General features: G+C 45.2%; 1 protein-coding gene across 1 annotated transcript; it reads left to right on the forward strand.

The window, feature by feature from the left end:
* Window positions 1–5,901: 5,901 nt before the first annotated feature.
* On the forward strand, window positions 5,902–119,380 carry Marchf4 (membrane associated ring-CH-type finger 4). The gene is made up of 4 exons (XM_051154115.1): window positions 5,902–7,028; window positions 95,662–95,817; window positions 101,144–101,336; window positions 118,677–119,380. The coding sequence occupies exons 1-4, from the start codon at window positions 6,504–6,506 to the stop codon at window positions 119,042–119,044; spliced, it is 1,242 nt and encodes a 413-aa protein (XP_051010072.1). The 5' UTR covers window positions 5,902–6,503; the 3' UTR covers window positions 119,045–119,380.
* The last annotated feature ends 2,516 nt before the right edge of the window (window positions 119,381–121,896 follow it).

The following is a 121,896-nucleotide window of genomic DNA, read 5'->3' on the forward strand; positions in this document are numbered from 1 at the left end:
CTTGTTTTTCTTTAATTTTTAGAGATTCATTTATTTTATGTGTATGAGCATTATGCTGCATGTATGTTTGTGTGTACTTCATGCATGGTCCCTGTGGAGGTCAGAAGAAGGCATTGGATCCTGTAGAGCTGGAGTTACAGATGGTTGTAAGTCACCATGTGGATACAGGGAACTGAACACAGGTCCTCTACTGGCGCCAAAAATGTTCTAAGCCATGGATCCTTCCCTGTAGCCCAGAGAGTTTCTATATTTTTTTATTTATTAATTTACTCTTTCCCCCTCCCCTCTGCATGCATGAGTAATGTGTGGGTACATAAGTGACCCAGAACATACATGCGTATCAGAGGGTAACTCTGTGGAGTTGGTTCTCTCCTTCCACCTTTACATGGGTGCCAGGGGTTGAACTCAGGTTATCAGGCTTATGGGATATACACTTTACCTACTAAGCCATCTTGTTCACACCCCAAGAATTCTTTTTTAAGATTTATTTATTTATTACATATACAGTATTTTGCCTGCATGTACTCCTGCCCTCCAGAAGGGGGCACCAGATCTCATTATAAATGGTTGTGAGCCACCATGTGGTTGCTGGGAATTGAACTCAGGACCTTTGGAAGAACAGACAGTGCTCTTAACCTCTGAGCCATCTCTCCAAAGCAAGAATTCCTATTTTTAAGTGAGTGTTTTAAATATCTATGAAGAAGGTGTCTGGCTCAGTATAGAATAGATGTGAATAATTTGTGTTTTAGCTGGGCATGGTGGTGCACGCCTTTAATCCCAGCACTCAGGAGGCAGAGGGAGGCAGATCTCTGTGAATTCAAGGCCAGCCTGGTCTACAAAGCGATTCTAGGGCAGCAGGGTTGTTACACAGAGAAATGCTGTCTCAAAAAACAAAACAAAAACCTTGCATATTAATAGAAATTTTACAGTTATTTTTTTTTAGGGCCCATGAATTTGAAGTTGATCAATGTCAATGCAGATATTGCAAAATTTGGGAAAGCAAATTATAGGGAAGATTGAAAAACATGAATTATGTATCACACTGTGTGATCTCTAGCTCAGAGCTCTCTAATTCCTGTAAAACTTCCTCTGCCTTTGGCAAACTGTAGGTAGGCAAATAAGAACAACAGCTGGCCTAGAATCCCTTAGAGCGCCCCTGTTCAGAGAATTAAGTACATCGGCCTCTAGAATGAGTCATTTTGTACCCCAGAGTGTCCTAATATTTCTTCCTAGACTATTCCTTGAACCTTTCATTCCTTCACTCTTCTTAAAATTCATATGGCCCCAGAATCTTTGTATGCAATGAAATATATCTGAAAACAACCTCGTTTGAAAGACTAAATCTATTAAGGAGCTCAGAACTTTTTGGCGTGAAATGAAAAATATTGATTGCTTCCTACCTGTTAGCAATGGAATCCCATCCAGTTAATTAACCTGCTCAGCAATAAAGTTTATTTTTGCCCTTCACCTTCAGCTCCAAATCTTTAAAGCCATTACAACAAGTACCCGGTCAACGAATAAATCTTCTCACAGAGAGGCATTTAGAATCTTCTATAAACTGGCTCTGTTCACCTTTCTGCCTTTACTTTTAGCCTCCAAGCACCCTCCAGCCCAGGCAAATGGAAGGGATGACGTAGTCACTGTTCCTGCTGCCAAGAATTGCTTCCTTCTGAATTTTACATCTTTTAACTCAGTTTGGATGTCATTTCTTGAAAAAGGCTTTCCCAGAACTCTGGCACAGATCCCTACCTCCCCCAACCTCTTCCCACCTCTCCTAATTGCTGCTAAGCTGTAGGTATTACCTCCCTGTTCTGAACACTCCTAAAACTTTTTATACTTTGATAGCACTTAATTGTGTGCCTTACATTATAATTATGCCTGTATTTCTAGTATGAGCCTCTTGAGGATTCGGTTCTAACCAATTCATTTTTGTGTTCCTGTATCTTCCAACACCATTCCCTACCAATGATTGGTGTTCAGTAAATGTTTTCTGAATGTTTAAATGGAGACCCATTGATTTAACATTTTCTTTATGGTTGTTTTTCCTCCTGGGGCTCATGATTCAACACTAACATAGTGGGAGCCTAATTCAGTGAGATGTTCTTCAGGATTCGTATTACATTCTAAACAGAATTCACAAGGCTCTGTCTTTCTCTAGACAATCCAATTATTCCCCTCATCACAGGCATCTTTCTATTTATAGAATCTTTCTCTTACAATGGCAGGGTGGATCGAGACAGCCTTCCTTCGGCCATCACCCATTTCTACAGCTCTGAATGCAGGTTCCAAATCTCTCTGAGATGTGGCTTTGCTTTTTTAAAAAAACCTACTGTTCAAGTTTTCTGCACAACACAACTGGAATTAGTGTTTTACAGGTATAAAACTTTTAAACTCAATTTTAGATGGGACAGATACTCGGTCATGTTTACATTGAAGGGGAGAAACATGTACTTTCATTTAAAAAAAAAAAGTCCATTGGTCCATTCAGTCTTTTCCCTGATCACCTGCTGGACTTCAGGTGCTCCATTGTATGCTGCTAATGAAAAGACAAATGCTGGTTCTTTCAAGGAGCTCTAAGTTATATGAAGGGAGACAAGCATGTGATGGGACCAGTTTTGTAGAGAGTGATCTGCACAGTGCCAGAGGCAGATGCAGGGTAATGGAGAACACAGATGCTTTTAAGTAAAGTTCATTTTGCAGCAGTGTTCACTCAAGTATCAATAATCTAAGCATTATTTTATAGTTATTAAAACATTGGCATTATCTTTATTATATTTATCTGGTGCGTGTTTGTGTATATAGGGGAACATGTGTGTGCCATGGTACACACATGGATGTCAGGGAAAAGCTTGCAGGAATCAGTTCTCTCTACCCACCAGGGATCCCTAGGATCAAACTCAGGTAGGTCAGGCTTAGAGGTGAGCACTTTCAATGCTGGCCTGGCATCTTTTTCAAATACTGACTTTTTCTTGCAGGGTCTCAGAGTCTATGTCAGCTGCTGGTACATGACTCAGCCAAGCAGCCATGCTTGGTTGGCCAAGACCTAGATACAGAGCATGGCTCCCTAGGGCTCAGGGGAATGAATCATTCATGGAGACACCAACAAAAGGACAGTTTTCTTCTGATTCATTGAGCTGAGCTTCATGTCAATGATATTTTGGTGTGGTGATTTTACATTCTACCCTGTCTATAGCTTCAGAGTTCCTGAATGCATTAGCAAAATTAGCCCAGCTGTGGAGGTGACTCACTGGAGTGAGTTCTTTATGTCTGTGACCCTAGAGGAGGGGCAGGGGAAGGGGGTAGGGGGTAGGGAGTAGGGAGTAGAGGGTAGAGGGTAGGGTAGGGGTTGGATTCTAATTTATAAATGGCTGAAGTCTACAGTTGTAAACACCGAGTATTTATATAGCCTGTTTTGGGTTTCCTTCTCTTTTGGGCTTTTTGCACTTAGTGATACTCTTCTGTTCACTAGAAATTTCTTGAGAAGGATGGGTAGAGTGATATAAGAAGAGAGGGTAGAGGGAGTTAAAATCTATTTCGAATCTCTCCTTACTGGTGGCTCTGTGGAAGACTTGGACACAGAAGGTTAGGGGTATTAGTGAGCATGGAGCATATAGGCTCTTATGGCTCACAGCTGAAAGAAAGTGGCGGCCTGAAGTAAAGATGACTGTGATAGTAGTAGCTGTAAGCCATTAACAAATACCTACCTCACCTCAAGTCTATTAGGCTTGATTTAGGCATATGGGAATGAAAATGAATCCAAAACACAGAAGAAAGGGGAGGAAGAGAGAGAAGGAAGGGAGGGGGAGGGAGGGAAGGAGAAAATGGAGAAAGAAGGGGGGAGGAGCGGGAGGAGGAGGAAGAGGAGGAGATAATCTTTCCTTCCCCTTTGCAGTTTAAATTCTAGAAGGCGAAATTGCTTGAAGGTCTAAAACGCACTTTTCTCATGAGGTCTTAAGCCATGAGAGATTTAATCTCTATCAGGTCCCAGATTCGATATGATGTGGAAGTCACAAAACTATCTTTTCCAAAGTGTACAAAGAGATATCTACTTTAAGCACTTGTAAGGAAGAGCGCCAGGGATTTTGGTTAAAAGGGAACTGTATCGGGTGTGTATGGTGCCGAGGAAGAGGGTACAATGGGCAAGGAGTTTACCAGTCGCACTGTCCACCCGGATCCTTTCAAGCTGGAAGATGTGGGAGTGAGTACACGCATCACTCCACCATCCAAGTTCCCATTCTGCCTCTTTTACTCTTCACTGCCTCCTCCCTCCTCTCCGAAATCCCTCCTCCTCTTCGTACCTCCCTTTTCTCTGGTTCCTTCCCATCCTCCTCCTTCAAACTGTTCTCTCTCTCCTCCTCTGTCTCCCTTTCTCCCAGTCTTCTTTCCTCTCGTCTTCTTTCCCTCCTCCATCCCTCAGCGGCGTCTGCGTCAGGCCCCCACTAGCGTGACGCGCGAGGGTCTGGGTGGGAGCTGTCCACTCACCCAGGTGCTGAATGCAGCAGCGGCTTCCCTAGCCGCGCGGGTGGAAGTAGCTGGGTGTCTTCTCTCCAAGAAGCTTGTTTCCAGTCCTCGGACTGTCAGCCTACCGCCCCGGCACCTCCCTTCCAGCACCACCCCTTTGGGAACTGAGCCAGGGGGGCAGCAGTCGCGGCGGCGGGTGCTGAGCAACGGCTGAAGACAACACCTGGCAGCAGCCTGGAATCTGATTTGCTTCCTTTTCGGCTTTTCTAAGAGATATATTTATACACGGTTCTGGGGAGTCTCCAGGACCAAGCTGGAGCCAAGTGCCGTCTGCCTGACCATCTCGGCCACACCGACTCTATTCCCCCTCCCCACCTTCAGCTTACACTGCAAACAAGCCTTACCTCGGTGCATCTGCGAGGAGAGGTAGCAACAGCCGCGAGCCCAGCCAGCCAGAGGCAGCCGGAGGAGGGAGGGGCGGCGTGGGGGTGGGAGCAGAGAGCGGACTGAGGCCGCTCAAGGTGGGGGGAGCGGGGGCAGAGCTGCCGACAGGACCTGGCAGCCGCCCTCCTCCGCCCCCACCCACCAGAAGCACTCTTTTCTGATTATCCGAGAACTAAATTGTTCCATTACTATTATTTTATTTTTATTCCCCCTATCACTTCCCCACCGCCCCTACCCCCACGCCTGCCTTGTCTTTGGTTGCATGGCAGCACTGCCCGGGCGCGGGGGCTCAGGGCCAGCCCCTCGGGAAGGAAGAGGAGGAGGATCATGAAGCCTGGAGTCGCGACCGCGCTGGACCGTGGGCAGCCGCCAGAGGACCAGCCGGAGCAGCCCCGGCCCGGGAGACACCAGGACGCCGACCAGCAGTCGCTTCTGCCGCCACAGCAGCAACGCCGGGCGCGTGCAGACCCAGAGCAGGAGGAGGAGGGCGACAGCGACCCAGAAGAGGACGAGGAGGAGAAAGTGAGGCCACTTTCCAACCCGGACCTGCCCATCTTCCAGCTCTCGAACCTCGCCCGAAGGGACCTTTGATGGAACCAAGGGGAGGGGCCTCCGATTTACAGACTGCAGCTGGAGTGGGCTGGGGGCCGAGATCATGTAACTATTCCTTTCTCCTGTCCCCTCCCACACGCCCCTTTTTTCTACCTCCTTTTTCAGCTCCACCACCTTCCCAAACCCAAACACACACCCTTCCTCTTTTCAGGACCGTAGGCTCTGCAAGGACGCAGCCCTTCGAGGGTTAAAGATCTCTTTTTTCCTCCATCCTTTCCTGGTCCACCGCCCTACATCCCACCTCTTCTGTGTAGCCTTTTGGCTGCATAGGCAAAGCACAAGCTCTTTGCCCGATTTCACCCTCAACCAGTGCCCCCCTCCCAATTCCTCTCTTAAAAGCAACTCTGGTGCTGCTGGGGGTTAATTGCCCCAGTTTTCTGCCCAAGAGGATTAGAACTTCCCCTACCCCCTTCCTGTTTTGCCTTTCCCCAATCACTTCTACCTGAGGAAGCCCATCTTTTCTCACTCACGTGCAATCCTCAATTCTTCACTGAGCTGGCTTCCTTAAGCCTGGATCTAGCTGCTCCGAATTTGATTTATAGTCATCTCCACCCTTTTATATAAAAGAGTTTTAGCACATCCTAGAGATTTGAGAAGAACCTAGCAACCCTTTCTGTGTCAATTTTTTTTGACAATTAGACATCGGTCATGCATCCCAGCCTCGATGCTTCTGTTGCTCTGCTCTCTTAGTAGTATTCTGATGTCAAAGACAGAAAGGAGACAACAGGCAGAACTAAGTCTGAGGTTGAGGTGGGGCTGCCAGTGCAAGAAAAACTTTTTTTTTAACTTTGTATTTTCTTAGAAGCATTTAGAATCATTGACTCACAGTTGTCAGTGTAAGGGTGTAATTTATCTGCTGCTTGGAGGGGTTACAAGAAGAGCCAATAAGAAAGGAGGTTCACAAACACTGTGGACCCCAAGCCCCACCCTATCCACCTCTTTAAAGACTCCAGCTGCCCCTCTCAAGTCCTCTGCTTCCCCATCACATGCTCATGCCCCTGGGTGGGCTGCTGTGGTGGTGGTGGTGGTGGTGGTGCTGCTGCTGCTGCTGCTGCTGCTGTGGACTGTGCACCCCAGCTCCCCAGATGTTGCGCCACCAGGGTCTCCTCAAGTGCCGCTGTCGAATGCTCTTTAATGACCTGAAGGTTTTTCTACTGAGGCGCCCCCCTCCAGCGCCCCTGCCCATGCACGGTGACCCCCAGCTCCCTGGTGTGGCGGCCAACAACAACACCCTTCCGGCTCTGGGTACCGGAGGGTGGGCAGGCTGGAGAGGCCCCCGAGAAGCCGTGGGCAGGGAGACCCCTCCTCTGCCACCTCCACCACCTTTGCCTCCTTCTGTGGAAGATGACTGGGATGGCCCAGCCTCAGGGCCACCTGCCTCCCTGCTCAGCAGTGCCTCCTCTGATGAATTCTGTAAGGAGAAAGCTGAGGACTGCTACTCTTTAGGAAGTAGCTTGGACAGTGGGATGAGGACTCCCCTCTGCCGCATCTGTTTCCAGGGGCCAGAGCAGGTGAGTCCTTTTTTCCTTCCCCTGCTTCCATATGTGTGCTATCTCCAGGCCATGCAGAGTACCACTTAATTATTTGCCCCAGGGAACCATTATGCTGTGTCTAGTGTCAAAGACTGTAGTGTTTAGAGTTTCTTGTGGTGAAGTTTGACCAATAGGTGCCCGAGGGAGTCTGTTTGGTAACTAGCTCAGTTGCACTTTGATTTTTGCACCCTCTACCCAATGCAAGTCTTTTCAGTTTCATCCCCAAACTTTCATATGCACCTCAGAACAGGAGATCCGAAACCAACGAAATGAAGTGACTCGGAGGGACCGTCATGCTCGTTCTAGACAAACACTTTTAGCTGGTTTCTTGATAATAAAATTGCCAAACCCCGCCCCCCCCCCCACATATTCAGCTCTATATTCAAATTTCTTCCTTTTCTGAAACTGTGACAAGACAATGTTCTTGCTTCCTGTTCTCACAGGTTGAAGTACAAAAATCCCGTTTGGTTGTTTTGTTTTCCCCCCGTTTCTCAGTTTACCAAGGCACTCTTGGTGATCTTGCATTTTCCTGTATTGGAACCAAATACTCTATCCAGAGTGAGTTGAAGGGCCACTGAAAAAGAGTCTTGCTACATCTATTCCCTGTCCCTTGCCTTTCCTTAAACTTTCCCCAGTCATGGCAAGGAACAGAGATTCCTCCCTACCCCCCCCCACCCCTCACCCCACCCTCATCCCCCACCCAGTAAGGCAGGTTCTCTCTTCCTTGTCTATTCCACAGACAACCCTCCTGTCTGGTGCCCACAGCACTGGATAGATGTGTGCTAATTCACAACAGTCCTGAATTGTGAGAACACATCATAAAGAGTCCCAGGTGCTCACCTGGAAATCGGGTCTGGTTAGGGATGTAAGAGACAGAACATTTGGTTGGGATGTAGGCAGAGCTCTGTGTTTACCTCAGAGACCTCTTCAGCAGTGTCTTGAAGTGGAGAAATCCTGAGTGTTCAGTGCCTCAGGATGCCACATTGGTGTTGCTGGCAAGCCCTGCTCTTGCTTATTGTATGCGGTGCAGGCTTAGCTGATATTTCCATTCATTGTTCCTCTCCTGTCTCTGAATGGGCAAAACACTTAAGGGTCTGGTGACGCCTTGAGCTGCCATCTGGGCGTTATAAAAGGAAGCAGTAAATAAGTATCTCTGAGATACTGGCCTCCTCTTTCTGATGACTAGGATTACCTGAAGCAGCCAGTGAAATGCTGGCACATGAGAAGGGCTCAGTGCCTTTCTTCCAGCACGTTGCTCCATTGCTAATACCAAGCTTCTGTCTGTGGTGTATGGCTCCGTGGCTGAGAGCAAAGAGGAGCCTCACTTTTGGTCAGGATCTTGTCTCATTCAGGGACCTCAGCTTCTCCAAAGCATAGGAGTGATTTGGCTTATTAACTTCCTAAACTATTTCTTCCTTCTCCCATATGGGCTGGCACATGTGTGCATATCATAGGGGCTGTTGGAAATGTGCCTTCTGGCAAGGGCTCTCTTCTCTAGAAAACAGCAAGCCTTGAAATGTGTGCTGAGATAATATTTCACCTGCTGTGAGATAGTCTTCAAATAACTCCGTGCCTCTATTCCAACTTCCGTGAGATACTGCTTGCTTCCCATAGCCTTTCTTTGTAGGAGAGCCCAGAAGTGGGAAAATACCTTGTAAGAGATTAACATATGATTAACATGTTTTTTCTTTTTTTGATCGTGGAAAAACTGTCCTTAATTGAGGAAGAACGATCATTAGCAATATTATGAACTGCCTTCTTGTGGTACAAGGTCTGATCAAGGGTTGGGGACTTCTGCTGTTCTTCGTCTTTACCATGCACCATAAATGGAGCTTTGAATAAAAAAAAAAAAAAAAAAGCTAATGTCACTAGAGGAATGGGTTCTCTTATTGTGTGGGAGGGTGGAAGGGGCTGTGTCTGCATTGAGACGGGACCAAGTCAAGCCCTTCTTAGAAATGGTTATCATGTTTGGGAGGGTTGATTTGTTGTAGGAGCCAAGTGGCTTCAATGGTGTTGTGTTATAGTGGTCATAGGAGGAACATGGGTGTTATGGTAGGCGTGGCAGACAAGGCTTCCCACTTTCTTTCCACTTTTCACAGAATTTCAGTGAGGAAGGAAGACAAAAGAGAGGAGCTGGGGCACTCTAGAGAAAGGTGAAGGATGAGAGATGAGGATAGAGAAGGAAACAGAAAGGGAGATGAAAAAGTGGTCAGATGGAGATTCATGTGTTCCAGTTTCTGGAGGGAGGGAGGGAAGGAGGGAGGGAGGGAGGGAGGGAGAGAGAGAGAGAGAGAGAGAGAGAGAGAGAGAGAGAGAGAGAGAGAGAGAGAGAGAGAGAGAGAGCTCAAGCGCTGTCAAGCTGTTGTCTCTACCTAGTCTAGATGAGTGACCTGCCACTGAAATAGCTGAATGTCTTGCTCTTTTTCCCGTCCAAACAAAGGAACTAAACACCCCCTCTCACATACCATGTTCTCATTTGCCACTACGCTAAGATCCAAAAGACTGACAAGCAAAATAAAGATTTGGTCTCTTCTTGCAAAGTACTTGGAGTAATGTAGTGAGGGGTTATGGGAAGATTCTGTTAGGTTCACATTTGTAGGTTTCCACAGAGGACTTTGCATCCATTTGCTCATGCACTCCTTTAACAAATGGTTAGAAGCCACAGTGTGCTATGGCTCCGGTACTAAGCGTCTGTGAGTGAAGAAAGCAGCCGAGAATCTCTGCTGTCTTGAAGCTGGCCTTCTACTGGGGACACAGAAATGGGCAAATAGGCCAGTAGATAAACAAGGTGATTTCAGATGGAGAATCACAGTGGAAACAGGTGAGGCAAGAGCACACAGGGAAATGTATTAATCATGAAAGGAAAAGATGAGACATGTGCATCCATATTCGACAGGGCAAACAGGAAGAGCCTTCCTAAGAGTGCTCTGTCCAAGCTGACACCTAAGCCAAGGAGGAGAACCCATCAGGACACAGATTTGGGGAAAGCATTCCAGCTGCGTGAAACCACAAACCCACAAACCCAAATGTGAGCGGGCTTAGACTATTCCAGAAACAGAAGAGGGGGTCTGGAGAAGGAAGGATAGGGTGTGAACAAATGCTTTGAGACCTGTTGGCCCCATGTGAGCAAGTTCCTGAGTAGCCGCTCTGCTCTCCTCTCAGCCAGTTGATCAAATAAGACTGGGCTCAAAGACCCCTGAGAGCATACCTCAGGGGCTTCTGCAAAGCCCCTCACTCTCTTTGTGTGGCTAGTGCTGTCCAATCCCCCTGAAAGAACAATGCACCGCGGTTGGTGAACTGAGGCTGCCTGAAGCCAGATGGCTCTAATTGGAGTGAAGAACCAGTTACATGGCCTAACCGTGCCTCGGATTCCTTGTTTGTAAAATAACAACAGTCCTTGCTTTGTAGGGTGACTCAGAACACCAAGTCAGATACTACAGAGGCAGCCAGCAGCGCCCCGTTATTGTGATTGTTCTCTCAGATGCAAGACAGCAAGACTTGCTAGCTTTGTTTAAAAAGTGTGCCCCAGCTCACAGGCTGGCAGGAGGGCCAGGTCCATTCATGGATGCCTTTCTTGCATGTAGAATGCTGTAGGCACAGAGTGCTTTTCCTCCGTCTCAAACGCCAAAGTCTTTAATAAGAGTCAACCTAGGCCTGCTGCTTGGCTGAACAGGGGCCAGAGATGCACGTTAGATGTGGCCCTGTCCTCTAGGATGTCACAATCGAACCCAGACATCACAGGGCCTGACAGAGATCAAGAACGCACAGACGGTGAAGCTGAGTGAATGTTGTTATTATCTGAACAAGAAAGGGGCAGGTTTAAAAACAGCCAGTGGGTTGGATACCTATTCAGAAGGATGGCAGTGGAGGGGGGTGGGGGGGTGAGGTTTGCTATTTTCCCTTCAATTAGTCAGGAAGGCTTCTCTGTTGCTGCTGAAGACCCAGTGAGAAGAAACAGATTCGGGCTGAAAGGCTGAGGTTTGATAGGAAGCAGCAGAAGAGATGTGAGAAAAGTGTGTTTTCAAGGGAGAGGTGACACCACCTGCTAGGCTGGGAAGCTGATGCCGGAGGTGGGGCTAAGGATGCAGTCCAGAGCAGGGCAGGGGGTGGGGTGGGGTGTGCGTGTTTTAGATCTAAGGAAAAGCAGGAGACAGGTTTGAAGGAATTTAAAAGACTTGGGTGCCTTTCTTGTTCTTTTGGGGGGGATAGCTTCCTGAGAGCTTTGTTCCCAGGAAGCAAGAATGAGGTGGAAGGTTTCAGCCAGTGTAGTGGGGTTATTGGACCACAAAATAAAGGTTTTACTAGGGGTGCTTGAAGAGGGGGCAGTTAAGATGCACCGAGAACTCTGGGAATGAAGATCAAGAGGAGCGGTTCAGGGACAGAGAGTGTATTTGTTCTTCTAGGAACTGCAGCTTGATTTTGTATTTCCTTGTGTGCTTGGTGTATTGTTACCTCCTTGCACAATGAACAAACTCACACCTGAAACTTAGGGATCGTAGGCAAAGCTGATAATAGGAGCTCACAACCCGGAGGCTAAAATAGTTACAGGTAATAAAGCCAGCTAACCAACTGTTGATTACAACCCAGTCTATCCTTTCAACCTGACTACTGAGTCTTCAAAGCAAGCAGGGGAGTGAGTTTAAATTGACAACTTTCAGATTTGCCTGGATTCTGTATTAGCCAATGGAGGCGTCCGTAGACCACTCTGATTCTCTTGTCTGAGTTCTGTCCGTTCCATTCCCCGAAGAGTGGCTTCGTCCCCTAGCCCCCTAGCCTAGGAGGGAAGTTTATAGACCTGAAGAAGAAAACCCTGCAGGTCCTAGGAGCAGGTCTCTATCTAGCCAGGAACTGCAGGGCCCCAGGTAAGTGGAGCACATTCTAGAAGAGGGGCAGGATTCCTTGACATGGACTCCTCTGTGGATAGCCGTGCTTGCAGAGGGGGCAGCTATTAACCTTCTAAAGCCAGGGACACTTGCCTGGGTCCAAGAGAGGCATCATGAAAGGGCTATACGATCTGGGAAGGAAGCAGTCCGTGTGTGCTTTTTCCAAACCGGATCACTTGGTCTGAGTCCTGGTACTTGCTTCACGCTCTGAATTAACTGATGAAATGTTTGCTCAAGTGGACATACCCACAGTCAGGGTAACTGAGGCAGGGGTGGGGGAGGGGAAATATTTAAGAGAAGAAAAGAAAACAAAGTCCAAAACGTTGTCATCCAATGTTGAAAGCATGTTGTATGAAAGAAGAAGGGACACAGTGAGGGATTTCCACAGAAGTCAACTTGGGCTTTGATGCTATAAAGTGCTTCCTATCTAAGCTAGGCAAAATGGTACAGGCTGCCTTAGAGGGAAATTATATAGATGACTGGGACTAGATGACTCAAGATTCATTCTTGGTTTGAGAGTTTCAGTTCACAAAGTACATTTTGGGAGGGTCCAGAGGGATTTCTTTTGTTCTTTTCTTTCTTTCTTTCTTTCTTTCTTTCTTTTTTGGAGACAGGGTTTCTCTATGCAGTCTTGACTGTACTGGACTAGCTTTGCAGACCAGGCTGGCCTCGAATTCACAGAGATCCGCCTGCCTCTGCCTCTCAAGGGCTGGGATTAAAGGCGTGTGCCATCACGCCTGGCCCTCCAGAGGGATTGCTTAAACTTAAGCAGAAAGAAATGTCACCCTGTCCTTTTGCAAGTCTTATCTCACAGCAGGACATCTTGTCCCAGTATACAGAGCATGCGGAGTATTCAAACTCATCCTTATCAAATGAATACATTTTTGTCATGTGTTTATAGAAACTCCAAATTGTTGGTAGCACATGATTGGTGTAATTATGACTTTTCTTCACACACATACCAGGGCAAGCCCTTCATGGCTGATAGGCAAGACACCACCATGAACTGAAGAATACAGATTCATACCAAAACAGATAGCTGCCACTTTCGTTTTTTTTATACAGTGTTACTTCATAACTGCAGTGTTGCTAGTGTCATAAATCATAATGTAAATACCTGATTGTGCAGGGTATCTGATAATGCAGCCCTTCATGAAAGAACCGGTCAACTCCCAAAGGGGCCGCCAACACACAGGTTGAGAACTGCCGCTCCACTGGGATGTTCACTCTAGTGATCTTGCACTTGCCAGTCTGCATCAGTTTGTGGAGGATTGGCTCATTTGCTGGGTGTGGCTTCGAGCTCAGCCATTCATAGAGAGAGGTCCTTAATTCAGCTGGGACATGGGGGACGGGGAGGGGGGGAACTGGGAGTTGTGGCGAAATTCCCAGAGAGAGCCAGAGAGAAGACAAACATGGGGGATAGCCGAGAACTAGGCATGCTGGAGGATCCCAGATGCGAACTATGAGTTTGGGGGAGGGAAGGAGGCTGAAGGAAGGAAGGAGGCATTGCTACAAAGGCTGTGGAACCGAGCAGGGGCACTTCTTGTTTGCTGGGAAGAAAGCCAAGTTGGAGGTGAGCCTGGATATAAAGGAGCTGGTGAATGAACATAGTGTGGCCCAAACTGCATAACACCCCCACCCTGATATGCATTGTATGCAAGCCAGGATTTACATATGCATATATATACGTATATGCACATTTGATACTTCCTTGCTTAGATGTGTACACAGGGGAGATAATCTTGTGACAAAATTGAATAAATTACATTTTTCAGAATATCTTTTATTTGTTCTTTGGCAATTTCATACATATATAGACTATATGTTGATCTTATTTATCCCTATTTCCCCTTCCTACCGCCCCTGATGATCCCCCAGAATACCCCCTTCCACTTCATTTCTCCTCCTCCTCCTCCTCCTTCTTCTTCTTCTTCTTTTTAATTTTGTAAGCCACTGAGTCCAGTTAGTGTTGCCTGTTAGAGTGCTTGGCTGGTCCTCTTGGCTTGCTCTTGTGTGGGTAAGCACAGCAGCAGTGGGTTCATGAATGCAATGCTCATATCAGAAGACAGCGTCTGGGAGCCCTTCCCTCATCCCTCCCACCTCCCTTTCTACAGTGTCACCTGGGTCTTGAGTTGGAGGGTTGATAGAGATGTCCCATTTGGGGATGAGACTCGGCAGTCACTTGTGCTTAGTACTTTGATGGATTCTGAGTCTCTGCATTAACTGCAGCCCACTGCAGAGAGACAGTGGTGAGAACAGCCATAGCCTATGGTATAAACAGAAATATTTAGAAGCCAGTTGGACAGCACGTCCATGTAGTGAGACAACAGCAATAAGTTCCCTGCTAGGGCCCTTGAACTCCCAGGCTATGGGTTTTTGACCAGGTTTATAGTACCAAGGATGACTTTCCTCATAAGAAACAGGCCCCAAATCTAATCAGAAAGTACTTGATTTTCACTATACCCTTAATATCACAGTTGTACTATTGTGCACAGCTTGCCTGGCAGGTCAGTATTGTAGCGTTCAGGTTCAGCACTGGGTAATACCATTGATGACTTGTCCTTCCCTGTGGCCTTCTTCGGGCTCTATCAAAGCTAGCCAAAATGGAGGACATTTGCTGGTCAGTTCCAGCTTGTTTTCTCTGTCCACAACACAAGCGTATTGTATCTTCAGCAAAAGTCTTGCCATCAGTTATGGTAAGAGCAACAGCAACGGTCTGTGTTGTTTGGAGGAGCCCTAGAATCTTCATGACTGATGGCTTTCAGGGAGATATTCCACCCTGGGCACTTGGCATTTTCATTTGATAGCCCGTGCCTTCAAGGGAAAGCCTTGTCAAGCCTTGGCTGCCCTGGCACTCACTATGTAGACTAGGTTGGTCTCCGACTCACAGATCGCTCTGCCTCTGCCTCCCAAGTACTAGGATTAAAGGAATGAGCCACTACACCTAGCTTTCATAAACTTTTAGAAATTCGATTTCTTTTTAAATCGTGAGTATGTGTGTTTGTGGGTGGGTATGTGCACAGGAGTGCAGGTACCTGAGACCAGAGGCCTTGGGTCACCCTGCAGCTGGATGCTTCTTATCCACCTGGCATGAATGCTTGGGTCCTCTGCAAGAACAATACACATTCTCAATGACAGATCCAGCCTTCCTGCAACCCCAATTACATTTCTATAATTAGCTGAATAAATGAATAGGTTTCCATGATGTTTTTCCTACATCCTTAGATTAGGTTGACCCTCTCTCCCCATTTGTACTGCCCCAATTCCCACTTAAACCTTGAATCCCCAGTATCCTCTCTAGTTTCCTATCACACGTGAACTATTTGCCCCTCACCCCTTAAAGACTGTTCCCTTCCCCCATCACAAGCCCTTTCTAGCTTCCTGACATCTATAGACTCCAAAGCAAGCATGCAAATCTAAAATTTCAAAGCTACCAGCTACATATGACAGAGCATGTGGCATTTGTCTTGCTTGGCCTAGGTATAAATTACATGTTGAGTACTAGGTAAAGGCCATCAAAAACAAAAACAAAAACTGGGAAATCTGAACATATAGGCTCTGCCTAACTTAAGGATCCAAGGAGCTACCTCTTGCCCCATAAAAGGATAACCAGTTCCTAGTTTTAAACTCAGCTAATTGCTCTCATAAGGACTTCTTTTCTTTCTTCTTTTCTTCCTTCTTACTTTTTGTGTTTATTTATTTAAGCCTTTCTGCAATCCTAGCTGTGCTGGAACTAACTTACCCTGTAGCCCAGGCTGGCTTTGAACTCAGTAATCCACCTACTTCTGTCTCCCAAGTGCTGGGATTAAAGGTTTGAGTCACCATGCCCAGCCTCAGAAATATCTCTGATTCAAAGATGTGTGAAATCGGCAGCTAAAGCTAACAGAGGCAGACACTAAACTTCTTACTAGGTATACAGGATAAAGAAAAATAATAATAATTAGCAGTGCTGGGTTACACAATGGGTGGAAAACTCGGTACTCTGTGAAATTTTGAGTTGTCTCCAGAAGTACTGAGGAAGGCAGATCAAATTACTTTCCTCATTTATAGGGAAGTTAACTTGAACGTGATGAAAGAGAATATCTACAGAGCCTTCCTGAAGCTACCATCATGGCTAAGACATGACCCTGCGCATAGTAGAAGCTTAGTGATTATTGAATCTCTCTCCTCCTTCTTGGAATATATTCATTCCATGTTAATAACGCTATCTGTGCTCCTTAGCTTATATGTGGAAGAAAGCACATTTATGAGTGTGTGTGTATCGGTGAGTGAGCTTATTTGTGTATATAAATTAAAATTGCAAATATGGGCCTTATAGATGAGCTCTTCAGAGTCCAGCCAATTTAATTTTCTGATACTATAAGGACAAACACTGATGATTAGTGTCCTAGGAATTATGGTAATCATTATCCTGGCTTGAGACCACCTGGCCAGAAACATAGTCTATTCCCTCATCCTATTGAAGAATGATGGGAAAAACAGGCTTTTTCAAACACCCCTTCCCCCCAAGAAGAATAGATATCTTCTGTTGACCACCACCCATGTTTCAGGGAGTACTGTGACACAAGCTTTGATGTCAGAAGGATAGGATTTAACTGCCATACAGGGCCCTCGCCAGGTTGGTTATCTTAGGCTATTTCTTTCAATCCCCTGGATTTGGATTTTGTTGTTTATAAAACAAGAATACAATATTGACTTTGAGCAGTTGTAAGAAGTTGATCTGACACACCAAAGATCTAAGCACATGACAAAAACAAACAAACAAACTAACGAAAACCCTTTACCTGAGTCCCCAGAAGCTGGAAGCAGCCTACGTATGCAGAGGCCCAAGCAGGAATGGTCAGAGGAAATCCTTACTCCATGCACATCCCCAGGGCACATGTGTTCCAGCCACCCCTGGACTAGTGTTCTGGATTATATAGGACAGATATGCTTCTAATAGCATCGGCCCACACATGAATGTCGTTCCTGCCCAGCGTGCTCTCATGCCTTAGGATTGGGTCTAGGGCAGGAACTTTATTGTAGTAACAGTTTGTCTTTAACACGTTCCTAATGTTGTTAATCTCCCTTGTAAACAAAAAGAGAAGGCATCAGTCTTTGGATAGACTCCAATATCTAGACAAGACTTTTGACTACTTCGTTTATATTTGCGCCTATTATTTTGAATGTTCATTTCATTAGCACAATGTTATGTTAACAGGAAAATAGAGCAGGAAGTCCAGAGAGTTCCCACGCACTCCTTAGTCTTCCCATCAACATCCCCCACCCAAGAGGTATGGTTGCTTCAGTTGATCCAGCAGTACTAACCTCATTACCTCCAGCCCACTAGGGTTTTCTGTTACCTTTACTTATTCCAAGGATTCCTCCCAACCCCGCCCATGTGTAATGATTTGTATCCGCTGTTATTGCATGTCAGAATAGTTTCACTGCCCTTAAAGTCCTCTCTGTTCCACTCTAAGTCGTTCATTGCTTCCATCCATATAGCAGTGTCAGATAGTTGGGGTCATATAGCATATAGCCCTTGTAGTTTAGCCTTTTCACTTAACAACATACATTTATATTTCCTGCATGTCCTTTTAGGTGTGTGTGTGTGTGTGTGTGTGTGTGTGTGTGTGTGTGTGTGTGTTAGGAGTATGTGTGTATGTGTTAGGGGTGTGTGCATGTGTTAGGGATGTGTGTGTGTATTAGGGGTGTGTGTGTGCACATATGTAAACAACATTTTTAAAAATAGTTAAGCCACACTATGTTTTTTTTTTATATATATAATTGTATTTTATGTGCATTGTTGGAAGAGTGTCAGATCCCTTGTGAGCTGACATGTGAGTGCTGGGAATTTAACGCAGGTCCTTTGGAAGAACAGACAGTGCTCTTAACCATGGAGCCATCTCTCCAGGCCCTGTAAACAGCATTTCTTAGTGCTATGTGATATTTTGCTGAATTGAAATCCTTTAGTTTGGCTACATTTTGTGTGTGTGTGTGTGTGTGTGTGTGTGTGTGTGAGGGGTCAAATGACATTAGTTTTCATTTATGATAGCAGCAGAAAACCCTATTTAGAGTAAATGTATTGAAATAAAGATGTAAGATAATTAAAAATAAATGATAAGTTAAAGAAACTAATATAGGTGGAATACATATAAAAAAATCCATGACTAAAGTCTGAATAGTGCTCACCTGGGCTTCACACAGTATTGTAGTGACTTTTATCATTTCTGTGACTAAACATCTGACAAGAAGCTACTTAAAACAGAAGGATTTTAGTTGGGCGGTGGGGGTGCACACCTGTAATCTCAGCACCTGGGGAGGCAGAGGCAGGCGGATCTCTGTGAGTTTGAGGCCAGCATTGTTTACAAAGGAAGCCCAGGATAGCCAAGGCTACACAGAGAAACCCTGTCTTAAAAAAAAAAAAAAAACCTAACCACACCAAACTAAAAAAAAAAAAAGAAAGAAAGAAAGAAAAGAAAGGATGAAAGGAAGGAAGAAGAATTTGACTGAAGAAGTGGCCTAGTGGTTAAAAATATATGTTGCTTTTCCAGAAGGCCCAGGCTCAATTCCCAGCACTCACATGGTGGTCAACAACTGTCTGTAACTCCAATTCCAAAGAATTTGGCCTCCACATGCCCTGCATACATGTGCTGCACAGACACACATGAAGGCGAAATACCAATGCACATTAAAAATACAAATAAATCAGTCTTAAAAAAAGAAAAGAAGGAATTATGCTCACAACTTGAGGTTGCAACCCACCACGAAGGTGAAGGCATGGCGGTTGAGCTCGCTTGCCTCTGTGAGTGAGGAAGCCGGGAGAGGGGAATTCCTGTGCTTGCCTGGCTTTCTCCTTTCCCTCTTTTTATCCATTGTTCACCAAATGGCGATACCCACATTTAGAGTAGTTCTTTCCTGAGGTAAACCTCTCTAGATGCAGCTTCATAGGCACACCCAGAGGAAATTCAGTCAAGTTGACCATGATGATCAACCATCATAGGCTTAAAAAAAAACAAAAAACAAAAAACAAAAAACAGTTCTGAAACATCCGTGGACTCCAGGAGGACCTGGGGTGGGGTGAAATGTAGTTTGAGGCCATGATCTATTTATGGTATCATAGACTCTATATTTTAAACCACCAGGGTTTTAGCTTTGGAGGCTCCCCGCCCCCCACTTTCTTTTACTTTAATCCCAAGCGGCTGAAGGTTCTAAGAATACTGTATATTAGGAGGCAGCTCTGTGGGAAGAAGAAACGTCACCACAGAGCTAGAGTTCTAGGACAGGTGAGGCTGAGAGCGTCAGGCACTGTGTCTGGAGGATGGGACTATTTGGGAGGACACAGGACCGTGTGCTCAGAAAGGAAGTGACATGTCACCCAGGACAGGGGCAGGAAGAAATGTCTCAAGCATTTCTCTCCTTCCCTGCTTCAGGGATCTGAAAGCTGCCTGCTCCAGACAGGGCAGTGGCTAGAGGGAAAGGTTTACCCGTGTGGGACGCTGGCATGAGAGGACGCTACCTTTTGTTATATCGCATTAAGGTCTGTGAGGTTTTGGTTGTTTTGTGGTTTTTTTTCCTGTTACTCAGTTAAGGCTTGAGGTGGGCAGTTTTATGTTAACTTGAGACAGGCTAGAGGCATCTGAGAGGAGAGAGCCTAAATTAAGAACATGCCTCCATAAGATGAGCTGTAAGCAAATCTGTAGGGAATTTTTAAATTAGTGGATGGTGGGGAGGGTCCAGCTAATTGTGGGTGGTGCCATCCCTGGCCTGGTGGTCCTGAGTTCTATAAGAAAGCAGGCTGAGCAAGCCATGGAAAGCAAGACAGTAAGCAGCATCCCCTCCGTGGCCTCTGCATCAGCTCCTGCCTCCAGGTTCCAGACCAGTTTCAGTTCCCGTCCTGCTGTCCTGAGTTCCTTTGATGATGAGCAGTTCTGTGGATGTATAAGCTGAATAAACCCTTTCCTCCTCAAGTTGCGTTGGTCATGGCGTTTCATCACAGCAATAGAAACCCTGACTCAGCCAGCTGTGTGCACAGAGTGTTTGAATGCAGTCAAACCAGGAGCTTCCCTGGGGAAACTCCGGGAATCCCCAAACCAATCAACAGACACTGCACAGACCCTCCACCTTACAGCTGAGAGCCGACATGTCTGGAACATGGATCCAGCAAACCCCCACCCCTCCTCCTCCTCATGCCTAGAAAGAAAAGATGCTCAGAGAGGAGCGAGTCCTAGCAGCCTCTTCGGCAATGGTGGTTGTCTTGTTGTTTCGGGGTAGTTGTGAGTGTTGAATGGTACACTCTGTAGCCAACATTGAGAACACAGCCTGGCCCCTCAGTACAGGCTCCGTTAGTACTAGTACCTTGTGGTACTGTCATTCCCTCTTTTATCAAAGGAGGTTGAACTTGAGAATACTCAGGCTGCTTCTAGTCCTTCTGCCTTCATTTGTGGCACATTAGAGCAGTGGTTGTCAACCCGGGGGTCACGAATCCTTTGCGTGCGTGTGTGAGAAACAGCCTTTTCAAAGGCATCGCCTAAGATTATCTGCATATCAGATATTTACATTGCAATCCATAACAGTCACAAAATTACATCTATGAAGTAGCAAGAAAAATAATTTTATGGTGGGGGGGGGTCACCACAACATGGGGAAGCGCTACATCAGAGGGAGGGACAGTGATACCCGGACCGATAGACACCCAGTTTCTCATTCCACCCGAAGAAGCTTCCCAAGAAGAATGGTGTTCAGAAAGGGGGGTGGACAGTACTTGCCTAGCATGTGCAGGGCCCCTGGGTTTGATTCCCAGCCTGAGGGGTTGGGGGAGGTAGAGAAGGAAGAAGGAGCCAGAAAAACCAGCTTTAGAACTGAGCATTAACGGCCGAGTTGGGGAGAGAATTTAGGACACAAGAAATGAAAACGGTTTCACAAATGAGCACAGCGGGAACACAGAGTCAAATATGCTTTTTGATAAAAGTAGCATGGTGGATAAAATCATAGGCACTGAGCTTGACCTTAGACATGGGGCTGAAAACTAGACCACGAGGCTTTCAGAATCAGGGTTTTAAGTCCCAGTGTTGCTGTGCTGTGACGCTGGTTGAGCCACAGACTCTGAACCTTAATTTCCTCCGCTGTAGAAGGATAATAGTGACAGGACATTGCTGTGTGCAAAACCTGTCAGTGGACTGCGTCGTGCCAGAGTAAAAGGAAGTTGCGAGCACCCAACAAACATTCTCTGGATGTTGTTGTCTGACCCTGTCAGTCTCCATCCTGCCTCGGACTGTGTGTGGCTGTTGGTTAATGACTTGGGGAGGAGGTGCATATGTCTGTAGTGGTGTGTGAAACCAAATTTACCTCCGCATCATCTGTCAACTAAATAAAATTGCCTTAGATACATGGAACATTTCTCAAGTGGATAGGGAAGCCATGGTGGTGAGCACAATCAGACCCTTCGATGTAGAATGGTCTCTTGTCAGATAAACATGCTCAGCGCATGTTCACAGCATAGCCATGATCGTTTGGGGGTGCAGGAAACTTTTCCTCAGCATTACACCAGACCGTTACTTTAAAAAAGCTTATCACTGTCAGGCTGGAGAGATGACTCAGTGGTTATAACATGGGTTCGATTCTCAGCACCCACATGGCAGCTAACAACTGCCTGTAAGTCCAGTAATCACAAGAACCAGGGTCTAACTGCTTTAGACACACTTAGGCAAGTGTGTGGTACACATATGTGCAGGCAAAACCATCATACACATAAAAAAATAAATTATTTTTTTAAAAAACCTATTATTACAATTTATTATAAAGGATACAAAAGACAAGGTGGGCCAAGAAGCTCATAGGGTGATTCGTGAAACTTTTAAAATATAATATTTGTATTTATTATTTGAAATTTTCCCATATGTATATGGTGTAGTTTGTTCAGCTCTACCCCATTCCAACTTTTCCAACCGCCCCCCATGTTCCTCCAAATCTCATTCCCAACTCCATATCTTTTGTTTGTTTGCTTGCTTTAAGCAATTCACTAAGTCCAACTGGTATCATGCACATATGTATGGGTGTGAGGTCATGAATTGGAACATGGAGGCATGACCACACATCCAAAGAAAAATGACCTCCTTCCACGAGCCATCAGCTACCACAGCTAGCTCCTCAGCTGGGGGTGGAGCCTTGTAAGCGCCTCTCCCATCCATGCCAGAATTATCAGTGACTCGATTTGTGCAAGTCTTGTACAAGTAGCCGAGTAGCCACCATTGCTATGAGTTCATGAGTGTAATGGTTATGCCATGTCAAGAAGATAGTGTTTTACGTTTTTTTCTGTCCCCACTGTCACAATGTTCCCTGTGATGTGAGAGGTAATTGATATACATATTTCAATCAGGGGTTTTGTAAAAACTTTATGAATATTTAAAAAGGTCTAAATTAAATAATATTTTTTAAAAAATAGCTGGCTAGTCCTTTCCCAAAGTGTCAAGGTCATTAAAAATGAAGAAAGACAGGGGAATTACCTTAGACAGGCAGAATCTGTGTAGACTAGGCTGGCTTCGAACTCACAGGTACCCACCTGCCTCTGCCTCCTGAGTGCTGACTAGCAGACTCTAAACAAACATGAGAATTAAATATAATGTGCTACCCAGTTTGGATTCTGGATAGTAGAGGCAGCTGGTAAACTTAGAATAAAACACACAGGTTCAACAATAGCCTTCTATCAAGGTTAAATTCTTGGTTTCGATTATTGTTTTCTGCTCACAGGAGACACCAGCATTTGGGGAAGTTGGGTGAATGGCACGTGGGAATACTTTGCTCTACATTTGTGCTTTAAAAATAAGATTGAGATTATTTTAAAATCAAACATTAAAAATTATTTAATATAAGAGAAGTTTATCAGATGGGAAGGCCTTGGGAATCTCCGGTGTGGAGGGATAGTTTGGGTGGCTATGACATTTACTAGCTCTGTATCTTTTGGGGGAAAAAAAATCAAGCAATTCCTAGGGATCACAGTGTCCTGCGTCTGCAACATAAAGCTAATATAAATAAATAACAGAACTGATTTGCAAAGTTAAGTAAGGAGGCTGGAGAGATGGCTCAGCAGCAAGGAACACTTCCTGCTCCTCCAGAGGACCAGAGTCTGGCTCCCAGCACCCATGTCCAGTGGTTCATAACTGCCTGTAACGCCAGCTCCAGGAGATCTCATGCCTTCTGCTCTTCACACACACACACACACACACACACACACACACACACACACAGAGTCACACAGTCACACACACACACAGTCACACACACACCGTCACACTTACACAAATCACAAATTCACGCATGGTGAACATTCACACAGACATATACACATACATGTACATAAAAATGAATCATATAAGAGAAAAAATTAAGTAGCTGACATCAGACAACGGTGGGTAAAGAGGGTTCTAGAAAACTTCTCAGCTTCCTTCTGGTCTGCCCTTCCTCTGCCATCCAAAGTGGACAATGACATGCTCCACTCACTTCCTAGGTGTAAATACCCTGAGCTTTGAGATTGACAGACACCAGAGAAAGGCAAAGTGTTGTGTGGGCAGGAGAGTTTCCCCACTGTGAGAGCTTAAGTACATAAACAGAGTTAATAGCTCCCTCATGTAAATAGCACTGGCTGTTATGTGGTGTTCTTCATCAATCAGTTTTTAACCTGATACCCCAAAAGGAGCACTTTGGCGCATGCGCGGAGTGAACGTGGGCTGTATGTTTTGGTTTGTTCTGTGGCGATCCCTCTAGGAGCCGCAGATTTGAGCCTCTGCGGAACAATGTTCTGCCGTGGAAAGGAAAGCTCTCCAGGCCTTAGCCTCACAGTTCTCGCCAAAGTGTTTGGGAAACAACTAATGTGAGCAGAGTGAGTGGATGTGCAGAGGTGTCACTCCCGTCATGTGCCTGCTTGTGGGAGTGGGTGTGCGTATGTCTCCGGGTGTGGGCTATAGTATTTAATGCAGAAGAAAAAGGCCCTGGAGCGGGTTTGTGCATTTGGCTGCTCCTAACTCCGTCCATCTTTGTTCCAGAGAGAGCCCCGAGGCTCTGGTCTTTCACAGTCAGTGCTGGCACAGTACACAACACCCTGGTTTCTTGCTTTGAAAAGATATATATATTTTTTTTTTCAAAGGATTTTCATACTTCTCCAATTCCATTTATGGGGTAGTGGCCCTACAGAAGGCTTTCTCATTATTTACATTAATTTTTAGATTTTGTATGAATCAAAAGGCATTCGTTCAACATGCTGGCTAGGATTTGTTTAGAAACAATCTAGCAAGTGCAGGTTAGGCAAAAATGACCATACGTGGAGTTGGTGATGGGTATGTGAGATTTATTACGCTCTCCCCACTTTCATGTGTGTTTAATTTTTTTCATAATAAAAAAGTATATCTTCTTGTTTGGTTAAGAAAATGTTATAAAAAGATAAGCTCACAGCCATTAGGGTCTGATGGATGCGGAACAAAAAGGCGATGACTCTCTTGGGTTTTGTCTCATTTTGATAGTATTACTCCCCAGGCTGCCGTCAGTACTATCACTGCCCACCCTGATGCTCAAAGAAGGCAAAGGTTTCATGAAGAGAAGTGAATTCACATTGAGAATTGCGAGGTTTAAAATAAAGGGATTTAAGGTCCAAAGCAGGTGAGTGATGCGTCTGCATTACCACTTTATACAGATACTACGTTAGCAGGACTCAGTCAGGGATAAACAGGAAGACCTGCAACCCCAGGGAGCCCCACAGTGGTCCCAATAGAGTTCCAGTAGCTTTAGGTGGGTGACTTGCTCCAGCTTTTTGGCATTCATTGTATGTAACTCTTGTCAGCTCTCTGCTGACCAGCCCTCACCCTCTTGGAAAACGTTAACCGTTGACTAACATTCAACTCCACCATGTTTCTGCTTCAAGTACTCAAAGGTGCCATTTAAATTGTACTTGATGGGCTGGGCACAGTGGCTCACGCCTTTAATCCCAGCACTCGGGAGGCAGAGAGACAGGTGGATTACTGTGAGTTTGAGGCCAGCCTGGACTACAAAGCGAATCTAGGACAGCCAAGGTTACAGAGAAACCCTGTCTCAAAAAAAAAAAAAAAAATTTGTACTTGATGATGCCTGGCACATGGTGGACTCACAACGGTGGCAGTATCTGCTCTTTGTTGTTCCTCTACAAGCTTTGTGGACTCTGAATGAGTAATTATGGGTAAGGTAAGTGTGCTGGGCAGAAGAGCATCCATTATGCAATAGGGATAGATTTGGGTCTTCTGGGACAAGTCTATGAAATATTGTCATCCCTTATCCCTGTGTGGAAAAGAGGTACTTTCTGAGGGGTCAGATCATGTGTTGGTTGGTTGTAGGGTTTAGACTTGGGGATCCTGAATCCAAGTCCAGTGATCTTTCTACCAGTTCACTAAATAGCATTTAGTTCAAGTCATTTTTCAACCATCCGTGATGTGTTAGGCATGGTATTAGCTTAAGCAATGCAGATAAATAAATATGGTCCCTTCTCCCCGTGACATTTCAGTCTAACAAGAGGGACAGCAATAACTGCCGTAAAGATCATGATGAAGAGCTGTCTTTGTGGAAACACGAACAGGAGGGAAAGAGTAGCTGAACCTTTTCAAAGGAGTCACAGGCAGTTGTTTATATAGAAAAGCCAGAACCTCCAGCCAATAGCAAGAGTTCACCAGAGACAGGTGTGGGCATGCCCTGACATTTACAAAGATGAGATAGTAAAGGCACAGTGTGGTGGTAGATTAGAGCAAGCGGATATGTCATGACTTGCTGACGTAGGATAAGTCTGGTAGTGTGGGATAACATGGTGGTATGCTACGGCATGCTGACATGGCATGACATGATCGTAGTGTGGTGGTATGCTATAGTGTGATGATGTCACATGGCGTGATGCTGTGGCATAGCATGGCGGCGTGGCATGGTACGATGATATCTTACAGGATGATGATATATCGCAGCGTTATGGTATAATGTAGTAGAGTGGCGCGGCACAGCATGGTAATAGTCTATGGTGTACTATGACGCAGCATGACGTGATGTCGCAGTGTGAAGGTATGGCAGGGCATACATCCTGGTGCAGCGTTGTGCCGTGGTGTGGCGGTAGGAGGGATGCGTGTGAGAAGTGTCGGGAGACAGTCGGATCATAACTGCAACCCGCTCCATCACACGCATTTTCTTGCATTTCCTGAATATCTCGTAGTGAAAAGGCTGAGGACAGTACCTGCCTCCCTCTGCCCGACAGCACAAATGTTCTGAGCAACCCACTCTCATGCTTTTCGCTGGCCGTGGGAAAAGTTCACTCCCTCCTGTACAGTGAGGTGCGGATGGGCAGAATTTGGACTGACTTCTTGGTTCAGCCTGCCCTCCCAGCTTCTGGACAGATATTCTGGTCAGTCGCCACCTTCTGTCATTCCCCACATACACCCGAGGGCTCCCAGCCTTTTCATTGTCATTTGGAGGCCTCTTTCTTAGTCACTTTGCTATTGCTGTGAAGAGACACTATGACCGAGGCAACTCTTTTCTTTCTTTCTTTCTTTTTTTTTTTTTTTTTTTTTAGACAGGGTTTCTCTGTGTAGCCTTGGCTGTCCTGGACTCCCTTTGTAGGCCAGGCTGGCCTTGAACTCACAACGATCCGCCTGCCTCTGCCTCCCAACTGCTGGGATTAAAGGTGCGTGCTACCACGCTCGGCCTGACCGAGGCAACTCTTATAAAGGAAAACATTTAATTGGGTCTGGCTTACAGTTTTAGAGGTTCCGTCCATGTCATCATGGTGGGAAGCAAGAGAGGAGGAGGAGGAGGGAAGGAGGGAGGGATGGAGGGAAGGAGGAAGAGAGAAGGAGAGAGGGAGAGAGGGAGAGAGACAGAGACAGAGACAGAGAGAGACTGAGTAGGCCTGGCTTGAGCATTTGAAACCTTAAAGCCCACTCCCAATGACACACTTCCTCCAACAAGGCCACACCTCCTAAATCTTGTCAAGTAGTGCCACCCCCTGATGACCAAGTATTCAAAGCTATGAGCCTGTGAGGACCGTTCTTATCAAACTACAACAGCCCGCCCCCCCCCCCTCCTGAGGCTTCCTTTCCAATCCCTGACCTCCTCCAGCCCTACCTCAGGCATCACCTCATCACCTCCACCCTGCACCTCCTGGCTCTGCATCTTTTCCCTGCCTGCAGCACGTACTTGGTGTAGGCTGCTGGCCTTGTCAGCACCACGGGCCTCCATTTCGCTCTCCCTAGAGGCAGGCTTCAGGGAGCACCTTCCAGACCCCCAGGCCATCCACATGCTGCCTGCCACCATGCCTGGTAATTCAGAGACTAAAAGACCTAAGGCAATGGAGCCAAGCTACTTTTGTTGGTCCATTTAAGAAAAACGTTTTTTTCTTTATTGAAACTTGCACTTTCCCTTTTCTGCCAGGGCAGAGGTAGGAAGGGACGGTGTAGATCTCTGGAATATTCTGCTTACAGATGACTGGCACATCACGTCCCCATCATTCCATTGGCACACTGAGCTGGACAATGAGACAGGAACCAATTTCCCAAGTCCCTCCCCGCCCCCACCCGCATCAACCCCATCAGAAACAGAAACTAGAAAATGGGCTGACAGGCACAAATTGAGTGGCGGTTCTCAAAAAAAGCTGACCAATAGTCTTTCAGGACATTGAAGCCCTGGAGATGAGAAATGCTGAGTGAGTCTTGAGGGCTGCTGGTAGCTAGAGATATATCACAGTGAAAATGCTAGATAGAATAAGTGGGAATTTGAAAGCACACACACACACACACACACACACACGAGATATACCAATGGGAAGGGCCTATCATTGTACCCTGAAGGTAACACTGGGTGGAAAGGGGGCAGAGGCAGACAGAAGGAAATGGTACTTTTTGAAATATTTCCATAAATCTAGAAACTATAACAAAAAAACGAAACCAAAACAAAAACCCTGTTCCGGGTCCTCAATCTTTTTCTTCACCCCTTTCCACCGAGGGCGTTTATTTCCTGCGTCTCTACACTTCATCCATCTCTGATCTAAACTGCTACCAGCTCAGACCCAGCTGCTCTCATTTCTTTCTGGGAGCACTGTGTACCAACACCCCCCCCAACATAATATTTTTATTGATTACTTGGGGAGTTTTACATAATGCAGCCTGACCACTTTCGCTTCCCAGTCTCCCAGTCCTTCTAAGTCCACCTTCCCCCCCCAACCCCCATTGTGACTTCCCCCAATAAAAGAAGAAGAAGAAAAAAAAGGAAAAAAAAATCCAATTTATGTTGCCCATATACTCACTGGAGCATGGTCAAACTCCCAATGGCCAGCCCCTGAAAGAGAACTGAGTCTTTCCCCACCCTCACCCCAACCGGCAGCCGCCCACTGTGGAGGGCTTCAGCATCCCCGTCACAGTTTGTAAGAGTTCTCTTCAATGGCTGAGACTCTCTGGATTCTGCCCCTCCCACTTTTATTTTCTCCACTGTTTCCCACAGAACTGTCGAGTGCTTGATGCTCCTTCACTTCAACTTTTCCAAGGATTTGCTTCCTCTGGGGACCCACTCGCCGCCCTGACTTGTTTTCCAAGTCCCTCTCCTCACCTCCCACCTTCCATAGCATTTTCTTCCTGGATGTTCACCTGCCTCCAGGGTCAAAGGGGATACTTGGTACAATCCCATTCCTTGTGCAAATAAAGTTCTGTTTCCCACAACACACCTGCTACTGCTCCCATGGCTGACATCTTCCGTGCTTCAGAGGTCCCTGAGCCCCATGACATGTTGGGACCTCTGCTGATGTCTCTTTCTACCACTCACAGCACGTACCCGTCGCATACCACCAGTTCTGTTACCTGCTTTAGCCGATATCCTCCTCACACCACCTTGGGACTGCAGCTTCCCAGCAGGCTGTATAAGAAACGTTCAATGCATTTTTTTTATTTGTCTGTTCATTATCTATTTTATTTTATGTGTATGAGCGTTTTTTGCTTGCGTGCATGTCTGGGCACCACGTCCACGCCTGGTGACCCACTGGAAATGAAGTATGGACAGTTGTGAGCCACCGTGTGGGTGCTAGAATTAGGCAAGGACAGCAAGTGCTCTTAAATTGCTGAGCCACCTCTTGAGCCCTCAGTGAGTTTTTGTTGAATGAATGAACCGACATGTTTAATCACTAGTATTACACACAAAGCACCAACCCTCCTAGCTATGTGTGTTCACAAGAGAATACCAATACAACGAAGCAGGTCTGATCTTCCATGGCATGTGTGCGGGCGGGCATGCATGTGTATCTGGTAATGCGATTCCAAGTGTTAGTTCACATGGTGACTGCTAGGATGTGAATGGCGGAGCTGTAGAGAGGAAAGGAAATCACGGCACTCAGCAGACCCACTTAAGAGGTTTATTAGGGGAATACAGAGATAGTCCCTGGAGACACACTAGGGAAGAGACAGAGTGGGGGGGATGGGAAGGTTTCCCTTTATGTTACTTAGCGCATGCACAGAAAGTACATACCAAGTGCCTGCATTCTGCCGGCAGGTGGTGACGTGTTTCCGGTGACATGCTTCTGGAGTGGCTTTGGTGTTGCCTGTTCTTCCCACTGTCATCAGGGCCTTTAAGAGTTGCTGTATGGCTGCCTGGTTACTAACAGTGACTACCCATTCCAGTTTGCCAACAACCAACACATACCCCAAGACACGGTGCTTACTCTGCTGAAAAATGGAAAATATCAGAGAGCTCCAACCTACTGGTCACCATGCAAGTATGTCCCAACTATAAGGTAGACTGTTAAGCCCAAGAGCCAGCAATCAGATGTTCAGTATCTGCTTGCCTGAAGCCAGGAAGCACATGTTGGTTGGCTGGTGGGTGTCTAGTTGACACTCCACAGAGCACCCATTAGCTCCTTGCCAGGCTGCTTTGAGTTGAGGAGTTGGGAATCACTCTATTTGGTCATTCACCAAACAGACAGGAAAGCTGAAATGGTTAGATTGCCAGCACAGAGCTCCCCTGACCTCAGCATGCATATGAATGGACCCACTGTCTTTGCTCAGCTGTATATTCCAACTTTTCAAGCATAGAATGCTTGAGACTCTGAATTCTCCAAGTACCCAGGCCAAGGTGGATGCTTCTGGTCCGGAGGGCACACTTGAAGTAGCAACGAGGTTAATGGTTCACATTCTTAGACAGTACAGTTATTTGGGGGAAATGTATGGGTTCCCAGCCACAAAACCAGATCAAGTCTATCTCAAGGGTGGGACAAGGCACCAGTATTTTTAACTCTCCTCAGGCATTTCCAGTGTACGGTCAGGAGTCCCACAAAGGGAGGTGGAGAAAAACACCACTTGACAAAAGCTGATTGATTGGTCCAGATGGGCTAGTCTGTGCTGTCAAGTCATCTATCGGAAGTAGAATCAATGGTCTCAAAACATGGGCTTATTTTAGAAAGCCTCGAGGCAGGAGTCTAAAAACAAAAATTGCACAGGGTATAATGGTTTATATTTTTGTCATTTAGCAAAGACTCAACATTTCCTGAGTCCCTTAAAATGATGGAGTTCAGTGAGCAATCTTGGAGGACAAAGTGGGCCTGTCCTTTAACAACAGGCAACAAAAGAGAACACGCTCCCCCCACCTCCACCCCCCAAAAATCCAAAGCAATCTCAGGTTTTGCAACTCTGCCTCAAGCTGGTCCCTGACGGTTGAGCCTTTCTTTTGTTTCCTTGCATGTTAAGGCTTGTTAACAGCCAGCTAACAAGTGTTCTAAACATTTCCCATTTATTTGAAGTCATCAACCATACGACCTTGCCACCCACTTTACTGAGAAAATTGGGGTCAGCTGTACACACACACACACACACACACACACACACACACACACACACACACACACACACACACACACACACACACACACACACCTGCCTCCCTCCTGCTTCTCAGCACTCCCTCTTGACCTCTGCAAATGTCTATCTTTACCTAGTCTGTCCCCTTCCCCAGCTGAGAAGCAGTAAGGTCCCTCCTTCCCAAGAAGGCCCCACATCTGCATTCTTCATCCTAGTTCACCCCAGTACCTTCTAGAAGTCTCGACATGGGCCTGGCCTTTTTCCATTATCACCTACAGTCATCTCTCGCTCTGTCTTTTCTGCAGGTGGATGTGTTCACATCTGTAAGTCTAACTTTCATCAACTCACCCGCGTTCTTTCTTTTCAGCCTGGTTGTCACCTTCAACTGAAAGGATTCCTGGAAGATCTCTGGAGACCTAACGATAAGGTCTTTTGGAGACTCCACCCTCTTGCTTCCTCTGTATGTTAGGCATTCCTGATCTCCACTGCCACCACCCCCTTGTCCTCTGTAACATCAGTTGCAGTGGCTAAAGGGACCGGTTGCTCCATTCACACTGCTTTTGGCTAAGTCTTGTGCAAACTAGAGGCCAATGGGTACTGAATCAACCACACAACTGAATGACAACCATCAGTTTTCTTCTCTGTCCCCCAACTTACATGAATAAGAGTAGACCAGAACAGGAAATAAGCCATGACACACTGCATGTAGGAAGGATGGGACTAGCCATGCAGTACACATGTCAGAGGCACAGCACAGGGTGACTTTGCCTAAGGACATCTTACTCGGTACATGTCCCCGAGGTTAGGCAACACAGGACTGTATTACTAAGTGTATTCTTTGGCAGTGGATTTTGAAGTTTTTCTTCTAGTTCACTTGACTGTCCTGCCATACTAGGAAATAGACAGGACCTCTGAATTAACATAGCACTTAAAAAGTCTCATACATGCTGGCTCACATCTGTAATCCCACCACTGGCAGACGAAAGCAGGAAGATCTGGAGTTTAACATCATCCTTGATTGAACAGCAAGTTAGAGGTCAGCTGGGGCCACATGTCGTCTCAAAGCCACAGAATAAATAAACAAAATAAAATAAAAGTAAGACTGTCTTCTGAGACTTGAACCCTCTTCTAGATTCCCTATATTGCTAACGTTCCTTCCCATTCCTTTAAAAATTTTTTAATTTATTATAATTTATTTAGATTACATCCTGAATGTTATCCCCTCGCTTGTATCTTCCAATTTCCACCCTCCCTCCCTCTTCTGCCCTATTCCCCTCCCCTAGACCTCTGACACAAGGAGACCTCATCCCCTACCACATGGCCACAGGATTTCAGGTCTAATCCTTCCCATTTCTTAATTGTCCTGTTAACCCTCTCACTCCCAGTGGATGTCTTCCCTCTTCTCATCACCTCCATATTAAAGAAGTTCCCTAGGGCCCATTATTAGGATCCAGCTTTCCTTCCTTCCTTCCTTTCTTCCTTCCTTCCTTCCTTCTCTCCTTCTTTTCTTCCTTGTTTCCTTCTTTGCTTCCTTCCTACTCCCCTTCATCATTTGTCCTGCCCCACTGTAGTTCCAGACATTACTAATCTGACCCAGATAGTGCTTCTAGCTCCTCTTCTGGGCCGCTAGTTTCTTAAAGTTCTCCAGGCTTCATTTAGGACCCCGAGCGTGAGTATTGCTGGACATTTCAAACCTCAGTATTCTTGCCTACAAAATCGAAATAGTTCTCACAAAGCTGTTCTCAGAACTGGAGATAGGCAGGGACACGGGAAGAATGAGTATATAATAGGTTACATACAGCTGGATAAAGGATCTACAAAGAGGCTGGAACTCAGATGTTAGTCTCCTGGCTCCCAGTTCCTAAGTCACTGCTGTGGACTGGCTGTGTGTGTGCCCTTTGCCAAATTCAGTCTTCAGTGTGGTGGTATTAAGTAGCAGGGACTTTGAGAGGGAGGTCTTTGAGAGGGCTTAGGTGAGGTCTTGAGGGTAGAGCTCCTATGATGGGTGATGGAGAACAGGAGGAAGAGGATACAGCAAGAAGACCATCGGCTGAAACCTAAGCAGAGAGGCCTTCCGGATCCCATCACACTGATACCCCAGCCTCAGAGTTCTCAGCCCCCAGAACTATGAGAAATAAATGGTTGTATTTAAAGCACTTAATTTTTTGTTAAAGCGAGCCAAAGTAAGACAGATACTTTGCTATGAAATGTTCCATGGTTCTGTGTTGTCAACTGAACAAAACGTCCCAATTCCTGTCTTATTCCCTTAAAAGTCCCTCAGTTTGGCCACAGTCTTTCATTTAACCCTTCAGTTCCCACTATTCCTTGCATTTCCAGTGAGACAACGTGCTATTCCTCCTACAGATGTGCACGTTCCTGCCTCCTCAGTCACCCCTCTCCTGTCATTTTTCACTACAGTACAACCTCATAGGAGTTGATCACAGGAGCCTGCCTGCAGCTAGTGGCCCCAGCAGGGACTGGGGAGCAGTCTGGTTAGGAACTGCAGGCATCTTAGAAGGGAAATGGCTTGTTGCACGTAGTAATCAGCTTCCTGGGGCCGAGTGCAGAGAAGGCAGCCTGTAGACCTTTTTGCAGGTGTGTGTGTGGGGTGGGGGGGGGTGGGGGGGGGGGGGGGGGGGGGGGAACAGCCTACCCATGATTCTCTCAAAGGGAAGGGTGACTTCTTCACCATGACCTAAGTTAATTTATTCTTCCAGTGATAATAAGCTCTAGAATTTCTCAAACACTCTGCCTATTCCCACTTCTACCTAGGGCCTTCTTCCCACTTCTCTGTCATACTCCTAGGCTTGTCACAAGTCACCCCCAACAGCCTTACCAGTCCCTCTGAGGGTCTGCCCTAGCCCTAGCCCTAGCCCATCCATTAGCAACAGAGATACCAAAGCAAAGGAGCATGGGAGTACTTTTACACCAGAAAGGCCCTTTGTTTTTGGAGACAGGAGGATCTAGGTTTGAAAGGCTGTCCCCTACCCTGATACCAGGTGGGTGTCCATGTGGGTTCCAGTTACTTCCATAGATGGACAATTTCAGTTTTGTCATCTTTGGAGTGATAGCAGGTACCTTTGAGTGAGTATGTAATAGTTAAAAAAAAAAAAAAAATGTCAGCCTCCTCCCCGCCACACACAATTCAATTCTTCTTGAAAACTGGAAAGTGGGGAGTAAGTGGGCTTCTTTGGTCCAGAAGACAGCTGTGGGCTGATGGTGAGGAGCTACTCCTAAAGCGAGCAGTTGGCTACAGCCCTCACCTGAATCTGGCTGATGAGCAGCTACTGTCTGTAGCTCCACCATCCCAGCCCTTCAGTTCCTTCCTTGGGATGAACTTCATCAGCGTCAGCAACTAAAAGGTTAATGCATGCACTACAGGTGGCTTCTGGAAACTTCTACAGGGACTGTAGCAACTGGTTCTGTTCAGGTCCAGTTGTTAAATACTTTGAATAATACCGCTACCGCCTTAAGGTGCATTAAGGTCACCCCCTACCCCTGGGTTCATAGCTGGATCACCTCCATTGAAAACAGGGGCCTCCATACAGAAGACTGAGTCCTGCTTGAACTGTCACTGTGCCAGCTCCTCTCCTTGTCTGCCCTTTGCAACTAACAGAACACCCACAATCTACCTGTGCCCTGCCCTTAGGATGCTTTGCACTGTGTTCAGGCCTGAACACCCCTCAGCCATGGACTGAGGTGGCCCCTCAGCCTGAACCCCTCAGCAGCAAGCAGGCATGAGGCAGGATACAGACGGCTGTCTTTTGCATGTGGGCAGCCAGAACAGAACCGTTTATGAGAGACCGTGGGTGTAATCAAACCCATGTCATTTCTCAGACAATGGAAACAAACAGAGGAGCCATCTCAGTCGGGGTGGAAAGCGCCAGCAGGGAGCAGGCCCGCTGGAGAAGCTGCAAAATGGTATAAATTAATGAAAATGACTCTGGCTGAGCCTCACCCCGCCTGCCTCCTCCTCAGAGTGGTTCTAGCAAACAGCCTTCCTGGGCCCTTCACACCTGGGGGCTGGGAACTTGTTGGGAGGACAAATGACTGTCAGGGGAGAAAAAAGAGGAAGGCGGCAAAGGGCGTGACTGACACCGAGGAGCAGTACACTCTTTGGACAGAAACTGGAAACCAGTCAATGTGCTGAACCAGGGAGCTTCTGCCTGCACTCCCTTGGCTGTCCATGTAGCCTTCCTCAAGGTGTGTCACCTCTCGGGGCCACTAACTAGGTTAGGATAATGGAGTATCCAAGTTCATGAGAGCCCTGTGTTCTGTGGCCCCCCAAAATATTTATCCATATGTCCCCAAAGCACTTTTTTAAAAAAGATTTATTTTACTTATTATGGATACAACATCCCCTGCATGTGGGCCAGCATTCCAGAAGAGGGCACCAGATCTCATTATAGACGGTTGTGAGCCACCATGTGGTTGCTGGGAATTGAACTCAGGACCTTCGGAAGAGCAGCCAGACACTCTTAACCTCTGAGCCATCTCTCCAGCCCCGCCCCTTACCCCAAAGCACTTTTAAGCCTGTTACATTTCTTCATTTCATCCTCTCTTCCTCCCCACATCTTTTCTGGGCAGAGGGATAGCTAGAAGGCATGAGTGCTAAGGCTGGTTGCACACTGTAGCCACATGGAGTCCCTTTCAAAGGAAGAGTGGGCAGAACCAGCTGAACTCTGTCTCCACTGGACTCCAGTGGGTCCATTGACTCCACATTGAGACCCAAGCCTAGGAATAGTCTTCTCTTCCTCCTCCAGGCACTGTCCTGGTGGATGGGTTGTGGTAGAGTCAGAGCTGAAGAGAGCTGTGAGTTGGCTCCTGGTACAACGGAACCGCCGCCTCTTCAAAGGCATTGGTTTATAGTCACGTGAGGCCTTAACTCAAACAACACTCAGATGCAAACTCACCCACAGGTGCCTCGTTTTGGCCAGAAGACCTAAGCATGGTCGCAGAGCACAGGCAGGTTCACAGACCTGCCAGCAGCCTTGCCTTGCGGGAGTCTGCACTCTGCACTTCCTGCTGCTCTCATTTGGGGCCAAGATGGGTAGAAATGAGAGGCTTCACCACCCTTGTGAGGGAAGAGGAGGGGAGGAGCAGCCTGGCAGGGAAGGAGACACTGCTGCTTCATTTAAGAAATTGTTTTCAAATCTCCCAGCAGGGGCCCAAAAAGAAGATGGAAATTAAGTGTGTAATTCCCTGGGGGCTCCTTGGTACCTGATTGCCCTGGCTGGGTCCTGGGTGATAATGGAGTCTCCTGGAGGGGCTTGATAGGATCCTCTACAGACCCCAGAAAAACCCAGAACCCTAAGTCTGTCACGACCTCATGGTGGGCAAATAGATGATCATGTGAACAGATGGATCGTGGCCAGGAAGGCAGATGAGGATTTGAAAAGGATTGTTGAAACTGCCAGGCGCCTCGTGTTAACACCACCCGCCCCCCCTCTCTCTAGCTGAGGAAAAACACTTCTTGGCTGAGCAGCTAAGAGAGAGAGAGAGAGAAGCATGCTTCACCAGAAGAGGGGAAGGGCGGGTGGAGAGGAATGAATGGATTTTTGTGTTTTGACATATTTACTAAGAAATGTGGAAACTGCTTAGCACCTGCTAATTAGAGTCAGAGCAACCTGAATTCGATTCGACGAGCAGATGCCAAGGGAGCCGGAGCCTGAAGGATGGGTAGATTTTCTAAAGAGGATTACGGGCTTTTCCTGATTGAGGTTGGAGGACCCTGGGAAGTAGAGGAGAGAAGACAGGAGCTGAGGGCAGTGAGAAGGACAGAGTCATTTCATAGTGTCATAGTGCAGCCTGGGTTTCTCTGCACCTTTTGTCTCACTAGAAGCCAGGGTGATGCCCTGCTGTGGGGGTCTGGGAAAAATGAGTTTGGAGACCAAGTTATGGAGTCAAGCTGGTCCAGTGTCCTTAAATTCTTTTTCTGTGCTATGACCCCTTTTGAGACTCCTCCTTTCCCTTTTTCTTCTGTTCTAACCAGAAGACAGCCTCGTGGCTGTGGGCATGGCTGGGGTTCCACTCCTCATTGCCCACTTGTTATTAGGGAACATTGCTGGGCTAATAGCACTTGATTCATAGGGTCACGGTGACAATGTAATGTAATGAGCAATCGTGTTGTAAGTGCTCAGCAACTCTTGAAAATCACCTTTGAGGATTTTAGAGCCCCCAAAGCCTTGAGTATAGCAGTTCCGCCAATGAGTAGCTGTGTGTCTAGCCGCTCAAGGTGGGCGTTAGCTTAGGGGCCTGGTTACAGAGATGTCCGTGGTTCTGTAAATGAAAGCAGAGGAGAGATACAACACGGGAAGGTGATGCCCTAGAGCTGGTGGTACACGAGGAAGAAGTGAGTGAGCAGGGTCTGGGAATTCATGCTCCCTGGTGAACACTGAGAGCAGCCAGTGGATGGGATGCTGTGTGTGCTGAGACCGAGGGGACCAAGAGCTGCTGTGGGAGCTGGAAGGAGCCTCTGTGATTGCCTCTAACTCCCACCCGTCCACTTGGCAACCCCACTGAGGAACCGTAGGTTGTGGGAGTCACTGCCCCACTCTAGTCGGCAGAAAGGGTTAGACAGTGACGGTTATATGCTTGCCCAAGTGACATGTCCTCCTCTTGTGTTCTAAACTGCTGAAGAAAATGTGAGAACAGGAAAATGAGGCTGGCATGACGGCTGGAAGGGTTGGAGGAGATTAGTGTGCAAACCTTGAGTCACAGATCTTCTCCTCAGCGGGTGGGTTCATGCTGTTGCTGCTTTCCTCGTGCCACCCCGGCAATGCCTTCACAGGAAACCGCCACTGATCTCGGTGATCTCATGCACATGGTATAGCTGTCTCTGATCCAGGATCTGTCTCTTCCACTGTAGTGCATGCTCATAGGATTGCTTTTCTCGTCTTGCTCCTTGAATGCTGGCCTTTTAATACTTATGCAAACCCCCATATGGCGACCTGCAACACATGACTGCTTGGAACAGTCTCCAGGAAATGCTGGTGTTTGTGGGATATGGTTTCAGCAGCAGGATTTTAAAGGAGGGGAAGGAAGGAGTAGGAAAGAGAAGGTATGTTTAGGGATGAGGACAAGGCTTGGTGGGTCAAGGTCAGGTTCTTAGGATTGTCGGGTCCCTCCGGCTTCTAGAAAAGCTAATGGATAGTTAAAATTTTATTCATTGTTATTTGGGGGGAAAATAGGACATACACAGTGTGGAAATTTTAGAAACACCAGGTAAATAAAAAATATTCATAATGCCAACCCCCAAAATAACAGTAAATATTTTGGCACTCATCCACACAGACATACACATATGGCATTTCTTCTTACTATGGAAGTGTCAGTCAGCTTCACAGCCTGTCCCTGCCAACTGAGTAATGCTGTCTGACATGAGGCCTTCACAGCACTCCTTTCAAAACTTCACACCAGCACATCTACCCTTTGACTTCTGCACTTTAGCCAACACCCTGTTACTGAAAACTTAACTTGTGATTGAGAATTCTATTCATTAGGCAGTTCTGTCCAGAAATCCACACATCCTGATCTATTTGCAGACTGTCATCATTTCTTTAGGATAATTTCTTATGAGTGGCATTGTTGGTAGGGGAACATGAACATTTTTACAGCTCGGTCCTAACAGGGACTATCAAATTGCTTCCCAGAAAACTTTTTAAAATATCTGTTTGTATTTTATTCGCGACAGAGGAAATGATTCTGGATAAATTTCTCAACACTGAATTGATGTAAATCCACTTTTCCAAAATTAATTCATCAAGTGACCATAAAATAGCCAATTAGGAAGATAGATAAGACAGACGTTGTATGGGTGACCGATAGACAAATGACGTTAAATAGAAGATAGGTAGAAGTTATAGATGAAAAGTGATATGATAGATTAATAAAAAGACAAATGATTGATAGATGATAGATAGATGATAGATAGATAGATAGATAGATAGATAATAAATATAAAACATCTCTTTAATAGCCAGTTAACAGAATAAGTTAGCTGCACTCACATAGTCAATAGAGCAATTTCTGCTGCATAGGAAGATGCTCATGTGGTTTTTGGAAACTGCCATCCAGTTTGAACGAGCTGGTTTCCATCTTGTTCTTATGGCAACAGTTCAAGGATTGCTCAGCTGTTGAAGTAATAAGGACCCATGTGTGAGCGTCTTCAACATCGAAAAAGTGAGGGGTGTTTATTTTTAAATTAAGAAAAGAATTTTTTTTGGTCTGTGTATCATTTCCTGTTGCCATGCTGTTATGAGTCACCAGCTAATTTCTCAATGGTTTCTCAGTTTCCAGCAATCAGTAAATAGAAGTAGTATGCGATGTGGGTGCTGCTGACTCCTCTGAGCTGATTCGTTTTCTAGCAGGATTTTGTTTGTTTTGCTGTTTTTTAATACCGGGTCCGATTATGTAGCCCTGGGGGCTGGCCTGCAATTCCCTAACTTTGGACTCACAGAGACGGGCTCCTCTGCCTTGCTGGTGCTGGAGTTAGAGACGTACGCCACCACACCCAGCCCGCTAGAAGGCTTATTAACCTATTTGCTCCTATTCTTCTCTCAACAATACCACATTGATTACTGATGTCCACCCCTGGAGCTGTTCATCACAGCCACATCTTCTTATGCTCCCTTTCGGCTTTGATCCCTACCCTCTTTCATGACAGCCCTTCGCCAGTTTTGCCCAGGTCCTCCCAATATGCTGCACTAGAAACCCAGATTTGCAGGCTTTCCTCTTAGATGGGATCATATTATATGATTTCTTTTGTATGCGGGCAAATGTCTGGTCATTTTCTCCCCATCATATGCATGTTTGACACTCACTTGCTAATTCCACAAGTGCACTTCAACCTTGGTGATTTTTTTTCCCCCTGAGAATCCCTGTTGGGGCATTCTCACACGCCATTTCCTATTTTCCAGTCTTCAGCCATTGGCAGCTTTCTTTCATCTGCTGCTCAGATAACAGCAGGTTCAACTCTGAACTCCTGGAACCACATGGATGCAGCTCTTTTCACCTTTTTCTCACCATAGCTTATCATTTGAGGTTGGTGATGAGTATATGAGGCCAATTAATGGTAGACTCCTTCCTCAGTGTCATACTTACCACAAGGAGTCCATGTCCAGCCCGGGGCTTCCGTTCTGCCCTTGGACTTTCCTTTTCATGTGCTGGCTAGTTCCAACCCCAAACTGTGAACTGCACAAATGTTACACAAATGATTATTGGATTGATCTTACTGTTTGCTTTTACAGCACGGACTTCGTTCAGATCACTAGAACCAACAGTTAGCCATCAGAACAGTGGGGGTCACAGGGTGACAGCATCCTAGAGTGACAGGTTCTCCTACTTCATATATCCAATACATTTGACTTCTTCTACTGAATGAATTTCTGATCCAGAAGGCTGCTGTCTCAGGAATAGTCCTCTGCCCCAACCTCTCTTCTAACTGGATCAGTTTCCTTTCTCTGCTGTAGCAAACTGCAGCAAACTAAGCAGTATTAAACACCAGATATTTGTCTTCTGACAGTTCTGCAGATCCAAAGTCTGGTGTGGGTCGGGGCTGGGGTGGGGTATAGAATCAAGATGTTGGCCCACTGTGTCCCCTTTCTAGAGGCACCAGGAGTGACATTTATTGTCTGATCATTTGGGTTGTTGGCACAACTCAATTCCTAGTGAAAGAGAATATGGTTCCGGCTTCCTTGCTACCTAGACTATGAAGGCTGTTCCCAGATTCCAGTGGCCACCAGAGTCCCAGACTCTTGGTGCCTTTTCCACACCTACCAGCTGAGTCAATTCTTCTCTCATTAACATGAGCCCCGCCCCCTTACCCCCTCCTTCTCTCTTCTCTCTCCTGTTTTGGAGGCATGGTCTTACACAGTCCATAATGGTCCAGAACTCCTGGTTCTCCTGCCTCAGCCTCCCAAGTGCTGGGATTATAGGTGTGCACCATTGTGTCCCACTTACACGGAGCCTTTTGATTCACTCTTTAGCCTCCCCCCCCCCTTTCAAGAGTTGGTGAGATTAGATCTTGGCCACCTGGATAATCTAAATAATTTCTTTATTTTTTAGGCCAACCCGTTGGCTACTTCATATCTCTTTCCTCACACGTTCACAGGTTGCACAGTTTTGGACACGGCCACAACTGAAGGCTACATTCTATCCTGCCTGTCAAGCCAGCATTAAGCGTGGGTGTCTTGACTTGAGGGAGTGAGAGGAGAGACCCAATAGTTGGCTTCATGTTATGTAATGGAATCTCTCCCCCCCCCCCCACCCATCCAAATCAAAGCTTGTAGTGGTTGCAGCTATGATTTCTTTCTGAGAATGTCAAAGGGATGTATCCCACAGGCAGGAGTCCCCTCACAAAGTGTATCCGCTAAATATAGAAGGAAGGCTCCCTTTGTGACCCTGAAGGAGAACAGGTGAGAGAGAAAAAAAAAACTTGAGGCAATTTTAAAGAAATTGGGTCAAAAGAAATTATTTGAGGGCAGAAAGAAATGAACAAAGCAGGTATAACGAAGGGGCTAGTCTTGTGATTCATGTGCCCAGCAACTTGCTGGGCACGTGTTCTGTGAGTTGAATTTAAGCAGAGTCTGGCTGTGGAACAGTTTATAGCCCATCAGCAGTGAAGGTGCTGCACAGCTGCTCCAACACGGGCCATCTTTGAGCACTTTAATTTTCCTTGACCTGACGGGGTTACCTGGAGCCTCACTGTGGCTCTGTATTTGTTCTTTCACCTGTTGTTTAAACTGACAACTTGTCCCTGTAATGTTACTGGCCTTTCGGCTATCTCCTTTCATAACATGCTCATTCTCCCCTGCTGCCTGTGTAGGCTTCTATGGGTTCTTCATATATTTGGTTTTAGTTTTTTTGTCACACATGTCTTTTACAAATGCCTCCTACTCAGATCCAAAGCCCTTAATTTTACCTCCCCCTTATGCATGGTTAATGCTATTTGTGTGCTAAGTGAAAAGTTTAACCCATCTCAAAGATCAAAGTATTTTTTTTTCTTTTCACATTTAATTGATCTAGAATTGATATTTGTGGATAGAGTAGATAGTCACTTTCTTTTTTCCACACATGACTATGTGCTTCATTAAATTTTCCTCAGGAGATGTGAACAAATGTTTGTTTACTCCAGATACGGCATTGATAACAAATCAAAAATCTAGTCCACCCAATTCTAATTTGGTGAGCCACTGAGTTTCATTGGGGTTTCTTATAGGAGTGTGGGTGTCACCAACTACAGGAGCATGGTCCCTCTCTCTCAACTATTAAACTGTGTATACTGCCCACATAGTGATAAGGCCTCCTGTAGGTTTTGTGGGCAGCTTCATAAGGTCCCATGTCTGTGCCTCATGGGCCCCATAAGTCATTGTAAGCCTTGTGAGCCTTCTGTCTCTTTCATGATAGAATACTAGGGCCCCAGTACTGGGAAAGTAGTCATGATTACTCTGATTTCAAAACACCAACAGCTGCATTATACCCACAGGGCTGCACTCCACAGTGTGCAATTGACATCACACTATTTATTGAGAAGACTAGTTTCTTGTTGGCCTACAAGTTGACATTGGTCATGAATAAGGCTGCACGTGCGTGCATGTGTGTGTGTGTGTGTGTGTGTGTGTGTGTGTGTGTGTGTGTGTGTGTGTCTGTCTGTCTGTCTGTCTGTCTGTGAACCAGCATTGGGACACTGCTTGAATCTGGGAATCTCTGCTCATTCAGCCCAACACCACACTCTGTTAGTGCAGTTCTGTTGGAAGTCTTGATATGTGGTTTTCCATGCAGCTCAATCCTTCCAGATTGCCTTGCTTAGCCTTAGCCCTCGGCACCCCCCACCCCCATGAAGGCCAGTTTCCACAGGAAAGGTGGAATTCTGATTGTGATTGCCTTGAAATCACAGGTGCTCAGAGTAGGGGTGGGGACAAGACTTTTATTAAATTTCTCTCACCAAAGTTTTGTCATTAAATTTTCTGATGCTTTAGTAAGCATTTTTTAAACTTTCTTTTTCTGTTGATATCAATTAATTTCCCTAGTGCCTTAAACCTTTTTTTAAAGATGCCAAAATATAGCCTTTAAATAATAATTTGTAGATTCTTTCTTCCCTATCTACCCAACAGATTAGCTATAAAGGATATTTTGTTTCTTTTTTTTTTTTAAACTCTAACAACAGTTTATTCAGTTTTTACTTTATTGACACGCCTTAGACTTCTAGGTTATAGTGAACCTATCAGTATCATTTCTGACCACAGTGGGGTGAAATCTTCAATAATTTCCCAGGATTGTTACTTTTTAAATGGCCTTTAAGAAACACAGAAATTCTTTTCAGGTCCCAGCTCACTACGTGTAGATTAAATCTTTTCTTCTTCATCTATTGAGCGATCATGTGACTTTTCTACTGTATTCTATTTCTGACATGAACGAAGCTGATTGGATTTCCTTTGTTGCGTACCTTTCTATAAGACCTGGCTTTGGCCCAAAGTGCTGTTGATATTATGTGCGAGCGAGTTTAACCCACTGAGTCTGTGCCTAGCGTTTATGTGTATTGTTGTAAGACACTGGCCAGTAATTTTACTTTCATTTAATTGTTCATGTCGGGTTTGGTGTCACAAAATACAGTATTCCATCTGTTGCTTTTTCAGTTTTCATGAAACCAATGTCGTTTGTTTCTCAGATATTTAGAATAATGTAGTAATGAAGGCCCAGGCCTAGAGCTGGCTTTGCACGTAGGTTATTTAGTGGACATAGGGACAGTCCATCTACTTATTCCTTTTATGGTGGTTCAGTAAGTTTTACTCTTCTTTTATTAAATTTTATTTATGTATCTCAGGGGAGAGGTTACCCACAGAAGCTAGAAGATGTTGGATCCTCTGGAGCTGGAGTTACAGGTGGTTGTGAGCTGCCCAATATGGGTGCTGGGAACTGAACTTTGGAGGAACATGCTCAAGTCTTTTTTAAAAATATTTTTTATTATGTTTCTTTTTTAACATATACATTTATGTTATTACACGTGAGTAAAATAGACTATATACAGCAGGAAGAACCACGAGACAATCAGGAATTACATAAATGTTACACTCATAGTGATTTGGCCATTTGTATTTGGCAAACTTGAAGTAAACATCTTTCTATCTTGTTGGGTCTAAATTTCTGAATGGAGATTAATATCTAATCATATCTCATCTCTATTAACTTAAAACATCTATCTTGATCTAAAAACATCTTAACCCCTAACTTACTAAGCTTAATTGAAAGACTAAACTAAACTATCTAGTCTTCAAACCCATCAGAGACTTGAGAAGGAATAAAACTTAAATACTTGAGTGAACCTGGAGAGTGTGTTAGCAGCTTCCAAAATGAAAAAAAAAAACGATGGAGACAGTTTGCTGCCTAAACAGTCACCCAACACTCTCTATAATGCTGGAGCATCATCTTCAGCCTACTGGCCCAATATATCTGACAGACATATTTGCGAGGCAGGAACTATTGAGGACTTGCTTACCCTGTCTTGGCAGAGTTTGGCCATTGACTCTGCCTGCATTTAAACTTGCCTATTTTTTAGGCTGAATTCTGTCTGTGGCAGAAACGAGGACATTTTGCCCAGTGGCTTGTTTGCCACTTTTTTTTTTTTTTTTTTGGTGTAGCCTTGGCCATCCTGGACTCACTTTGTAGACCAGGTTGGCCTCGAACTCACAGCGATCCGCCTGCCTCTGCCTCCCGAGTGCTGGGATTAAAGGCATGTGCCACCACACCTGGCTCTTGTTTGCCACATTTTAAGCCAACTCCTTAAGGAGGTTCTTGGATGCTCATCTTCTTCTTTGAGGTAGGCTGGGTATTGGCAGAGTTAACTTGTCTTGTTGTCAGAGAATTTTTAGAATAATTTTAAAAATCTTTAAATGCCATGTTCTGTAGGTCCCTGAGGTTTTTGAAGACCCTATTTAACTATTCTCCCTCATGCATCTGTAGAATCGTATCTGTCTATTAGACCTATAGTGTATATTCTTGTGATGAAATTAGATTAGTTTTTGACATGAGCATGATTTGCATCAATATACAAAACTCAATACCATTGAATTAAAAAAAAAATAACCTTATTTGTGAGTAACAATTAGGACCTTGAGATGAGAAGTAGATTCAATAATCTCCCTTTGGTTCTATCCTCCCTCTATATTTCTATATCCTCCTTTCCCTCTTTTCAGCTCCTGTTTCTTACCTACAAAAGAAAGATAAAGGAACAGAGATATTTCCCTGAGTCAAACCTAGTTTCCTCTCTGTAAAAGACCAATAATACTTATAGCCAACTCCCAATGAAAATAAGCATCTGTAGACCAAGAGAGTAAATAGAAACTTATCCAACCCCTCTTAGAGAAAATGGGATGTTGTTCTGTTAAGTTTTCTTCAGGCTGATTTAGGAAGAATAATTCCTTTGAAGCCCCGCCCCCCTCAAAAAATTGGGAAAAATGGTTAAGAAGCCAGGGATAGCATTTGTAGTCCATTTTTCATATGTTGTAAAATTCCAGGCTTAATATGAATCCTGTGTGGGACAGTCTGAACTACTGGGCCAATTGGGATCAGAAACTTTCTACAACACTGTCCTGGAAGCTGTCCTGTTCTGATGGGTGACAGCAACTGAGGTGCCTGGGGCTGGAACATGGAGGGTGCAGGATGCCAGCATCCAGCGTGCTGAGAGGAATGAATCCTGTTAGGTCTGATCCAGCGTCGGTGTCCAGTTCTTTTGTTCTGAAAACATAACTTCTTACAAGCATTATGGAGTTCTAATATTGTGATGGTGTGAGGTGTGCAGGATGTACAGAGCAATTAAGGCTGGCTCCCTGCTCACTGTATGAGCAGAAGTAAGACATCTGCAAATCTTCCTTCATGCCATACTAAGAATGGCCTCTAATAATAAGTCACAGATTACCTGTGCCCAACATGAAGCCTTCTCCATGCACAAACCTTCGGATCTCAGCCAGTCTCAGAGCTAATCCTATGTACTGGGATTAGCAATATTAGTTACCTGCTTGTTCTGCAGTTTGAATTCTTTACAAACTGATTGAAGCCCCTCCCTCATCACCTCCTGATCCCATCCCTTTCTTCATCCCCTTTCTCTCCCTCCACTAGTCCTTAGCAAGGGGAACCCTCCTCCCCTAACATTTGACCCCATTTTATCCAGTGTCCTTTGTACTAACTGTAATCTCTTCATCTGTGGCCTGGGCAGGCCATCCTGCCAGGGTAGAAGTGAACAACATTAGGAGGCCTGAATCCAGGTCAAGTAGTTCCTATTCCACATATTGTGGGACCCACACAGAGACGATGCTGCCTATCTACTGCATCTGAGCAGAAGATCTAGGTCCATGTCCCACAAGGGCGTTGGTTGGCTCATCAGTCTCTCTATTGTTATGTGGTTAACCTGGATTAAGTGGCTAACATCTGCTCATGAGTGAGAATATGCCATGTGTGTCTGTCTGGGTCTGAGTTACCTCACTCAAGATGATTGTCTCTAGTTCCATCCATTTGCCTGCAAATGTTTGAATTTCCTTGTTTTTAATAGCTGAGTAGTATTCCATAGTGTAAATGTACCACAGTTAGGCTGATTCCAGATTCTGGCTATTACGAATAAGGCTGCTATGAACATGGTTGAGCATATGTCCTTGTTGTGTGCTGGAGCATCTTTTGGGTATATTCCAAGGAGTGGAATAGCTGGGTCTTGAGGTAGCTCTATTCCCAGTTCTCTGAGAAAGTGCCAGATTGATTTTCAAAGTGCTTGTATGAGTTTGCATCTTCCACCTCACTGTCAACTCTTAACTGCTGAGCTGTCTTCCCCAGTCCTTATCTCCCCCTTTCTAGTTAAAGTCTTATTTGTTTGTTTATTTATTTATTTATTTATTTATTTTTATTGAAAACTCACACAATATATTCTGATCATGGTTTCCCCTCCCTTAACTTCTCCCAGATCTTCATCACCTCCCCACCCATCCAACCCAATGACCCGTCCCCCTCTTTAGAAAATAAACAGGCAACTAAAAACAAACCAGAATTGAAATAAAAAAATTAAAAAATCACAATAAACACACACATAAAAGCAAAACCCATAAAATTACAAAATCAGAAACCATGCTATAAAAGCAAAAGACCAATAAGATTACAAAAAAAAAAAAAAAAAAAAAAAAAAAAATGCCCAAAGCAATAGGCAATAAACAAACATAAATCTATGAAAATACCATAGGGTTTGTTTTGTGTTGGGCATCTACTGTTGGTCACAGCTGCCCTCACGTGTGGTTAATATACCCAGTGAGACTCCCTTGGAGTAAATGGATTTTTCTTTTGTAAGCAATTGTCACTTGGAGGTAGCTTTTGTTTAGGGATAGCAGCTCATGTTCACTTCTTCAGCCCTGGCTGGAACCTGTGCAGGCCCTGTGTATGCTGCCACGGTCTCTGTGAATTTATATGTGCATCAGTCTTGTGTCTGGACGACACTGTTTCTTTGACCCTATTCTCTTTCTAAATTAATGAGTCTTGTTAAAGTTATATGCATTTCATTTAACATATGCTTGTTTGTTTGTTTGTTTGTTTGTTTGTATGCAAGGCCTCAATATGATGTCTGGGCTAGCCTGAAACTTGTTATTTAGCTAGGCTAGCCTCAAAACTCATGATGCCCTCGCCTCAGCCTCCCCAGTGTTGAGATTACAGGGGTGTACTTCAAGACTCAGCTCTTTATTTCTTGGTCTTTTCCAGAACACAGTTTTTGGATGTGCTGTTTTTCCTTTTCCTCATGAGCATCTATTTTCCATTTCATTCATTTCTGATCTTATTTTGATGACCTTTGTCTCTCCTTTGGGTTTAGTTTGCTGTTCTTCTGAATTATTCAGATAAATATCTTGTAGGCTTTGATTATTTTTTTAAAATCTACTCTATTTGGAGTTCCTTAATGTCTCTACCTCTCTTCCAGTCCACCAACACTAGGAAGGAGAGAAAGAAGGTTAGTAGGACAAGGAATGTAGACCTTTTCAGACTCAGATCCTTGGGGCGATGCCACTCGTCACCATCAGGATTCCAGCAGTCCAGCTAAACAGAAAACTGCAGCAGTGGGAGGGATTAGCATTATCCTGGAAGGAGCAGAAGCATCTGGAAGTGACACCCCTCCCCCATTCCCCCCCCCCCCCCACCACCCCTACACCCTGCTCCTATTTATACCCTCTCAGAGTCCTTACAAGGATGTTTTCCAGCTGGCAAAGGCCATACCTCCCTTACGAGGCAGTGAGGCAGTTTCTAGCTGACAAATATCAAGTGCTCTCTTATCAGCTGTGGATAAACTAAAGGCAATTTCACATCCCACACTTGGGATAAAAACAAAAACATGTTTACATAACATAACCAAAGTTTCCACTACAATATCTAGATTTTGGTGGGCAGCCTTTCTTTTTTCCCATGTGAGTGTAAACAGAAAGAAATGAATGAACCTGGAGCCAGGAGTGGTGGCTCACGCCTTTAATCCCAGCATAAGTAGGCAGATCTCTGTGAGTTCAAGGGCAGTCTGGTCTACAGAGTGAGTTCCAGGACAGCTAGGGTTACACAGAGAGAAACCCTGTCTCAAAAAACAAACAAACAAAAAAAGAAGTAAAACTATATTGCATTCACGTTTTTGGCATGTCACGTTTTTTGTTTGTTTCCAGACATGGTTTCTCTGTGTAGCCCTGGCTGGCCCAGAACTCACTCTGTAGACCAGGCTGCCCTGGAACTCAGTGATCTACCTGCCTCTGCTTCCCAAGTGGCGTATGCTACACCACTCGGCATCACATTTTTAGGCTTAATGATGGAAATTTTTGCTTGATTTCTTCTTCAATCCAGAGGATATTTAGGACTCATGTTTGTCACTTTCTGTTAGTATGACAAAATACTTGAGCTGATCGATTTAAAAATGAGGAGAGGTTTGTTTTGGCTCAGTTTTTTTTTCAGTCTGTGGTCAATTGGTCCCGTTGCTTTTGGGGTTACAGCATTATCTTATTCTTCTAGTGGCCACCGTTGCTTCCTCTGGTCTAATGTAACCTGAGACCTTTCCCATTTCTGAGGTGACCTTAGATTGTATAAGTCTGCCACCTTTGGCATAGTGGATTTCAATGCTGCAGATCTTTAAAACTTGGTCACTATTGGCGCTCTTCTGCAGCCAATGCTGCATTTCTCCATGTGTCTACTCTGACTTGCTCCTTTTTTTTTCTTCCTGCATTGTTGACTAACAACTGATACAATGTGGTGGTGAGACAGAGTACATGCTCCAATGACCCGACAGAATAAAGATGGGACGTAGCAGAAGGCACAGTGAGACAGACCCACAAGGTTTGAGCCTGCTGTCTGTGTGGGTCATTGAGTGTCCAGTCTTTGACTTTCTCCCTCTTAAAATTGGGAATGTGCGTTTGCTTGTCTGGCCTGTCTTGCAGGTGACCTCAGCATTTAAAGGAAACAGAAGCAAACATGGAGATGCTGCGAATGCCAAGGCAGGAATTTCGAGTCCATGTGGGCTGTGTTTAGGCAGTAAGGTGCTCTTTTAGTTTACAGAACTCTTTTTTTGTTTAAACTATGCCACTGCTTAAAAATCTTATTTCACATAAAATATTTATTCCTATTTTTCTCTTTCGGGAAAGAGAATAACCTGGAGATCTGACACCAGATAGGCTGCTTCTCAGTTGTGGTCACTGTCCCAGGTAGGAGCCAGATAGAGCCCTCTCCTCCCCCATCACACTCTTGGTTTTGTGAAGGGAAGTGTCAAAGCACATGATCTCAGCACAAACACAGTGGCACTCGTGCTGTCTGCCGAGCTTGCTCCTCCGCTGTGGCCCTGGAAACACACCACAGCATCCGCCTTAGTTGCTATTACTCATTTAAAGGCAGGGACACACAGGGACATGGCTTTCTAGTGCTCAGGGTTGCTAAGCGCTGAGACAGGTGACTGAGGGAGCTTGTAGAAACACTTTCCCTGGGGACCTAAAAATAACACAGATTCATTCCTAGCCTCTCTCTCCAGGATGCAGAAGAGGGAGGGCAAGCTGATTACCCCACAGTGCTTCCGGGTTTTAAGTCTGTTTGGGGAGGAGTTGTGCTAGAGCCTGTCGGCTGGACAGAGATAGAAATATAATCATAGGTAGATTCCATATTATAGCATAATCCAGCATTTGGGAAAAATGTCTTATAACCCTGACAATGGAAGACATTAGGGATTTTCTAGAAACAGGCATGCATGGCTTAGTCAAACTTACTGAACTGTGTCCACTTTAAGCCTGTCAATATCACTGTATATAAAGTATATCTCAGTTTGTTGAGTCAGGGTCTTACTCTGTAGCCAGGCTGGCTTCAAACTTGTGAATCTTATGCCTCCCAAGTGCTAAGATTACAGGGCTACATCACCATGTCAGTTATATCTGAATCTTTGCTATATCTGGAAAATTCTTATACCAAAGTATAAATAAAAATTAAAAGGTGACAGGGGATAAATCTTGAGAGCAGGCTGCGCTAGTCACTAGGCAGACTTCTGGACACAGATTGCTTACACTGTCGGAGCCTCCTAATGCCTTTCCAAGTGGGTATAATTAGTACACTCATCTTTCAGGTGTTGAAACTGAAATTCAGGTAAAAACATATATAGCAGTTTCCACAGTTGGGAGAGTCACACCTTACAGAGCAGCTGGAGCTGGTTCACACACCCAGGGACTCTCTCAATCTGCTCTGTGAGTAATCATTCGAATGAGTAGGGAAACCAAGAAAATGTATTACTGTGAGCTTGAACATGGAAAGATGAAGCAGACACAACTCACTGTACTGTGGCATCCAATGGACGTGGTGATTCAGTAGGAGAAGCACAGGGCCTGAGACCCTCTGGTGGAAGGTGTCCCTGTTTTACTACCTGCCGACTTCTGGCTTAGGTGCTGGAATGTGGTCTTGGAATACCTGTTGTCAGAAAGATTTGTGGGTTTACCCACCCCCCAACTCCCCCACTCCCCCACTCCCCAACCCCCTACCCTGGCTGAAAAGGGAAACATGGAGAAGCATATTAAATTGTGGTGAAAATAAAATTGTGTTTAAGTGGTAATATAGGATGCTTATGAAGTGAATACATTTTTAAATGATGATGATGATGATGATGATGGTGAAGAAGAAGAAGAAGAAGAAGAAGAAGAAGAAGAAGAAGAAGAAGAAGAAGAAGAAGAAGAAGAAGAAGCTTTCATTCACAAACCCCCAGCTGCTCGAGGAATCATCTCACTGTTGTTACAGCAGGATGAACAGAGAGAGAGAGAGAGAGAGAGAGAGAGAGAGAGATATCTTGTGAGTCACTGGATTCTCCATCCCAAGAGAGGCTATGACTACCCTAGCCTCTGTAGTAAGTAGTTCTGTTTTATATGATAAGGAATTTCACAAACCACGCCCTGACCCACCCAGGGTCGGACTAGTTGTAAGAATCCTTATGACTATTGCAAACTCTCTCACAGGAAAAATGGACATGTACAAATACGTGCTGTGACAAGACACCACGATTCTGCTCCCCACCACAATGGATATGGACTCTTAACACTCTGGAGCAATGATTCATTGCTTTCTTTTATAAGTTGCCTTGGTCATGGAGTTGTGTCACGGCATTAGAAACGTAACTAAGACACAAGTGGACGTTTCCTGATTTGATTGTTTCTCTTGTCAGCCACTTTTAGCAGAAAGTCTAGTAGCCTATTTCTTCCATCATGTTTTCAGCATAAACCCTGGTATGCCGGAGTCACACGCAGACTCACTATGTTTCTCAAGAGGCTAGCAGAGAAGGCCGGCAGCCTCGTTGCTCAGAATCATAGTACTTCCCAAGCCATCAAATTCTCTATAGAGCATAGATAATGGGAAAATAGCCAAACTCTGAGGATGAAGTAAAGAAACTAAGATTAAACCTCCTCACTTAAGCTAGAGCCCAGACAGTCCCATATAGCCCATTTCAACAGTGTCACTTCACTGCCCCACCAGCAGTTACCAGCACCCCCTTGCTTCAGGCACAACTCCAGGCTCCTGAGAGATAGAAGCACCACCATGCCCCTTGGGTAGTAGATTTCCTTTAAGGAAAATACGTTTTATATTCTAAAAGCATTCCAACCACAAATTCATTTAAAAAAAAAAAAAAAAAAAAAGGGAAGCCAGGGCTGGAGCGATGGCTCGGAGGTTAAGAACACTGTCTGCTCTTCCAAAGGTCGTAAGTTCAATTCCCAGCAACCACATGTTGGCTCACAGCCATCTATAATGAGATCTGGCGCCCTCTTCTGGTGTGCAGATGTACACACAAGCAGAACACTGTATAAATAATAAATAAATAAATCTTAAAAAAAAAAAAAAAGAGGTAACCAATCTCATAACCCCACGTCCCTGACACAGACAACTGTCTTTTCATGCGGCCCTCTTCTACCATCTTTGTTTTCAAAAGCCCCTAAAGAAGATTTTTTTTAATAATATTTTTGGTTGTCACGTTGCTAAAGCTTGGAGAAAATAATCTCCCAAGCTTTAAGTGCTTCTCATTAGTTGGCGTCATCTTCCTTCCATGACCAACAAGGCAACGAAAGGCAGTCTCACGGCATCTGTGCTTCATTCCCAGCGGTCTCCTCACCAACGGCAGCTGATCCTCCTCCTACCTGAGGACCAGTGAATATGCATCCCTGTCAGGAGCAGGAAACAGCCTCCCAAACAGCCACCACTTTATTTATTCCTGTCTCTGCTCAAATTCTCCCCTTACAGAGGTTTTCCTTGGCTGAGTGGTATCGATGTGCACTTTTAATCCCAGCCCTCATGAAGCAGAGGCAGGAGGATCACTGTGAGTTTGAAGACAGCCTGGTCTGCAGGGCAAGTTCCAGCACAGCCAAGGCTACACAGAAAAACCCTATCTCAAGAAGGAAAAATAAACCCCCAAAAACAAAAACAAAAAAACCCAAACAGGAGTGAAAGACTTTCTTTGGTTACCTGCTAGCATCTTCTATTAATCTTGTCTTCGTAGCACCTCTGACCCCCTGCTCCAGCCCCTAGAGCAGCAGTTAGCCCCAAGGAGGTGCTCGCCTGCCTGTTGAGTGATGCTTCCGTCCCTGTTTCAGCAGAGATGGTGGGGAACTGGCTGTCTCCTGATAGCATAACATTCATTCAGATATTAGCTGTTATGTATAGAGAAAGAAACCCCCTACAGACACGAGTATTGCTATGAAAGACAGGTGAGACTGTGTTCGCGCTTTCCACAGCTTTGAATGGGACTGGGATGAGTAACGCACTGTCATTTCCACAGCTTGTGCCTAGAAACAAGTGGAAAGAGCTGGTGGCACTGGCTGGGCAGGACCCTCTTTCCTAGTCACTTCTGTGTGTGCCCCTTTAGTCTGCTCAGTGGATCTCCTGAGTTTTCTACTGTTCTCCATCACCACCAACAACCCTGAACGTGCAGAATTCTCTGGATAACCAATGTGCCTGCTGTTGTTTTTCTATTCGTATCTTCTATACCATCATCAGGTGATCTGGTTATATGCTTTCTTTCCCTATGGAAAGGTATGAAGGGAACAATAAGCAGCTATATGCGTGTGGGCACACTGGCTCCTCATGGGAGGAGAGGGGATTTAATGACTAGGGTAATTGGATGTGGTAGTTTAGAGTCCAGCCTTTCTTCTGTACTTCCCTGATAACATTTGATAAAGCAAGCAAACAAACAAAAAAATCCTAATTACTCTAGAAGCTTCTATAAAAATAAGAAAATATGGGGCTAGGAGACAGTTCTGTTGGTAAAGGGCTTGCCATGCAAGCATGGGACCCTGCGTTGGGATTCCCCAAAACTCATGTTCAAAGTTAGGTGTGGTAGCGCATGCCTGTAACCCCAGGGCTAGGGAGGCAGTGGTAGGAACATCCCTGGAGCTTTCTGGATATCCTGCCTTGCCAAACTTGTGAGCTCCGGGTTGAGTGAGAGACTCTGCCTCAAAATAAAACAAACAAACAAGATGGAGGGACTAAGGAGAGGCATCAGTGATTAAGAGTGCTTACTGGTCTTATGGAGCTTACTCAGACTCGGTTCCCAGCATCCACTGCAGGTGGCTCGCAGTTGCCTATACCTTCATTTCCAGGGGCTCTGCCCTCTGGTCTCTGGGGGGCACTTGTATACATGTGGTACACATAAACTCACATAGGCATGCACAGATAAATAAAATTAATAAATAAATCTTTAAAAAAAATACGGTAGAAAGTGAGAATTTTTTTTTTTTTTTACCAGATGTCAAGCTCTGGCCTTCACACAAACATACACATATGAGAATGCGCATCTATACACAAACACATACACACACATTATATGCAGACACCCACATACACAATAACACTGTCAAACAATTAATCTGCTGTTAAGACAGTTGTTCAGCTAATATATCAATATCAATGGAGGGTGAGTCTCATGTAAGAACATTAATTGGAGAATACGGTTTAGTATGCTATGCAGCTTGAATATGGTTAGTCCTTTGGAAACCATGCTGGAGTTCGATCTTCATTGTGGGGCTTAATCTGGTGTTTAGAGATGGAGCCTTGGGATATGAGGTCAGATTAGATAAGGCAAGTGGGACAGAACTCCTCAGACTGAATCCCAGTGGGGGTTTGGGGGGAGAAGGGGTGGGGTGGAGTGGGGGATTCCCAGTCACCTCAATGTGTGTGCCACCTTGGGACTCTGCCAGAAAGAAGGCCATCAACAAATGTGGCTCTTCTCATTTTTGTCTCCAGAACTCAAAACCAAAACAAATCTCTTTTCTTTCAGAGACTTCAGCGTAGTAATGAGAAGGCTGAGGGTTACAGGCAAGCAACTAAAGCGAGCCCACCTCTGGTCCTTGGCTTCGATTCCTCTGAAATGCCCAAGAGCTAGGTTCTTTTTTTCCCTTCCCCTCATGTAGGGGTTTCCTTGGACTCGCTTTGTAGGCCAGCTTGGCCTTGAACTCAGAGATCCTCCTGCCTCTGCCTCCTGAGTGCTGGGATTAAAGGCGTGCACCACCACACCCACGCGGCTAGGGGCTAGGTTCTAGGAGCTAAGTTCTTTTTTTTTTTTTTTTTTTTTTTTTTTTTTTTATTTATTTTTTTTTTTTTAGGAGCTAAGTTCTTAAACATGTCAGTTCTCAACCTTTAGAGTGGGATCCTGAGAGCAGGGTACCCAGACCACCTGCTTCTGATTCACTTCATTTAAATACATTTTCTCTGCAGCGTCCCTGATAGCAGCTTGGGAGCTCCTGGCATGGGGCCAGGGACGCAGAGCCTTGGAGAACTTCTGCCTCAAGCAGCATCCTTAGTTCTACACACTGCTCTTGGAGGCAGGTCTCTTCTTCCCTTAGTCTCTGCTCATGCCCCCAGAGGAGTGGCCACCTTTCCCTCAGTGATGTTTCCTTCTGCTGGGCGGTTGGTGGTATGCGCCTTTAATCCCAGCACTTGGAAGGCAGAGGCAGGTGGATCTCTTTGAGGTCGAAGCCAGCCTGGTCTACAAAGCCAGTTCAAGACAGGCAAGGCTAAATACAGGGAAATCCTGTCTTGACAAGCTTAAAAAAAATCATTTTTCTGCCGCAAACACTATTCCTAGAAATCAAGCTGGCACTCTTGGTGTTTCAGAGTTCTCTTTTGTTCTTGTTGGTTGGTTGGTTTGGTTTGGTTTCTGATCCCCCCCCCCCCCCCCCCCCCCCCCCCACCACCTCCTTTCTCTCTCAGAGGGCTGGAAGGTGGGGCTTCCGCCATTATAAGAAATTGAGCAGGCTGGCACCCACCCCAGGAAGCACAATTAAGAATGCCTCACAGCAGGAAGTGCTCTCTGTGCTTCCCAGAGAGCTGTCAGGACAAGTGACCTTTGTAATCACGCCTGACATTTTGCAGCCTTGAAGGCGGAAGAGCTGCCCTTATTCTGGAGGCGAGATGTCGCTCTGTGTCACCCTAGACACCTGCAGTGCCTTGGGCTCCAGCCGCTCAGTGAATCAGAGCATGCAAAGGGCTTTGTTTCCCTGGGGAAAAGAGAATAGGCGAGGAGCCAGAAGCTTAGGTGAATGGCAACTGAGTCTAAACCTGGGACAGAGAGGGTACTGAAGAAGGAGATGGCCTCCGCCGAGGATTAGCCTGCTCCCAAGGGCTCAGGTGGCCAGGCTGATCAAACAAAGCCTGTAGGGAGGAAACCAAAGAGGATTACCTTGCCGCCCCTTCCAGCCCCTTCCCGCCCCAAAGGACTGGCTGCAAAGGCTCACATTTTATCCATCTCCATATGAAAACAGCTTTAACTTATTTTCTTAGGAGAGAGAGAGAGAGAGAGAGAGAGAGAGAGAGAGAGAGAGAGAGAGAGAGAGAGAGAGAGGTGCTTAAGATAGAGAGAGACAGAGAGCGCTTATTCTAGAAAAGGCCGGAAGGACAACATAAATAGAAGATAAGGAAGAAAAGTAAAATTACATTTAATCTTACCAACCACATAAACACTCTTAATATTCTGAGGACAGCTAACCAGAGTGGTGACTCTGAGCCTGAGTGATTGCAATCACAGCAGTGGGGAGGCCCAGGCAAGTCGCAGGTTCGAGGATACACTGGATTCCTGCATGACACTGTCTCAAACAAAAAGCAAGCAAGCAGAAAGAAAAAAAAATTGAGGAATACACATATACAGTATTAATTTTTTTTATGTGCGTGAATGTTTTGCCTGTAGGTATGTAGTGTCCTGCATACATGCTTGGCACCTACTGAGGTCAGAAGAGGGCACGAGACCCCCCGGAACTGGAGTCGCAGATGCTTGTGACCTGCTACACGGGTGCTTGGAAATAAACCTTGGCTCTCCGCGAGAGCAGCCAGTGCTCTTAACTGATGAGCCATCTCTCCAGCCCCTTATATATATAGTAGTTTAAAACAAACTTGAATCCTGTCATAAATGCTATTTTGTAAGCTGGATTTTTAAAAAGCTTAACATGCAGAGCACACTTCCGTGTCATCTACACACAAGCCGAACAAAGTCATTCCTAATGATTGCACTGTGATCGTTCTGGGAAAAGGGCCTCTGGTTGTTGTAAGGTCCCCACAGGGCTATCCTATTGCTGGAGATCCTGCAATGCCCAGTTAACATATATCTCGTGAACAGAGCGAGCTCCATCTCCCAGCTCCAAACAATCCATTCAATAGATCCTCTTCAGCTACAGCAATGCAGAGCAGATAGTGTACGTGGTCTTAGCCAAAAGTCGGAGAAGCACTGGTTCTGATCTTAGTCATGGTAGAATATTCTAGAGCAAATGTACTCATAGTTAAAATATTCCCATGGTGTTGAGTCAACTTTCTTATGCTATATTCCTAGAAGTAGAATTTGTGAGTTGAAGAATATACATACCCTTGAGTGTTTTCCTGCCAGGCCTTTGGATAGGCTGTGTCATGCCCATCCCACCAGGAAGGGAGGGTCTCCTGGCCCTGCCTGCTATGAGGTTGGGGGTTATCTTTAAATCTTCACCTTTCTCCGGAAAATGGTGTATCCCAGTGGTCTGGGTCTGGGTCTTTATTTCTCTGACTTTCTTTTTCTTTTCTTTTCTTCTGTTTTCTTTCTTTCTTTCTTTCTTTTTTTTTTTTAATTCATTTATTTATTATGTATACTGTATTCTGGCCACATGTGTGCCTGCCTACCAGAAGAGGGCAACAGATCTCACTATAGATGGTTGTGAGACACCAGGTGGTTGCTGGGAATTGAACTCAGGACCTCTGGCAGAGCAATGCTCTTAACCTCTGAGCCATCTCTCCACCCTTTTTTTATTTTCTGTATATGAGTGTTTTGTCTGGACGTATGTCTGTGCACCACGTGTGTGCCTGCTGCTCACGGAGGCCCAGAACAGGGAAGGCATCAGATCCTCTGGACCTGGAGCTACAGATGGTTGTGAGCTGCTATGTGGATGCTGGGAACTGAATCTGGGTGCTCTTGTTCCGAGCAGCAAGCGCTCTTAACCGCTGATTCAACTCTCCAGCCCTTGAGTGTGTATTTCTCTATGTGTTAGAATTTAGAAGATTTTCCTGCGTTTATTGGCCATTTGAGTCCTTTGTTTTGTGAATTCTTCTGACCTTCATTCCTTTTTTGGGGGGTGGGGTGGGGGAGGGGGGAATGCCAAAATGTTCTAATATTTAGTTTTAAGTAGTTTTTGTACAGAATGAGAGCTAAGTATTATCATTAAATTATATTTTTCTGCCTTATTATTGCCTTTGATTTCACGTGGGTTGTGCCATGACATTAAAACCTTCTGATGTTGTCTAAATAGCATATGGTTTCATCTTTTTAAACAACCATATTTATAACGGCATTATTTATTCTAGGACCCTTGGTCTTTTTATTCAGTATTTGCTTCCCCCCAGCTGGGCTGTAAACTCTATAGAGGGCAGACTCTCAGCCTCCGTGCTCTTCCCCTCACCTACAATGGTCTCCTCTCCTTCTCATGAACAGTAGCATCTCTGCAGAGAACGCTTTCCGGTTACACACTCTGAGGGAGGTTCTGCCGACCCCGTTCTTCTCTCTCATGTCACTCCTGTTTCCTTCATGACCTTTATTTTAAGAAACATAGACCAGTTCATCTATTCAATATTTGCTTCCCCTACTAGACTATAAACTCCATGGAGGGCAGAAAATCGTAGCTGTTTTGCATACTAAGCGCCTAAACTAACATCTGGCATATGGCATAAACACAAAAGAAATTTGTTAAAGGTCATTGAATGTTAAAGTCCATCTAAAATTTATTTAGGTATAAGGTGTGCACTAAAGATTTGGTTTAAAATTTTCCAGATGGCGTCTCAGGATTACAGGGCACAGCCACAAAGCAGGCTAGCTCTGTGCTAATCCTCATTTCATTTGACACCAAGAATTGAAACCCGGGCGCAGGAGGGGCATGGAGTTACTGGCTCTTGTTATGTCCAGCCACGTCACTTCTTTGCAGCGAGTTCCCTTTCTCCACTGTTTATTGTCTTAGCCCTAAGTCCTTCCCATAAGGTTTATTTCAGGTCTTAGCCTAGAGAGGATCCTTAATTAAGCGTATTTATCGCTGCTTCAAATCACTCCGAGGGCAATGGAATCTACTAGCTTTGATGTGTTTCGTTGGCAGTAGCCCTTGGAGATTACCCTAGGAATCCCTTCTCCCTCCGCAACAATGGAAAACTAGATTGCTCTGCACCCTTTGGCTCTCTGGTTTCACTTCTTTTTTTATTTTTTAATTTTTAAAATTTTTTAAAAATTAATTTATTCTTGTTACATCTCAATGTTTATCCCACCCCTTGTATCCTCCCATTCTTCCCTCCCTCCCATTTTCCCATTATTCCCCTCCCCTATGATTGTTCCTGAGGGGGATTACCTCCCCCTGTATATGCTCATAGGGTATCAAGTCTCTTCTTGGTCTGGTTTCACTTCTAAGAGCTGTGAACGTGAACACAGACCTGGAAGGTTGTTAAGAGGCAAAAAGGGGAAGATGGCGATGTCCACCTATATGTGCTTTGCAAGTTTCAGGTGTCACATCCACTTACTCCTCCAAAGCTCACCTGTGGGGATGGTGAGGTGGCTCTGTAGGTACAGGTGCCTTCTACCATTCTTGACAACCTAAATTCTGTCTCCAGAACCCAGGAAAAGTGGAAAAAGAGAACCAGTTATGCAAAGCTGTCCTCTGACCTCCGCACATGAATTGTGGTATACACCCAACTCTACTTCCTGCACACACACAGTAATAAAATAAAAATAAAACTTACCTGTGAGGTAGCTTCAGCAACTTTACAATCGAGGCTTGGGAGGTGGGTTTTTTGTTTTGTTTTGGTTTTTTTTTTTTTGGTTTTTTTTTGTTTTGTTTTTTGTTTTTTTAAAGACAGGATTTCTCTGTGTAGCCTTGACTGTCCTGGACTTGCTTAGTAGACCAGGCTGGCCTCGAACTCACATATATCCACCTGCCTCTGTCCCCCAAGTGTTGGGATTAAAGGCGTGTGCCACCACTGCCTGGTAACTTTAAAAATTATTATCAGTAAGTTTCTTTCTCAGTGTATTAAAGTACTAACACTAGTATAAACAAATGGTAGAATTAACAAATGAGTCTCATTATTTAAAAGCTTTAATGAACTCCTAATACTCAAAGAAGTCCAACTTAATATTAATATAATTCTCAAAGGAAAACAATTAAAAAGAGACATCAAATTAACTCAAAAACAATGGAACAGAGAAACCAATTGTGCACTTGAAATTTATTAAATACAGAGGCCAAAGAGATGGCTCAGTGGGCAGAGGTGCTTGCTGCCAAGCCTGATGACCCGAGTTCAAACCTCCAAATACGATGTGGGCAAGGAGAGAACTGACTCCTAAAAACTTATCCTCTGACTTCTATTTGCATACTGTGGCTCCTGCTCTCACACTCATGCACACATACAAAATTCATAAGTAACATTTTAATGCTTCTTAATACTTCATCTTTAATCTTTATAAAGCCATTTAAAGTGGCTTTCATTAGTAACAGCACTTTGGCTCTTTTTTTTTTTTTTTTTAACTTATCTGTGGTAGAGGCAGAGAACAGGATGTCCTTGCTGGCTGGCCATCAGTGACTGGGTAAAGCATTCTCATATTTCTTTCATGTTGAATCAGATGTCCACCCCTCCACATCCAGGTTTCCTGAGACAGTGTCTCAGGTAGTCCATCCTAACCTCGAACTCACTATGTAGCTGAGAATAGCCTTGAACTCCTGGTCTTCTTTTTTCCTCTCCCTACAGGAGAGGACTTGTCAACTTCCTTATTCTTTGTAATTGTATAAATCACTTTGGAGAAGAATCGGGAAATGCTGATTGCCTTGACTGTAGAAATTATCCCTAAAAATTAACGAAAGACATGAACACTAAAGGAGATAAGTACAGAAATAATGTATTTATTTCAATTAACTTTTTGCACATGTGAAACTTTGGTGTAAGCACCACCTTCGGGATGCTAGACTTTGCTTTTGTCCTATTGTGGGAAGCAGAAAGTCTCTTGTAGACACTAGTATTTTAAGATGACAAAGGGTCAAAGGATGCTTCCCTTGACTTACATATCAGCCAAATTGCCTTCACATTGGGCCCTAGGATGTGGCTGTTGTCAAAATGGGTCTTTAATGATAAAAATATTATTAAACTAAAAATATAATACAACACTTTTAACTCAACTTATTAAATCCAAAACCATCCAATTTTGTAAATACTGAAAGGATACAACTTTAATCATCAAGCAGATACTGTTTGCCCCTAGTACACATCCATTATAAAATAGGAAGCTACAATAATGCTGAATAGAATGTCATAAACCAAATGATTCACAGGCTGGGTGGGAGAATAGACTAGGCTTTCCCAGGAGCTTCCAAATGCTCATACCCCAGAGACTCAATCTTACTTCTGCAAATCTCGACTGAAAATGCTTACCACATGCTTGTTTGGCAATGTGTTCAAATGTGACAAACCCAAGTGTTAACAATAAGGATGCAATCTTAAAGTTTAGGATTCCAGCCATGGTGGGCTATCAGCAGCAATGCTCCTATGGGTTATTTATTGACATAGAATATTCTTCCAAGTCTATAAAAGACCCAGAGCTTGACTCCAGTTTTTAATTTAAATATGTCATAAGAAAAGGCTATGAGAGAAATATGAAAGGGTTAACCCTGCCTATCTCAGGTGGTAGGGTTACAGGTAAAGATACTTTTTGTTGGTGTGTTTTGTTTTGAGATAAGGTCTCGCTGTGTAGTCCTGGGTGGTCTAGAACTTAACGCTGTAGACCAGGATAGCCTAGAACTCACAGAGATCCACTTGCCTATGCTTCCTGAGTGCTGGAATTAAAGATATGCACCACCACATCTGCCTAAATTATACTTTTCTTGTTAATAATTTTTTAATTCTTTACAGTAATATAATGACTTTTTTGTTTGTTTGTTTTGAGACAGGGTTTTTCTGTCAAATATGACTTTTTTTCCTTTTTAAAAAAGTTTATTTATTTAGTCACTTTACATCCTGATCGTAGCCCCCTCCATCCTCTTCTCTTGGTCCCAACCTCTCTCCTTCTTTCCCCTTCCCCTCCCCCTATTCCTCAGAAAAGGGGAGTCCCCCTTCCCACCCACTCCTGCTCATCAAGTTGCATCAGGACTGAGCACGTCCTCTTTTCCTGTGGCCTGGAAAGGCAGCCCCTGCTCCCCTTACTAGGGGATGCACATGAAGCCTAAGCTGCCCTTCTGCAACATCTGTATAAGGGATGTTGGCCTAGTACATGCATAGTCTTTGGTTGGTGCTTCAGTCTCTGCAAGCCCTTCTGGGTCCTGGTTAGTTGGCTCTGTTGGTCTTCTTGTGGAGCCCCTGTCACCTCAGGTTCTTCTATCCATCTTCCCACTTTTTCACAAGACTCCCTATGCTTTGCCCAATGTTTGACTGTGAGTCTCCACATCTGTTTGGATCCACTGCTGGGTGTCGCCTCTTAGACAGCTATGCTAGGCTCCTATCTGCAAGCATAGCAGAGTATTGTTAATAGTGTCAGGGGTTGACTCTTTCCCATGGGGTGGGTCTCAGATTGAGTCGAGCATTGGTTGGACATCCCCTCAATCTCTGCTCTATCTTTATCCCTGTAGGTCTCGTAAGCAGGGTAAGTTTTTGTGGGTGGCTTCGTGTTCCCCTCCCTCCACTAGGAGTCCTGCCTAGGTAGAGAGTGTCCTCTTCAGTCTGTTTATAAGTGAGTACATACTATGCATGTCTTTCTGGGTCTCACTCAGGATGATCTTTTCTAGTTCCATCCATTTGCCTGCAAACTGCATGATTACTTGTGTTTAATACCTGAGTAGTATTCCATTGTGTAAATGTACCACAATTTCTTTATCCATTCTTTCATTTGAGAGATATCTAGGTTGTTTCCAGATCCTGGCTATTACAAATAAAGTTGCTATGAACATAGCTGAGCAAATGTCCTTGTTGTATGGTGGTGTGTCTTTTGGATATGTGCTCAGGAGTGGTATAGCTGAGTCTTCGTTTCTTTGTTTGTTTGTTTGTTTGTTTGTTTTCTTGAAACAGGGTCCCTCTGCGTTAGCTGTGGCTATCCTGAACTCGCTTTGTAGACAAGGCTGGCCTCTAACTCACAGCGATCCACTTGCCTCTGCCTCCCGAGTGCTGAGATTAAAGGTGTGCACCACCACGCCTAGCTAGCTGGGTCTTGAGGTACAACTATTCCCAATTTTCTGAGAAAGTGCCAGATTGATTTCCAAAGTGGTTGTACACGCTTTCACTCCCACCAGCAATGGAGGAGTGTTCTCTTTTTTTTTTTTTTTCACATACTTGTCAGCATGTGCTATCGCTTGAGTTTTTGATCTTACCCATTCTGACAGGTGTAAGACAGAATCTCAGAGTTGTTTTGATTTGCATTTCTCTGATGACTAAGGACGTTTAGCATTTCTTTAAGTGCTTCTCAGCCATTTGAGATTTCTCTGTTGAGAATTCTCTCTTTAGCTCTGTCCCCCATTTTTTAATTGGATTATTTTGTTTGTTGGTGTTTAATTTTTTGAGTTCTTTATATATTTTGACATTAGCCCTTTGTTGGATGTAGGGTTGGTGAAGATCTTCTCCCAGGCCGTCAATTTGCTCTGTTGACAGTGTCCTTTGCCTTACAGAAGCTTTTCAGTTTCATGAGGTCCCATTTATTAATTATTGATCTTAGAGCCTGAGCTGTTGGTGTTCTGTTCAGGAAGTTGTCTCCTGTGCCAATGAGTTCAAGGCTATACCCCACTTTCTCTTCTAATAGACTTAGTGTAGTGGATTTTAGCCATATAGTACAGGATAAATATACTACAATACACAGACCCAAATGAGATAAGTACTAAGGAGCATCTCAGGGAGGATGCTTAGATCTCACTCAGAAGGGGAAACAGAATAGACAGAGGTAGTAGTTGAAGAGAGGGGACAAGGTAGGAGAGGGAGCACAGAGAGAAGTAAGGGTGGAGATCAGACCTGGGGAGAATGGTGACGAGAGGACAGAGGGCCTGCAGAGAGAAGAGAAACCATGGGCAGAGGCATCTCTGTGACAAGCAGGGGTCATGGAGACTGAAGATGACTTTTTTTATTTTAAAAAATACCAGTCGAGCAGTAATGGCTCACCTCTTTAATCCCAGCACGTGGAGGACAAGCAGGTAGATCTTGAGTTCAAGGCCATCCTGGTCTGCAGAGTGAGTTCCAAGACAGCCAGGGCTACACAGAAAACAAAAAGCATTTTGGAAAAAAAGAAAAAGAAAACAGAATATACAAAGAACTATAGGCAACTAAGGATTGCCAAGAAAGGGAGTATTAGTTGGCCCATGGATGAGCCCATAACTGGTTATCCAATTTCACTCCTGAAATCACATACATACAAGTAACGCTAAATGGACACAGCAGGTTGTATTTACATATTTATGCATTTATACATGTGTGTAGCATGAAAGGAAAAAGAGGTTATGACTGAGATAGAGTAGAGCCGACATGGAAGGAGGTCAAAGAGAGAAACAGGGAGGTAGGGACTGATCTATTTATATTTTAATTAGAAAATATATTTAAAAAACAAAAACGACAATGAAAACCTAATTTTCTGCTTATCACTCATCTCATACCTTAGTGATGTTTCTGTGCCTCTCATATCAGTCAAGCATCTGCCCTGTGCAAGGGACATACATGTACGTCCAGAGATGTAGAAAGGGGGGAGGGAGTTCATGATGAACAGACTCAAAACCAATAGACACGAAGAAACCTAGAATACGTAGGCAAGATCTGGAAGCCAGGCTGGCTGCTACAAAGCAGAGCAAACCCAAGAAAAGAGAAGCTGAGGCCGAGAACAACAAATAGCACAGACTTCTGTTTAGAACAAGTACCAGCTGTCTGCCATTGCCCTGAGCGAAGGAGCAGCCACTATAAAGAGGGACACACACCTCTGTGGCCAAAGCTAGAGAACCCCTTGGTGGCAACACTGAGAGATGCCTGTTCACCACCGAGTCTCACCAGATCCATAACCTTTGCTTTTTCCATCATAAAAATGGGGAGAGTCTTGGACGTACCCACTCTCCCAGCTGCTCCTCTGTTTCGAAGAAGGCACCAATGCCATTTGAGATGGCTCAGTTTGTTTGCGGCAGAGACAAGACGGGATAATGGTCTGGCGTTAGAAAACAGCTACAACAGTTAGAGCCTTTTTGGCTGTAAGTAACAGAAACGATGTCATGCCGAACAGAAAGAAACAGGCCAACACTTGGGGAAGCCAAAGGGAAGCAAACCGTGTGTGGCATGTGATGGGGACCAAGGACTGTGTTTCTATTTCCAGCCCTTAGTCTGTGGAGCTGAGTTTGGCTACAAGAGAAATCAGGCCTGTTCATGTGGAAACAAGATGGTCTCTGACAGCCGAGCATTTATGCTGCTCTTCCGGTTCACGCCTCCAGGCCTGACTGGAAATGCTCACACATGGCTTAGGAAATGGCCCTGAGAAGACCAGCTTCCAGAGCTTGGTCATGTGACCCATTCCTAAGTGGATCAATGTGTCCCAGGAACAGGAGTCTATCTTAGTTACTATGTATACACTCAGAACCAGGATGGCCTGGGAACAGATTAGCTTTCTGTGGACCACGTGGCTTGAGGCAGCTACAGAAAGGGATTGCCCTATATGCGTTGTGGAGAGAGCTCGCCTTTGTTAAAAAAAAAAAAAAACTCAGGAAGAGAGGTAACCAGGATGGTGGAAATTCTAATTCTGCTTCCCTTCTATCTAGAAACCCTCCTGCTATAGTTTCTGTCCATGGTGTTCTGTTCTGTCTTCAAGATAGATTTCAATCAAAACCTTGTCCCAGGCAGACACACTGTGAGGGTTAATTAGGTTTTCCAGAAGCCATCTGTAAAGTGCCATGGGATCTTCAGGACCAGATGCTGTATGAAGACAGTTGTCATTAGAGCCGACTTGTCACTTTTATGCTTAGGAGGAATGGGAGGAGGGGGTGGATCAAAAGGCTAGGGAGAGGAAAGCTACCAGTTGTCCCCAAAGCATCGTTTTGACCATGAGAAGCATTCTCTTCCCCTTCCCATTGCTTTGTGCATGCCATTCACAAGGAGCAAACATGAAATCCATGAATGGGTTTGCACAACCACACCCTTCTCAGGGAGGAACACTGAACTTGGGAACTGGGAGCCAGGAGTAGCAACACGGCTTGTGCAGTGCAGTCTGAGCAGGAGCACCACTGGCGCCCTGGAGGATTAGCAGCTGGCTGTGTCGAAAGGCTTTCCTTTTTTAGCTCAGATTAACGAGCTATGAATGATACATAACTGTCTGGGCAGTGTGAGAACGCCCTAGTCTGCGCTCCTCTGTCAGCCTGCAAAGATGCCTTACTGGGAATTGTCAGACACAAAGGCTGGGAAGCCTAGTGGGTCCAAGAGGATCTCACAGCTCAGGGTCCTGCAAGTAAAGCATAGGCTAGCTGCCCAGCCATCCCTTAGGTATGATGGGGCACAGGGCAGGGCTCATCTGTGCTATCTGCTCACTTAGTTCACAGGGACCCATCGTCAGCCATTCAGAATGACTCAGGAAATAAGTTTCTACCACTGGTCTGGCAAAGTTGGAAGTCCAGGCTGAAACTCAGTGTGCCCAACTTAAGAATAAAAGTTAAGAAAAAAAATTCCTCCAGTTTTTTATTTTTTATTTTAAAGACATTCAAAACATTAAAATCCATCCATTTATAGTCACTCAAATAAGTTAGTGTCTTACCTCATTGTATCGTATGATGGCACACATTTGTAACGCCCCCTCCTCCCCCATGGCACCAGTATGGTGGAGACACATCTCTGGGACTCACTGCTCAGCCTCACCTAATTAGTGAGTTCCAGGCCTGTGAGACTATTTATTTAAACAACACCACCATCAAAAAAGGTGAATAACATCTGAGAAATAACACTAGGGGTTGACCTCTGGCCTGCACACCTGCACATCTGTATGTGCATGCATGTGTACACACATGCACAACCTGTGGTGGTTTGAAAGAAAACTGCTCCCAGAGGCTTGTAGGAAGTGGCATTATTTGAAAGGATTAAGCCATGTAGCCTCATTGGAGGAAGTATGTCATGGGGAGATGGGAGTTGGGGCGCAGGGCAGGTGCCACAGGAGGGATGGGGCTTTGAGTCTCCGATGCTCAAGCCAGGCCCAGTGGGTAATTCTCTTCCTGCTGCCTTCTGAGCCAGATGCAGAACTCCCTCCTCTCTGTCCAGCACCATGTCTGCCTGCATGCCGCCATGCTTCCCACCGCAATGATAAGGATCTAAAGCTCTGAAACCATTAGCCAGCCCCAATGAAATGCTTTCCTTTATAAGAGTTGCCATGGCCATGGTGTCTCTTCACAACATAAAACCCCAACTAAGACACACACACACACACATACACACACACACACACAAACACACACACATATACATACACATACATACACACACATACACACACATACACATATACACACACATACACACACCAACACACACACACACATACACATATACACACACATACACACACCAACACACACACACATACACACACACACACACACACCAAAAAAAATTTTAAAGTGAAACCCACTATATGCTTATGTTTTAAAAACAGGAGTACAATGAGCACATATTATATTACTTCCCAGTTTAAACTCCTCCATCTTATTCCTGCCTGCAGGAAATGAAGGCTAATCTTGCACAACTGGATACGAGTAGGGAGGTGTCTCTAGGAATCCCCTCTTGCCAGAGGAGTTAACCCTCAGAATGACATGGTGAGCACTGTTTTCTGGAACCTCAAGATGATTACAATAAAGGTAATGTGGCGGGAAAATAAAATACAAAAAAACATTCAGAGGCAGAACAGTTGGGTGACCGTCATCCTTTGGTACGCGACACACTTTCTCGCTGTGCCCCTCCTTTGATGTATGTGTGCGCACAGATACGCATACATGTCTACACATCTTTAATGACTTATATATTTTTCCCTGGGCCATTTGAGGAAAAAGCTATAGATTTAATGGTATTTTACCTTTAAATACTTCTCTCTGGCTCTCTTGAGAGCAATCATGCAAAATCGATGGGATGGCTTAGTGAGTGAGGACACTTGCTGCCAAGTTTGACAACATGAGTTCGATTCCCATTCTATCGCTGCTAAAAACAAATATAAAATCTATACAGCCAATGATTTGCTTATACCCGTAATGTCATTTAAGCTGGTGTTTTTACCCATCTCGCCTACCTCTGTCTCTGTCTACCTCTCCTACCTCTGCATAGACCTCAAGATGACGGTGGGTTTTGAAGATTGAAACACTCACACGAGTTGTTTTAGAGACAACATTTCAGTTTGCCCATCTGTCTTCATTCCTTTCTGGTCACACCTAAGTGAAATGAACGAATTCTTGCCTGTGTGACCTTGAGAGAGTCACCAGATGAGGCAGTGCCCCATTTAGCCATAATGTAACATATTTCCTAAGGTGGTCGTGACAGGCAACAGCTACAATAACTGAAGTTCTCAGTATAGGGACAGGCAAAGATCAGCACTGGAAAAGTGTTTGTTCTGCCATTAACATTACAGTTATTGGCACCATGCGGAGCCTAAGGGGTCCTCATCCCAACTAGGTTTTCATCTTCCTGGAAATTTCCACACTCCCTAACTTCAGTCTTTTCATCTGCAAGTCAGGGATCATCCCTAAATATCATTCGAGGTGGTCAGGAGACTCAAATAAGAACAATTGTGATCATGGCATGGTACAAACTAGAGCAGGCCAGAAGATAGAAGGGAACAGCATTATTCTTCCCTGTGCCTGAATCTTTTACATTATTCTCCTGTGTAACAGAAAAAAATCCACAGTAGGGGCTAAAATGAAATCAGCAAACTAACAAAAGGTGTCAACTGTGTTTAACTAGTACAGTAATTTCAGACTTTGATTACCTTATTTTCAGGTGAAAGTTATAGAACCCCCCCCCCCCAATATTAAATTTAAATAAAATAAAGGTGGTCTGAGTGGAGTTTAGGGTCCGGATGGCACACTTAAAAACCACCCCTGTAGGATCCCGACGGAAGAGGAGGCAGGAAGAATATAAGAGCCAGAGGGGATGGTCCACAAGAAAACAAGGTCCTCTACATTAAATGAGCAAAGCTTATATGAACACATAGAGATGGAAGCAGCGTGCACAGGGCCTGCCCAGGTCTGCACCAGCTCCTCTGTGTTGATATTATTATGGCTTCCAGTTTTAGTGTTTTTATGGGATTCCTGAGTGTGTGAATGAGTGAATCTGATTCTTGTGCCTTTCTTGGGGTCTTTTCCTTCTGTTTGTTTGTCTTGTCCAACTTTGATGTCATAGTTTTTGTTTTATCATATTATGTTTTATTTTGTTATACTTTTTGAAAATGAATGAATGAATGAGTGAGTGAGTGAGTGAGTGAGTGAATGAATGAAAATCTATCCACTAGTGTAAAGGTTAACAACTAAACTGTCACTTATACATGCTGGAAGAGGGAAAATTCCGTTTTCCCTAATAAAGTGACATTGGGTATGTCAACCATTCTAGGACAGGCCTCAATTTCAGTAGTTAACCATTGTGTAATGGACTCTCCAGGTTTTTGTTTTCTGTTTTTTTGTTTTTGCATACTCTTACTTGGTTACAGTTGGGTGGGTTTGTTTGTTTTGTTTTGTTTTGTTTTGGGTGTGGTGTGGTTTTCTTTTCTTTTCTTGGTTTTGTTGGGGAGGTTGTTGTTGTATTGGGGTTTTGTTTATTTTTTTAGAAAGAACTTCAAGTTGGTTGGGTAGGGAAGGAGAGAGGACTTTGGAAGGACTTGGGGCAGGGGAAAAACATGATTAAAAATTAAAAATTGTCTTAAATAATAAAAAATATAATAATTTTTTAAAAGATTGCCCCTGTAAGGCTCCCATGACAGACCCCAGGTGCTGCGGTGCTAATTCCTCCCCTGGGTCCTGCTCACAGAATGAAGCCATCATTCTTTTTCTGGGCCCATTTGTGCTGAGAAACGATAATAGCTATAAACCCCAATGAAGGTTTGTTCTGTTCTTTATTAATCATTATTAATTACCTTTCCTGGAAACAACATTAAATGACTTACACAGCAAGGCTGACTTGACACATCACATAATGAGACAAACAAAGGTTTGTCTCTGGCAGAGAAGCTCATGCTGAGAGCCCCCACACCTGGATGGCACACATCCCAGGCAGAGGCTGAGCACTCTTGAAAGCCCTCCCACAACACACACCCTGTCCCAATCTGCAATCATCCAGTGTTACTCCTGAGGAGGGGGCAGGGCTTTCTCTAACAACTCCATCCACATAGTATTTACACCACAGCTGTCCTGCATAAAGCAACAGAAAATCAACAAGAATCTAGTTCCTACTGTGTGCCAGGTGGGTCACCCACCTCTCACTCACCCTCACTATCAACCTCAACAGGCAGAAGAAAGTCCTCACTTAGGTAACTTCTTCAAGGTCCACCAGCCTTAGCCAAGGGGGACTCAAACCAAGACCTTTTTAGGTTCTGAAGACTATCTGTGCTCAAATGAGAAGTCTATGGAGTGACCTGTTTTCTTAGATTTTCTCATGTCACCATTGATGCTGTATGGTATCCATGGACCATTGCAACAGTCATGTGCTGTGATCTTTGCAATAATCTTGTGACTCAGAGTACTAATAATATCAGCCAGTGCTTATAGATTACCATATAGTCCATCCCAACTACTGGCTTTATATTAACACCTGTAGTCTGGACCATGACCAGGTATTAAAGGTACTGCTCCTATTACTGTTAAGGACAATGGGGAACTGAGAAGTCAATCACATAGATGGAAGAAATATTGCACAGCCTGTCACTATAGAGCCCTAGTAACTATAAATGTGGGGACTAAAAGGTCCAGAGGGGTAGGGTGATCCATCCAGGGTCACCTGGTCATTATATGAAAGATAGAGGGATTAGGTCACAAAAGAATATGGACAAGAATTGGTCTACAAATAATACAGTCTTGCTCCATTGATTGAACTACTTGTCAAATGACTGGATTCTGAAAAACAAATCTAAGCTAGTGGACATTGGTGAGAAACTAAAGACCAGACATAATAGGAGGGGATATATTTGTGCATATATGTATGTGGGCATACATACAGAAGCCAGAGGTCAACACTGGGTGTCTTCTTCCTCAATCATTCTTTACTTTTTTTTTTTTTTTTTTAAATGGGGTCTCTCACTAAACCCAGAGCTCACTAATGTGGCTAGAGTGGCTTTGTCACTGAGTTCTGGAGGTCTTCCTCTATCTACCTCCCAGCACTGGGGTTAGTTATACTCTGCCAGGCTTGGCTTTTTATGTTGGCACAGGGGATCCAAACTCAGGTCCTCATGTTTGAATGGCAAGCACTTTCCTGACTGAGCCATCCATAGCTCCAGACATACTTGTTCCGGGTAAACTCCTAGGGTTAGGAGAGAGAGAGAGGGAAGAATCCTTCTGGTGAGGCTCCTTAGAGGCCTGTGGTCCCAGCCTTAGGTCAACCTAAAAGTCTCAACTGTCAAGGCTTTGAATTTCCAACCTCCAGAGCTGGGCCATATTTGGAACATCATCTAAGTTTCAGTGAAAGGCCCATGTATAAGATTCTGGGCCATTTCTGAAGGAGGAGGGGCAGCTGGCTAAGAAGATGGGTGCTGAGGTTTGTCACTTTCATCAGGCATCAGGCAGTGAGGGCAGCCTTGCCTCCTTTCTCCAGGGACCAACTTTCCTCCATCCCCAACACTAGAAAACATTCCTGTTTTTATTAACAGTGAAGCTATGTTAGGTATATAGTCTTGATACTTGGGAAGTTAAGACAGGAAGAAAGCAAATTTGAAGCCAGTTTGAACTACTTAGTAAGATCCAGACCAGCCTGTGCTAGACACATAGCAAGACCCTGTCTCAAAAACAACAAGACAAAATAGTACTGGACGCCACACTAGGATATATTCATAGAATGGGGACTAGAGTTCTACACCAGTGACCATGTCCACATTGCTTCTATGTACAACAACCAGGACCCATTGCTGGCCATGCTCTGCTGAGTCTCCAACAAAGGCATAGCCAGAGGGTGATAGGTCAAACCTGAGTCAGCCTGGACTCAGGCACAGAAAACAATGTACCCATGAGGCCCACAGGGAAAGGCAACAGGAGGAACCTGGCCCTGGCCAAAGAGTCAACCTGGAGTTGGAAAAGTGTGTGACATGGCAAGCCCAATAGATACATGGGGACAGTCAAGAAAAGCCGTGACAGCTGAAGAGTACTAGAGAGTAGGCAAGACCTGGTGGCATTGCCTTTGGCCAGATAGAATATTTGGACAAGACAAGCCCTTTGCCCAGAGTGTCTGCCATTGGGGAGGGATAGGGAACTTGTCTACTTTCAGAAGGACTAGCTGAGACCTTTGGCTCTATCTCTAGATAGAATCTTCTAAGCTGCAAAACCCCACATTCTACATTTTAAACCAAGTACTGTTTCAAGTGGCAAGCCATGGCGTATCTGATGTAGCTATGGGACAAAGAAGCTTTGATACGAGCTAAGTCTTTTGGTTGTCCATCGTGGTTCCTGGGGTCCACATAGCCACTCCCAGTTGAGGTACTGCATAGCCTGAAGCTTCTCACTCACATAGCCTAACCAGGGCACAGCACCCCCTGGACTTGAGCTGTGCATGACCCACATGGATATAAGTGCAGGTCCTGTCTGGGTAATAAAGCTTCCTGTTGTGACCTGAGGTCTGGTCTTACAGCTTTTCTTCAGCCTCTTCCAACACTGTTCTCTCTCACTTTGCTCTAGTTACACCAGCCTTCGTTCAGTCCCGTCTCCTGAGGTAGGCCCACGTTCCCTCTTCTTGGATCTTGTTGAGTTTCATGCCCACTTGAGCAGCTGAGTACAGTAAAAATGGCAGTGTGATGATTTTTTTTTTTTTTTTTTTTTTTGGTCTCACGTTCTTGGAACACAGTCCTTTTGAGCCTTGAGTCACCAGGTACCGGGTACAGAGACTGTAAGTACCACAGGACAGCTATGTGACGGCCAAAGCCTCAGCCGAGCCCAGTCTTCCTGCCAGCCTTGTCAAGATTCCACGTGTATGAGATAAGTCAGCTTGAGCCTTCCAGGGCAGCTCACCTGCCAACTGAATACCACCCAGTGACCTTAGTCAGTGTCCCCAGGAGCAGGTGCCCAGGCAATTGCTGCCCACATGCCTAACCCACAAAGTTATGAGGTGAATGAGATTGTTGATTTTAGCCACTGAATTATTGAAGAGTCGCCAGGGTATAGGATATAGCCATTCCTCGGTTAATAAAGTACTTTCCACACAAGCATGGGAACTTGAGTTCAGATCTTCTTACCCATGTAAAAGGCCTGACATGGGGCACGTACCTGCATCCCCAGGGTGTGATTACATCACAAGCATCTGTTTCCCTTACTTGATAGTAGCAAGAATCACAATTTCCCCGGCACATATTTGGCACCTGGCACACAGTATATACTACGTCCTTCAAGAGTGAATGGATGAGTGGTCACATGTATGCATGGGCATCTGAGCCTAGCCTTTCCATCTGTTTTAGAGTGGTGCAACTCCAGGGGCCTGCTCTGTGTACAAGAGAAGCCAAGGAAATGGGGATCTAAAAGCTGCCCACTTTCATACACAAAACAGCTTTCTTTTTATTTGTCATACCTTGTCAGTCCTTCATAGATGCACAAAGGAAAAGGAAGTTTCTCTCTCTCTCTCTTCCCCCCCCCCCCACCCATTTTTTTTCCTTCCTCTTTCTTTGTTGAAACTTTCACAAAAATAAGGCCTGGCAAGAGTTTATAAATAGAAAATGCTCACCCTCCCTCTTTTTCTCTATTATCTTTTCTCCCTACTACCCTGTAATTTGTTGTAAAAAAAGAAAGCGTCTGAGTGTGCTCCACTAAAAAGACAGCTTTTCCTGGCTAACTAATGCAGGCTGTGGATGCATTCCCTTCCCTGCGCCTGGCCAAGCTGCTGGGGGTCAGATGGAACAGCAGGCTTGGGCCTGGTCTCCTAAGAGGCAGCTGCTCCCCTGGCCCTGGGTGGGGCCAAATCATGTGCACACTGGCAGGTACACGAGTGGACACACATACATCATAGCAGACCACATGCCCACTTCCTTCTGACTTCCCAGCTGGAACTCAGGGGTGTGCGTGTGTGTGTGTGTGTGTGTGTGTGTGTGTGTGTGTGTGTGTGTGTGTGTTAGAGGAGGTCGGAGGGTAAGAAAGAGAGAACAGGAGGTACGAAAGAGCAAAATAAAATGTTTTCTAGATGTCAGAGATGTGTGTGAAGCCAGTAAACACAGCTTATTTATGAATGAAGCCAGAGACACTGAAGTAAGGGGGGAAACCCCCATCAGCTAAGGGGGAAACCATCAACTATGGCACTTAGAGATGTAGTTTTTCATCTATCTTGTGCTGCATGGCTCTGGGCAGGTGACCCTGCCTCTCCCCTCTGTTCATTATGTATGAAGTGGGGAATATGAGACTTACAGGAGTCCATTGTTTACACTTAGCAGTTACTAATGGGCCTTTGCTATTGCGCAGTAGACATCTTCACTTCGTGTTTAGAAGTGTTTAACACAAGATTCAAACAAACGGCTAAGGCTGTCCTCAGCAAAAATTACGACTTACTAAAAACCTGACAGATTACAACCACTTTACAAAATTCATATCAGCACACTATGACCTAAACAAAAATCCTAATCGTGTAAGAATAACAACATGACAGAACAAAAGTATTCAATGACCAAGTTGAAAACAGTGTAAAGGAAATAGTAGGACCCACAGGGTCCTGGAAACCTACAAGAAGAACTTTATGACAGGCAGATCTGGATCCTGGGCTCCTCCTCAAACTAAGGCACCAGCCAAGGAGAATATAGGCATTAAACTTCGAACCCCTACCAAGACCTAGCCGACGAACATGACACTCTCCACCGTTGAGTGGAGAGTGAGATCTGACTCTCACACGAACTCTGGTGCCCCTTTTCTGACCACGTCCCCTGGATGGGAGGCCTGGCGGCACTCAGAGGAAGGATAGCAAGTTACCAAGAAGAGACTCGATATTCTAAGAGCATATATAGGGGGAGGAGGTCTCCCTCAATCACAGACATAGGGGAGGGGAGAAGGGGGGAAGTGGGAGGGAGGGAGGAATGGAGGAAACGGGAAGGGCTAACAATCGAGATGTAATATGAATACAATAATAAAATGGAAAAAAAATAAAGAAAAAAAATAGTGTAATGTGGACCAAAACCAGATGGACTTATCCAATATATTAGTTAATGCTTATTTTGCTGATAAAATGAAACTTTATGAATTTATCTCAATGAAAAGTTTTAGGAACCATGGAAACAGGAAGTCTTTTACTCCTTTATTTGCCTATTTTTGTGTGCATGTATGTGGACCTGAGTAAGTCATAGTGTGTATGTGCAGGGCAGAGGACAACTTTGGGAGCCAGCTCTCTGCTTCTACCATGTGGGATTGAACTCAGGTTGTCAAGCTTCGCCACAATCACCTTTACCTACGGAACCATCTCACTATCCCTGGAAACAACTTAAAGCCCTCCATACTCTTAAAAAGTAGAAAAGAAAGATTGACTACAAATTAAATTGCCTTTAGAGAAGTCCTTTTGGAAAGCACATTCTCAATGAGAGTTTTTAAGTGAAGCTACACTTCTGATTAAAATTCTACATTCATAATACAAAATCTAATTACATTGAAATAGGTTGGCAAGATTGTTCAGCTTGCCTCCCAAACCCAGAACTGATGCCACAGTGTTGTCTGTCCTCTGACCTCCATGTACATGCTGTGACACACATAATTACACACACACACACACACACACACACACACACACACACACACACACACACACACCATGCACTCGCACATACACAATAGTAATTTCAAAACTTTTAATGAAAACAAAGTGCCCTGGGAATCCAATGCCTGTACGTGTGGCCGTATGGCTGGGACAATGTGGAGCCAGCCCACCCACACCATCCATTTCCTTGCTGAGTCTTTTATTGGTTCCTAAGCATAAACATTTAGATATCCAAATGATGAAACCAAAGAGTTTGTTCAGTGATAAAGAGGGTGACAACAACAATGATTACTATGAAAAACGCTTTGGAAAAAGAGGAGTGTGGTATGGTTAGGTGGATGAGTTGGGATATCCTGGTAAGAATGGAGGGATATTTAAATAACAAAAGCCAGAAGATATTTAAGGTCCCTTTGCCTTTCTGTCCTTTGAGGTCTGTACTGTGTCACTCCCCTCTATGTCTTAAACACAAGGGAAAGGGATAAATACAAGGAAGTGACTGGCCATGCCGTCATATGATTACAACCACATAGGACAAACTGCTCAGTTTCTTGGTGGTCATGACAGTTTCATGCCAGGTTGAGAGGTGGAAGACGGAAGGTGCACACATTCTGAGCTCTTTGTCATGCATTCTGCCTGTATGTGGGCCAGTATGGTTGGGACACTGTGAAGCCTTCGCACCCAGGCCATCAGTATTCTTAGTGAGTCTTTTAGCGGTTCCCAAATGTATCAGTCTGGTCTTTTGGTCTTCTGTAACCCTTCTCTTCTCTCCCTTTCCTCTGTTCTTCTTGCCTCTGGTATTTTTGTTTGAGGCTTAGAATAAGCACAGGGTGGTACTCATGGCAGACATGAATGGGACTTTGTCCCACAAGACAGGCATAGGACATCTGATCAGAGAAATTTTTGCAGAAGAGATGAAAAAGGGCTCTTGGGAGATGCACCATGAACACATGCACATTCAGATAGAGCCAGTTCCCAACCAGGATCTTACACCTATCTGTGTCATTTGATCATCTTCAAATTTTTAATGACTCCGTATCACACTTTACAGATAGCCCTGCCCTCCTGCCTCTTGCAATCCAGTATCTGTCCATACACCCAGCAAGAAGTGGACAGCTGGAACTAGCGTTTTTAATTGCAATTGCCTTGTGAGGTAGTAGGCTCCCATCACTGAGAGACAAGTTAATGATTATGAATGCATGCATGAGATACATGTATGTACACTGAGCTGAGTACTTGCATGGAGTCCGTAGGCCAGAATTAACAGCTGGAGATTTACAGAGTGAAAACGGAGACAGAATAAAAACAAAAATACTTGGCCATACATTATACACACCTTTAGAGTAACAACACCCCACTGCTAGAGGAGGGTGTGGGGGAGAACTAGGTGGAGAAACAGCCAACCACTCTTAATAGGAATTTGGTCTCCATCTCTCCGCAGGTCTCCTCTTCACAGGTATCAACGTTACAAGTCTAGAATCCCATTCAATAGGCTCCTACTCTAGGCGATCATATTCAGGCCAGGAGACCTCCTGAGAGACTGATTTGTATTTACAGCAGAGAGGCTCCTTTTCAACGTCTACAGTGCTTATGTTCCCACATCAAGGGAGCTCAGTCTAGGATCTTACCCAGTGGAGAATCCAAACAAAAGACGTGGTGCTTGCTTAGCGACCCTGGACACAGACGAGTGAATCGAGTGTTTTGAAAAGAGATTTGGAGTGAGCAATAGAGACACACTAGAAATGCACCTTTGCACTCTGGAGAATGATTCTTCCCAGTACCCTGACAAATTCCTCTCTCCTCTCTCCCCTCCCCTCCCCTCCTTCTCTCCAATGCCATGTCACAGTTACACAACACTGCATGTTTCTCTCTAAGCCCCGACTCAGTATTCTGGGTGGGTACGAGTGGTGGTTGGTGGTGCCGTCTCCAGGTGACCTCCTGAGCCATCCAGCAATGTGTGCATTCCTGCTCCTTTGGCACTGGCCTAGTTTGTCTGCAAGCAAATCCTAGTGTCTGGTATTAGGTCGTTTTTCATCAGTGAATCTTTTGTATAATTTATAGATTCTTTTTAAAAAGTCAAAAACTGCCTGAGCCCAGTAGAAATGATTAATCCAACATCCCTTTTAACCAATAAATAGATGGCAGCTCCAGAAAGAGAAATGGTCTGGCCCATATGGAAGGGGAGAGGCTGGATTGAAAGCCAAGCATTTGTCCACAGCTCTGTATTAGCTACCTAGCTTGTTGTTGTAACCAAATACGGACAAGGAGCAACATAAGGGAAGAAGGGCTTACTTAAAGGGGTTCTAGTTCGACCTGTCAGCAAAGCCATGGGGGCAGGAGCATAAGGCAGCTGGCCACATCTGTCCACAGCCAGGAAGTAGAGAGGAATGCTGGTGTTCGGCTTGCTTTCTCCTTTTCATTCCTTCTGACTCCTGGGAGGGTGCTGCCCACTTCAAAGTGGGCCTTCCCTCTGCAGTTAAACCTTTTAGGAAACACCCTCAGACACACTCAGAGGTGTGTTTCCATGGTGATTGTAAATGCAGTCAAGCTGACAATGAAGACTAGCTATCACATGCACCAGGAGCATCTTCATTTCTTATGTCATCAGGGATGTGGCCCCTTCTGAGCATCAGCACTCTTGAGGCCATAATGTTGTCACTCATAGCCTCATTCCTAGGCAAGTGTCACAGATATATTTTATTTCAGTGCCTTGGATGGCAGGAAGAGTTCAGGCTCCTCACAGACACGCTCCCCCTAAACCTGTTACCAAACAAGCAAGTGAGAGAAAATTCACTCCTTAAAGTGCTAAGCTGGTTTGTGCAGCATACAACGTCTTTTGTTGTATGTTTGTTTCAAAAGTCATTTATTTATTATTCAGTGAATCGATAACAATAGAGTTGCAAAATATTAAGTATGATCACAGCTTCTTTGGCATCTGAGAAATATGCTACCAGAGGGGGTTGTGTCAAAACTGGGAAAGTGACTGTCATACAGTTATTCTCCAGTCTTTCTGCAAATATTTATGGGGTTTATTTTTTAATTAATTAATTTTTTAGAGTCCAACCACAGCCCCCTTCCCTCCTCTTCTCCCAGTCCCTCCCTTCTCTCTTTCTTCTTCTCCCACCCCTCATCCACTCCTCTTCCATTTCTCTTCAGAAAAAGGAAGGCCTCCCATGGATAGCAACCAGCCATGGCATATCCTCTCCTGTTAAGGCTAGATTGAGGCAACCCAGGAGGAGGAAAGGGTCCCAAAGACAGGCAACAAAGTCAGAGACACCCCCAGCTCCCACTGATAGGTGTCCTGCAAGAAGACCAAGCTACACAACTGTAACATACAGCACAATACTTCTTAAGGTGGCCACCTGTTCATTTCTCAAGCACGAGAGGTCTGCAGAAGCCGGAGCACTGGAGTGTGATCTGATGGGGGTCTGACGTTTAGACGGGGAGGGGGGGGTGGTGGTGGTTCTTTTCCTTTCCTCTCTTCTCCTTGTCTTCTGTCTTCAGGAGTATGAGGGGGCATGCAGGTGCGTGCAAGTGTGTGGAAACCAGATGCTGACGTCAAGTGTCTTCCTTTACTGTTCTTCCTGTTGTGTTTTGATAGAATCTCTCACCAAACCCAGAGCTCCCCATTTTTGGCTACAACGGCTGGCCAGTAAGTCCCAGGATAATCTTGCCTCCATCTCTGACCAGTGCTAGGGTTAGAGACATGCCTCTCTGTACCTGGATTTCATGTGATTATTAGACCTGATCCAAACTCGGGTCTCTTTGTTCTTGTGCGGTAGGCTCTCTACCCACCAAGCCCTCTCCCCAGCCTTGCTGCTTTTCTGTTTTCTAGTAAAGGTTTCACTATGGAGCCCAGACTGACCTTGAACTTGTAATCCTCCTGTTTCAGCTTTGCAGTTGCTGGTATTACAGGTGCATGCCACCACTCCTAACTTGTGAAAGTTTGGCTCTAACACCAAAGGGCCTGTTTTGTCGGCAAAGGACAGGAATCAATGTTCTCTTTTTTGGGCTCTTTCTAAAGGCTATAGACTTTCCCTTGCTTCTGTGGGGGTTGAAGTCATCACCACTGCAGAGGGTGTTACTGCTTGGTCACATCTTTTATTCTGCCCATTCTATTTTAATTCCTACATTCTGAGCTTGTACAAGAGAGATATCTCATTCCTCATGAAGTATGAATAGGGACAAGGGCATTGAGAGGGGGAAATGGAACTGAATTGTGCTTCCCTTTTCTTTCTTTCTTTTTTTTAAGAAGGAGCTTGTCGTACCTTCATAAGTTATAAAATGTCATTTCTATGGTCCCCTTGAAGGAATTGCTCTCCTTCCTAACTGAATTTATGGTGAATTTTCAATAAAAATTTGACAATAAAAGTCCAAATGCACAATAAACATAAAAGTGCTTAGTAGTTATAAATGATGGTTCATTGCTTTGAGTTTTAAAGTATTAATAAATTAAGGTTTCCGTCAAAATTCTGAGTTCTTATCTCATTAAAAAGAGGTCTCTGAAACTATCATCTTTACCTATACATTCTTAATAGATTAACCTTGTCCCCCCCCCCCCCCCGGGAGGTTTCCTGTACCACCAGGTCAACAGATTACAGACGGGTTAATCATTAGTTCTGCATCCTCTTACCTATATTCACTAGAAGTAACTTTGAAACACAGTTGAGTCTCAGCTCTGCTCAAAGCACCCTACATCTCATTATTCTTTATGGTTTTGTCGGATAACAGCTACCACTCCTCTCATTCTGTTGGTGAGGAAATAATGCACAAAGACATTAACCAACTTGCCTAACTGTCCCTGAAAACCATATGCACCATTGCACATTTATAATAGAAAGCTTGAATTGTCTTGCTTGCCACGGACACATGTATTGGCCTTCACTTGTCATCCTTTGTTACATGTGTTCTGGGAATTGTAGTAACAGAGGATAAATCACTTAGAGCAAGTTTCCCCAGTCAATACCACATTCACTTATTTGGACAAGAAAATATTAATCTCTCTCTGGGACAGTCATAGAGGGATGCCGGACCACTGCTTCAAACCACAGAAACACACAAGTGAGCACAAATCATGCTAGCACACAACATGTTAGCCCATAGGCATGTGTACACACAGGCACACTAGCCCACATCATGCTAGCCCACAGGCATACCAGCACACAGGCATTTGTACACACACTTAGAGGCGAAGCTTGTGTCTTCAGAGTTGTCTGAGGTAGAAGCGTGGTTCCACTGGTGACAGTGGCTATGTATTCTTTCTCTTGGAGGAAGTCAGAACTCAGAGATCTTGCTTGGTGCTCTTGTGATGACTCCCATGAGGGCACTGCATTAGAAAGTCCTTCACCCTGCCTATAGTCCAGCAGTTGTCCAGTGTTGCAATCAAGATGACCTCTAAGTGTGACAGATGCTCATGTTGGGCCTTCCCCTCGAAGCTCCTCTCACCTGCTTTGGGGGTGATGACCAGCTCTTCTCTGTACCTCCTGCCATGATGCTTTCACAGCCAATTACAGTTCTATTTCATTCCCAGCAAGGGAGCTGGCAGCTTTGGGTCCCCTCAGCAGGACTGGCTGGATGCAATTAATGTCTCTTCTAGAGCCTGATTAGCTAAGGGGAGACCAGAATATTTGTTCTACCCCCCCTCAAGCCCACATTAAAATTAGGAGGTTTTCTATCTTGTTCCTTATAAACAGAGTCCTCAGGTAGTCCAACTGTGTTAACCCTTCATATCTCACTCCTAGTGGTGGAGTTGGATCATAGAACCAAGATATCATCCCTGGACTTGCTGTTCCCAGGAGGAAAACCAGAGGGACTTCTTGACTCTTCTTTTTAATATCCTCAATCCAGATTAATAGGATGGGCTAGGGGCCCATTAGCTCCCAGCTGGAGCTGAGGATTCAGACATAACGTTTAGTGTTACAGAGGTCTGAATGTAGAGTGTAATGCATAAGGGTGATTTGCTTAAGGAAAGACAAAAAATTCAATTGAGGGAAAATGAGAGAAGGAAATTAATAAAAATGGAATTTATTATGTGGTACACCTTTTACATATAGCAGAATGAGGAATTGCTTTAAACTTTACTTTTATAGATAATGGGACGAAGGCTCAAATGAAGGAAATTGTTCAAGGCCGTCTAGCTAATGTGGTAGAGCGATCACCTTAATGGCCTCCTATTGTCACTTACTTTTGGCTATGACCATTTACATCAGTTCTAGAGGAGCTACATGACTTGGTTTGGGTGATGGGACCTTGATAAAGTTGATGCAAACAGAGGCTTAAAGTGCTTGAGGACTAAGGCCTCCCCTTTCTTGCTGGTGGAAATTCTTCTGCCATCATGCCAACAAGCTGGGTCATCCCATCCTGGATCAGCCAGTATCTAGCCAATTCAAACATCCAGTGAAGATCAGCTAAGCCACACCAGGTGAGTCATTCAACTAACTACTTTGTAGATTTGTAAAGAACGGTAGGTGGTTATTTAAGTATTTTGTTTGAGGTACATATGCAGGGCCATAGCTAGCCACTAAGGTTGACTGAGAGAGCTAGTGGATGACAGAGTGTGGCCACTGTCCACAGAAAAAGCTGGAACTGCAGCAGGGGAAGACATAGGCTTCATTAAGATGCCCTTTAAACCACAGGCTCTCAGTCACATGAGGCTTTTACTGGGAGATTGTAACACCTCTAAATCTGGGCAGTGGTGGGCAATTACCTGGCCGGCTGTTCTTTCATGTCCCAAGTGCTTCAATCCCAAGTGCTTACCCCTGTAGTTGCCATCTTGGAATCTAGGTAAAGAAAAGATTCTTGACAGGAGTTCTCAAATCATCTCTAGTCTCCATCTCTTCATCTGAGAATGACAAACCCCTCGGACTGAGATTGTGCAGGCTTCCCCTAGCTAAGCACATCTTGGCCCTCTCATGGCTGAAACAGGCCCTCCCCTCCCAGACTTCCTTCAATTTCATTGTTCATTGCCCAGGTCTTTCAACTGAAGGCTGCATTTCCCCAAAGAAAAGTACAGAGACAAATTATCCATATTTCCTGAGGCTTCTTTCTTGAGTCATGGCTATGACACCCTCAACAGATATCTCCAAGAATATGGAGAAGGGGCAGGGCATTAAGTATGGAGGAACAGCAGCGAATTCTGACTCTGGCATTAGTGAATAGCGCTATCATTTGTTGTTGTTTTGGGTTTTTTTGTTTTGTTTTGTTTTTTGTTTTTGTTTTTTAAGGCTAACATGGCAACCTGTGTCCATAGCCTTAAACTGCCTGTGCCTTTGAAGGAGTGATTCCATTTCAGGCTTCTCACCTAAGGTCACTGGGACATGACTTGTGAAATCAGGACATCACTGGGGGGATTCTTATAGAACAGGTATGATTGGAAAATAGAAGTTAAGAATAAGCTATATATTATGCCTCTGATTTGGGGGTAATTATATGGGGGAAGGGGCTATTGTTACAGGAAATTTTAATTTCTAGCCAATCATTATATGGTTTTAAGATATGGCTTTCCTTTTCCACCCCAGCCTCTGAGCATAGACACAGTTGGATAACTTGTCTTAAAACCTAAAGCCCAGCAGTCTATAAAAAGTGGCTGAAATGATCAGCGATGTGAGAGTAGGATCTAAATATAGGGCCTTTCAGCATAGATGGATGATGACTGAGAGGAAAATGAATAAAGTGTCAAACAATTATAAAGTAGAAGAACAAGAGGAACATGACGCTGGCTCGCCAAGTCCCAGAAAGGACCGAGAACATTAAGTCACAAGTGCTTGCTGAATGGCCTAGCCAGCTGACAAAGACTGAAAGCAAACAAAAAAGGAGCTATACTTTGTTTATCAGCCCCTAATTGAGGGAAACACAAGTGTAAAAAAAAAAAAAAATCACATCAAGAGCAGAGACTCTGGGTGGGTTTGGAATGTACGTCATTGTGTGAGAACGTCTCTTGGGCTGGGGCCATCTTGAATTTTCAACATGAGGACTGACTAGTGTTCCAGCCATGGCTGCTAACAGTTCATGAAAGGAGACTGTCCTTAATCCTCGGAAAGAAATGGTGATGGTCTGTAAATATCCTCACTCATGCACACACACCCCTACACCCTCACCCTGGTCCTCTGTCACCTTTACTCCATACAGGTTTCTATGTCTGAGCTCAAAGAGGACATTGGGATGTAGCATTGGTGAGCAAGGGAGTCTCTTAGGTCCCTTCCATATGCTGGGATTGGTGGCAGTCTAACCAGAGACTAGACTAGGGAAGAGTACCTTTAAGACACCCCCTTCCTCTCTCAGACACACACAGTTCCAGAATTAAGGACTACAGGATTCTTTGAAACACAAAATAAAATTGCCAAGATAACAGCAGCCAGAGTGACTCAGAGCTGCTTAGCTTGGAGCCAGCAGCCTGGAGCCTAGTCACATGCCAGAGTCATTCAAATATGCTTAGCATGCTTTCTGCTGACAGGGAGCTGCAGCCAAGATTTCAGGAATAGTACACTTTCCTGAGAGGTGTGAAAAGAACCAAGCCTGGTTTGCAGCCGACTCTGGCATGGGCATCTCAGTCCCGCAGGGATGTGGTGGGACCTGCTCTTGGGAGCATGGAACCTGGACAAGGCTCAGAATGGAATCTGTTCTGTCCCATGCCTCTCTGTCTAAGTCAGTGGTTCTCTGTCTAAGTCGCGACACCCTTGGGGGCTGCATATCAGGTATCCTGTATATCAGACACTTGTGATTATCTTCATAAAAGTAGCAAAATTACAGTTATGAAAGTAGCGGCAAAATAATTTTATGGTTGGGGTCACCACAGCACGAGGGACTGTATTAAAGGGTCACAGCATTGTCAAGGTTGAGAACCATGGATCTAAGTGAAGTATAATGATTGTGGGGCTGATTTGAGGAGGAAGTCCAGTATACAGAAAGAATTGACAAACAATAGACAGGCATACCGTAATCTCTTTAAAAACTGGGCAAGAGATTACAAGGCAAAAGGTTTTTTTTTTCTCCTCTGAATCCTTTTTTGTTGCTAAACTCACCTTCTTAATTATAATTATTAACGCATATTATTTATACAGACCAAAGAGTTGCACGCCGATTTTCATGCATGAATACAGTCCTTTTTGGCCATGTCCACTCTCCTATCTCCTTCTTTTGTGCTACCTCCTCTATCCTTTAATTGTCCCCGTGAACACAGAAGATGGCAGCTGTACCCATAACAGGAGAAGGAAAAGAATGATGACCGTGAACAGCCATATCTTAATACCCACCCCCACCTACTGCCGCAAGAGGTAGAATCTATGAGTGTGGAAAAGAAGACTTGAGTAGGGGAGGGTAGGTCCCAAAAAAGGAGGGCCATGGAGGTCAGAGCAGGAAAGTGAACAAGGATTTGGGGCCTGGTTTTGTTCTTCCCACCTCCCCGAATGCCAGGGCAGATATCAAGTACCTGGAAACTCCAACCGTCCCCCAGTCATCATCCAATCCCATGTTCCTGGCTAACAGCAACTTCAGGTCACGGCCTTCAGGACAGCAGAATGAGGTAGTTGGTGAGGCGACAATCTGAAGAATGCTTTCATCTGTAGAGTTGGTGCATACCTCCTTCCCTTAGGGTGTGAAAAGTCTCAGTAGGTCTACATGGGAGGACGTGGTAATAGTGCCACCATGAACAGTCCTTATTTGTCCCACAGGGTTCTAGAGTTCTAAGCATTTCTCTTCATACCTTCCCCCCATTTAATCCTTGTAAGAAACCTAGGAATACAGAAGTGTCTGGTCATACTTTAACCCCCACGAAAACTTGCTTAAGGTCACACAAGCAGTGCATGGCAGAGCCAAGGGCCTCACCAACTATGCCACACCACCTTATACACATCAGGTCCGTAGGATAATGCCTGGCCCCTAATACACATTCAAAGGCATGTACTAGCAAGAGAGGGAACAACAAGCAGAACTGCAGTGATGTGCACCTTTAATTCCAACACTTGGGAGGCAGAGGCAGATGGATCCTGTGAGGTCAAGGCCAGCCTGGTTTAAAGAGTAAGTTCCAGGACAGTCAGGGCTACACGGAGAAACCCTATCTTGGGGGGTGGGGGTGGGGAGAGAGAGAGAGAGAGAGAGAGAGAGAGAGAGAGAGAGAGAGAGAGAGGAGAGAGGTGGGGGGGGCAGAAACACTAGTAGGGCAATATAAATACAGATGGCAAGATGGGAGGCTTGGAGCAGATTAACTTGCCCAGTGTCTCTCACCCAGCAAGTGAGGAAATTGGTATTTGAGTCCAGAATTCAAAGAATGTGACAGGGATTGGCACACAAGGAGTCCTCAATAAGTTTTAATTTTCTGTACTTATTTTTATCTTTGTGTACATAAAAGCCTCAAAAGTAGGAGGCAGAAGGTTTGTTAATGAGTATCTGGTCCAACACTTTACAAAGTGAGTCTTAGCCTCTTTTTCTTTAAATGGGTCTTCACGGAGCTGTAGTCTTTGGGTTGCAGCCAGCAAGGTGATACTAACCAAGCCTCCCAAGGCAACCTCGACTGTCAGAAACAATGGATTGAGGTAGAGATCACCTAAACCCATAATCACCAGCCAGGGGGTGGGGAAGCTGGGATTGCACCCGGGAAACGTCTTCCTTTTGTGCTTTGCAGGAGACAAGGCTACTCCTAAGTGCCTAGGGCCCTGATCTGAAGCATCAGAAAATATACCATGACTCCAGCTTGCTAGCACTTGCAGCCTCACTCCTCCCCTGCCCCACGGACCTCCTAAACCCTCCAAACCAGGCATTAATTCCAGTGCATGAATGTTAATTTTAGGAGAATTTCACCACAGTTCCTCCGAGGAGCATCATGAAGGTTTTGCAGAGTTGAGGCTGTGCATTTCACTGTCAGGGTGTAAGGACCATAGACTGAATCAAGGGGACAGTTCTTTCCTTTCCCTCTAGCCTATCAGATGATTTGGCCTGGTTTCTGGAGAGAGAGAGAGAGAGAGAGAGAGAGAGAGAGAGAGAGAGAGAGAGACAGAGAGAGAGAGAGAGAGAGAGAGAGAGAGAGAGACAGAGAGAGAGAGAGAGAGAGAGAGAGAACACAGTGACCTGGCAACCCTGAAACTTCCTGAGAAGTGTAGTGGCCTGGAACCTTGGACTTGGGCCCAGCCCACTGTATGCAAATTCAGGCTACTCAAGGCTTATGTGAATTATGTTTTTTCTCTTGGGTCAGGCAGAGGAGCGAGGCCAGATCAACCTTTAATTTTGGCTCTTTGGTAATGACAGCGATGGTAATGATGAGTTAGACAGAAAGACAAACAGACATTAGATTACACATTTGGATCATTAGCATCCGGATAGAATTATGAATACGCACATTAAGGGTGACCTTCTTTCTTCCTGCCAGCCTTCAAATCCTGTGGTTTGTTTACGATTCACATCATGTTTAACTCCGCAGAATTGGATGTTATTTAAATCCAATTATTGTGAGGTTAAGTTCTTCTCTCTAGTAGCAGTTGAGTAAATTTAGAAGCTGTTAGAGAGAATAGGTACATATATCTTACACCAGTTAAATTATAGGGGGAGAAGCGGGCAGGGGTAGGATAACTACCAGGATAATGAATGTCACAGTTGGGAGCACTTGGGTTCGTTTGTCCACTTTCCTTTTCCCTTTCAGCATTCCTTTTGTTTTGCTTTGAGACAATGAGCAGATAAATTAGGACATTCTCTGTGAAGGTGGAAGTAGATTATATGTGTGAGGCTGTCCGTGTCCGTGTGTTTCTGAGAGTAAGAGGCTGGCACGAGAATAGAAATAGAAATAATTTTGTAGGTTAATTGATTTAGTGTAGATAACTACAGCTTATTAGGGTTTGAAGTCTCCTCTCTTCTTAGTAATAGAGCTCTCTCTGTCCTTTAGATCAAATTATCATAAATTGATAATCATAACAATTCATAATTTCTCTCCGCTGTTACTGGTATGCTGATGGTCCCTGGAAGCTAAGATTTGGCCTTAGATCCATTGAGAAAAGCGTGGTCTGCCTGAGAAAGGAGTATGGATGGGTGGCAGAGCTAAAAGACTCTCTTCAGAAAACAGAGCTTCCTAGTACAGTGTGCACACAATCAGGATGGCTTGTCTGTGAACAATAATGGATGTTCAGGTCTTGGGGTATCTTTGGAGGTCATCATCCACCCTTCCCGTCAGCCTTCATGGTGTGCTAGCAAGAAGGCTATCATGATAGGTCGTGATAGGTCCTGATACTGATGCTAAACTACACTGACTTCCAAAGTCTGGAGAATGAAGTGATGACTGTGCGCTGTCCTGATGGAGGAAGACACTGGAATTTTCCAGGTTATTTTAGCTTTCTTCTATTCATTAAGCCTATTTGGGTTTTGTCTCTCCCTGTCTCTGCCTATAGGTTTGTGTGTGTGTATGTGTGTGTGTCTGTGTGTGTGTGTGTGTGCGTGCGTGTGTGCATGTGCGCGCATGTGTACATGCTTGTAAGTGCTGTTGATAATCCTTACTGGTAGCTGGTCCTAGAGTCTGAGGGCTTCAAGGAGTGACAGAAAATAGTGCCTGACTTTCCTTGTCAGCTATTTATCATCATAGACACTACCTAGGTCAGACACTGGGAAGTCTCTACCTTCTTTGGCATCTCCATGCCCCAACACACACACACACACACACACACACACACACACTTACACACACACACACACACACACTACCACCAACACCAACACCAACAACAGCAACACCCCTATGTCCTAATTCTTACCTTTATGGCCATTCCTCCCCATCACAGTATAGAGTTCTAGCCTAGAGGGGGAGTTGACATTAAAGTTTAGGTCCTGTGGGACTTTCCTCTACTACTAAAGCCTCCTCAGAGCAAGCTGTATCAGCTTACTCTGCTTCTGAAAATTTCTGTCTCCTAACTATTTCTCAACAAATGTCTCCTTCCCACTAAGGTTGGAATCATGAGGGTGGAGTGAAGAGGAACTGTGATCCTATTTGGACCTGTCTCTCACCCTAGCCCCCACCACACAGATATCAATTAATATCTAAATAACATGGCCCAAAACTGATTTCAGAGACGGTGTTAAAGAAAAGAGCAAAAGAGTGCATATATGTCCAGTAAAATCCCAATGGGATTCTAGCAAGGTCATCGTTCATATCAGGGCAAAAAATTAATGGTCTTAAAGACAGGCTGCTGTGCGTGGAAGAAGAGACAAAGGCAATGAGACCAGTGTGGAAAGAGGTGATTTAGGTACCTAAAGCTTCAGAGAGCAACTCTTTCATTTCCATGAGCATGTAACGAACTCTCTGGAGTATCCTCACTTGTGAAGTGGGAACCATTATTGCCAGCCTCACTGTGTTGAGGTGACAGATGGCATCACAGCTATAGACATGGTCTACAGACAGTGAAGAGAAGGAAGGATATTAATATTTGAAGGAGGTAGGAGGATGGCTTTAGAGACAGGTTTTGCTAACTCCTATTGTAGTGGTTCTTAACCTGCGGGTCATGACTCCTTTGGTAAACCTCTATCTCCACAAATATGTATGTTATGATCCATGACAGTAGCAAAATTACAGTTATGAAGTAGCAAGAAAAATAACTTTATGGTTGGGGTCAGCACAATGTAAGCAATTGTATTAAAGGGTTGTAGCGTTTGGAAGGTTGAGAGCCACTGACCTATGTAACCCTTACATACTAGCCCCCATTTAAGTTGAGTGACTATTAACTTACTGCTTTATTCCCCCAGTTTCATAGATGAGGTAATTTGTTTTGATAAAAATATCCCTAAAGATCTCCTGGTGTTTTATACCAATCTCAGCCCTTTGATACCTCTTCCCTTACCTTCATGTTTATAACTTTGTTTTTTTTTTTTTTTTTTTTCATATTTCACTTTAAAAATGGGGGGGATCAGAAATAAAGCTTGCCAGATTCATGGATAATTATTTGTTTCTCATTTAACTTGATCCATCAACATTTGGCCATGCTGATGGCTCCCCCTTTTTCTTAGCTTAGTTTGTGTTCTTCCTCAGCTTTTGGTCTGCTGTGTTCTCTTACCTGGCTAGCCTTCCCTTCTCAGCCTCTTCTGCTGGCTCCCAACATTTCCTGACTTGTAGACAGGGGCATCTATCGACATCAGACCCAGCGCCTCCCCTTTTCTGGCATATGCTGGCCGCTTTGGTTACCTCGTCTAAGTGGTGGATTTAAGTATTACTTCACTACTGTTGATTCTGTGTCCCTCTCTGAGCTCTGCCCAGATGCCAGCCTGATGCACACTGCAGTGTGTGTTTGGCATTTGCACTTGATAGCTGATGGGCATCTCAGGGTTGATGTGTTTGAACGTGAGCACCCACTCTTTAAACCTGCTTTCCTTTCGGTCTTTCTCGACTCAACTGAAAGCACCGCTCCCATTCTTCCCATTACTCACGTCAAAGTCAGCATCACCCTCTCCTCTCCTGCTTTTGTTCACGTGTCACATCTGATCCACCAACCAACCTCAACATTCATCTCTTCAAAACACGCCTCCAGAAACCAATCATTGCTTAGGCTTTGCATTGATACTCTGTGGTTTGAAGCATGCTCAATGGCCTTCTGTCTCCAGATTCTCTTCTTTTTTTCCTGCTAGTCTGTCCTCAGTAGAGAAACAAGCATGACCCTGTCATACACAGCCTGATCATCATACATGAGTAGAAGTGCTTAGAGACTAAGAAAGTCTCAATAACGCTCCCTCAAAACATTCAAGACAATCCATATCATCCACAAATGCCAAGCCCTTAAGATGGTCCATCGTGCTGGGCATGGTGGAAACATGCCTTTAATCCTAGCACTTGAGGAGGCAGAGGCAGGTGGATCTCTGTGAGTTCAAGGCCAGCCTCGTCTACAAAGTGAGTCCAGGACAGGTAAGGCTACACAGAGAAACCCTGTCTTGAAAAACAACAACAACAACAACAACAACAAAAAAAAACAAAAAAAAAAAAGGAAGAAGAAGAAGAAGAAAGAAAGAAAAGAAAAGACAGTCCGTCGTAAGCCTTTCCTCATCTGTTTCCCCACCTTTGCTCCCTATTTTGACCTCTTCTATTTTCCTTACTTTCACTGCTCAATCTTTTATTAATTTATTTAATCATTTTACATCCCAATTGTAGTCCCCTCCCTCCTCTTCTCCTAGTCCCCCCCTTCCTCCCCCACCTTCCCTATTCCTCAGAAAAGGAGAGCCCTGTCCTACCCAACCCTGGAGCTCATCAAGTCATATCTGACTGAGTCTGTCCTCTGTCTCTGAGACCTGGCAAGGCAGTCCCATCAGGGGGGATATGGTTAAAAATCTGGCAACCGAGTCCATGTCAGAGACAGCCCCTGCTCCCTTTACTAGGGGACCCACATGAAACCTGAGCTGCCCATTGGCTACATCCATCACTACTCAATCTTAATATACCTGTGTCTTTGGTTTTCCTGAAACATGTCAGTCATTTTTCTGCGTCGGAGCCTTTGCACTTAATTGTGCCTGCCCACATTTCCTGGTCCCATCGATCTGCATGGTTTACTTACTCCTTTGCCTGCCTCACATCTTAATTCAAATACCCCTCTTCAGAGGGTGTCCATAGCTGTCAGCTGTAGAATACAGTTACTTTCCTAGTTAGTGTGACAAAATATAAGAATTTTACTTGATTCCAGATCCGGTCAGGTTGAAAACCAAGATAAGCCACTTGGGAGTTCCAGGGAATACAATCCATCATAGCAAGAGTGACAGGGCGGTGAGGACATGAGGCATCTGGTCACACTGCAGCCAATGGCAGTAAGCAGAGAGAAATAAACTCAATGCTTGTCTTTAACTCCTTTCTCAGTGACTCTAGGCCCCAAGCTGTGGGATGCTGCCACCTACACACAGGATGGGTCTTCCCTCAAGTTAAGCATTTCTGGAAACAACAACTTCATAAACACACTGAGAGGTGTGTTTCCATGGTGATTCTAAATGCAGTCAACTTGACAATGAAGAGTCACCATCCCACCACCCTTCTTAGGATTTCAGTCTACCTTGCCTTCCTCCACCATTCCTTTTCCGTTTCCATGCTTATTTTCTCCATAGCATGTGACAGTGTATCTTAGGTAGACATAATTTACTTGTTTGTCTGATTCGTTGTCTTTGTCTGCCAGAGGACTTCATGCCTGCCATCTAGAAGATGGGACATAGTAAGCAGATATTGAATGGGGAAAGGAATGACTGAGCATGGCTTAGAGTGGTTAACAAGTTGATCAAGGTCACCCAGACTGTCAGAGCCTGAATGAAGCCAAGACTGTCTAGGAAGAGAGCCAGGCTCTTAATCACCATGAATCTCAATAAAGGAAAATAACTATCAACTGTGCCCTAAGGCTGGTGTTTTATTGTTTCCTTGTTTTGATATCACAGAGCAGCCAGCTCCAGCCCAGCATGAGGCTGTCTTTGCTGCACGACTGCTGTATGTATTTCTTCCTGGGTTATGAGCAAGTGGGGGGGGGGGATGGGGGCGCAAGAAAAACTGTCTTGGGTTTACCTGGCATTGCCATAGCAACTGGGTAACCTAAGGACTCTTGAAGGCAGACCTTCCAACTGAAAGAGGCAAAACAAAACAAAACAAAACAAAATAAAAACCAAGCTCAAAAGTAAACAAGCAAACCTGTGAATGGAGAAACAACTATAGATGCCAACTGCTCCATTGGTAGAAGAATCTTCACCCTCTTCTTGGTCCCTCCCACCAGGTTAGTCAGAGCCACAGCTAGAAAATTACCATGTCCTGATGCCTGCCTGAAGCAGGAGCTCAGCCCAAGGCACCTGTGCTCTTCTCTTGTCTACCATCTCTAAGGTAAAGGTTATCCCAAACACTCCCAGCGTCCTAGAGGAACACAAGGACATTTCTGGACTGGGAATCTAGAGCACTGTGTCCGCACCTCGTTCCTGTCCCAGGATGACAGACTATCCTAGAACGTCCTTTAATCTTGATCTTTCTCTGTGACCCAACTGACCAGTTCTTAAGGCTCTTGCTCTTTCCCTACCTGTTCAGCTTTACCTTAGCATGGCGGTAGGAGAAGGGAACTGTAATAAGAAAGATGAACTGAAGCCTTAAAGAAATGTGAGTCAGAACTGTAAATTAGTGAGGGGGCTTGCTTGTCAAGCATTGTGCATGCTTCATATTATTGGAGCTTTCTTTTAATGAGATAAGAGTTGTCTGTATGTTGAAGGTAAAGAAACCGAGCACCACAGAGGCTGGGGGCTTGCCTATATTCATTTAGCTAGTAAGAGGGGAAGAGGCATTCAGAACCAAAGAGCTTGACTTTTACAGTGCGTGTTCTTAGCCACGCTCACAGACTCCACCCCTTGCAGACCAGAGAAATAGAGAAGATCCCTGTTTCTTCCTTATCCCAAAGCCCCGAGGTCACCAAGGCAGTATCCGGTCCCCTGGCATTTAGTGAGGTTCTTTGCTTACTGGAGTTTGCTGCACTCTGGAGATGAGTTTAGTATAATCTGCCCCAACTGAAGTGTTGATCCTTGTGAGTGAGGCTTCCCATACCCTGGGCCTGTGTAGTTTAGTCCACACTTTTCCTGGGCATCTCTGGTTTGCCTAGGTATTGATGGCGTATCAATGAGCAGCCTAAATCTCAGAGGATATGAAAAACGATGTAGTACCAGACTGTGTGTAATGAAGCAGGGAGAGGAGACAGGGCTGCAGCTGGCTGTCATGGGAGATTTGGTGGAGGGGCCTGAGGCGAGCCAGAAATATCCCACCTTCTCCCCGGAAGGAGACAGAAAGAGATGCACAGCCCAGACATCAGTGTGGTGACACTCAGGGACTGATACTGGTCAGAAAGCCCTGGCTTCTCATGTTCCTTATGTCAACCAGCTGGCTCTGTGTCATAGACTCTACATTGCATCTTCTCTTGTATTATGGGATGTTTATCCTGGGATTCTGGGGGAAGAGTGTCCATCTCAGATTCCATATTACACCACTTAAACTTGTATGTGTATGTATATATATGTGTATCCAAGTGTGTGTGTGTGTGTGTGTGTGTGTGTGTGTGTGTGTGTGTATGCATGCATATGGAGGAATTGTATGTGCATGTGTATGCAGATGTATATGGAGGCCAAAGGTCAGTCTGGGAACCATCCACCTTCCTTAAGACACAATCTCTCAATGAGACCAAATGGAGCTTGCCATTTTTAAGCTAGGCCAACTGGCCAGTGAGCCCCAGGGATCCTCCTGTCCCTGCTTCCCCAGCACCTCCAGCCTCAAGTATGCACCACTCTGCCCAATATTTTATGCTGAGGCATAAACTTCAGGTCCTCATACCTGTGCACCAAGTGCTTCACCAACTAAACTGAGCTACTGCTCCAGGCCCCCAACCCCCCCATTTCAGCTTTTAATGGAGTTTACTGTGAAGAACATCTTCATTAAACTTAACATGATCCCATTTTTGCTGCCAGTTATTTATATTCTATTGTCCTTGAAGACACATGGGAGGTACGAGAAGATGGTGAAGGATCTGGGCTAAGCTGCCAGGCACTGGGACCAGGGCGGGCCAAGCATGATCCCTCTGTAGGTCGGGATATGATGGCTCAAAGGGCTCCAGCAAGAGCTAATAGTCCCCATTCAGAGCCAAGGCAGAGAGCCTGGATCATGTTATGGGCTGTTTTCAGCCAGTAGCTCTTCTGTGCCTTTCCTCCTAGCTGCTGTTTGGGAAAGAAGGGGTGCATAATGCTGTCACTTGGCTTCATTGCCAGCAACCGGAAGTAATGTCTTTTACCTGATCGGGCGACTTGACATGGCTGCTTAACAACCCGATTAATCAAACCTAGCTCATCCTGTTAGAATTAATGAGCCTAGGAAATGCTGCCATGAATAATGAGGGCTTTGCCCCTCCCCCAGCACCTCTCTCCATTCACCCCCTCCCATTTCCTTCCCATCGCTAGGGCAGAGATACTCAGTGCCACAGGGAGTTAGAGTTTGCTACACAGAGTGGCTAGCAACATGCGCAGCTCCTCCCTCCTCTTCCCTGCCAGGCATCATAGAATCCAAGTCTGGTTGTGTCCCAGAGGGGGAAAAAATCCCTTGTTCATCAAACAGATAAGCAAAATTCAGATTGTTGTCTAAGTGTACCAGGCACTGCACTGGGGGCTAGGAATGCAAAGTTGCAGAAAACACTGTGCCACCCAGTCACAGGAGGCTTCGGATCCAGAATCCATCTGGATGAGTTGTTTCCCAGCTTTTAATTCTCCCAAGATGGTCTTTTGTCCTTTGCCCCAGTGTTGGCTGGAGAAACCCAGGCCTTTGTCAGGAACATTGGCCAAACTCCAAGACCCCTTAGGATTCAGGCCTGACCTACACTTTTTCCCAGCATGGGAAGCATCACTAGAGGACCAGTGTCTTTGCACGAGAATGCAAAGTCTCAAGTTCAGAGTCCTGTGGTCTATAGGCATCTCTACATTTAATCAAAGTGACCCATGGGATATGTTTTTAAACTGTTACGATCAGACTACAGAGGCATTTAGAGAAAGATTTCCTCCAGGACTGGGCACAGTCTGTATGGGATCCTGGGTTCAATCACCAGCAGTACTGAAAATACAAAACCTACCATATTCCCTCATCTGAGGCTAGCTGGAGATGGTGGCGGCTGTCCTGCTTTTATTCTGAGTTCTCTAAATCACTCCCGTCCCCACCAGCGGATTTCTGTCATTTATGTTAACTCTAACTCTGTGGGTATTTGAGTTTGGTTGAGTTTCTAAAGAGAAACTCTTGGAGCCTACTGCCCCCCATTGACCACAGGAGGCTTCCATGGACATCCTAGGACTTAGGCAGTTCAAGAAGCATTGTTTTGTGGCTTACCAGGTAGGAGGAAGATCCCAGAACTGGGAGTTTAGCTGACTACAGCTGCTTAGATTCTATGGTAGGAAAGCCAGAGCCCAGGCCTCTTCAGTAGATTCTGGTGGCTCCAGACAAAGCGTATGCCATGCATGGAGTGGCCTTATCTGGGCTATCAGAGTGGCTCAGCCCAGGGTTCCAGTATCCACCCACTTATTTGTCACCTGCTGGATTGAGGCTCCAGGCTCACCAGCATTCCCCCTTTTTCTCCACAGGGAGAGCTGCTAAGCCCATGTCGCTGTGATGGGTCTGTCAAATGTACACACCAGCCGTGTCTCATCAAGTGGATCAGTGAGAGGGGCTGCTGGAGCTGCGAGCTGTGCTATTACAAGTACCACGTCATCGCCATAAGCACAAAGAATCCTCTACAGGTAAACCCAGGGCTTCCGAGCCTGGGGCTCCCTCATCTCCTGCTTTATGGTAGGGGAATTACTGAACCTCTGATTCAGGGCCGCTTGGTGACTAGGTACCACACAGTCAGGAGAGGGATGAAAGATGGTTGGTTTTTTTTTTTTTTTTTTTTTCTCTTAAGTCTAGCCAAGAAGGAAAAGTGTTGAGCAAAGAGAGAAATATATGATATATGAGGAAAGAGGGAGATAGATGGAAGAGATAGAATAAGAAAACAGATAAGTTAATGAGATGGGGAAAGGAAGGAAAAAGGAATAGGAGATGTAGGGTGGGGGTGGGGGAGGAAAGGACAGAAAGAAAAGAAGGGAGGGAGGGAAGAAAGGAAGAAAAGAGAAAAGCAAAGACAAAGAGAACAGGTAGTTGGAGAGACATGGTGGGAAAGTGAGGTTTGAATTAAAGTCAAAGGCTTGAAAAGAAGCTGGGGGGACAAGATGGCTCAGTGACACTGTTCAGACTTTAATGTGTTTGTGCTTTGCCTCGAGTCTTAACAAGTGGATTTCAATTCACTGGTCTAGAGCAGGTCTGAGAGCCTGCATTGCTAAAAAGCTATGGGGGATACTCCTGCTGGCCCACAGACCACACTTTCTGTGATAAGGAACAGAGTGGGAAGGGATAGAGATGCAACAGCAAAAAAGGGCAAATAAAATGGAGGAGAGGGTGTACAAACAAGAAGTCATGATGACAGAGTGACAAACGGCTGCCAGAAGAGGGAAGGGAAGGCAGGACCAGAGCTAGAGGAGGGTCCTGCCAATCAGATTGGCAGAACTCAGGGCTCTCTGTGCCTACTCTCTCCTCTCCTCTGCTGACATAGCCATCTTCCCTAACCCCAACTGCTGACAGGTCCTGTGCCACCCAGCCAACTCAAGCAATTTATCAGCAAAGTTGGCACATGCTCTTGCAGGCATGTGTGTGAGGGTGCATGCCACACACACACACACACACACACACACACACACACACACACACACACACACACACAGGCACACATGGGCATATGCAGAGAAAGAGCATCTTGTTTCTAAAAATACCTCCACACACACATCTTCAGTCAAATAAGCAGCCATGTAATCAATTAGCCAGCAAGACAGTGAGGACAGAGACCACAGGTGCCTGACAGTTTCCCTCCTCTGTGAGTGGGGCAGAGTCAACCTTACAAACACAGGAAGGTTGGGAGTGGGTGATTGTAGTAGGGTCTTTGTATTGGAGAGCATCTAAAATCATATGAAGTTGCCTTGTGGCATTCTCCGTGGGGCATTCTCAGAAATTCGGGGGGTGGGGGGTGGGAGAGGCACCAAATTGCCAGGCATCTTGGCCTGTTGCTGGGAAGCCCCTCTGAACTGCTGATTCTGTCTTCAGCCATCCATCTCAGATCGTGAGATGTCTTAAAATAGCTGAGCCAAGCAACGGCTGATTCCATGTCCTAGGGGTGCATCGGAAGTCCGAGTGCACTGACCTGCCTGTTTCTTTACAGCTGACTCAGGCCTCAGTAAAGGTCAGATCCACAATCTATGAACTCACTCCAAGACACCCCCATCTTGGTTCCACCTTTGACTCATATAATGAAAAAAAGCATTCAGGTATAGCTTTTTTCTTGGCCTAAAGAAAAGGTTATTTTAAGCCTATGTCGGGTAAGCAAATGGCAGTGCTGGCAGTATCGGTCTGTTAATCTATTTCCAAGTTACTACCTGACTTCAATTATGAGTTTCTAAGCACTGGGGACCCCTCTGATTCTGTTGGTCCTGGGAACGCAATGATGTGTTCTCAGTACATGCCAGTTGGTTTTTCTATATAAAAGTAGTTTGGACTTGAAGCTATGCTGTACTGTTGTGTCCTAAATTGTTCCAAGTTGGTGTCCCGGGCTCTTCTGGACTATCTAAGTGTCACATAACTGTCTGCTCTGCCACAATGGCCTGGCCAGACTCTCTGTAGTAGAGGTTGGGGTTGGCAGACTTGACTAGAAGCCAACAGAGCAATGGATATAGTTTTGCCATCAGAGCAAGGAGGTACCTTCCCATGTATCTTGGTTCTCTCGCCTCCTGGTTTGTGTCCCAGGCAAACATGTAAGAAATACTTCAGGTCCGGACTATGGGACATTATATTAGTGATCTTCTCAAAGTGAGCTTTGTATTTAGAATACCTACTGAGAAAGGAGTAGGTCTTGCCTTGCGGGTCTCAAGGCCCCATTGCCTGCTTTCCACCTTGTCTTTAATCCCTCTGAACAGCAGTTCTGTTAGTTCTATCCTCCCCATGGTTTTAGTTAACCATGGGCACCTACAACCCCAGAAACGTTAAAAGGAATGTGCCGGAAAGAATTAATAACATTTCATTGCAAATTGTTCTGAGGAGGGTGAGAAAATGTCATGGCTTCCAGCTCCATCCTACCCAGGACATGAGTCATCCCTTTGTTCATCCATCCAAGCCATATATTGCTATTTACCCATTAGTTACATAGTAGACACCTTGGCTATCAGATCAGCTCGCATGAGTCATCACAGTACTTGGATATAGGGTCCACTGTTGTCTGAGGCTTCAGGTATCATCTGGGGGCCTTGGGATGCATCCCCCTGAGATGGGGAAGATCATGAAGTATTGATGAGTATTTAGCTACTGCTTGTTAAGTTCCAGTTCGTACACACTATCAAATATAACCCTGGAAGCAGCTCAGTGGGGCACTATTATTAGTCAAGGCATGGGTTTAGACAAAGGAAGCAGAGAAGTCTTTGTGGATTTTCTGGAAGCTGTACAGCTATGAAGTGAGAGCACATCTGCTCTCTGTGACAGGAATTCCTGAGTCCCTTCTCTATATATTACCGGGGCACGTGTACACCCGTATGTTTACCCCTACTTTGACAAGTTTATCTGTGTCTTTACTGAAACATAGTAAGGAATGCCCTTCATGCCCTGGCTTCATGCTTAAGACTCATAATACTCCAGGAAAAAGGAAGGACCAATTACTCCCATCTTTAGAGAAGGGGAAATTGACAATCGCCATGATTTATTGACTTCTCACTCACAGTCAACAAGTTTGGGGAGACAGCTCAACTAACACTGAACCTTTTGATGCCTTGCTTGGTATCTCTTCCTGGTTTAAGAAACAAAATTGGGGGCTGGAGAGATGGCTCAGCAGTTAAGAGCACTGTCTGATCTTCCAAAGGACCCTAGTTCAATTCCCAGCACCTACATGGCAGCTCACAACTGTCTGTGACTCCAAGATCTGACACCCTCACATATAAATTAAAATTAAATAAAAAAAAACCCAAAAAACCAAAATTGGCCTCCTTGCACTCCTCCCACAGTCTCCTCACTCCCTGGTGCTGCAGGACTAGTGTTCACAGGGAGCAAAATCTTATGACTTGAAGATGAGACCTCATTTAGAACGAGAGTCTAGTGTTCCAGGTATCTGGTGGCAGCAGGGCTTGGTTCCACTGATGCCCTTCTCCGTTCCCTGGCTTCCTGTCAGATCTCAGAACTCTCTGCTTCTCAGCTATCTCCTGGAGGAGGTGCCTCCTGTTTCTCTTCCTCAAGGCCTCACATGGAACAAGAAAGAACTCTTGCACACAGTACCTCCTTCTTCCCCTTCTTCATGACCCCCACTTTAGTCAGGGGCCCCTTTAGGTGCCTTGGGGCTAGAAGGAAGATTATCGAGATAAAGAGGAGCCTTCTATGCATCTATATCTTTGGGGTTGTGAAGGAGCAGAAGTTAGGGTTTACCGATGGTCACCTAACTATATGGTAAAAACAAAAACTCATTAGAAACACTCTTCTAGACTGTGTGGGGTTGGCCCTGGAAAAAGCATTTATTGTACATGAGAGAAGTCTATATGATAGGACCATCTTCTGGAAAATGCGTTGGTTATGTGTAACCCTAGGCTGGGGAAGCGCTGGAAAATTTAAAGAGCTAATTCTCTGTAATGGGATACTATCTGTGTAATTAAATGTTAAGGCCCATGTCCTACATTTGGATTAAAAGTGAAATGTTTTCCAATACTTATGGTCCCTTGGAGGCCACTGGCTTAACCCATCTGAGCCAATGACATCAGAGGGAGTGGTCTGTGTTGGCAGATGGAAAGTACCGTGGCTCTCCTTTGTGTGTTTTGGCCACAGTGATTCCTGGGTATGCTCCAGAAAGAACATTGTGAAGATCCGCGATGAATTTGCACATGTAAATTCTTAGAGTTATGTGCCCCCTAGGATGTGGGTGCATAGGACAAGGGCATTGCCTAGACTTTTTTGCTTTTTGTTTTGTTTTTGTTGTTGTTTTTGTTTTTTAGTGTTTTAGCAACAGCCTCTAGAGTAGTGTCCAGGCACATAGAAATAATCAATACTTATTTGTTGAGTGAGACTATCCTCAACTAAAATCCTACTCAGGGCTAACTTAGGACATTGCTTCATAGATGAAGCATAGAATCATAAAATTCCATAGTCCAAACCCACCCACACTCCAGCCTCCAACTCAATTCTGCTATAAGTACACTGGTTTCTTTTTTTCTTTTGAGTTAAAATACAGACAGTATATTGTGAGCTGTTTTTGTTTTTTTTTTTTCCTTACTCCCACATCCCATGCCCTCTCCTTTTCTGTCAAATTGTTGATCACTAGCATGCATATTAAATGGCTTGCGAGGTAGTGTTATAGAAACAAAATAAAACAGCTAGAGGAAGACCTGTGCCCTCTTGGCACCTATTAATGAGAAAATCAACTGTGCTGCTCTGAAAAGAATATCCCAGCACCTTGGAACAACACCCACAGCAGAGCTTTGTTTTCCTTCAAATTTCTACATCTATGAAAATCAAGTCTAAGGGTCTCCTCCTCAGCTAGGCCTGCCCAGCGCCCCCTCCTTACAGTAATGTCTGTTCATTTCATATGGCTCTTGTCTCCGCTGCACCAAAAGTATAATATGAAACTGTAAAGCTGTCCATTGTACCACAAGTGGAGAAGCCTTGGTTTAAGCTCTATACCAGTGAGATGATGGAACAGAAGTAAGAATGTGGGAATGGACCACTTCCCCTTGGTGGGGTGATCTGGTGGCACTCAGAGGAAAGGTAAGCAGGCTACCAGGATGAGAACTGATAGGCTGTGATCACATGGTGGAGGAGGGGTCCCCTTTTGTCACAGACCTAGGGGAGGGGAATAGGATAAAAGAGGGAGGGAGGGGAGAATAGGAAGATACAAGTGAGGGGATATCAATTGAGATGTAATCTGAATAAATCACTCAAATTAAAAAAAAAAAAAGAATGTGGGAATGGGATACAGGCACTCAAGCAGCTAATCTGTCACTCTCTCCTCCCCAGTGGCAGGCCATCTCCCTGACGGTCATCGAGAAGGTTCAGATTGCAGCCGCCATCTTGGGTTCTCTCTTCCTCATCGCCAGTATCTCTTGGCTCATCTGGTCGACCTTTAGTCCCTCAGCAAAATGGCAACGCCAAGACCTCCTCTTCCAGATCTGCTATGGGATGTACGGCTTCATGGATGTGGTGTGCATAGGTGGGTCTGGGGGCTTGTCTCCATGACAGGTGATGAGCTACATGGTAAGGAAATGATAAAATCCCTCATGGTTGTCTTCTACTTAGAGGCCAAACAGAGAAGCACTGGGCTTGAGACCCATGATCTAGGTTGAGACCATAGCTTAGGCATAACAGGTGGATGGGAAGGAAGAGGAGGGCAGAGCAAAGAAGATAAATTGAAATCACCAGCAAGCCAATCAGTCTTGGCCAGTTAAAGACAAAGATGAGGCTTGCCTCTGAGGCAGGGAGGACCAGATGATGGGTTCACCTGCCTTAGGGAGCGAGTGGAAGGCTTCTTCTCAGTTGCATACCCTACAAGCCATAGCACAGGACGTGTAGATAGCTAAATGCCCAGAAGCTGCCATGATGTGAATTGTCTTTTTATTTTTCTGTGTGTATGTTTGTACATGTAGGCAGATCGCATGTGTATGAAGGTTTGCACATACATGAACATGTAAGTGTGCATGGGCACAACACATGTATTTGGGGATGGGGTCAAAAGACAACTTTGAGTGTTGTCCTCAGGTGCCTTCCATCTTTAGTTTGAGATAGGGTCTATCATTGTCCTAGAACTTTGCCACATGTGCTAAATGAGCTGGCCCATACATTCCAGATATCTGCCTATGTCCACCTCTCTCCTCACCGTGTCTGGAATTGTCGACACGCTACCACTTGGATTTTCACATGGACTCTAGCAATCAGAACTTAGTTCCTCACACTTGTATTAGCTAAGCCATTTCTTCTGCCCCTGACTTTTTCTTCTTCTATAAGCCTATTCTAGTATCCCAGCTTTCTCTAATCTAGTGGTTTGCAAAGGATGTGTAGGGTCCAGGAGCCAGTTTTGGGAATAGGAAATAGGATGCTATTCCAAAGCCTCACTCCAGTTTCACATGAGCTTCTGGGTTTTTCTTTCATTCCAGGTAATATTTTGGTAGATGTTTGGCTTTGATGTTTTAGGGAAAAGTTAGAACCCATTCTTTCAGGTCCTACATCTCCTCCTACCCAATTCTCAAGTCAGTGTTTCTGCTCTTTTTCACCACAGTTGGTGGAGGGCTGGGTCCTTTTTCTTTCAACAGATGTTTGTGGCTATTGACAGAAAAGGTTTGCCCCGTGCAAATGAGGAAGTGTAAATGGCCCTGGTTATTCTGAGTGAAATGAAGCTGTTTAAAACCCTGGCCATGCTGGATGTGATGGTACATGCCTTTAATCTCAGCACTTGGGAGGCAGAGGCAGGCGGATTGCTGTGAGTTCAAGGCCAGCCTGGTCTATAAAGTGAGTCTAGGACAGCCAGGGATACACAAAGAAACCCTGTCTCAAAAAAAAAAAAAACCACCAAAAAAATAATAATAAAAAAAAAATAAAACCCTGGCCATACATTCTCATCTGGAACGCTCATCTCCCCAGGCCACAGTCCTAGGAACATAAAAGTAGCAAAGTGCTCATCTTTGACACTGGTGTGTTACATCAAATATGCTACACTGCTCTGTTTGTCAGGAAGGCATCTACTAACTATGACTTGGCTGAGATGGTGATGTGAAATTCTTTGGGGGTCATTTAATATTAGACCTAGGGACTATCATACCGATTGTAGAAGCCATGCACCAGTAATGGCAGACCTTGTGTGTTCATCTAAGCCAATGTATTTTTGTCTCTCTGTGCTAATTCACTATATCAACCCTGGGGATAAGCTCTATTTTTCTTATTTTTCAGACTGTGTGATCTTGAAAGGTATATCTTAGGCTAACTCAAGAGGAGAGTAGCATCTTAGGCTACTCAACAGTAGTAACTGAGCACTATTAGCCCAGTGCTTTCTCAGGACAGGCTGATGGACCCTAGAGAATGCTGGGAAGTGAAATAAAACAGAGAGTGCCGTGTGACCTAGACAAGGAACAGGAAGGGTTGAGCAGAAGTAGGAGGCCATAAGAAGATTCCTGTGGTGGCTGTGATATGGTGGTTGTGATGGTGACCAACAGTGACACTGGTGACTATAAGGGTGAAATTTGGTATCAGTTGCTCTTCCTTCACAGTACTGTCCCCAGCGGTCCAGGTAACATTGCATGGGTGGGAAAACGTAGGGGCTTTCTGAAGGGAGGATCAATTGGAAGCTGCCCTATCCACCAGGGATGTTACTATTTTTGGTTCCAACTCATCACTCAGCTTTACTAGAAAGCAAACTTGGCATTGATCTAGGGAATGCAAAATGAAGACTCAGGCTTACTTCTACCAGAGAATCCTCTTGCACATGCTCCTAAGTCCAGGCTCATCCTTCAGCTCAAACGCTAATGAGGTCCACAGTGTCATGGCAGGGTCAACCTGAGCATAGTATTCGAAGCCCTAGAAATGTGGGCTGGGAACAAAAAAAAGTTTAGTAAAAGACTCCATATGCAAGGTCCAGGCATTAGAAGCACCTGGATAAACATGTATTGTCAGGAGGAAAGAAAATACTTCCAGCACAGCATTGGCTCAAAGGGGCTAAGCCAAGAATCAAACCATCTGATGCTGTAAGCCTCTGGGTTTCTCTGTCTCTCAGACAGCATGACCAATTTGTTCCCTAAAACAGGTAAACGACCTTGGATGGTAAAGAATGTGAATACGCATTAAATGGGCAGTTATTTATGTCTAGATCTTTTGACATGTTTTTACTTTTCTATTGGAGTAGTGCAATGAGTTAGAGTTCAGGATGGCAGGGGGGACTGTGCAGGGAGAGTCCACTGGAAGCCAAGAGCAAACACTGTCTGTTTACTGCTTGTGAAACCAAGTCTGTCTCATTCATAGCTGTATCCATCCAGCTGGCTTCTGTGAGCATCATTTGTCAGAGAAAACCAAGAGTAATGATTCTCTCAAGGAATGGTCTTTAGTTCTCATCAAAGGATTTGGCTTGAAGTGGTTTCCAGGGTCTCTAGATTCCCCATCGGATGCAGCCTATCTTCAGGGTTGAGGTTAATGACTTTGGACATGAGCATATCAATGGGCAATACATTTCATAATACAAACTGTCCCAGAAGACAAAGCATTTCTTGGGTTAGAGTCTTAATCTCCTGGACCAATGCTTGCTACTATTAAAATCAAATGTAAGTTAATGAGAACACAGCAAACCACTGAATCCCTGGAAGGAGGTGATGAGGGTACAACAATTCTTCAATGATCGAAGGGGTGAGTACTGTGACCATATTTCATGGCTTGATCAAGACTCAGAGCAACTGTATTCTAGGCCACACGACTAAGCAAACAGTGGAGTTGAGGATAGGATCAGAACCTCTGGCTTTAATTCCAAGGTATATTCTATGGCCTATTTTATCTCTAGTGGCTCTATATGAAATTATATGTACCGGTTAGGGATGACCCCTAACCCAGTAATATTGTAACATAGCAGGCTTGAAGGGATGCAGAATAAACCCAGTCATAACCACTAGCAGCAATCAGAAGTTCACTAGGCTCCATCTGTTCCAGTCTTGTGTTTGGGATTCAAGAGACCAGCCATGGTCATACCTTTTTAAAAGTCTGGGCTGGCTTTATGCCAATGGAGAAAGAGGCTTTAGAAATTAGGATGAAATTTGGACAACCTATGATGTCCTCTGGCAAAGGGTCTTTTTGGTTAGGTAAATCTAATTCTACTGATTAACATGGACTTGGGAAATCTACTTATTCACACACAAACATTATTGAGAGGGCATTGAACACATGCTCATATTGAGCATGAGAGGCATGGGTTCCAGTGGGTCTTACATCTCATAGAGGGAAGTGATGGCTGACACTGAAAAATCAGAGCTTGTGTTGAGGTCTGAACACAGACCTGAGTCCCAGAAAGAGGAAACTGGGTCAGAGGGGTTTTGGATGGCTGCATTCATCCATTTCTTTATTCCATCCAAATAGCATTTACTGGCAGCCTTCTGTTTTCCCCAAACCAAGAAACATTGAAAGAGAGATGAACGAGATATATTTGTCCAAGAACTCAGCCTCCAAGCACATGATAACTCACTGTGTGTGTGTGTGGAGGGGGTGTTGTCTGTGGGGGTTGTCTATAAGAGAGCAATGAACTCTCTTGAAAGATTCCAAGAGACTTGCTGAAGGAACCCTACCCTTAAGCTAGTTTTAAATGAGAAATCAAAGGTTGTCCAAAAGAAGAATAGTCTAGATAAAGCAACTAGTCCATGTAGAAACACAGAAAGGTGAAGATGGTACACTTAGAAAGTTGAGCAGGTTTATATGGCAAAGAACCAGGGCAGGAGGTTGGCAATGAGTTTGGGGGAGTTGGCAGAGGCCAAGCCCCACAGGGCCATCAACCATGTGCTAAAAAACCCAATATTATGACGCTGAGGATGAGGAAGCAATGACAGAATTTTCAGACATAGATTTTTAAACCTGTATGTCTAACAACTATGGGAAGGATAGGTCGAAACTGGGCAGGCTGGAGGTAGGAGGGACTGGCTGAGAAATAATAACCTAAACAGGAAACAGAGACAGAGGGCAAGAGGTGTAAAAGTGATCTTGAGGTCCGCATAGCCTGTGGACCGGGTGGAACTAGCCAGAGGGATCCAAAGGTAAGCTTTGGCAAAAATACTGAAAAACAAAAAGACCACCCTGAGCTTAAAATACAGGTGGGGGTGGGGGTGGGGGGGCGATGACAAGGCTGTCCCCAAACAAGAGTCTGCAATCACAAGAAGCAAATCAGTATAGACAACAGAGATGAGAAGGTGGCACTAGGGAAGGTTTTTGGAGCCTGAGGGCGGGGCTGAGGGGAGAAAGGCCTTTCATAGCACACAGGTAGTTCTTTCTGTAAGACAAAGGAAGATGCTGAGGGTTATGGGCCAGGCCTGCAAGCGTTGGTGGCTGACTGGAAGATGACAGGGAAGAGAAAAGCTTTAGTCCATGCCCAAGATTCTGTTGAGAGTTGAGTGGAATTTGAAGCAGATTTGGAGGTCCACAGGAAGAGCTGAAGCTGTGGGTTCGATGAGTTACTGTAGCGGGAGGAGGGGGGGTGTTCAGAGAGGAGGGGTGTTTTAAGGACTGATGGAGACAGAGGAACTGAGTCTCTGATGTCAGAGTGGTGGGGTCTTGGCTGGCAGGAGTGACAAGATTCAGACTAAGTTGTGTCCTCAAGTACAACCTCTCTCTGCTTCCTGTTCCTCCCCCTGTGAAGCCGCCTAACGGCAGCATCACCAGAAATTTATTAAGAGGACTGAGGCAGAACATGTAGATGGTGGGTTCTCCGAACTATCAGTGACCAGGGTAGGAAGTAGATCAGCATGCAAAGGTTTGCCAACTGTAACTGCAATGTGAATTCAATCACGACTGAGAAAGGATCAGAGCCCAAACCTGGCTTCTCGGCATGATCTGCTTTTTTTGTTTTTGTTTGTGTTTGTTTGTTTGTTTGCTTATTTGTTTGTTTTGAGACAGGGCTTCTCTCTGTAGCCTAGGCTGTCCTGGACTTGCTTTGTAGACCAGGCTGACCTCAAACTCACAGAGATCCTCCTGCCTCTGCCTCCCGAGTGCTGGGATTAAAGGCATGTGTTGTCACGCTAGGTGACAACATGCTTTTATTTTGAGCAGCATCTTTTCTAGAAGGTTCCTGGTTCCATCACACACTCACCTTCCTTCACCAAGATCTAATTATACCTTATGGCCTTATCCACCTGCCTCATCTTCCATCATCTCTAATGATGCTGTCTGTGTAGCTGAAGTTGACAGAATCTTCCAGCAAACAAACGGGGCATTCTCTGCTCCAGTGGGTCATGTTATTAAGACTTAACAAGAGAAAATTAGTTAAGGGCTTTGGCACCAAAGATAATTTTTAATCACTCCAAAGACCTGAGAGGCTGACCATCAAAAAAGTCAAGCCTGAAGTCAATGGTACAAAGATGGGAATGTCACCCTCATGTATATTTGTCACTTGTCAGTGGAGTAGGAAAGGAAGAAGAATGTTTTTTGAGATTATTTCCGAACCTTTAAAACAATGGAGCAGAGTATAGAAACAGCTGTTGTCATAGTTTCTTCTCTTTGTGGTCACTTGAGGCCCTGTCTTGTGATGTGTAGATATCTGACCCTTATCCTTAAAAACAGGGATTTAACTGGGAGTCAGAGAGGGGGAAATTTTATTTTTTTAAATCTAATTTTAGGGCCAATGAGATAGATCAGTGGAAAAGTCACCCTGGGATCCACATGGTGGAAGGAATGAGTGGTCCTACAAGTTGTCCTCTGACCTACACACACACCCACACACACACACATACAGAGAGAGAGAGAGAGAGAGAGAGAGAGAGAGAGAGAGAGAGAGAGTCCTAATTTTAATTCAAATTAACTCATTCTGCATAGAAATGACTCCATCTACCAAGTTTGTTGATCTCCTGTTTAGAAAACTGGACAGAGAGCAGAGAAGACAGCCTGGTCCAACAGAGTCTAGGAAACTAGACTGGTCAACGGCACTTCTATGGCCTTGGGTGTACTTTCTCTCTACAAATGTTTTCTTCATCTATAAGATGAAGATAGTCTCTGAGATCCTCCCACCCTAGAATTACTTAGGAGTTACTTACACCATAAACTGATGGTGTTCTTTAAAGTTAACAATGGCAGCTGTAGAGGATCCGCAATAATGTTGGGCTGGGCAAGAGAGGTATCTGCCTCATATGGATGAGAGGGTGCTTGGTCTATACTCTGTTATCTGCAAGTAGTTTGTCCAGTTTCTGGATTGGTGTTGACTCCTATCTCACCCCCAGAAGCTCCCCTGTACACAGTCGTCCCTGCACAGCCAGGCTACTGGATGTACCGAGAATGAGGATGATGAGTTTAAAAGAAATTTTGCCAAGTGAGCACCATTCCCAAAGAGGCACTTCACTCTTGCAGACACACACACACAAAGCCCAAAGTATTTTAGGAACACCTCCTAGGGACTGTTCTCAACATCAGACAGGTTCAGGAATGATGTGTCTGTCTACTGGTGGGCTTGTGATAAAGAACAGACTCAACCATATAAATAACAAAGATGCTCAAACAACTAACATGTTTGGGGGACACCACGACACACACACCATCAAGCCACAAACTGCACTTCTCTGAAGGCACATTTGCTAGGGAGAATCAGAAACCTACTTCATCCAACCATCAGTGGTTTGGCCCAGCAAGGTTCCAGAGCAGTGAGAGGCTCTCCTTCACACAATGGCCCAGGGACCAAGCTCCTCCCACTCTGTAGCTTCATGATCTTTAGAGTTTTAAGCCTTTTGCTTCTATCTATTAGAAAACTGCTGTACCAACCAAGGACAATGCATGCAGTAAACATAGAACCCCTATCCAGATCTAGCCAATGGACAGCACATTCTCCACAACTGTGTGGAGAGCAGGGACTGACTCGGACATGAACTCTGGTGCCCCCTATTTAACCACTTCCCCTTGGTGGGGAGACCTGGTGACACTCAGAAGAAGAGTAAGCAGGCTACCAGGAAAAGACCTGATAAGCTGTGATCTTATACTGGGGGACAAGGTCCCCTTCTGTCACAGACCTAGGGGAGGGGAAAAGGATGAAAGAGGGAGGAAGGGGAAATGTGAGGATACAAGTGAGGGGATAACAAGTGAGATGTAATCTGAATAAATTACTTCAATAAAAACATAAAATTAAGCATTAAAAATAAAAGAAAACTGATCACGAATAAGGCAGGCCCTCCTCTAACACTTTTCATTCAATGCCTTTTTCTTAAACATTGGCCTGACTCTGCTCACATTCACACTAGGGATCTGGCCCCTCCTAGTTCATAAAGGGAACAGGAAATGCCACTCCCTCCCAGCGGCAGCCGTCCATGGAGGAAAGAAGGTGGTGGGCCGCTAGCCATCTCTATCGCTGTAAGCCCACCCCTCTGAAGGACATGCTCTGAGCTATGATAGTCTGATGGAAGAAAAACACCCTAGTTCCCAAATATCATCTGTGAAAGTCTCAACGATTTTTAAATCCCAAGTTCTCCATGGATACAGAGTATGTCACTTATTTTTGCATTACTGTAACCAAAATGCCTGACAGAAACAACTTTAAACTGGAGATGTTTGTTTCGCCTTAGGATTTTGGCTCTGCCTTAGTCTGTTCCGTCAGGGAAGACACGGAGGTGGGAGTGACTATCCGCCAAGGTGGGAGGGTGGGGCGGAGGCTTGTTCACGTGGTGGAAGAGGGGAAGAGTAGAGAGTAGGCTGGAAACAGGAGTGAATATAACCTACAAAGCCTCCATCTGCCATGACCTACATACGCCAGCCAGGCCCCACCTCCTTATGGCTCCACAGCCTTCAGAATAGCACCAGAAGCAGGGGGCTGAGATCTCGCGGGGGACATTTCAGATTCAAACAATAACACAGAGTTTTGGTATGTCTGCCTACGCAAACAACTTTTCAAATGTGTAATAACATATGTGAAGCACAGCCTGGCTGTGCCTTCAAAGCATGTCTCTCCAGAGAGCATGAGGTGGCTTTGCCAATCTGGCGTCCCCAGCTGCACCAAAAATAGCTGGCTATATTTACTTATGTATTATTTATGTAAGATGAAATCAGTAATATTTATTTAATAACAATGATAAAATAATAACTAGCATTCATTATGCATTGTGTTCTAAGTACTGTGAAAAGTGTTCCATATATAGTAGGGGTTATTTTGTTTGTTTGTTTGTTTAATCTTTTTTTAACCCATGCAACTCCATGACATGGCTGCTATTACAGTGCCCATCTTCCTGATGAGAAAACCAAGAATGGGAGGTGACCCTCGCAGGGCCTTTTATCTAGCACACAATTTCATGTTGGCCACTGTTAAAACAATGCATCACACATTAAAGCACACATTTTCAACAAGAGATCTTACTAGTAATGCTGACAGAGATTGCATATAAATATACACAAATTTTAAAAACCAGTTACCGTCTCCATAGTTGTTTGAGAGGTGTGCATATGACCTGAGGCGTGGAGGAGGAAGGAGCATCAGGCAAGAGGCACTGCTCTGACTTAAAAACACCCAGGGAGGTGCCCCACTTTATAGGCACACTGTGTGGCCTTGCACAAGATGTTTAGCTTCCCTGAGCTCAGTTTCCTCTTCTACAACAATGGAGATTATAAAATGGCTTGCCTCACAGTGACAGAACACAGTAAGCACGCAAGAAACCCTGACGTCATCGCCATGACTGTCATCATCATGACTTTCATCATCACCTCTCAGCACTGATGCCACCCAGTGTGGCTGAGCAACGCCAGCCTTCACTTCCACAGAGCAAGAGCAGACCTACAAGAAGCCTCTTCAGAGGAAAGAAGTGTGTGTGTGTGTGTGTAAAATGCTTGGGAATGACGTGAGAGTTACACCATAGAACTGGATAGGAGAGAGAAAATTTGGAGCCTCAAGTGTGCACTGGTGCACCTGGAGGGTCTGTTTCTGCAAGGATCGATGCAGCTGGGGGTCCTCTGTGTGGCTGCCAGCTCTTGCTCTGTGGGCAGAGGGGCTGCAGTGCCTCTCAGAACCCTCAAGACACACTCCATACCTTGACCAAGGAAACCAGCCCCATCACATGACTGCTAGGATGAGAGCTCTGGAAAAGGTCATATCAAAGGGACACTCCTCCTCTGTGCCCAGGCACTGACAGAAAGAACACTAAAATAATGGAAACAGAAGGGAACTGGCTTCCCATTGACCCTCGTCCCTCTTGGCACCTTTTGTCCTTTGGTTCTTTCTTGCTGGAGTCTTTCAATTCAAAGTGGGTCCTCCCAATTGAGGTGCTTGGGTCCATCCAGCACCCCCAGAAGTGCATCCTGGAGAATCCTGAGCAGGTAGAGGCCAATCTGGTATCCCCCCTGAGCTCACCAATGTAGTTGGGTCTATTTCTTCCTTCCATACTTGCCTGCTACTCTCTTTGGTAAATTCCAGGACTGGGTCTTTGAGGAAAGTGATCTGGCAAGCGAGTATTTGACCACAGTGGAACTTCAGGCCACACCCCACAGCTGTCTGGCAAAGGGAGAGTATTACAATTTGAATGTGAATTCATATACTAGGGCAGTGGTAGACATGGCCACTTCCTAGACCCAAAGAACACTGGCCCCCATGTGTCTGAACTTTTGATGCCTAGCTGGTGGCATTCCAGCTCATTGGCAGGTGAATTGACTCTAAATTGTGAGGACCAGTGGTCTTTGGGTCTAGGAAGTGGCCATTTCTACCATTGCCCTACATTTTAACATCTGGCACTACATGTGTAGTGTGTGTGTGTGTGTGTGTGTGTGTGTACAAGTGTGCACTCATGCATGTGGAGAGCAGAAGTCAGTGTCAAGTGTCTTCCTCAATTGCTTCTCTACCTTATTTTGTTTGTTTGTTTGTTTGTTTTGGGGTTGGTTTGGTTTTGGATTTTTGAGACAGGGTTTCTCTGTGTAGCCTTGGCTGTCCTGGACTCGCTTGTAGACTAGGCTGGTCTCGAACTCCCAGAGATCTGTTGCCTCTGCCTCCCCAAGTGCTGGGATTGTAGGATTGCACCACCATGCCCGGCTCTACTTTTTTTTTTTTTTTTTGAGACAAGGTCTCTCCCTGCGTCTGTACTGGCTTCTTAGAAGCTGTGGGGATCCTCTGTGTCAGCTACCTCAGTGCTGGGATTATGGGCATTTGCCATACATCTTTTACATGGATGTTCAGAGTCCAAACTCAGTTCTTCATGTGTGCACAGCAAATGCTCTACTAAGTCTCTTCCTCTTCCTCCTCTTCTTTTTTTAAAAATAAAAACGTAGCCAGGCAGTGGTGGTGCACGCCCTTAATCAGGAGGCAAGGGCAGGCGAATCTCTGAGTTCGAGGTCAGCCTGGTCTACAGAGTGAGTTCCAGGACAACCAGGGCTACACAGAGAAGCCTTCTCTTGGGAATAAATAAAATTAAATAAAAAATGTAGTTCTTTCTGTGCAGCAGTGGGCAGGGATAAGAACTTATCTAGACAGTGCTGCTCATTCTAGCCCACACATGTGTCACCAGAATCGCCTGATGTTTCTTTGAGGCGCAGGTTCTCAGGCATGGCCCCAGGCCTTCCAAGCCAGGCTTTCTAGGGACAGAGCCAGGAATCTGTGAATTACTAAGCTCCCTGAAAGTTCTGGTACACACCTAAGTTTGCAAAGAACTATCTTAGAGTGGGCAACTTATTTTTATGTCACTTAAGCCAGGACACTAGCAAGAGATGAGGGTGTGGAGGGGAACCCTGGGTCACTGAGGGAATTAAAGGCTTCCCTTCTTCTTTTTTGTTGTTTTGTTTGTTTTTTGGGGGGGGGTTGTTTTTGGTTTTTTTTTTTTTTTTTTTCGGGTTTTCAAAACAGGGTTTCTCTGGACTCACTCTGTAAATCAGGCTGGCCTCAGACTCAAAGAGATTCACCTGCCTCTACCTCCCGAGTGCTGGGATTAAAGGCTTGTGCCTTCTTGATCAACCTGGCTTGAGCTGTTGTTGCACAGCTGGTGGGACCCAAGGAACCACTGTTGTATGAGGCCCATGGCAGGGGCTCAGAGACACACAGAATGGCCAGTCAGAAAAGACAATCTTGGGTTAAGATGTGTCTCTCTGCTCACAAGAAAAATCCAATGGTCAAAATGCACCAAGGGAAGGGTTTTTTTGTTTTGTTTTGTTTTGAGAACTCCTTGTTGCTATGGTTATAGGGTGTGGAAGAACTCTGCAGATGAGACTGCCCACTCATGGTGGCCAGCCTTCTTTGTAAGCAAAAGGCCATTTTAGCAGAAGATAAGGATAAAAGGAGAGAGATGATAAAAAGAAGTGTCTAACAACCTATAGAACCTATAACCCTGTGAGAAAGAAAAGCCGCAAAGCTGGAAACACTTTAGAGAGATGAAGTGTCTACTTCCCTGAAACTGGATTTACCACAAAATCAGCCAAGATTTGGGTGCATTGCAAGTAATTGCTCAGCAGCTGTTAAATGGCATAGAACAAAGGCACTTGGAGGAAGGATAGCAGACTACCAAGAAGAGACTTGATACCCTAGCATCATATTCGGGGGAGGAGGTCCCCCTCAGTCACAGTCATAGGGAAGGGGGATGGGGTGAAAGCGGGAGGGAGGGAGGAATGGGAGGACGCATGGGATGGGATAGCAAATGAGATGTAATATGAATGATTTCATTTTTCAATTAAAAAAAAAAAGTACAGTAAACGGCATAGAACATCCCAGAAAAGGACTCAGTAAGAATTTACTACCTTTTCTTCCTCCTTCTCTCCCTCTGTTTCTTTCTTGTTTGTTTTTGAGACGGGGTCTCATAAAGACCGGGTTGTCTTCAAACCAACGGTGACCTTAAGCCTTTACCGGCCACATGCTAGCAGGCTTGACCACCAGGTGTGTGCAGTACTGGAGATTAAACCCAGGGCTGAGCAAACACCTGGCAAGCATTCTACAGACCACAGAGGAGAGCTACATCCTCATTCCTTCTGTCTCCTAGACCTCAAATTCTTCACGAATAGCCCTCTCGGCTCACCCGAATTCAACCTCTTGCCCAGTTCATAGCCATTCTTACCCCCTCATCATTCTTTGCCAGCTTGCCGACTGCCTGTGTCGTCTGCCCCAGCAGACGAGCCCCGAAACTCATCTTCCTTGTTTTGAAAGAATTCTTCCATGCAAGAAATCAATAAGTAATTTGCAAAGCAGGAGGTGGGGGCGGGGGCCGGGGAGGGCGGTATGTGCTGAGGGGAGTGAATGCGAATGAGGTAGTTTATGTTTTTCCAACTTTTTTGAAATAAGTGTTATCTAGAAAAGCAGGTGCGCTCCTCGCTCCCCCCCCCCCCAGCCACCTATCCATTAAAATGGTTTAATTACTGCCTGAACACTACGCAAGTAATTAAAAGGCAGTATTCAAACCAAAAATTTAAGGCACCCTCTTCAATCAGAGTAAAGCTGTCTGATAGAGAAGCTAATTAAGAATAGTGTAGATCCAGCCGGAACATTTAGGGACTCAAAGCCCTCAGTTCTCTGTGCCCAGGCCCAAGGTCCTCCTTGGTAAGTCTCTATGATGTTCCTGGTACGGTATTAGCTATGGAGACTCAGCCAGAGACTGTGGTCTGGAGAAAGGCACGAAGCAGCCTGCAAACAAGGCATGTTGGGCAAACAGAAGAACAGATGGTCCATAGGCACACATTTAAGGGTTCAACAGAAGTAATGGGAGTTGGCACCCCTGTGTCCAGCACCTCTCACACTGGGTAAGGGGGGACCACAGGGCATCTTTAGGAGATTATGTTCACTCTAAGACTATTGGGACAATTCAGATGTCTGTGTTTTCCTACAGTGTGATGGTGTTTACCCAGGGCTAGGAACCAGTGGGCCTCCCAGTGAACCCTGGAAGAGGCATAGAGAGAAACGCCATTCCAGGAGCTGCTGGCAGAAGTGGCAGTGGGTGGCTGATCTTTTCTCCCAGAGTCTGCATTAAAGCAGAAAAGCTTTGATGTGCTCCCATCTCAGACTTGTGCAGTAGTGAGAAGGTGACAGTGGCCAGTCCATGTTGCTCCTGAGAGCTGGCTCTTGTCCTGGGGTTTCCATGGCTGCAAGACAAGTCCTGTCTCATAGCCAGTCATCTACTCCATGGTCATCCGCTCGGCCCTCAGCCTCTTCATCCTATGGACAATCACGCTCTTCTTGTTTTGTTCATTCCGTGGTGACTTCTGGACAACAGGGCAACATTAGTGATTTGGCTGTGTGTTTCTTTCATCGGAGCAGCTGTCCTCTGAGGACACTGCTTTCCTCATAGCTGACTCTATGGTGGCTTTGCTCCTCCATCCTTCAGAAGCCCTAGCCCTTTGACGTGCATCTTTCCTTCTCTACCACCTTTACCAGCTGCTGGCTGCACTCACTGACCTCTCAGGCCTTCGTGCAGATCACTCACACGCCCTCTCACCAGCCCCACCCTTAGCATCTTCACACATCTGTGTACCCCCTTTCTGGAGGAATCTTGGACATGTATGTGGTTCCCTCCCTCCCTCTCACGTGTGTGTGTGTGTGTGTGTGTGTGTGTGTGTGTGTGTGTGTGTGTGTGTACACATGTGCACATGCATGCTTTATTTATTCCTTTTATTGAAAATGGATTTTTTTCCTCACATAATATATTCTGATTACTGCTTCCCCTCCGTCTACTTCTCTAAATTTCTCCCCAGCTCCCCTCCCATCTAGACACACCCACTTTCTGTCTCTCATCAGAAAACAAACAGGCTTTTAAGGGATAATAATAACATATAGCAAACCAAAATAAAATAAGATAAAACAAAAACTATCACACCAGAGATGGACAAACAAGCAAACAGAAGGAAAAGAGTCTAAAAGAAAACACAAGAATCAGAGATGCACTCATTCACATACTCAGGAATACCATAAAAACACTAAATTGGAAGCCGTGATACAATGGTTCTCAACCTGTGGGTTAAGACCCTTTAGGGGTTGAAGGACTCTTTCACAGGGTCACCTAAGACCACTGGAAAACACAGATGTTTACATTATGATTCATAACAGTAGCTAAATTACAGTTATGAAGTAGCAACAAAAATGTATTTTACTATAATGTGAGAGACTGTATTAAAAGGTCACAGCCTTAAGAAGGTTGTGAACCACTGCCATAATACACACACACACACACACACACACACACACACACACCCATGCAGGCCCTGTGCATGCTGACTCAGTCTCTGTGAGTTCATATGAGCACCAATCCTATTGATCCAGAGGGCCTTGCTTTGTTGGTGTTCTCCATTCCTTCTGGCTCTTACACCTACCTCCTCTTCCATCGGGTTTCCTGAGGCCTGAGAGGAGGGATTTGATGGAGATATCCCATTTAGGGCTGAGTGTTCCAAGGTCTCTCACTCTGCACAATGTCTGGCTGTGGGTCTCTGTATTTGTTCCCATCTGCTGCAGGATGATGGCTGATCCTTCTGGGTCTGGGTTGCTTCACTCCGGATGGTTTTCTCCTAGTGTGGTTTGTTTTCTAACGCAGTTTGCTCCTTCAAAATTTATCTCCATCTGTCTTAGTTAGAGTTGCTATTGCCTCATCAAAACACCATGACCAAAATAAGCAAGTTGGGGAAGAAAGCTTTATTCTGCTTACACTTCCAAGTCGCTGCTCATCGCTGCTCATCACCATAGAAAGTCAAACTGGGCAGGAACCTGGAGGCAGGAGCTGATGGAGGGATGCTGCTCACTGGCTTGCTCCTCATAGCTTGCTCAGCCTGCTTTCTTATGGAACCAGGACCACCAGCCCAGGGATAGCACCACACACCATGGGCTGGACCCTCCCCCCTTAGTCACTAATTGAGAAAACACCTTACAGCTGGATCTCATGGAGGCATTTCCTCTACTGAGGTTCCTTCCTCTTTGATGACTCTAGCTTATGTCAAGTTGACACACAAAACTAGTTTGTATACCATCCAAGACCTCAGCTTCACATACCCTATTGCGATTTGGGCTACCAGTTAGATGGTTAGGAGACATCTTAAACTTACCATAACTAACATGTGACTGTTAATACTGTGGTAAGTTGCAAAATGGCCCCAAAGACACACAGGGCTTCATTGTGAAACCATGAACCTTTTGTGACAGGACTTTGCAACTATGATTATGGGTTGAGCATCCCGAAGTGAGGAAATTATCTTGAGTTATTCAGGTTGACCCTTGGTGTGATCACAAGAGTTCCTGTTAAGAGAGAATCCAGGAAAAGAGTCTGATGACAGAAGAAAGAGGGCAGAGTGATATAAGAAAGAGGGAGAAACAATGGTCACCTCTAGAAGTTGAAATGGTAAGGAAATACTCTCCCTCCAAGCCTTCAGAAAGGGTAGGCCCCAACGATGTCAGCACTTTAACCCATGAAACTGACCCCAGAACTGTGAAAGAACATATATGTACCATTACAGGCCACCTAATACCTGCTGGATGTTTGCTATGGGAACCATAGTGAACTAATAGTCACCATCACAACACAGACCCACATGGCAACCCTGGGACCATCTACATCTCGGCCAATGGCACCGTCGTTATGGCAGCCAGAACCTTCAGACTTCTCCAGGTTCTTCTCGGTGCCCACAGCTCACCTGTCAGCAAGTCTGTCAGTTCTACCCGCAACATACATCTGTGTCCAAAGACTCTCACTCACTCCACCGCTATGTCCCTAGCCTAGGTTACCATAGTTTCCAGCTTTGATTACTGCATCACTTCTTGCTTAATTTTGGACTTCTGTACTTGCCCCTTCTGGGGCACCAGTGAATTTTTTCTTAAGAGCAAATTTGTCAATGTCATCCTGGCTTCTAAATCTCCTCAGGGGCTTCCCATTATATTGTCATAGCTGGGGCTCAGCCCACCTGTCCTTCTGTCTCCTCATCCACATGCTTGCACTGAGCTAGGCCTGCCAGCCTCAACCCTAGCTTGGTTCCTTCCGTTCCCGCCTCCTGGCTTATGCACTTGCATTTCTCACCAGGAGCGTGTTCTCTCTCCGGATCTTTGTGCATATCTCCCCTTCTCAACTGCAGCTTCAACTTCAACTTTTCTCTTCCTGTTGCCTTTCTCTCCCCTCTTGCCAGAACAAGACCCCACACGCCCGTGGCCAAGGGCTATTTAACCCCATTTCATCTTCCTCCTAGCATGTTGCCACACAGGAAGAGGATTGGTTTTATTTGCACATCTCATATGGGCCTCTTGGCTTAAATGTAAGCTCTCCGGAGGCAAGACTTCCTGTCTCAGGCATAGAAGGATCCTGAGTGCTTTGCACACAGTAGGCCTACAGTTGATATCCATTTGCCTTGTTGCCACACGTGGCTTATTCCCCCGGCTCCCACATTGCAGTTGACCAATGTAAGTGCAAGAATGTTCACTCTGCCAGAGGGATTTGTATTTCGGTAGCATTGGCTGTGCGAAGAGCTAGAGTGGAGCCTCAGATGTCATTTGGAAGGACCAGAATGACCACGGGATTTTGTTTATGTTGCCTTTTTAAAAAGCGCTAAGCACAGGGTGTCATGGCTATGTAATACAGGGAGAAAAAAAATATTAATATTATGACTTAATTGGGCAGTTTGAATTGTGTCAAGCCAAGAGGGGGGCAGGATGGATGGAGCAGAAGTAGATGAAAATGTTTCCTGCAGATCCCAGCTATTCGATGACCTTTTCCCTTCTGGTGACACCTGGAGCCTGGGGACCTGGTGGTGCTCTGGGATCGATTGTGTGGCTCAGAGCTGGAAGGTAGATTTTGGAATTAAGCCAACACAGTGAAACCCCAGCCTCCCCCAGAGTCTGTCTGTACAAGTTAAGGAGGTGGTGGCGTTGCCCCACAGCCCTTGCCTTCTTTGGTTAGCTTTTGTTTCCTTCTCTTCCGGCTAGGACTCATCATCCATGAAGGACCCTCGGTATACCGCATCTTTAAACGCTGGCAGGCTGTAAACCAGCAGTGGAAAGTGCTGAACTACGACAAGACAAAAGACTTAGAGGATCAAAAATCGGGAGGCAGGACAAACCTACAGACTTCCTCATCTGCCCAAGCCAACATCCCCTCCACGGAAGAGGAGGCAGCCAGCCCGCCCGCCCGTGAAGAGGGCCCCACCAGGGCTGCCAGCCATCCCTCAGGCCCCGTGTCCCAGCACCACTGTGCTTACACCATCCTACACATCCTGAGTCACTTGAGGCCTCATGAACATCGGAGTAGCCAGAGCAGCAGCCGAGAGCTCGTCATGAGAGTCACCACAGTGTGAGAAGAGGCCTGGGAGGAAGGCCGAGAACGTACACACCACAGGAAAGAGGTTGGGCCAGGGGAAGCCCAGGAAGCAGGAAGAGCAGGCAACAATTCAGCAGTGGGTGGTGGGCTTCGAGGGAGGCAGGAGCAGAGGGGAGCTGTGGGGAGACTGCCCACACAAACAACACCCTCTCTCTGGAGAGCCACAAGTAGCAAGAGACCCAGCAAGGGGTGGGCAGAAACTGGTGGTGGGTACCTGGGGTACCCGTGGGTATAAGGACAGCAATCTCTCACAGCCTTGGGTTTGTTCCTCCCTGTGTGATGCTTCCTAGCACTGGGTACAACAGGGAGATAGGGGGGCCCTATGAGCTGGTACCCCTACCATGTTTGTTGGGGGCCTCTACACTTTGCAAAATTCCAAGTGACTCAACCGGCTTTGCGGACCCCTAGAAGGCAGTTCAGGAAGGGAATTGTGGGTATGCCAGGCCAGAGATTTGGGGCTGTGTCCCGCTGAAGGGACTTTCTTAGCTGTAACTACAAGTGTCACGTGAGCTCAGAGAACGCTAAGGTTTGGAGATGGGTATCTTTCTGTTTCCTTGTTCATTTTATGGTGATTTGGCTCAAAGACGTTTACAGGACGGGGGGGACTCACACACATACATGTAGACGGAAGTATAGACTTCTCATGAAGATCTCAAGCACATGCCTGTTGCTGTGGCATCAGCCTTCCAAGCTGTCAGGTCAGGGATGCTTTTCCCCCACTACTGAGCCCTGCCCACAACCAGGATAACACAGTGCCAGGTCCTTTCGGCCTTGGCCTTCGTGGGCGCGTGCACGCGCGCACACACACACACACACACACACACACACACTCGCACACACGCACGCATGCACACACGCATGCAGACCCTCCCACCTGGGTCTGCTGCAATGTGGGGTGACACTGGCCTGTGTATCTCAAGGAAGGAGTAACCACTAATCTGAGTATTCCCTGCTGCTTGGTACTGGTCGCCTCACTGAAGAGGCAGTTTGCCTTGTGCTCAGTGCTATGTGCTCCTTGGTCTTTCTTGTGCAGCCAGGCACACCAAGGAACCAGTCCAGGAAGCACAGTCTTAGGAGCTCACCTGTGTGTTCTGGGACCCTGCCAGGGAAGGCCACTGGGTGGTCACCTGCAGAGTTTCTTACTGTCATTGCACAATGGACATGTCATCCTTGGGTGTTAAATGGACACTGTCAAGTACTTTTTTAAACTAGTTTTTAGAGTTTTTTTTAAAAACTCTCTGTTGTTTGTAATAATCTCTTAAAAGCTTGGAAATAAAATTTCTTTCCCTACCAGTTGTGTCCCTTTTCTGAGGTGTTTTGTTTTTTGTTTTGGCTTTTTTTTTTCTCCTTTCCTCCAGTGAAATTCTGTTTTCTTTATCTGTTCTGTTTCCTTAGCAAGAAGTAGAAATGTTTTTATTTATTCTTTGAGAATACAGAATCTAGGGCAGACAGGTATGCTGCCATCAACAGCACCCATGTGTATATTGATACATAGGTACATATGATGCATGTGTGCACATGGGGTGTGTGTGTGTGTGTGTGTGTGTGTGCACGCGCGCGCACGCCTGTGCTTGCATCAAAATAATGATATTCCTGGCCTTTTTTTTTTTTTTTTTTTTTTTTTTTTTTGCAGGGAGGGGCAGGTTTCTGAGCAAATGAATCCCATCAGGCCAAAGCAGGAACTACTCCCAAGCCCTCCCCAGGATACAGAAAGGTCTCCAGGGAACTTCACCCCGTTGGGTCCATTTCAGAGAAGTTGAGTGAGTCTGGGGAGGCAGGTGTAGGTTCAGGTTTCCTTGAATATTTTCCTTTGAGGGTCAGTAAGCAGCACCAAATCAGGGTCCCAGGCAAGGTGTGGGAAGATCTCAAGTAACAAAGATGGCTCCTTTCTTAGGGCTGATAAGTGGTCCAACAGTACCATCAGTGGAACATGGCACCGTGCATTAGCCATTGGTAATTGTAGTTGGAGTGGATGCTAGCAGGAGGTCCCTTGCTGGGGAAGTACTTTGCAAAGATTACTGCCCATAGAATCTTACAATCCCAAGACTTAGAAAAGACACACTGAATGAAACCCAATGCTACAGATAAGCTGTCTCGATGAGGGTTGGAAGGGCTGCATCTCAGTTGGTAGGGTGCTTGCCTACATGTGCGAGGCCTGGGTTCGATGCCCAGCACTGCATAAACCAGGCATGGCATCACATGCTTGTATTCCCAGCAGTCAGAAAAGAAAGGTTTGAGGATGGGGAGTGCAAACTACATAGGCCCACCTGGGGATACATAGGACATGAAAACAACAATGAAAAGTAAAAAACAAAACAAAACAAAATAAGGGTTTGGGGTTTCCGGGTGGTCCAGAACAGGTCATTTAAACTAAAACATTTATGGAAACTGTGGCTTTCTTATATGGATGTTTTTCTTTCAAAATAGTGCTCAAATATAGAGGACTCTGCATAGCATTAGAACTACAATTGATCACCATGCTCCTTCTCCTGTTGATTCTCAGGCCACTTCGGCATCTTGCGGTTATTAAGGGATTTAAGAATCATCATTCTGAAAGTATTGTGTTGAAAAAGATGCAACTGATGAGAAATTCTCTTGAATGCTGGATTATGTGGTGGCTTGATGATGCAAGCTCAAGAGAAAAAAGCCCTGCATTGTCTTGTTGATTGCTATATAATCAGGGCCTCCCAGGGCCTGGCTCATTGTGATGTTCAGTAGAGTCTTCTGAATGAATAAGACAGTGCTGGGGGAATATGGATACTCCCTCCCCGGAACCTGGGTGACATGACACCCCTTCTTTCAACATATACTCTGCCTGTCAGGCCAATC

Source organism: Acomys russatus, chromosome 12 (assembly GCF_903995435.1).
Source record: "Acomys russatus chromosome 12, mAcoRus1.1, whole genome shotgun sequence".
In the NCBI taxonomy this organism is placed as follows: domain Eukaryota; kingdom Metazoa; phylum Chordata; class Mammalia; order Rodentia; family Muridae; genus Acomys; species Acomys russatus.

Excerpts from the sequence above, each read along its gene's own strand:
- Marchf4 (XM_051154115.1), top strand. The coding sequence starts at position 6,504 with ATGCTCATGCCCCTGGGTGGGCTGCTGTGGTGGTGGTGGTGGTGGTGG. Across the intron at positions 7,029-95,661 it reads GTTTCCAGGGGCCAGAGCAG|GGAGAGCTGCTAAGCCCATG; the intron begins GTGAGTCCTTTT and ends TTTTCTCCACAG. Across the intron at positions 95,818-101,143 it reads GCACAAAGAATCCTCTACAG|TGGCAGGCCATCTCCCTGAC; the intron begins GTAAACCCAGGG and ends TCTCCTCCCCAG.